Consider the following 115579-nt stretch of genomic DNA (forward strand, 5'->3'; position numbering starts at 1 on the left):
CTGGCTATGCGACTCCTGCAAAACTGTTTCACTCCCGTGGATTTTGATTCTCCTATGTGTATACACTTATGGGGCTGAACGAGATGGTGGAATTGCTTAGGTTTTCGTGCGTTTGGGAGGGGACTAGAAGGTGATCCGGGTCTTTTCTCCCCCTTCCGACGACGTAGGCGTTATCATCCTAACGGAGGACACGCACACGCCTCCGGGCTTCCAGAAACGACGCGGCTTTTCCAGCGGCCAGCGAATCCACTTCCGCACAGGCCTCGAACCCGCGCTTGGGAGCACACGGCATGCTGGGATCTGTAGTATCTCCCCTCAAGGTCGACCCCATCTTCTAGCCCGGATCGAGGGGCATTGTGGGATACGTAGTCTCCGGTGGCCGCTCTGAGTAATCCAGACGAGCCGAGAGAAAGTGCCCAGAGGCTGAGGTAACCCCACAGACTTCGGCCGGTCACGTGACTCCGGTCTGGAGCGTCCTTCGCGCTGCGGATCCCGCCCCAGCGAGTTCGGGCCCCCGCCGTTGCCGGGGAGACGGCGCATGTCTCGCCGCGCGTCGCCCCCTCTGCAGTCCCCCCGCCCCTCTTCTCCCACCACAATGAGATCCTAAGATGGCGGTGGCTGCGGCGGTTGGCGCTGTGTAGTTGGGCTATAAAAGGCGGCCCCTGGGCCCTGGGCAGCCGGGGACGAGTGGAGCTTCCGTGCTGCGGCCTCAAAGGGTGGGCCGTGGTGGCTGGCCGCGGGGGCAGGCCGCTCTTCTGCCCCGGGCCGGAGCGGCTGTTTCCTTTACAGGTAATGCCTGCGCGTCCCTGGCCCCTGGCAACCGACGGCGGCGCGCCGCAGGGGCGGGAGAGTCGAGGCGCCGACACTTGACCTTGCGGGGCTCGGGCTCACACCTCCTCTGTGGGCTGCAGGGGTCGTCCTGCGTCTTGGTTCCCGCCCTCCCCGTGGGGCTGACTCGCCGTCTCCCGGGTGAGCATCTAGGCCCGCGTTGGCGACCGCAGAATCCCCTTGGTGCCTCGCCGCCCCCCACCCCTCACCGCGGCCTCGAGCTAGAGGCCGCCCTGCGTCTTGGGGGCGCTAGGAACCCCCCTTCGCGGGCGGACCAGCCGGAGCCGGAGCGGTGGTTCGGGTGGCGGCGGCGGCGGGGGTCGAGTTCTCCAGAGAGGAGGCCCGAGTGGCGCTGGTCACCGCCCTCCCCGCCTCCCGCCCCCTCCATTCCAGTCCGTGGGGGCCCCTGCGCCCGGATTGGGGGTTCTCGAGTGGGACCCCGGCCGCGAAGCCCCGCCGCTCGCGTTGCGGCCGTGCTGCGATTTCGGGCGTCTCGGGCGTTCTCGGGGCCGGGGAGGCGCTGTGGGCTTTGGCTCGGGAGGTGGTTTCTGCTTGAGAAGGGAAGTGAAGGTGCCACCACCTCCCCATCTCCCCTCCCTGCGCGTCCGCTTCGAGCAGGCCCGGAGTTGGGGCAGACACAACCCCCGGTGGCCCGGGCCGCTGGGAGACGGCTCGGCAGAAAGTTGTTTTGTGTTTAGGCCCCGCTGGGGAACGGAGGTGGCCCGGCCGGAGTGGGCTTTTGTTTGTGGCCTGGACGGGGTTGCCGTCTGTGGCGGTGGGTGCGGGAGTGTTTGGGGCGCTGAGAGCAGCGCGCTTTCTGGGCGCTCCGACTGGTTTCCATCCTGCCCCCACCCCCGCGGCGTAACCGCTCTCCACCCTCCCCCTCCTGGGAGTCTGGTTACGGGAGTGGGTGGCAGAGCTTCAGGTGCACCTGCTCCCTTCTTTCCCGACCCGCCGACGAGGGCCGCTAGAATCATTCGAAGATTGCATATTTGAACTGCAGGTAAACCTGTGCATGTGTGGTGATAGGGTTGCTGTATTGTACCGTTTATGCTTTTTAAAATAACAGTCACGAAGTACCCCTTTTCGTCCTCCAGTGTACAAAGTCCTCGAATAGTTTTGAGTGGCAGAAAGTTAGAGGAATAAACTTTGGCATGGATCTTAAATGATAATTAGGTTAACATCTTTTTATTCCAAAGTAGATATTAAGATAACACTTGATTGTGTGGTGGGCTCTTAAACCTTTGGGAGGCTTAAACGTTTGTGAATAGTGCTTGGTTTTCCAAAAGGCTTCAGGAAACTTGAGTTCAAAAGATAGTTAAATTGTTTTCCCTCCTCATTTTTCTGATTTTCGAAACATACTTAGTTCATATGTATAGTATTCACTTTTCACTTGGTAAATCAAAATTTACCAAAGTGATTTCTTTTTTAAGTCATAAGTAGGCAGTAACTTGAAGTGTGGAGCAGGAAAGGACCAATGTGTGCTACAAAAACTAGTTTACTTCAACAGGTAATTTGACAATATTGTATATATTATTAATCCTTGCATTATGGTAGGAAAAGATATTGTGGTGTTGATTAGTCAGAAATACCAATGCTTGACTGAAGTGTCTTTGTTTTATGACTTGTCCCACAATTTGATAGAAACAGGAAAAGGTAGTAACGCTTATGGTGAATTGACAGAATGCAGATGGGGAGGGCATCATGGATATAAAGGAGGCATTTTTGGAATGGTTTTCTTGGATCTGAGTAAGGAAGTGAGGGAAGATAGAAGAGACTAGATGGATTTAGGAAGATAAATGATTAAAAGCTAAAAATACTTAGGAGGGCCAGGAGCAGGTTCAGTGGGAATGAGGACTTGAGAGATTTGCAATGAAAATGCACTTTGAGATAGTGTGCACACTATCATACGAGAAAGGATCTTAAACAAATTATTGTTTAGCGTGAAAACGTATAGGAATAGAGATGATGATATGGCAGTTGAAATTGGACTCAATCTTAGAATGAGGAAGAGTGTGAAACCACAAGCCATTTGTTAAATTATCAAGAAAACTGCAAGGTTATTGTGTGATGGATGGCAGCAAATGGTGCCCAGGGTTGAGAGAATTTTAGATTTGTTAGCTAATTGTTTAAAAGAGGAAAGTCAAACATTAGTTAAATAAGAATGGTTGACAAATGGTATCTTCTTGAACCTGGCAAAGTAGGCAGAGTAGCATCTGTCTAGAGAATTGCTCTAGGAGGGATGGAAGTGGATGGCGGAGGAGATTGAGATTTTATTGCAGCCCGAGAAATGGAAGGAATGTTGGGGAATGAATGCGAGGATATATAGAAAGTTTGCCAGTGCTCCTGAGGAAGGGGTGGTAGGTGCTGTTGGGTAAGCTTTGGACAGTTAACTGCAAAGTTAACAGTTCAGCCCCACCAGTCATTCCTCAGTGGAAAGATGATGCTTCCCACTCCTGTGAAGATTTACAGCTTACTGGGGTCACTATGAATTAGAATCAACTTAAGGGCAGTGGGTATAGGTTGAAACAAGGCTTTATTTAGAAGGTATGTGATCAGGATCACAGTAGATGGATCATGATGGGGAGGAAAATACCGGGACTTCAAATAGCTGGACCACTTTTTTTTTTTTTCACTCTAAACAAGACAGAAGAATCTGTAGATTGTTTCCTTGAGATACTGATTAAACCTTGAGCCGAAAATATGCCCTATAATCACCTTTTAACCAGATAGCCAGCTAGATCAACATGAAGAGATTGTCATCCTTGAGTGCTGTGTTCTTTTAGAAAACTGGCACCAGATGGACCGTTACCTACAGCATAGATGAAGAGGGCAGTTAAAAGAACAGGAAGGATTCCACCAGATAATGAGAACTTTGGCACAATATAAGGAATCCAGCTGATGCCATTGAAAGTTGTCTGTAGAAATTGTTGCGTGAAAAAAATAAACTGAGTGGAAACCTAGTTTTCCTGGTTATGCGTAATCAATATTCTTTTAAATAATCATTTTAAGATAACATCTAAAAATTGTTTAAGAAACTATATTTTGGAAGTTGTCAAAGTGATTGCCTGTAAATAGATGCTCAGAGCAAACTCTACATTGGAACGCTATGGAATGCAGTTCTACTCTGACACCCAGGGAATCACCGGGAGTCAGAATCAACTTGACAGCAATAGGTTTTATTCTTTAATATAAATTATGTAGCACACCTAGATAAAGTGGCTGTAAGATGTTTCATTTCACATTTCTTCTAGAGGTATCAATTGTTTATGATTCTTACATATATTTCTATAAAATAATGTATGTAAAAGTAGTGAGGAAAAGGAGAAATCACATTCCTACACCTATGGGATTGCTTTCATACTAACATTATAGTAGCCTGTACTTTTTTAAAACTGATAAAAATTTTCAAAAAATTATATATAGTTGCATATTATTTTTATCTTGTCTATGTAGGAGGTTTTGTTATTTACACCAGTGGTTCTCAACCTTCCTAATGCCGTGACCCTTTCATACAGTTCCTCATGTGGTGGTGCCCCCTCTAACTGTAAAATGATTTTCATTGCTACTGTTAGGAATTGGGCAGCCCCTGTGAGAGGGTCATTCGACCCCCAAAAGGGGTTGTGACCCCAAGTTCAGAACTGCTGGTCTACACCAACGGTTGTCTTGTCCAGCCTTTATCATTTTATATTCTGAAGGCTATGGATTGCCATGGAGTCTATCTTGACTCATACTGACCATGCAGGACAGAGTAGAACTGCCCCCGAGAACTTTCAAGGAAACACAGGAACCCCCTGACCTTTGGGTTAGTAACCAAACCCTCAAATCACTGTGCCACCAGGTCTCTAGTATGCATCCTGTTTGACAGTTATTGTTCAATTTGTCAAAATTACAAGCAGCTTCCTTCATTATAGGTTTTCTCATATTTAAGGCTGTCTTCTTAGATTAGGTATCAATAGGTCAACAACTGCAGTTTTCGCTTTTGATACTAGTATTGTCAAAGTGATGCTCTAGATAGATTTTTTACCAGTTCTTATTCTCACTTAGTGAATGAGAATCCAGTATATCTCTTTACTGCAATCAGGATTTATTTTTAAGTAATTTATATGAAATTTACCAGCTTAGTAATTTTTAACTTTTGAGTTGAGTGGGATAGTGGTTTAAGAATTTGACTCCTAGAGAGGAGAGTGGCAGGCCTGGTGGGAAATGATCAAGGGTAAGGTTGCTTAGAGAAGAGGTATACTCTAGCCCAGGTGGCGACGAAGCATGGTAGTGGGGCAGGAGGAAAGTCAAGGGAGATAGAGGAAAGAGCTAGGAGTCAAAGGGCATTTATGGAGGTCTAGACAAAGACATGTACATGCAAATATTTATAGGAGGATGGGGAAATAGATCTATGTGTCTATATTTATAGGTTAAGTATTAAGGTGGCAGAAGGACCTTGGGCCTCTACTCAAACACTCCCTCAATGCATGAATACTTTCTTTTATTAAATTGGAACTCTATGATGCTCACTCTCCCGACACAACGGCTGGAGCCAAAGTGAGTGAACAAGCAAATGTGGTGAAGAAAGCTGATGGTGCCCGGCTATCAAAAGAGATAGTGACTGGGGTCTTAAAGGCTTGAAGATAAACAAGCGGCCATCTAGCTCACAAGCAACAAAGTCCACATGGAAGAACACACCAGCCTGTGTGATCGAGTGGTCCCAAAGGGATCAGTTATCAGGCATCAAAGAACAAAAAATCATATCATTGACTGCACACCTCCATGATAGGATCGCTGAAGACAAATGGGTGCATATGCAAATGTGGTGAAGAAAGCTGATGGTGCCCGGCTATCAAAAGAGATAGTGTCTGGGGTCTTAAAGGCTTGAAGGTGAACAAGCGGCCATCTAGCTCAGAAGCAAAAAAGCCCACATGGAAGAAGCACACCGGCCAGTGCGATCACGAGGTGCCAAAGGGACCAGGTATAAGGCATCATGTAAAAAAAAAAACAGATATATGTGTGTATATGTATGCATATGTATGTGTATATATGTGTGTATATATATGTATATGTATATATATACCATAGTGAATGAAGGGGGAAGTGCAGAGTGGAGACCCAAGGCCCAAGTGTCGGCCAATGGAGATCCCCTCATAGAAGGGTTTAGGAGAGGAGATGGGTTAATTAGGGTGCGAGGTAGTACCGATGAAGAACACAGCTTTCCCCCAGATCCTGGATGCTTCCTCCCCCCAACTACCATGATCCGAATTCTACCTTGCAGGGCTGGATAGGGCAGAGGTTGTACACTGGTACATATGAGGGCTGGAGGCACAGGGAATCCAGGGTGGATGATACCTTCAGGACCAAGGGTATGAGGGGCGATGCTGGGAGAGTGGAGGGTGAGTGGGTTGGAAAGGGGGAACTGATTACAAGGATCTACATGTGACCTCCTCCCTGGGAGAGGGACAGCAGAGAAGGGGGCAAGGGAGACTCCGGATAGGGCAAGATATGACAAAATAACAATGTATAAATTACCAAGGGCACATGAGGGAGAGGGGAGCAGGGAGGGAGGGGGAAAAAAAAGAGGACCTGATGCAAAGGGCTTAAGTGGAGAGCAAATGCTTTGAGAATGATTGGGGTAGGGAATGTATGGATGTGCTTTATACAATTGATGTATATATATATATGGATTGTGATAAGAGTTGTATGAGTCCCTAATAAAATGTAAAAAAAGAAAAGAGAAAAAAAGAAAATGATTAGGGCAAAGAATGTACAGATGTGCTTTATACAATTGATGTATGTATATGTATGGACTGTGATGAGTTATAAGAGCCCCTAATAAATTGTTTTAAAAAAAATTTGACTCCTGATTAAAAGGTGGATGATTTTGGCCCACCTGTCACGCCATGGGAGAAAGATGTAGCAAGTAGGTCTCTATACAAATTCATAGCATGTGAAGCTATGGGACAATTACACTTTGCCCTATAAGGTTGCTGTAAGAATCAATTTGAGGGCAGTGAATTTGGTATTTTAATTTGAAGAGGGCTTTACTAAAATTTTTATAATTATATCAAGTTATTCTCTTTTTTAAAATCATTTTATTGGGGGCTCTTGCAGCTCTTAAAACATTCCATCAGTTGTATCAACACATATTTTACATGTGTTGCCATCATGATCCAGAAAACATTTTATACTTGGTATAAGCTCCTCTTTTTCCCCTCCCCTCCCACTCTTGTGAATCCTTGATCAATTATATATTATCATTATTTTGTATCTTACACTGTCCATTGTCTCCTTTTATTCACATTTCTGTTATTCATCCCTTTTGGAGGGGGATGGGTTATATATCCAACCTTGTGATGGATTTCCCCTTCCTCCTCCTGGACCATCCCCCTATCCTCATGTTAACACTACCACTACTGTTCCTGAGGGTTTTTATCTGTCTTAAGTTCCATGTGTCAAGAGCTCTTATCTGTACAAATGTGTGCTCTCTGGTCTAGCCAGATTTTAAGGTAGAACTGGATCGTTGGAGGGGCGGGGCTGATTGTGTGTTTTGTTGGTGCTATACTGCACCTTACTATTTTTCTGGGAGTTTATTTTCTTAAACTTCTTCATATAGTAAAAATATTAACTGTATACTTTATTTCCTTCAGATTTCCCCCCACTTTTTACCTATTCTTGGCATGACATAACTTTTTTCTTTTCTTCGCTTTTATCAATCTATCCATCCATCCATTGTGTCAAGCACATTTGTACATTTGTTGCCATCATCATTCTCAAAACATTTGCTTTCTACTTGAGCCCTTGGTATCAGCTCCTCATTTTTACCCCTCCCTCCCTCATGAACCCTTGATAATTTATAAAATAATTTTTCAAGTCTTACACTGACATGTCTCCGTTCACCCACTTTTCTGTTGTCCCATCCGCCTTGGGTTATATGTAGATCATTGTGATCAGTTCCCCCTTTCTCCCTCCACCTTCTCCTTCCCCTCCTGGTCTTGGGTTCCCTGTGTTTCCAGCTATCTGTACTCTTGTACATGCTCTGGTCTAGCTGGATTTGTAAGGCAGATTAAAGAACTAGAGGAAAGGTGTATGTTTCATCGGTGCTATACAGCACTCTAAATGACTCGTCTCTTCCTTGTGACCCTTCTGTAAGGGGATGTCCAATTGTCTACAGATGGGCTTTGGGTTTCCGCTCTGTAGTTCCCCTCATTCACATTGATACGATTTTTTGTTCTGGGTCTTTGCTGCATGATACGTGATCCTATCACACCTCATGATCACATAGGTTGGTGTGCTTCTTCCTTGTGGACTTTGTTGCTTCTCAGCTAGATGGCCGCTTATTTATCTTCAAGCCCTTAAACTCCAGGCACTATATATTTTTATACAGGGCACCATCAGCTTTCTTCACTACATTTGCTCATGCACCCATTTTGTCTTCAGCGATAGCGTTGGGACGGTGAGCATCACAGAGTGCCAGGTTATTAGAACAAAGTGTTCTTGCATTGAGGGAGTTCTTAAATCTAGACCCAATAACTATCTGCTACCTTGATACTTAACATATAAATAAATGTAGATAGATTATTTCCCTATATGTATTCCCTGCCCTTATTTATTATCTGTTCTGTTTTTTGAAAGCTATTTGATTATTTTCTTATTGATCTATTTTTAATGTATTATTTTGGTGTTACTACTGGGGAAAGGCAGTTTTGCTAAGGCCAGTGCACATGAGGTTTACTTTCCCCCACCCCATCACAGTGGCTACTCAATATTTAAAAAAATCGAATTGAGTTTCTGTGTTCTTTAAGATACTTTAAACTGAGCAAGGTTTGAGTAAGTCGGTAATCAAATTTGATTTAGACCTCTGTGTTAACAGCTTCATTACCCCTAACATGCTTACAGCGGCTACAGCAATTTGTTTATGGTATGAGGTTGAGGGTGCTGCTTTTTATCTTGTAAAACCAGCTTTTAAGCGATTATTTTATGTGGTTAAGCTTCATGGAATGATTTTAAAAATTGAATTTTGTTCTTATGTGTTGAGGCTTAGTTTTTACTTGTTTTTTGCAGAAATTGATTGCTATAAAAAGCCAGTATGGCTACAGGAGGAGGTCCTTTTGAGGAAGACATGAATAATCCAGATTTACCAAACTGGAGCAATGAACTTGTGGATGACCGTCTGAATAATGTGGTATGGTATTTTATTATTGACAGTGTATTGTTGGCTACAAACTTTAAACAGACTTTCTCTTGATTTAGGCAAATCTAACTCACCGAGAGTGGGTATAAACCCTTTTTTCCTTTCTAGTTAAAATACTAGGAAACAGTAGGCTATGTATTAATTTTATGAGTTGAAGACATGTTGTGTACCAGGTATAGAAATTAAGCCGATTAACTTAATCTAAAAAAGTAACTTTATTACAAAGTTATAAAGGTGTTTTATGGACACCAAGGTCAAGGAATACAGATGGATTTAAGGAAGGGCCTGGATCCAAGGTACTGGAAAGTTGTCAGATGTTGCTTTTTCACTTTTATTCTTCGCTTCCTAGTGTTTCTGCTTAATAGTTTTCTTTCCACAGGCCAGCTTTCTCTCTTGACCACATGATGTCCATGGTTTACCCTGCCAGTCATTCAACGTTGTAATAGTGATTGCTGTTATATGATACTTTTATTTCTTACTCCCATTTGGGTTACGTACAAATCTCTTTTGTAGCCATCTATTAAAAAAAATGAAGCAAAAACTGCCATAGAGTTGATTCTGACACATAGTGAACCTATAGGCCAAGGTAGAGCTGTCTCTGTGGGTTTCTGAGACTAGCTCTTTATACGGGAGTAGAACGCCTTGAAAAGTACAGTAAATAGTATTAGAGTTGGACATCTCTGACCTGCTTCCAGAGGCCGAGGTCAGACATGCCTTCCAGCTCCATCCTTTTTTACTTTTATCTGGCATCCAGAGTTCCTCCCATGACACTATTATCTATGCTGGGTTTGATGAGTCATTGTAGCGACTGCACAGAACTCATTAAGGGATTATATTAGGGAAATTAATAGGTTATTACAAATCAGGATCAGCAAACAGTAAGGATATACTCACTGGACCACAGCAACATCTGTCCTCTTCCAGCAACCAAATTTCTCTCCAGTCCTCAGTCTGTCACCCATAGGATCCCTTGGCCTTTGCATCCATGCACCAGGAAACCAGCCTGCATGTGCCACAGTACTCTGGTCTCGAGTCAAAATGAGAAGGTATCCCCTAGTCACAGAACTGCTCTGAGTCCCCATGCCACAGTCTTTGTTACCTCTGGTGTCAGCAGCCTCTAGCATGTCAGCGTTCTTGCACATGGTTTCCCAAGGTCTTGCACATGGTTTCTCTCTGCTGCTGCTGCTGCTGCTGTTGCTTCGAGGATGGCTTGCCTTAGAGTTTGGGAGGTGGGTGGTAACCAAAACTGACCTACCCCTTTATTAGTGTTAACACACACCCTGTTTGCATAGTCTCACCCAATCATTTGGTGAGAGTTACAGAGATTTGGCTAAAAGAGCCATATTAAGAAATTCCACTCCACTATAGCAGGATGGGGTAGAGTAAGTAGTATAAGAGGTTGGAAGAAACATACTTTTCATTGTTTTAATTTTAAGATTGGTCAAATTTTCTTAAAACTTGCTAAATTATTTTCCTGTTAGGGTGTAGGTCAGATTAATTCTTTCTTTCTTTTTAAAGGACTGGAGTGGCCCACAAAAGAAGGCAAATAGGTCATCAGAAAAGAATAAGAAAAAGTTGGTAGAAAGTGGAAAAAGGGTAACGAATGATATTTCTCCGGAATCCTCACCAGGAGTTGGAAGGCGAAGAACAAAGACTCCACATACGTTCCCACACAGCCGATACATGACTCAGATGTCTGTCCCAGAGCAGGCAGAATTAGAGAAACTTAAACAGCGAATAAACTTCAGTGATTTAGACCAGGTTTGTGACTTATTTTAAAAATCAAATTTGTGAAGTACTTGAAAGAGGTTAAACAATTTATCTTTAGAATAATTGAGCTATGTAATCTTTGTAGAAAAGATTTGGTGTATATGAAAGAATTTTAATGGTTGATCCATGGTGATAGTACTGCTGTGCTTTCTTTCGAGGGAAATGAGGTCTAATTTCTTAATGTGCTAAAGACAAGCTTTTCCGAACTCTTAACATCTGTGCTATTTGACAACCCTAATTGCTTTTGTTTATGAAACTAAATTACTCACTTTAGAAATGAATAATATTACATAAGCAAATTGGAATATCCACTTCATTGATGTATTTCTCATTGACTCAGGGTTATCTCTTTCCAGTTTAGATTAAAACTGTTTTTGCATTTTTAATCACTGATGCAAAGCAAACAGAACCTTTTTTTTTAATGTATGTTTTATACCCAAAAAAACCTTATCACCTCCAAAGTACTCTCCATTACACATAATACATTTGTCAAATCTGTGATTCCATTATTGGATGAAACATTTTCTTTTTTTTTTAAACGTTTTATTAGGGGCTCATACAACTCTTATCACCGTCCATACATATACATACATCAATTGTATAAAGCACATCTGTACATTCTTTGCCCTAATCATTTTCTTTTCTTCCTTTCTTTTTTTTTCCCTTTTTTTACATTTTATTAGGGACTCATACAACTCTTATCACAATCCATACATATACATACATCAATTGTATAAAGCACATCCATACATTTCCCGCCCCAATCATTCTCAACTTAAGCCCTTTGCATCAGGTCCTCTTTTTTTTTTTTCCCCTCCCTCCCCGCTCCCCCCTCCCTCATGTGCCCTTTGTAATTTATACATCGTTATTTTGTCATATCTTGCTCTATCCGGAGTCTCCCTTCCCCCCCTTCTCTGCTGTCCCTCTCCCAGGGAGGAGGTCACATGTGGATCCCTGTAATCAGTTGCCCCTTTCCAACCCACTCACCCTACACTCTCCCAGCATCGCCCCTCACACCCTTGGTCCTGAAGGTATCATCCACCCTGGATTCCCTGTGCCTCCAGCCCTCATATGTACCAGTGTACAACCTCTGCCCTATCCAGCCCTGCAAGGTAGAATTCGGATCATGGTAGTTGGGGGGAGGAAGCATCCAGGATCTGGGGGAAAGCTGTACTCTTCGTCGGTACTACCTTGCACCCTGACTGACCCATCTCCTCTCCTAAACCCCTCTATGAGGGGATCTCCAGTGGCCGACACATGGGCCTTGGGTCTCCACTCTGCACTTGGATGAAACATTTTCAAACTCATCTGTTTGGATGGCTGGCAGCACCTGCCTCATTTTTTTTTTTACCTTTTCTACATTGTCAAATTGCTGTCCTTTCATGTCCCTCTTTGGTGAAAACAAAAAGGAATCGCACGGAGCGAGGTCAGGGGAGTCAGGTGCATGAGGCAAAAGAGGCATGCTGTTTTTTGCCAAACACTGGTGCACTGAGAAGGCTGCATGAGCAGGTGAATTGCGGTGGCAAAACCATTCCCTCATCTGCCACAAATTAGGCCTTTTCTGTCACACACTGTTCTACAATCTTTTCAGAACCTCTGAATAAAAAGCTTGATTAACAGTCTGACCTGGTGGAATGAACTCTAAAATGCACAAGAAGTTGACATTTTCATCTGTTCAGGAAGTTGATGGATATTTAGAATGAAGTTTTTCATCAATCGACATTTCACCTTTATTGAAATGAGAAAACCACTCGTACACATGAGTTTTCCCTGTAGCGCTGTCTTTGTAAGCTGCGTTCAATCTCACAACAGTTTTCGCGGCATTTTTCCCAAGCAGGAAACGAAGTTTTTACAGTCACATGCTGTTCTCTTAAATCGGCTATCACAAAAAAAAAAACAAGGTTCAAGCGAAACTGCTTTTATGAAATAATTCACTTGATAAATCAATCAACTAGCAGAAAAAATTCCTATTAGGAAAACTCTGCTTCCCCCATCACAGTTCCATTTTTTGTGGGCATACCCCTAGCATATCATTTATTCATTTGTACTAACCATTGTGTACCAGATACTAGCTGAATACTTCTTCAGATAAATCTTCATATTGACACATCTTTATGCTGATGTTCATATTAAATTAGACAAATTGGTTTATCTAGTTGAGAGCCAATAAAATAAAATTATCAATGTGTTATAACTGGTTCCTAATTCTAGTATTTCATTTAGACTAACCTTGTTCATTGTCATCAGTTCATTTGTATCTGGAAAAATGAGGAATAGCAAGTGTGTGAGGACACCCCTACAAACTGCAGTATAAAAGGGACAAGGTGGATCAAACCCTTCTTTATTTTTTAAATCATTTTATTGAGGACTCGTGCAACTCCTATCACAATTCATCCATTGTGTTAAGCACATTTGTATATTTGTTGCCATCATCATTCTCAAAGCATTTTTCAGCCCCTCGTTTTTCCCCTCCCTCCCTCCCTCATGAACCCTTGATAATTTATAAATTATTATTTTTTCATGTCTTACACTGTTTGATATTTCCCTTCACCTACTGTTCTTTTGTCCGCCCCCCCAGGGAGGCCAACCCCTCCTTTATATTGTGTAGCCATTGTTGGCATGAGGTTCCTAACCAGAAGTGGATTCAGGCCTCACCTTTCCACATCTTCATTCTTCATCTAGCCGTTTTTGTGAAAATCCTCTCCTCTAACACTACCCAGCCATTTAGGACAGACCTCACTCAGCCATTCCAGCTAGGTCAAAACCTCCCTGGCCACTCAAGACCAGGTCTTTAAGGATCACCTGTGGGCCCCAGAATCTGCACAACTCCTTTCCAGCCTTTCTCCCTTTTCTTTCTCTCTAGTCTCCCGCCCCCCCACCCACCCACCCAGGACTAGATTATAAGGTAGAAAGACTATCCTTCATTGACTGCCAGTGCAGTGTGTTCCTGACCATCAGTTACTCAATGCTGGTTCTCCACAAATTCAAATTGCAGTGCCATCCTCTGCTGGCTCAATGCTCCCATGTTTTCATTATTTTTGTTATAATGACTTGCACTTTTGTAGGGACTATTGCTTATACTCATACTTAAAGTTACTTGGTTAATAGGATCAGAAAGTATACAAGGCAAGAGATAGAATCAGGTGAGGTCTTTGAACAGTCCATGCACTAGACTTGGTTGTTCTTAGGGACATGCCACACCTCCTTGCATGGATATCTCATCAATCCTGGAAGCCCCAAAAAGAGCACTCCGATGTCCAGAGTTCCCTAGTCTTTGGGACTCCAGTGAGTATGCATGACTGGCTACATCATGGTCCTTAGCTTTCTGAAGTGCTCTTCTTGCCAGTTTTAGGGTAGAAAAACAACCAAAACCAAATCTGCTGTCAATCAATTGTCACTTACAGTCACTCTATAGGACACAAGTACAACTGTTCAACAGGGTTTCTAAGGCTGTAAATCTTTATGGAAGCAAATGACCTTATATTTTTCCTCTGGGCATAGCTGATGGGTTTGAACTGCTAATGTTTCAGTGATGAGCACAACACTCAACCCACTGCCCAACCAGGACTCCTTTTAGAAAGACAAAGGAGCATCCTAGAGGATTTTGTAGATCTGTAACTACGACGTTTATCCTGATTGATAAGTGATGGTGAAATTGAACAGGGATTTAAGTGTCATTAAAAATTAACGTTTGTGGGATTTGGTTTCTTTTTCATATATAGAGAAGCATTGGAAGTGACTCTCAAGGTAGAGCAACAGCTGCTAACAACAAACGTCAGCTTAGTGAAAACCGAAAGCCCTTCAACTTTTTGCCTATGCAGATCAATACTAATAAGAGCAAAGATGCTTCTACAAGTCCTCCAAAGAGAGAAACCATTGGATCAGCCCAATGTAAAGAGTTATTTGCCTCTGCTTTAAGTAACGACCTTTTACAAAACTGTCAAGTCTCTGAAGAAGATGGGAGAGGAGAGCCTGCAATGGAGAGCAGCCAGGTAATAACACTTGTGAGGGTTTTTTTTTTTTTTAACCAAGCAGAAAACATTAAAACATTAAAAACATTGTTAGGTTATACACATAGGAACTTTAGTTAATGAAATTGTCATTGAGTGCATTCTGATTCATAGGAACTGTTATAGGACAGAGTAGAGCTGGCTTGGGTTTCTAAGGCTGTAAATCTTTACAGGAGTAAAAAGCTGTATCTGTCCTGTGGAGCAACTGGTGGTTTCAAACTACTGACTTTATGGTTAGCAGCCCGACTTGTAACCCACTCTGCCACCAGTGCTCCTAGGTAAGGTTTTCATTAATGTATCAGATTTATTCCAAATAGAGTAAGCTTCTTTTTATATCAGATATAATTGTAGAACTGACATGGCCAAATTAATTTTGGCTTCTGTTTTTCTGGCATACTATAACGTGAGTTTTTCATAAAGGAGAATGAGCAACAAGGTAGTAATTGTAAGAATTTTTTTTTTAGTGATGTTAATACTTTTAAAAGACTTTCAAAAGTAATTTATAGTACTTTTCAGTATCATAAATAACTTAGACTGTATATACTTGATTGTAAGCCGACCCAAATATCAGCCGAGGCACTTAATATTACCACAAAAACTGCATTAAAAATGTGCTGAAAAACTCAACTTATACATGAGAATGTATGGTATATAATATAAACATTTGAAAGAAAGTTATTTAAACAGTGTTTGGTTTACAGATCTAAATAAAATTTTCAGCTAATCTAAAATTAAAATTTGAAACATTTAAATTGTTGGTAACTTAGAGTTTTTAATGTTATCATCTTTGTGTTGGTTAACTTCTAATTTGGTTCAAATTTTCTGTATGTGAGCATTTACTTAATAAACCTAGAGGTATTTTTGGCTATTGACTTTGAAGTACAAAGTCTGTAAATGCTTATTAAGTCTGTAAATGCTCTATTCTGAATATGTTAATTATGCTCTTTTATATATTTTATATTTCTGTGCTTACCCTCTTTCCCTTCTACATCTGTAGATTGTAAGCAGGCTCGTCCAAATTCGTGACTATATTACTAAGGCTAGTTCCATGCGGGAAGATCTTGTGGAAAAAAATGAAAGATCTGCCAATGTTGAACGTCTTACTCATCTTATAGATCATCTTAAAGAACAAGAAAAGTCATATATGAAATTTCTCCAAAAAATCCTTGTAAGTTTTATATCATTTTAACAATAATATGATGTTATTTTTCTTGTGTACTAGTGTATAATGACATTCTGATGCCACCACCCCAAAGGAGTCTACTTAAAAATATCATGCCAACCATTATAACATTTTATTGCCCTTTTTAATAGTTGTATGATTTATACCACTAAAATATTTCAGGCTAGAGAAAATGAGGAGGAGGATGTTCGGACTGTAGATTCAGCTGTGGGATCTGGTTCTGTAGCTGAGAGCACATCGCTAAACATAGATGTGCAGTCTGAGGCTTCAGATACCACGGTAAGCAGATTTTTGGTAATTAACATGCTGGAAATGAGGATTTAAATTTTTCTAATTTTCAAGATGATCTTTTATGGACCTTCCTTAATGACAAATATTCTAGGGAAGAAACCCTCAAATTGTTAATGTTGTGTAAAATCTTAAACATGGAAGTTTAAGTTTTGTTTAGTAACAATTAGTCTTAATGATTGATTTGAAATCACTGATAATGTCTGATCTTTAGCTTACCAGAACATTGTGTTTCTAATTTATTTTAGTATGCAGAGTTTTTTTAATTAATAAATATTTTTATTGGGGCTCATACAACTCTTATCACAATCCATACATGCATCAATTGAGCAAAGCACCCTTATACATTTGTTGCCCTCGTCATTCTTTTTTTTTTACATTTTATTAGGGACTCACACAACTCTTATCACAATCCATACATATACATACATCAATTGTATAAAGCACATCCATACATTCCCCGCCCCAATCATTCTCAAAGCATTCGCTCTCCACTTAAGCCCTTTGCATCAGGTCCTCTTTTTTTTCCCCCTCCCTCCCCGTATTATGCAGAGTTTTATCTATTTTAAGATACAGGAAAGCTAAAATTTGTCACATGTATATGATATATAAGTATATACGGGTCGGCAAACTGGCTCTTGAGCCATATGCGGCTGCTTCGGTTCCCATATATGACTCAAGTAAAATTGCATATGAAAATAAAACTATCATAGTTTGATTTATAAAAATTGTAAACGCTATTTATTATTCAGGTAAAGGTGATTTTATTTGTTTGTAAAAATCTATTGATGGCTATCATTTTCAGATTGTTGAGGTATAGGATTGGCTCTTCTGTCTCAAAAGTTTGCCGGCCCCTGTATTGACGCTCATGAGAGTTTGCCTCCCATATTATCTATTGACAAAAGCCTCCAAGTTCATTTGCAGTTGAAGACACATTATATCTTAGGTTGTGGCTTAGAGCTCTGACAAAAGCCAAAGACTAAAAAATTAAAATGCATGGCTAGAAAATGGAGCAGCATAACATTTGCCTTAGGCGCCAATGACAGTAAGAAAAATGGTAAATTTTCTGATTCTGGAACATGAGCTCTGCCAAAATACTGCCATTGAGAAAAAACCCTGAAATTTAGGGGGAATGTTTATAGATTGAATGGTAATCAAGATAGCCATGCATTAGTAAACGTGTAAAGCTACCCTCTTATTTAAAGGTTGACAGTACATGTCTTTTGGTTTTGATTTGTACTCTGAAATACTATCCAGCATCAGGAATTTGAGGGTTTGTTTCCTTTCAGTATAGACCTGTATCTGCCTCCTTTCTCTTCCCTACCTTTCCTAATTTTTGAACAAGAAATTTGAATTTTTCTGTCATTTTTAGCGAGAGTTTGCTCAGGGGGATTGATAGTTTTTTTAGGAATGAATTCAAATTATTTTCCTGTTTATGGTGATGCTGAAGAGTAATTTCTTTTCACATATTATCCCAGCAGAAATGGAAGGGTTGATGATAAGAGATTAAGGCATTCTTTGGGGATGGGGGTGGGGGTTAGGATGGACTGGTATAGAATTATGACATTTTGAAAATGATTAATAATATGTAACAGAATAAATATTGGAATGCATTTTAAGATGACTGTAAAATGAGAAATAGCTTAGGATTATAATAAGCAACAATCTGTCCTATAGAAACATGTCTTAAGTGTTCTGCTAAATGAATGGGTAGATTGTTAAAGACAAAAAGGTGAGCTGGCGCGATTTGTTCATATTTATTTGCAAACTGGTTTATCTACTAAACAGGTGTTTGTGTTAAGAAATTCATAGACATTTTTCAGTCTGAGAACTTGGCTGTGCGTTAAGTAACACTAGGGCAATCCCTTTCACAAGAACAGTTTCAGGCATTGGTGTTACTAAAAGTGCAAAAGGGAAAGGTGACAAACCTCAAAATGCTAGGGAACTGATGCCAGAGAAGAAATACTATCCCAGACTCAAATTGTCCTCCAAGGGCACACTGCACAGTATTAACTTAGGAAGTCTTTAAATGAGGCTTTCTTATTGTTCATTTCCCCTTTATTTCCTTTCCTTGAGTTGCTGTCACTCTTAAATGTATGTGTATACATCCATAAGGGTAGAATTACATGTAATTTGCTTTAAAAAGATACTTTCTCAGTGTTTTTCTTTCTTCCTAATTTCTTACAAACCTGTTCATGGATTACATGTGGTGGCTGTTAATATTTATATTAAAGGAATTGACAAATCCTCTTTTTTACTATTGACAGCTCACAATTCAACAGTTTTGAATCTTGACCACCCATCCTTTGCCTTACGTTGCTGATGTAGATTAAAATTAGTCACTCAGTGTGTCAATGCTGACTCGCTGACCCCTGTGGGTTTTTGAGATTATAATTGTTCATAGACGCAGAAAGTCTAGTCTTTGTTATGGGAGCTGCTGGTCGTTTCAACCATGTGGATCGCAGCCCAATGCGTGACCATAATATCACCAGGGCTCCTTAGATTAAACAAAGAACTTCTATTTAGGGCTTTTAAATTTTAGTCTTATTTCCTGAGTCAGTTTATATGTTAAAAAGAAAAAAATTGAACAAGCTGTAATCTCTCGTCTTCAAGAATAAAATGCTTTTAGTGTATTATTTGATTTATATATTTTTTCCTATTGGAAATAATTTCTATTCTTGTAATTTTTTTAAAAGAAAGGTAGTTATTTTATTGATTATTGTGTGTTCTTATTTTTCTTCAGTTTTCAAAATGCTTTTTCTTTGAGTTTCCTATCATTTTAATTAGGGCGGTGTTTCCTGAAGTGGGTGATGCTGCCCAGTGTGGGTAGGCTAGATCTGTCTAGGGAAAAAAAACAGGTTCACTGCCATCAAGTGGGGTCTAACTCAAAGCAGTAGAACGGGATAGAACTGTTCCTGTGGCTTTCTGAGACTGTAACTCTTTACAGGCGGAGAAGGCCTCATCTTTCTCCCATGGAACTTCTGGTGGTTTTAAACTTCTGACCTTGCAGTTAGCAGCCCACCTCATAACCGCACCACACCAGGGCCCCTTTGGAATAATCCAGAGGGGCTGCTACCTACACTTTTTCCTGGACTGTCCATTATAGTGCAAAAATCTCTTAAGTGCCAGGGAGTGCCAAGTAGTTTTTCAGAAAAGGATAGTAGGCCACATAAGTTTGGAAAACAACATAGATTAGAGGCACTCAGAAAGTTTAATGATAACCACTTTTGTAGTTTTACTTAGAAACCTTTTAATAGAAATAGCATTTGTAAAAAAGCTTTTACACACCATCCTGTGTGATCATGAGGTATCGATAGGATCAGGTATTGAGCATCAAATAATAAAAATATAACATTGTGATTGAGGGGGAGTGCGGAGGGGAGACCCAAAGCCCATCTGTAGGCAATTGGACATCCCCTTACAGAAGGGTCGTGGGGAGGAGATGAGCCAGTCAAGGTGCAGTATAGCACCATTGAAACATACAGCTTTCCTCTAGTTCTTTATTGCTTCCTCTCCCCCACTATCATGGTCCCAATTCTCCCCTTACAAATCCAGGTAGACCAGAGGATGTACATTGGTACAGATAAGAACCAGAAACACAGGGAATCCAGGTCAGATAAACCCCTCAGGACCAATACTGAGAGTAGTGATACCAGGAGGGTAAGGGGAAGGTGGGGGAGAAAGGAAGAACTCATCACACAGTGATCTCCTGCCAGGGGGATGGACAACAGAAAGTGGGTGAACGGAGACATGGGTCAGTATAAGACATGAAAAAATAATAATTTATATATTATCAAGGGTTTGTGAGGGAGGGGGAGTGTAGGGGAAGGAGGGGGAAATGAGCTGATACTAAGGGCTCAAGTAGAAAGAAAATGTTTTGAGAATGATGATGGCAGCAAATATACAGATGTACTTGACAGTGGATGTGTGGATGGATTGTGGTAAGAGTTGCATGAGCCTTCAATAAAATGATTGGGGAAAAAAGCTTTTAGTTATGTGGCATGAACAAGTTATTTTTAATAATTGAGTACAGATAAGACTAATAACTTATGCTTATTACTGATGGATTATCTAGAGTTACTTTTTTCTCCCCTGTTTATAGATAGTTTATATTTTCTTTTTATAGCTGCATGAAAATGAACATTAAATATTTTGGTAGGTACCCTCCCCGCGCGCCCCCCCCCCGCAATTTTGGGCTCTCACAAAAGTTTAAAGGTACAATTAAGAGGATTTTATCAGGGAATATTATGCAATAAGTGCCCCAATTCAACAGACGAGGAAAATAAAACAGCTGCTTACTTTAAAGTAAAGAAATAGACATGATGCCCCTCAGTGACTAAGGGCGATACATGGGACAGCACCGGAGATACAGTGTGGGAATTGCACCTGACCTGATCCCACCACACCGAGGCAAAGCACTGGGGGAGTGCAGTGGAACAGCAAGGGAATGGAGTGGCAAGGTCCCCAGGGAATGCTGAAAGTGGACTTTGGGGCCAGGGCGTGGTGCCCCAACAGACTGGACTGGAAAACGCTCCTAAGGGCCAGCAAACTATCCTTGAACGAACTACAAGCCTTTCTTTTGTGGGGAAAAAAAAGTAAAGAAATAATAATAAAATTAAATTTAAAATCTAATTAGAATTAAGAAGCAAAAAATTAACATTTCTTTGGAACCCTTTGTTCTTATCTTAGCAGTTGATAATTACCATGATGTATTTCTTATTTTAGGTGTAGTATTTTTAAAATTTTATTTTTGGGATTTTAAGTATCCTCGTTGATTAATATTCTCTCTTGAACTTTCTTCCTGGAATTTATTCCGATTGATTTTCTTTAATCTTTTGATTCTTAAATCACTGTAGGGTAGCCTTATCACAATTGTATTCATAGAAAGACTTTAATTTCCTAGGAAAGTCTTAATTCCCACCAAGTGGCTCTATTCTGTCCTTGTTGTGTAGCATCTGTTATTCTTTCTACTTACCTCCATGCTCTCTTTAGAGGTCTTTCCACATGTAGTATTTATTCTGTTAGAAGAGTGGGGTGGGGGTGGGGGATTGCAGTTTTATCTGAGATTCAGAGCGGAAAACAGCCTTGTGACTATGGCATACTCTGAGATGATTCGATGTTCTAGAACTGTTTAAGTCCATTTTATGAACTATTTGATTTTACAAGAAAAGCATTTATTTCATTGACTACTCATTGTTTTTCTAAACCCTCTTTTACCTATTCTCAGCTCTTAGAAAATGTATAAGCTCTTTATATTATATAACTTTTATTTGTTATTTTCATCATTTTTAGTTTTATTTATATGGGTTATCCATGTCTCCCAAATAGACTCTGTTTCTTCAGGATACCAATTATGTCATTTGTGTCTTGTGTTTAAACTAATCCCAGGTACAAGTAGTAGGTAGTGAGTTTGGAGGCTGACTCACTGCCGTGGAATCAATACTGACCCATAGAGTGATCCGGTAGGACAGGGTAGAGCTATCCCTGTGAGTTTTGGAAACTGTAATGTTAGGGGACTAGAAAGCCCATCTTTCTCTCACTGCGCAGCTGGTGCTTTCTAACTGCCAACCATGTGGCTCGTAACCAACTCATTAACACTACTCCATCAGATCTCTAGAGGCAGACAATATGGTACAAATAATACTACACTAGAACACAGGAAAATAGAATTTCCCATAACTGTGTTATTGGATAAGTCACAGCCCTGTATTTATTGGGTTTGTAGTTTTCTCACCTTTTATTTGAAATGACTGGAGTGCATATTGTCTGAAGTATTTTTTAACCTGTAAAAATGTATTTGAACCCCTGAATAACTATTAGAGGAATTTAGTTTTCTGCAAGTAAATTTATGAAACTCTGGATTCCATGCCTAAGTTGTTTTATTTCTACACTAAAAATTATAGTAGGTGAAGGTACTAAAAGGAAATTAAATAAAAATGTGCTTGAAGGGTAGATGTAGACCTGGTAATACTTAATATTTTAAGAAATATTATTTCTGAATTTTTAGTCTTTGTACAGTCTTATTGGCATATTTTAAATTTTTAATAGTTTTTGTTAATTATTTTTGCCCCCAACTCTACCTTACTTATACCCAATCATGGTTTTTGTCCCACTCAATATGGCTCACCTTTGAGGAGTATAGATTGTGAGATGTTATTTATAACTATAAATAGTTATTCCCTCACCCCACGTTTTTTCAAGATAGAGTCTTCAGATAAACTAGAAACAAGAAGATACATCTTGTTAAGGAAATGTCACTTGTATAGGATGAGAGAAATGAATGGTTTATTTGATAGGGGACTTTAGTTTATTAGAAATGCAGACACAGAAGACCTTCCAATAAGGAGTAGCTTAAGTCAGATAGGGTCTCTCATGAAGTGTAGAGATAGTCCAGAGTAGATAGCAATGACTAGGTGCCTCTTGAGTACATCACATAGTATTCTACTTCCTATTTGATCTTCCTTTGAAAATTGCATTCTGTGCTAGGTAACTAGTTGTTTAGTTAACTGATTTTATTGATGGCAATTCACATTGTACAGTTGTATCACAATGACTTAGTCTTACTCGTGATACTGAGTACTTGTAGGGTTAAAGAGTTTTTTGCCTACCATAGGTAAGCGATGTTACCCAGAAGTAAATTTCTCTTGAGCCACCTGGGTTTTCTGTAATTTGTTCAAGAATAAAAGGAGCCTGGGGGAAGGAGGTCAGTGTATTTCTACTCTGAAAATCAATTACTGAACTTCTTTATTCTCCTTAGTAACTTTTGAAGAGATTCATTTAAAATCTACATAACCCTAACTAATATTGGAAGATAATGTCGACATAAAATTGATTAATTATAATAAATGTTCCAGGTTGATGACAAACCTCATTTTATTTTAAAATTTATAAAGATATTAGTTGAAATTAGTGAACTTTAAAAGGTTTTTCCAAACACATCAATGATGAAAATAGCATTATGTACATTTACATACATAATCTGGCTTAAAGTTTTTAAAAATTATTTTGTAGATACTAAAATGTGTCTTTTTGCTTAATTCACTTTTTCTTGTGGGATTATATTTTGAATAATTTTAAGATTAGTATTTAGCATTTGATAGTTTTTCATAAGTAGTACTTAAGCTATTCTCCTACTTTTAATGCAAAATGATAACCTAGCTGTGGAAGGAATTTGGAAAATTTTACTTCTATTTGTGGCCTCACATTCAGCTCTTTGGGCATATTCAAGAGAAAAGATACCATATGTACTCAAGTACAAGCCGAGCTGTATATCAGCTGAAGCACCTAATTTTACCACAAAAACTGCGTGTAAAATATGCTAAAAAACACAGCTTATATACGAGTATACACAGTAATAATGAAATCTCTCTAGTGATACAATGAGGGAAGGTCGGGGGAAAGGGCAGAAACGGGAAACTGACTATAATGACCGATGTATAATCCCTCCCTCCCCAAGGGCAAACAACAGTAAAGTGGACGAAGGGAGAAAGTGGGCAGTGTAATAAGTGCAAATAATAATAACTTATCAGAGGTCCATGAGGGTGGGCGTGGGAGGGAAAAAAGGAGCTCTGATACCAAGGGCTCAAACAGAAAAAAAATATTTTGAAACTGATTGTAACATATGTACAAATGTACTTGATGCAATTGATGTATGGGTGGTTATAAGAGCTGTAAGAGCCCCGGATTTATTAAAAATTTTAAAATAAATGAAATCTTTGACACTTTATATGTGCACTTCATATTTATATTCATGATTGCACTAAAACCTATTTACATAAGATTATCATTTGAAATGTTTTTAAAATTTGATCTTTATTAAAAATGATAAAAAGTTCTGACATGAGTTTGTTTTCTGGAAGAGTGTGTGTGTACAGTTTTAAACATCACTTCTAGGTGTAAAGCAAGACGTGTCTTCACATCTGGTCTTAGACTTGCAGGGCACTAACCAGGTATATTTTGCTTTCACATTTATGTAGAGTCTGGATCTTTTGTGTGTGTGTGTGTGTGTGTGTGTGTTCCCATTTACTGTCTTAACAGTCTCATCTTTCTTTGTGAAGCTTTTAATTGGAATTTCTCTTCATGCTAGAACATTTTTTAAGGTGTTTCATCATGAAATTAGCTCTTACACCATGATAAGGCTACTGCTGGGTCATTGTTCAAGTCCACTGGAACTATGTCTAGGACTGTGTATTTAATGCTAATTTATTATTATCCATTAGTCAGATAGAAGTGTTGTTGGTCTTCTTTTCCAGGCTAGGGATCCTCAGCAGGAGCCTATGGAAGAGATAGAAAATTTGAAGAAACAGCATGATTTGTTGAAAAGGATGTTGCAGCAGCAGGAGCAGTTGAGAGCTCTGCAGGGACGACAGGCTGCTCTCCTGGCTCTGCAGCATAAAGCAGAGCAGGCCATTGCTGTGATGGATGATTCTGGTATGACACAGTCTTAGAATCTTGTTTTTATAAGCAAGGCTCAATGAATAATGGTGTCTTGCACAAGTAGATGCTTGTTATTAGCTCAGCAGTTCTTGACTGTTGTCTAGTTTAGAAACCTACATGTGAGGCTTATCTTATCCTGTGCTTTTCTCTGGTTATGCAGAAAAGGCCACAGAAAGAACCTCTGACCATCAGACTATACCGGGCAGACAACCAGCGCATTCTCCTTTTCATCAGAGAGAACCTGTAAGAGGTAAAAAGGACTGGCTGCAGGGGTTTTTGTACCTCAGACTGATAAGAGTTCTGGACCCTTTTATTCATCTTTTGGCTTTAAAAAGATTTAATTAATGTAGAATTGTTGCTTGTCCCTCAAGAAAGGGTTAGAGTTAAACCTTTGGAGTGATGCATCCATTTAGAGAACATTAGTGACTTCTGGGATTTCATTTAGACCCTCAGTTACATATGGTAGCTCCCTGGAACTACACTGATCCCATACTGTTGTCCTGAGACTCATAAACAGTCCTCGCTTCCTCCTTTCTTCATGCTACTTATGTCATTTAGGTAAAAATGTTTTGAATTCTTTAGTATCGAGTTAAATTTTGTAGTTTCATTACTTTGAACCCTGTTTAATTTCTCATTAAGTTGAAAATAAAATAGTTACTTACTAAAACTCAATAAAACAGTCTGTCACCACCCTCCTGGCCTAATAACTTTTCTCCTCTTGGACACTCCATTTTTGCCACTGGGGTTGAGTTCACAGAGATGATCCTCATTTGACCCTCCTGCCCACACCTCCTTCTGGCCTGGATCATTATCACCTAATTTATAAAGAATTTTATGACTTTGAAATAACTTAGACTTTGTAAAAGTATGTAGTTAATAGTGTATTATTAACAGTAGTAATCACATTTTGGTATATCGCCCTTGTAAAGTGTAAAGTATCATTAGCTTTTAGACTTATATTGAAGATATAAATAACTTAGAAAACAAATATAACATCATAACTAGTACTAGTTTAGTGATAAACCTTCTGAATATTTTCCAAGTTTGGAAAATTAGATTTGAAAGTCTTTTCTTAGCTGCTTATGCTAATCGTGTATTTACATTTATATCACCTCATTTGATCATACGGAATTTCAGTTGAGTAACTAGAGCTTTCATTCTTATTTTATAGAGAAGGAACTCTTAATATTCTAGGAACTCTGCTGGGTTGTGGGTTAGGCTGCTGAAAAGCCAACAGTTGGAATCTTCCTGCTGCTCTGCAGGAGAAAGATGAGGCTTTCTGCTCCTGTAAAGATGTACAATTTTGGAAGCCTAGAGGTGAAGTTCTCTTTTGCCCTAGAGGGCCACTGTGATCAAACTCAACTCTATGGCAATGAGTTTGGAGTTTTATTTTCGATTTAGATCACTCCTGTGTGATTTTTAATATTAGGTAAATTTGCCCTTACCTTGAAACAATTGAACCAACCCATATTTGCAACAGATTCATTATAATCACCTTCACTTGCTGTTCTTGTTGCACAGAAAACAAAAACCAAAAAAACCCACTGCTTTTAAGTCAATTCCAACTCATAATGACCCTGTAGGGCAGAGTGTAACTGTACCTCTGGGTTTCTGAGATTGAAAATCTTTACAGAAGCTGACAGCCTCATTTTCCTCCCATTAAGCAGCTTGTGGTTTGAACCACTGACCTTGTGGTTGGTACCCCACCGTGCCACTAGGGCTGCTTTCTTGCCTTAGACTAATTCTTACTGCCATTTGAGTCCATGCTGACTCATAGCCACCCTGTAGGACAGGGTAGAACTGCCCCTGTGAGTTTTCAAAACTGTCACTCTATATGGGAGTAGAAAGCTCTGTTTTTCCCATGGCAGAGTGGCCAGTGGTTTTGTACTGTTAACGGTTTATAGAAGTAGAAAGCCGTGTCTTTCAGCCCAGTGCATAACCACTATGCCATCAGGGTGCCTTTTCTAGCATTAAGGAAAGGCTAAATAACATCTTTATGCACCTGTTAAAACTTAACCTACAAATTCTTAAAGATATAGTAATAGATCTCATTCATACCCGAGCACTATCTGTACTGATAAGAAACAGAATTACAATGCCTACCTTTCTGGTACAAAGGGAGGCTTCAAAAGTTCATTGAAAAATTCCATTGTCTTTCTATTCCATATTTCTATGAACTTTTTGAAGTCCTCTTGTGAGCAAAAAAAAAGTATGCTTGTAATGGGAAAGACTATTCCTTTTACCTTAGCGAAGTTGTATGTTAGGTATCTGGATTGTAATTTCTTTGTTTGCAACATCAGAGTTTGAACTCGGTAACCAGGATGTCATCCAGCCCTGGAATTCTAAGTCTGCTTTCTTGGTGGGGAAAGCTGGAATTTTTCTTTATAACAAATCCAGTTTGGAGCTTGTTTCCCTTGGAGAGAGAGAGATTTGGGAGTGTATATAATGGTGAGTTGTCAGAATAGTAGAGCAGCTATTGATAACAAAGTTATCAGAAAACTACTTTAGAAATATGAAGCCTTTTATTTTAAAAGAAGATAAAGGAGAGTCATTTGTATCACAAGCAACTGTTTCAATAAATTATCTGTCCTGTGTGGTTTGGCAAACCACACTATGTCCCAGCTGGATTTGGTTACTGCTTGTTTTTTTATACAGTTTTATGGAATTAAGCCATGTTCATTTGTTTAGTGTCAATATCTGCTTTTGCCCTACAGTGTCGGTTGTAACAGAAACTAACCCTCAAAGTTTAGCATACTTAATCCCTGATCATTGTAGAAAAAACTTGCCAGTCACTGTACTAAGACGTTAACTTCTGTTGGGATGAGGTGAAACTTGAGCCCTGTCACAATCTGCTGTGCTTTTTCAGGCTAATATTTAGCCTCCTGTTTAGCCCCAACCTAAGACTTGTAATCAGAGGTGTATTACCCAATAAGGAAGATAAGTGCAAGCGTACTTGTGCTTATTTACTAATCTGTCGTTAACAATTACACATGTCCTCAACACATCTCAGACGATTCTTTGTCTTTTTCTTATTTAAACCCACAGCATCGTCCTGTGGAAGCAAAGCCTTGCAAGCGTCCATTTATTTTTAGGTTAGATGGAAACATTTCAGTAAAGGGCTGGTTGGTGGGTAAATCAGAGTGTTAACCGGCTTCAAATTTTGTTAAGCTTTCATTTTCTTGATTCCATTTATGTCTTCAAAGTTTAATTTTAGCATCTCAAATAGAAAAGTATTTACACGAAAGTTTGTTTCAATGATTGTTAACTTTTTTCTAGTTGTGACAGAAACTACAGGTAGTTTATCAGGAGTCAGTATAACATCTGAATTAAATGAAGAATTAAATGATTTGATTCAGCGTTTTCATAATCAGCTTCGAGATTCTCAGGTAATTTAATTTCTTTAATGTAATTGGGATATCTAGAACAGTTTTCAAATATACATAAATCACCTGGCCTGATTATTTTAAAAATTCAGATTGTTAAATCGGCTGGGGGTCTACATGCTATTTGCAGGTTTGAGGTAGGCTCCCCCATGTAATTGTAGTGAGTGCTACAGGTCTGGGGTCTGTACATTGACAAACACGATGCTAAAAGAAAGTATACTTTGAATGAATTGATTAATATCATTCTCCTCTGTCTGTTACTAGATAACACATTGTTTTCCTCTGAAAATTGTTGATGATCATAATTATTTCAGACTTCGGTTTAAATATGTCCTTGTAATTTGCTAAGAATTTTAAAAAGGTTTTTACGTTTAATTTTGATGGTTAATAAGCATTGTAATCTTATGACCTTGTAAATAATGCATATTTTTAACCTGTTGGGTGTTAAGGATGTATAAGTATTTATTAGTAATGCCTCCATGGAAATGAGTATATTGAAAAAGATGTGTTGCCCCATGTCTTCTTTTTTTTTTTTTTAATTTTTTTTATTTTAACAATTTATTGGGGCTGATACAATTCTTTTCACAGTTCATACATATACGCCCCATGTCTTCTTAACCGAGTGAAAGAGAATGTAGTAAGCTCTTTGGAGAGTAATTGAACAATCTATTATATACATGAAAGGACTTCAGAAAGTGTGTGGGGGAAAAAACTCATGATCTTTCCCTCCTTTTTGCCCCACAAACTTAATGTGTCCTGGCATTTTAAAAATGAAAGGGCGAGATTGCCACTTTTATACTTTAGCATTTCATGTTTCTTCTCTTTTTAAAGCCTCCGGCTGTTCCCGATAATAGAAGACAGGCAGAAAGTCTTTCATTAACTCGGGAGGTTTCTCAAAGCAGAAATCCATCCATGTCAGAACATTTACCTGATGAGAAAGTCCAACTTTTTAGTAAAATGAGAGTGTTACAGGAAAAGAAACAAAAAATGGACAAATTGCTTGGAGAACTTCACACACTTCGGGATCAGCATTTAAACAATTCTTCGTGTAAGTAAATATGGCTTTAGTTGTTATGGAGACTGTAAATGTTAGAGAGATTCAGAAAGTTTTGGGAATTTTTCATTCTTCGGGTCTAGGACTGAACTCACTTCCAAGGCTGTTTGCAGTCACACAATAGACAAACAGTAACTTCGAAGGAGTTACACACTCCTTAGGATAATCGGCCATTTGAGACTTTTTTTAAATGCAGCATTTATTAATAAGAACTATGTTCAGATTAGTCAGGGGAGTAGGAGAAACAGAAATAAGAAACACACGAAGGAAATGGATGAAAGTAAAATCCTCAGATCCATTTGCAGGGTCCCCTTGTAGATTAAGCCTCTGTCCATAGTTGAGAATTGTGAGTAGCCCTGTTATCAGACAGTGTGTTGGAAACTGGATTAATGCAGATGTGATTAGGTTAAAATGTAACACTTTATCATTTTTTCCCTTTTAAATATTCATTGCTTTTTTTCTGTATATATAAATCATTTTATTGGGGGTTCTTAGAGCTCTTAAAACAATCCATTAAAAAAAATCCATTAATTTATTGCCTTTTTTTTTCAATTGAAGTTTTTTCCTGTTTTATTTTATGATTATTGTTGTTGTTTTGCCTCTGTTTTGTATGTTTTTCTGTGCAAGAAATCCAGGATAGGTAAATCTACAGAGCTAGTAACTAGATTGGTAGTTTCTTAATTTATGGCAGGGGAGGCTAGAGCCGGTAGAATGGGGAACTAATAAAATGAATACCAAAAAAAACAAACAAACACACAAATCTGGCTAGACCAGAGTGTGAATACTGGTACAGATAAAAGCTCTTGACACACAGAATCCAGGACAGATAAACCAAACCCCTCAGGACAAATAATAGAATAGCGATGCCACGAGGGTAGGGAAAGGTAGGGGGAGAGAGTGGAAACCAATCGCAATGATCGATGTGCAACCCTCCACACCTGGGGGACCAGTAACAGAAATGTGGGTGAAGGGAGACAGCAGACAGTGTAAAATAAGAAGATAAAAATAATTTATATATTATCAAGGGGCCAAAAGGGTGGAGGGTGGGAGAGGGAGGAGACAAAAAGGGAGCTGATACCAAAGGTTCAAGTGGAAAGAAAATGTTTTGGAAATGTTGATGTCATCACATGTGCGTGATAAAATTGATGTATGGATTGTTAGAAGAGCTGTGAGAGCCCCAATAAAATTATTTTAAAAATATTTTAAAATAGATTGTGGTTATGATTGCACAACTTTTAATAAGAAACTATTGAATTTTATTTTACATGAGTTATATGTCTAAACTTTTAAAGGGTATATCTAGGTCTGTCTTGAAGTATATCTGTCATAGGATGATATCTATAGCCTACAAGGAAGTCCAGTTAATACAACTATTACTCAAATTTATGTACCAACCATTAAAGCTAGTGATGAGAAGAAATGTACAAATTTCTTCAGTCTGAGCTCGATCAAATAGGTAATCTAAATGCATTAATGATTATTGACACTTGGCCTGCTGAAGTTGGAAACAAAGAACAATAATTGGACAAGATGGTTTTGTAGCTAGAAATGAAGCTGTGGGTACCGCATGGTAGAATTTTGCAAGACCAATGACATCTTCATTCATAGCACATACCTTTTCAATATAAATGGTGACTGTATTTGTGGACCTTGCCAGAGGGAATACACAGGAATCAAATTGACAGTGAGGAGAGACTAGAAAGAAGCTCAATATCATCAGTCAAAAACCTACTGTTCACTCTGTTCTTTCCAGCCCCGTGTCTTTGTAAAGAAAAGGCAAGGGATAAAAGCGGCGTCTCTGGTCCCTAATGTATATTCTCTAGCCATATTATTTTTACTCTCCATAAATGCCTTTTTCCTGCTTAAAAATGTATTCCTTATTGTTCCCTGACTTCTCGCTAGTCTCCTCCTCCTCCAGCGTACCATCCTAGTCTCTGTCTCTCTCACAAACATGAACTCAACTAAGGAAAATTCCAAAATGAAACGTGTTTAAGGCCTAGAAGCAGTTTTGAACACCGAAAGAAAGCATTTTGTCATTTCCTGCTGGGAAAAAGTTAAATAACATCAAAGGGTAGAATGGTTAAAGAATAGAGTTAAGACACTACTGGAGACTAGTTGTAGTAATTGTGGCATTAGAAATGAATAATAATGGTCTGTGGGAAAGAGAGAAGACAATAGTTTTGAAAGAGTGAGTTAGATAACTGCTAAGATTCTTAATCTGTATTACTTGCCCTAGAAGGCATAATTTGTCTTTGGCAGATGTATGGAGTAGAAAAGTAATTAGAATTTGGTTCAAAGTCTATAGAGAATCAACTATTATTTAACTAGAAAATTTTATTAGACTAGTATTCCATTGTTATGCATGTACATACCACAAGTCACTAATACTTTTGCTTCAGCTTGGAGCCCAGATATTTTTTCCTCCGGGTTTGTGTATTTGGAATACGCAAAAGGATTATTAGCCAGGGCTGCTCTGTAAAGATAATACTCACTGTGAATGTATATTATACATAGTGGTCTAGGTCAGTTATCCTAGAACCAAGTTTATGAGAGCTCTTCGAATTGCTCCAGCAAGAGATGATGTCATAACTATTGTCAATTTGGTACCTGTCCTTTTTTCTTCTTTGCTTTCTGTTTTTAACGCAGACTAGAATGTAAAAGTGATAGAATCTGAAGGGGGATAAAACATAGAGTGCCAACATCTCTTCTTCATACATTTTGATGTGTTTCATTGTGGTACTTGGGTGTTGTATCTTGAATTTCTAAGGTTTTAAGTCTACCTAATTGAAGATGTCTGTGATACCCAAGTGGTGCCTGACATCATGTTTGTTTGGTCCTGGTTGGAAACTAGTTGTTTTCTATCTTCGTAGTTGTGCCTTCTTCAGCCTCCCCTCAAAGGAGTACAGATCAAAGAAGTCCATCGACAGCTCCCTCTGCCCCTGGCGCCTTGGCAACGGTTGTGAATGGAGAATCCAATAGCCTCACATCTTCTGTTCCTTATCCTACTGCTGCTCTCGTTTCTCAGAATGAAAGTGAAAATGAAGGGCATCTAAATCCAACTGAAAAACTCCAGTAAAACATTTTTTAAAACATTGTTTACATAGAATTTAAGAATGGGGTTAGATTGCATATTTGACTTTGTATTAAAGATTTTGGAGAAAGTTACTTATGATGGATGCATTTTAAATGATAGGAAAGATGTGCATGTGTCTTTGATTTGTTTAAAAGAAATGTGACATAACAGGTAATGTCTGTGCACTAGCATTTTATTCTGCTTTTTTCAGGTAAAAAAAAAAACAACCCAGAAATTGCTGAAGCTACAGTGAAAATATTTCTATACTCAAATGAATTAGAGGCCAGGTTCTAGGATTAGACAATCCTGAAATTATATCATGACTGTGGGGCTTAGGTCAAATGTCTCATCTTCGGCCTCTATTTCACTGTTAAATAGGGATAATAATCTACTTAATTTGTGAAGGCATTTTAAGGATTAAAAGCATTTAGCATGGTTCCTGCATTTAGTAAGAGTATAACCAACATAAATTGTAGCTTTTGATAAGCATATTTTATAGAACTCTATGGTGCGGACAAAATGGGAACCCTCTAATAATGCTTAGTTATGTACTGAATTGGCTATAGGATTTACATCGGATATTTAGTACTTTGCTTCTTTGATAGATACTAAGAGACTTAGGAATATTTTTGACATTAGGTTTTATGCTTTTTAGAATCTGTATCTCCTTAAAATGCATAGAATCTGTATCTCCTTAAACTGAAGAAATCCTGGCAGCACAGTGGTTAATAGTGCTCAGCTGCTAACCAAAAGGTTGGTAGTTCAAACTCAGCAGTCTCTTCTCAGGAAAATGTGACACTCTGCTCCTATAAAAACTGCAGCCTCAGAAACACTGTGAGACAGTTTTATCCTGTCTTGAAGGATCATTGTGAGTTAGAATTGTCACCAAGCAGTAGCATTTTGGGTTTTATTTTTTTTAAGTAAATAAATTGAATTTGGTTTTTTTCCCCCCATTTTCCGTACCACAAATAAGAAATTGGAATAAAGAGGTTTCAAATAATCCATACTTAAAATTAAACTTATTTTGTAGGATACATTCCTGGATATTAGATCAAGTCCAAATTTTATTTGTATTCCTGCTGTATAATATGGTAATAGCATGTTTATGTTGTTAAAATGGACATAAATATTATATATTTGATGTGTTTCTTTTTCAGGAAGTTAAATGAAGTCCAAAAGAGATTGAATGAACTAAGAGAACTGGTTCATTATTATGAACAAACATCAGATATGATGACAGATGCTGTAAATGAGAACACAAAAGATGAGGAAACTGAAGAGTCAGAATATGATTCTGAGCCAGAAAATTCTGAACCTGTTACTAACATTCGGTTAGAATCATTGTTTATTTTTAATCAGGGTAATCTTACCTGTCTTCTTAGAAAAAAGCACCCTTAAAATTTGTATCTATTCTCTGAACAAATAGTGAAATATTGAGTGCTAGTAGTTTAGTACACTTGTTCATGTGATAAAATACAAGTGAATCCAAAGGAGCTTAGTAATTTTCTGTTTGTATATTTCTAGGTGTAATTATTTTTAGTTGTTATATTTTAACATTTCCAAATAGCATACATGCATACACTAACATTTTTTTGGTTTATTTGAATTTAAATTGGGAAATAGCCAATATTGTTGTTTGTTTCAAATTATTTGATCAGCAGTGTTGTTGTAAACCTTTAATAGTTTCACTCTTTTTTTTTTCTGTTAGAAATCCTCAGGTAGCTGCCACTTGGAATGAAGTAAACTGTAATACTAATGCACAGTGTATTTCTAATAATAGAGATGGGAGACCATTTAATTCTAATTGTGAAATTAACAACAGATCTGCCACCAACATAAGAGCTCTAAACATGCCTCCTCCTTTAGGTATGATGGACTATATTTATAAATAGTTGTGCCATATTACTTTTGGGAAGCGGAGTTTCATTAATACTTTACAATGTATCTTTAAAATTTTAATTTTGATGCTTTGTGTGTTCAACAGACTGTCGATACAATCGAGAGGGAGAACATGGGATTCACGTTGGACAAGGTGAGGATGAGGATGAGGGCGAAGATGGAGAAGAAGTCAGTGGAGCTTCATTATCCAGTCATCGCAGCAGTGTGGTTGATGAGGTTCCAGAGGATGCTGAATTTGAGCATAAGATCAATAGACTTATGGCGGCAAAACAGAAACTTCGACAGTTACAAGATCTTGTTGCGATGGTACAGGTAAAGATTGTTTCTTGGGGAAAAAAATCTCAATTTGTCAAATTAATAAAGTTTTAAAGTCAGACATGTCTATATGCTTAATAATTGGTATATATTTATTGAGTTACCACTCTTTGCCAGGCTTAAACACACGCCATGCATCAGAGATCGGCACGTGACTTCTGTTAAAGGGCCACTATATAAGTTTTGGACTCTGCAATCATAATTATCAGACAGAAAAGCAGCCATCAAGAGAATATGAACATGGCTGCATTTCAATAGAAGTTCATTCACATCAGTGTATTGTAGCTTTTTTTCACGGTATTTTGGAGGATTTTTCATTTCAGCATACAAGTAGTTACACATCAATATGTAGATGACTAATAAAACATACTGTATATGTCTATACAGTATATGCAGCTCTTTAACTGCATCAGAGTATCAAAGGACTATCATTTAATTAACCCAACATCCTATATGTTTTCTTTTTCACTATTTAGAAATACTACTTCATTTTACACAGGTAAAGCGGCCTCTGTACATTTGGTGAATAAGAGAATTGAAATCGCTGTCAAAGTGTATAAAAAATCTTAGTTTTAATGCCTACTGTTTACATGCTTGAAATATAGATTGCTTAATTTGGATTGGACTGTTGGTTTTAGGATATTGAAGGGAAGGGACAAGAGATTTGAAACACAAATATGCAAACACCTCTAAACATTAATGTGTGTGTGTGTGTGTATATATATATATATATAATACTTTTACTGGTGGCTCTTATATTTCCTATCACAATCCATACATTCATTCATTGTTTCAAGTACATTTGTCCATCTGTTGCCATCATTTTCAAAGCATTTTCTTTCTACTTGAGTCCTTGATCTATATCAGCTAATTTTTTCTCCTCCCTCTCCCTCCCTCCCTTCCTTATGAACCCTTGATAAGTTAGAGATTATTATTTCCATATCTTAAGTCATCATCTGTCACCCTTCACCCACTTTTCTGTTGTTCGTCCCCTTGGAAAAGGGGTTATATGTTGATCCTTGTGATCAATTCCCCCATTCTCTCCCCAGCTTCCCCTTATCCTCCTGGTATCTGTATTCTCATTGTTGGCCCTGGGGGATTTATCTATCCTAGATCCCAGTGTTGCGGGCTCTCATCTGTAGCAGTGTGCATGCTCTGGTCTAATCCGATTTGTAAGGTAGAATTGAGGTCATGATAGTCTTGGGGGAGGAAGCATTAAAGAACTAGAGGAAAGTTACATGTTTCATTAGTGCTACACTGCACCCAGACTAGCTCGTCTCTTCCTTGTGACCCTTCTGTAAGGGATGTCCAGTTGTCTACAGATGGGCTTTGGGTCTCCATTTCATCCCCCCTTCCCCCACCACTTTCACATTGGTGTGATTTTGTTCTGGGTCTTAGATGCCTGATACTTGATCCCATCAACACCTTGTGATCACACAGGCTGGTGTGCTTCTTTCATGTGGACTTTGTTGCTTCTGAGCTAGATGGCCGCTTGTTTATCTTCAAGCCTTTAAGAACCCAGACACTATATCTTTTGATAACCGGGCACCAGCAGTTTTCTTCACCATATTTGCTTATGAAATGTGCATATTTTTGTTTCTATATTACAAGCATATCTATCGCTAGAATTATGGGAGTAGAAAATACTGTCTCCCGAAGAGAGGCTGGTGGTTTCAAACTGCTGACCTTTTGATTAGTAGCCCAACCTATAACCACTATACTCCCATTAATGTCAATTGCTTTTTTAGCTTATTCCATTTTCAGTTGCTCAGGCATCTATTTTCAGTATTTTCCATTTTTATGTGGAAATGCACCATGATCTATTCTCTTCTCTCTTTTTGGCATGCCAGTTCTTCCCGTCAATTCCAGCAATGGACTAAGTAAATTTTTATAGTCATAAAAATAGTAGAATGTCTACAAACTTAAAATCAGCTAGAGTTTTATAATAAAGATCAGCTCTACCTTTTTAAGTTTTATTAAAATAGTATTTTCAAATATTGACATTTTGGTTGTGTTTAAAGAAAGATTGATTCCACATGAGTATGTAAAGTTCAGAAAATGCACTTTGTTCATCCCATTGTTCAGTTTTACAGTACATTGATCACAACAGAAGATGAGGATGGTAAACCCTTTGTAAGATAGGAACTTTGGTAATTTTTCCAGCAGTGTTTGCGGATCTGAGAGGAAATGTTTGCATTATCTTTTTTTTAACTTTGTAATTGTAATTTTGGTTTAAGTATGTAGAGAAAATCTGTTTTCTGTTAAGCATTTTATACAGGCTTTCATTTTCTTTTGTATTGTGAGCATTAGCATTTTTTGCTCCAAAGTGAGGAAATGAAACATTAAAGCAGAGGAAGAATCAATGGGCACTGATTATTTCAAGTTGCTTATATGAATGTTATATCTTGCAAAAACGTACTTAATACCAAAAGCACATTCTTCCCAAAACTCAATTCACCACCATCAAGTCAATGCCGACTCATTGGCCCTATAGGACGGAGAAGAACTGCCCGTGTGAGTTTCCGAGATTCGAACTGCTTACAGGAGTAGAAATCCCTGTCTTTCTCCCATGGAGAAGCTGGTGGTTTTGAACTGCTGACTTTTCAGATATCGTAGCCCAACCCACAATTACTATGCCATCATGGCTGTATTACATGACATTGTTCTGAGCTTCCCAACTCCGAATTATAGATCTTCATTTCCTCCATACAGCTTTATTTCATTATATTTTAAGGTAACATAACTTAGGATCTGGTCAGGGTAAGAAAAGGCTACTTAATTTCTGTCGATTCTCATAATTGACAACTCAAATTTTAAATGTGTTGGTTTTCATTTTAGCACTTTATTTCTTGCCACTGGCAGAAAGATGAACTTCATTGTTCACTAGAAACCATATGCATTTTCTTGTGATTTAGTTCTTTACATACATCTTAAAGGGAAGGATTTATTAAAGATATAAATTGGATAATGTCTTTAGATATCGAGATTATGTTATTGTGTTAATGCTGTTGTAGGATGATGAAGCTGACCAAGGGGTGATCTCAGCCAATCCTTCAAACCTTGATGATTTCTACCCAGCAGAAGATGACGCAAAACAAAATCCAAATAACACTCGTGAAAATGCCAATAAAACACAGAAAGATGTTGGAGTAAATGAAAAGGAAAGGTATATTATGCTTTTGACCTTCATTTAATAAATATCGAGTGCCTTTCAGAGAGAAGGTGGTCAACTACCAACTATATTGTCTTGCTTAATACAGTTGTTATTATACATGGATGTAATTATTGTCAATTTAATTGTAGAGAGAAATTTTATGAGGCTAAACTACAGCAGCAACAGAGAGAGCTCAAACAATTGCAAGAAGAAAGAAAGAAACTGATTGAGATTCAAGAGAAAATTCAAGCGTTGCAAAAGGCATGTCCTGACCTACAGGTAGGTAATTATGAAACAATTTTTTTGCATTTATCTGAATAACAGATATATAAACCTGACTAGCCTGTGAAAGTATTCTTCATCTTCCAGTACGGATATGTCAGACTTATTATACTAATTTTGTGTTCAGTGCATTAACTGTGAAATAGATAAGTGTATGTATATATATATATATATATAGCTTTAGATCATGAAAGAGTAGATAGGAATTGAGTCTGATTATTTCTATGCCTTTGCTTGTTAGACTGGTTAACCACAGAGTTAGAACTTGAGAATTTGCAATTATTTATATTAAAATACTCTGGATGTAACAATTTTGCACCAGTAATTTGATGATGTACTTGCTTGTTATTTCATAATGAAGTCCTTAAGTCGTAATGAATTTCTTAAGGAAATTAATTAAAATATCATTGTATTCTTTGACTATACTCACTCAAGGGGATGTCAAAAAGCTCATGGAAAAATTCTATCTTTTCATTTATGGAAAAATTACTTTGCTACATACTAGAAGTCCCGTATATGTTGAGTCAAACTAAACAAGTAATGTTTCAGTTATTTTCCTTCAAGTAATCAATGTCCGTTATCACTTGCTTTAATTTTTCCATTTACTCAGATCCCAATATTTTTAATACAAAAGGTAATGAAAATGTGTAATGGAAAACTGATTTTACCCAAATCACAATAAAAAGGTGTTTTTTTTTATTATAAAAATATATCCTCTCAGATCTACAAACACGCTAAAATACCAAGCAAAAGTTCATGTCTTACTAGAGTAGATTTACATCTTTTGTTGACTTTAGTGTACTGTAAAACTAGGGATAGGCGAAGAAACACTGCATATCCTGAAAACATTTGTCTAAGTAAACTATATAATCAAACTTTTTCTGTAGACAACTGAAACATCAGTGGTAGGAAATACTATTCTAACAGAACCTTAAAAAGTTATAGCTGATCATTTTTATGAACATGTTCAGCATATCTTAAAGTGAAAGAACTCAAAAAATTCAAACCTGATAAGATTTTATGAACAATATATTGGATGATGCAGGAAGTGTCAAAAGGGGAATACATAGTCACTGTACCATGAAGAACTAGTTGCCATTTCAACCATTTCAGAGGTAGCATATGATAAAAAACCAATGGTACTGAAGGAAGAAGTCCAAGCTGCCGTGAAAACATTAACCACAAACAAAGCTCCAGGAATTGATGGAATACCAATTGACATGTTTCAGCAAGCTGATGAAGCCCTTTACTCATCTAGGCTTGAAAATTTGGAAGGCAGTTATTTGGCCATCTGACCGGAAGAGATCATATTTGTGCCTATTCCAAAGAAAGATGCCCCAATACTCAGATTATCAAATAATGTCATTGATAACACATGCAAGAACAATTTTGCTGAAAATCATCCAACAGCAGTTGCAGCAATACATTGACTAGGGAACTGCCAGAGGCTCTGGAGAGACCAGTCCCTAGAGGAGGACATCATGCTTGGTAAAGGCAGCAGAAAAGATCCAGGCCCTCAACAAGATGCATTGACAACAGAGACTGCAACAGTGCACTCAAGCATAAAAACAACTGTGAAGATGACCAAGGACCAGGCAGCATTTTGTTCTGTTTTACATAGGGTCACCAACTTGGTGTCACTTAACAACAAACAGCCTTTTCGTGGCCTAGTTGTTTTGTGTTGGACTGCTAACCGTAAAGTCAGCAGTACAAAGCCGCCACTAGTTACTCTCAGGAGAAAGGCAGCGCTTTCTACTCCTATAGAGTCACAGTCTCGGAAACCCACAGGGGCGGTCCTGCTTTGCCCAATAGGGTCTCTCTGTGCCAGAAGATTTTATGGCAGTGAGTTGGATTTTGGGGGGCGTGGGGTAGGGTTGAGGTCCTTTGACATTAAAATGATTGCCTTTATGATATTAACGTAATTGTTTTAATTTCAAATAATAGTTTTTACCAATCTTTTTTCAGCTGTCAGCTACGAGTGTGGGTAGTTGTCCCATCAAAAATTATCTGCCAGTTGTTACTTCAACTCCAACTGTTCGTGAAAATGAAAGTAGTACAAGCAAATCCGTATTTCAACCTGAAGACGCTTCAGTCGTAGATAATGAGGTATTGACTATTGTACCTTAATGTTTTTGAGTTCGTCTTACAGTCAAAGCAAGGAAGTGGAAAAATTGTGAAATAAGTTTTTAAATAGTAATATGTTTTGTGTCTTATAAGTTGCCAGAAAGAAAACAATTTTTTCTAAAAAGTAACAGTTCGGTTATATTTTCAAAATAGTCTTGTTCATTACTAGCAAATATTTGTCAGAATTCTAAGAAACCGTTGGCAGCAAATAGTAATCATTTCAGTTAGAAAGGCCTAGCATTTGACATTTAATTTACATGGCATTTTCTACATTACACATGAAGTACCTTTGCTTTTTTTTTTCATTAAGTATTAATGATTGCCTAACTTTTTTCCTTCTTAGTTGTTACTTTTAAAGCTAAAGTAATTCCAAATGTTTGCATATCTCAAACTCTGTTGTTATTTTTGTTTTTCTAAACTCTTTGTTTTTGGAAAATAGCTCTGGTCAGAAATGCGAAGACATGAAATGTTAAGGGAAGAGCTGCGGCAGAGAAGAAAGCAGCTAGAAGCTCTGATGGCTGAACATCAGAGGAGGCAAGGGCTAGCTGAAACTACATCTCCAGTTGCTGTTTCAGTCAGAAGTGATGGATCTGAGAACTTGCGCACTCCTCAGCAAAGCAGAACAGAAAAGTAAGTTGATTAAATGTGGTTTTGTCATCTACTATCTAACTTGAAAGAGCCCTGGTGGTGTAGTGTTTATGCATTGGGTTGCGATCCACCTGGTTGGCAATTTGAAACCAGCAGCTGCTCTGAGGAAGACAGGGCTTTCTTGTCTTATACACCTGTATAGTCTCGGAAGCTCACAGGGCAGCTCTTCCCCGTTCTTCTGTCGCTATGAGCTGACAGACTCGTGGCGGTGAGTATGGTTTTTAAGTTATTTTTCTCTACACTGCAGCACACATTTTCTGTCTCATTGAGGCCCGCTTTGTAGTATTGCTTTTGTGACTCAACTGAATCCAGTGTCTGTTCTAACTTTACATAATCTCAATATATCTGTTTTGTTTTTTTCTCTTGTTTTACAAAAAATTCACTGGCGTTTGACATGGAATGTAGATGGTCTCTTTTGTATAAGCTTTGTTTTTTTAGGATTAGTTTTAAGCATGTCTCGTTAAAAATTGCTTCTTCTTATGTACTACCTTTTCTATCAGGCCAGAAATAAGCACTTGTCTGTTTTCACCTGTATTTTTAAAAATCATTTTATTGGCATATAATTCACATGTCAGGCAATTTATTTGTTCCAGTCATATTAAGAAAAGTCTTGGAATCATCATCACACTCCAGTTCCAGATCATTGTCTTCTTTGTTGTATTCATTGTGCTTGGCTCCCATTTGTCCACAACCTCCCTGCCATGCATCTAGATGATTATTAATACAGTTATTTCACTATAGATTTTGGAAGTAAACACTTTTTACCTCTACTGAGCATCTGCTATTTGTAAGATTCTTAAAACACTAGTTAAGACATTTATTTTAAAATATTTTAAGCTGGAAATTGACATATTTAAAAGAATATATATTTCTAAAAGAATTGATCTTGTGTAAAATCATTTCTTAAGACGTTCTGGTGCTGCAGAGGTTCTGTGTTCAGCTGCTAACGAAGAGACAATGCAAATTCACTAGCTGCTCCATAGGATGGAGACGTGACAGTATAACCTTGAGAACTGAAGCAACGATAGTCTGTCTTAAAGGATCGGTCTGAATTGGAATCTTTCAGTGGTAGTGGATTTGGTTTCCTCTTAAAATAACTTCTGCGCTTAGCTGTAGGGTAGCATTCAGATTTAAAATTACGACTACTGAATCCTTACCTTAATCCTCAGCTGGCCTTACTGGAATGTTGCATTAAGCTTCATTTTCACTTTTTCCTCATCTTAGAATGTTTCCTAATTTTAGAATCCCAGTATCTATTTTGTTGATCAGATTGTGTCTATGAAGTTCTGGTTTGATGAGTATCTAGATTTGAGAAGAACTATTGGTTTGGAATTAGACTTGTACCCGCTAGATATATGTAACCGGTAAAATTAAGCAACTTAACAATTGTCTTAGTCGTGCTTCCCACATCTAATAGGCTTGTGTGATAAGTGATTCTGTGGGACAGCTCTAACGCAGTTTCATGAAGCACTGTTACGGAGAGTTCTATTTGACAGTGCCTCCCTAGAAAACTTGCTCATGGAAAACTTGAAGAAAGTTACCAAGTTAAAGAAAAATGTTTCAGAGGATATGATTAGTTTATTTGAAGAGTTGTGTTTTCAAAGCAGACTAACCCTATTCCCTATGTTTAGTACTACCCATCTCATAGAATTACTGTCATTAAATAATATACCACACATACATATTTGGCACAGTGTCTGGACACACACCAGGTGGTAAAATATATAGTTCATATCCAGGATGGTCTCTCTTTTATGTCTTCTACTCATCAGAACAATGGCAACTTGGGGAGGGTCTACCCAGTGTGCACTGGATGAAGAAGGAGATGAAGATGGTTACCTTTCTGAAGGGATCATTCGAATGGATGAAGAGGAGGAAGAAGAGGAGCAAGATGTCAGTTCCAATGAGAACTTCCCTATGTATCCTCATAACAGTGTGAATCATAATTCCTATAATGTAAAGGAAACCAAAAATAGGTGAGTTTTTAGAGCTTTAGTATTATGATTGGTTTGAAGAATGTTGCTGTGATAGATTCCAGCTAAGCTGGATCAAGATGCGTAAACTTTGACCCTTTTCTCTTATGAAATTAAGCTTAAAAGGAAAGTTCTAAATATTGAAAAATGTTTGTAAACAAAGGTATTCATTCATTCTTATTTAAAGCAGTGAAAAAATTAAAAGATGCGTAAGTAGATTACAGTATTCTTAAGTGATAGACTACTATGTGACTGTAAATCATGCAGAATGGAAAAATACTTGTAATGATCATGAATTTCATTCTGCAGAATACAGATGGTATGGTACCTCAGTATAGAAGCCAATGAAAAAAGTCAAAAGGAATACAGAAACAATAAGTAAACATAAGCCTAGAAATGCAGACCTTTTTATCCCTTCTGTTTTCATTTATATAAATTTTTGAACTTCAAACAAGAAGACATGGACTATAGTATCACATTTTATTTCCATAATTTTAAAACCAAATTATGATCTATGATGACTCTGCTTTAAATTTTGTCTTAGGTGGAAGAACAGTCGCCCCTTTTCAGCAGATGGTAATTACCGTCCTTTGGCCAAGACAAGGCAACAGAATGTCAGCATGCAGCGCCAAGAAAACCGTTGGGTGTCAGAACTTTCTTACATAGAAGAGAAAGAACAGTGGCAAGAACAAATTAATCAGCTAAAGAAACAGCTTGATTTCAGTGTCACTATTTGTCAAACTCTGATGCAAGATCAGCAGGTAAAGTCTACCATGAAAGTAATTTTATTTATAGCTTTATTGTATTGGAAGTAATAACAAATTTTTGTCATGTCATCAGTAGTTTATGTATTTATTACTAGTTTTGTTTGTTTTTTCCCTTTCCATAGACACTGTCTTGTCTACTACAGACTCTTCTCACGGGTCCTTACAGTGTTATGCCCAGCAATGTTGCTTCTCCTCAAGTACACCTTATAATGCACCAGTTGAACCAGTGCTATACTCAGCTAACATGGCAACAAAATAATGTTCAGAGGTAATCTGTTTCTTAGAAATGTTAGGACTTGAGGGTTTTACAAGTATCTCTTGGGGTGGTGGGGAAGGCAGGAGCCAGAATGCATATTTGAACTTTTGTTATCTGTCACTTGAGAATTTCAAAAGCAGTGTATTTTCTTAATATTCTCTTTCGATGTTTTGGACATGACTTTTGTTTTTAATATTTTCTATGAAACGCATTGGGGTGAGTTACATGGTGTTAGTTTTATGCCACTAAGACTGTAAGCAACAACAACAAAAAAAGCGTTTGTTATACACATTTGATAGATAGACTGAGTTCGGTTCTTGTTTCAAAGGCTAGCTTCTGAGGTTAAACCTGCAGTCATAGCTGCCATGAGTGTCAGCAGTTATCCTGAATTCTGTTGGCTACTGAATCACATAGGCTTTTCTGAGTGTGTTGTAAAATAATGACAACATAACTAATGTCTTCAATATTTACAGGTTGAAACAAATGTTAAATGAACTTACGCGGCAACAAAATCAGCAGCCTGAAAAACCTGGAAGCAAAGAACGAGATGGTAGTTCATCTCACCCTCCATCTCCTAGCTTATTTTGTCCCCTCAGCTTTCCAACCCCGCCTGTCAATCTATTTTCCTTACCTGGATTTACTAATTTTTCATCATTTACACCAGGTAGGTGACTTGAAAACTTGAGAGAAAAGAAATAAAAATCGAGACTTTATCATTTGTTCACTGCACAAATTTGCAATAGTTTCTTTGGGGATGGTAAACGACATTTACAAAGAAAGTTTTAAACTTTTTCTCTACTGATTCATCATAGTGCTTAGTAGAGATGCTAATGAAAGGAAGTAAACGTCGGAGGACCTACTCTTTTACCTTTGAATTATTCAGCAGCTCTTTACCAGGGCACAGAAGGAACTAGCCTATCCAGTGTCTGCTGTACTTGAGGCGTTGTGTGCAGCTTAGCAGAGTAAAGATGAGTGAGCCAGCACTCTTCTAGAAGTGCTCCATGTTTTCTTAGGGAAAGAATACATGCAGGTTAGTCCCGGAGTCCTCAAACTTTGGTCTGCGGGCCACTTGCGGCCTGCCGAGGACATTTATCCGGCCTGCCGGTGTTTTTGCCCCGTTTTGTTTTTTAGTTCAAAATAAGATGTGTGCATAGGAATTTGTTCATAGTTTGTTTTTTTTTTTAACTGTAGTCTGGGTCTGAGAGACAGAGAACTGGCCCCTTTTAAAAAAGTTTTTTTAAAAGTTTGAGGACCCCTGTGTTAGATATTTGTTTTGTACCAATTATGTGACAGACTTTTTATTAAAACTGGAATTCAGAGATGAGTAAAATTGATCCTTGAAGAAACTCCGTAATCAGAGAGATAAGAATATCAATACATGCTGTGTGCAGTGCGATAGGTGCTAAAGAGAATGAGGTAAGCGGCCTATCCTTAGGGAAATGGATTCTGAGCAAATTTCTCTTTTACAGAAAGGTGACATTTAAGCTAAAGAATAAAGACAGGAAGGGAAGGGATTTTCTGAACAATGGAGCTATTGAGAGTTATAAAGGAGTAAAATAGGATATCAGGAAATGTGGAATAATTAGGGTGACTAGTATTTAGGTTCTGGGTAGAGGCCTTTTAAGCTGTGTAGAAAGCACACAAAGGATACAAAGTGTAGACAAGAGGGACCCATTGAAGGATGAGTCGGGTACCGTGTGTACTTTTGAAAGCTTACGCTGGTAATAGTGTTTGGATTGCTAAGGAGCACTCTTAGGAGCTCAGAGTGTAGATGGTAAATGGAAGGCTTGCGCAGTGATACCAGGGAAGCAGCATGTCAACAACGACAATGGAATAATGCAAAAGAGACCAAGGAGGTAGAATGAATAAAGTAACTGCTTAGAAGAGAGTGAATAAGGAAGCTGTTGAAGGTGTCTGTCAAAGAATGGAGGAGGAGAAATAGGAAAAATAGGAATGGAGGCTCTGAATATAAAGATCTATATACCACAGTGTGTTTCCTTACAGAATTGCAAAGATAACTGGCATTTTAAAAATATAACAAGCTTTTTAGTTCCTGAGTGTTGAATTGTGTTGACAGCAGACATGTTTTGGGTTGGCTTTTAAGTAACAGCATAAATGATACATTTGATGCCTTTACACTGAAAAGGCATTTCACGCTTGTGCCAACACTATACCAGAGACTCTTCTTTACCTACTAGTTGGCTTTTGTGAAACCTCCCTTATTCCTTTTCCTCCAAAGCTGTTAATAGTCCCTTAAAAATACCACTAATAATAGCACTATATGGTAAATATTTGATAATATTCTACTTTCCCAACTATAATACAGTGGGAATAACATCAGCTTTCGAGTCGAGTAAACGCAAGATCTTACCAGTCCTTTTATTTACTTGGTGTTTAATCTTTTAGGCTATTTTCTCATTGGTAAACTAATTATAATACCTTATAATGTCTATATCATGGCATTGAATATTAACAAAATACCATGTGAAGTGCCTAAAATAGTACCTGGTCCCTGTTAATAATTTGATAAATGGCAGGTACTTTTAGTTCTAACTTTTAACTCTTACGAGGAGAGTTGTTATTGTTAGATGCTGTCAGTTTTGACTCATAGGACCCTGTGTACAGCAAAACAACCCGGCCTGGTCCTACATCATCCTCGCCACTGTTTCTGTTCGTGACCCCATTACTGAGGCCGCTGTGACAGTACGTCTTCTCTAGAGTCTTCCTCTTTGTGCTGACCCTTACCAAACATGAGAAGCCCTGCTCGGCTGCAGTCTGCAAGTTCAGCAGTTTGAAACTACCAAGTGCTCTCAGGGAGAAAGATGAGCTTTCTAGTCCCATCAAGAGTTAGAATCTAGGAAACCCACAGGGGCAATTCTACCCTGCCCTGTAGGGTTGCTATGGGTCGGCATCAACTGGATGGCAGTGAGCTTGGTTTGGTTTTGGTTTTTACCAAACATGGTGTCCTCCAGGATCTGTCCCCAACTGATGTGTTCAAAGTATGAGATGAAGTCTCATGGTGAGCTCTAAAAGTGTGTTAGCTAATTTTAATTAATCTTTTCTTTTTAATTTGGGTGGCTTAAATGGCATGTTTAATTTAAAATTATCCTTTAATTTTCTATTGAAACTAAGGACACTTTTCCCCCCCTCTGTGGCTTTTTACTTATTAGGTATGAATTTCAGCCCTTTATTTCCTTCTAATTTTGGAGATTTTTCTCAGAATGTATCTACACCTACTGAACAGCAACAGCCATTAGTCCAAAACCCTTCAGGGAAAACAGAATATATGGCTTTTCCAAAGCCTTTTGAAAGCAGTTCTTCTATTGGAGCAGAAAAACAAAGGTACTTGAGTGTGAACATAAACCAATATTTGATTAATAATAGTATTTTGGTTACATGTAATTGAGAACAAGAGGTATTTGATTGTTGTGCATGTGTTGGGAATGTCATGTTTCCACATTCTAGTAGCTAGTTGTTTGTGCACACACACAGTTGATGTTCAGAAATGATGGTTTAATGAATCTCCATCAAGCAGTAAGCATTTATTCAAAACTTGGATGATAAGTGAATGTTTACTACTATAGTAAGAATGCCAATATTCAGATAAAAGTAAGGGAAATGATCCCAAGCCAATGGAACAAAACGTGATTTAGTGTAGAGAACTATATTAGTGATTGTGTAGCTAATTATTTTCACCAGCTTTTAATTCTGTGTGAGCTACTTTAAGTGACAAAGACCTGTGTGTAGTCCCAAGCTAGCTGTTCCTCTGTTTTCTTTATCCCGTCTTCTGTGTGCTTGTCTGCATTTTCTCATACGAGTAATGGACATTGCATTTGGATCTGTCCTCAGTGGCAGTGGTATAATGAGATGAGTACAGAATGAAGTTGTAAATCATTTAGAACGTTATCCTGTATCAGATTGACATATTCAATGCATATTTTATGAAAATATCATATTAGACCACTGATGCTTTCAGTAGCCTTAAACTACTACTAACTTGTAAACTACAAAATAGGGCTACCTGGAGTTTTTAGTAAATACAGAAATGTATAATATGATTCTTAGAAATTTGTTTTTATTCATGAGGAATCAAAAGCAGCCTGAAGAGGAGGTGGAAAACAGTAGACCACCATGGTTATATGGCCCAGAAGGTGATGTAGAAAAACCACTTGTTAACACTGGATTTGCAACGTCTGCAGAGAAAGCTGCAAATAGTCATCGCAAAAATCATTTAGACATTGGCAGAAGACGCCAGTTTGATGAAGAATCATTAGAAAGTTTTAGCAGCATGCCTGATCCAGTAGATCCAACCACAGTAACTAAAACATTCAAGGCAAGAAAAGCCTCTGCTCAGGCCAGCCTGGCATCTAAAGATAGAACTCCCAAGTCAAAGAGTAGGAAGAGGGATTCTACCCAGCTGAAAAGCAGAGGTAAAAGTATTGGTAAGTATTGAAACTGATGATGAATGGTGTCCAGTTCAAATATTGGTAACCCTGATCTGGCATGTAAGTATCTAATTTCAGTATAGTGCAATAGATAAGTGCTGTTTTACAGACATGCATGAAGAAAGCCCTTCACCACATTTTATTTTTTACAGAATTTATCATGTAATGTTTAGTTTTATAAATATTCACAGACATAGAATTTAATCTTTAAAATATTTTACATTGGTGATTACGGTAAGCTTAGAAGATGTTCTCCAAATCTTCAAGCTGTTGTTATCCTTGGGATCGTTTTCTAGTTTGGAAGGAGCTTCTCTGTTTAGTTAATTGGTGATCTGAAATCATTCAGATAAATGAAAATACAGCCACTGTATAACAAACCCATTACCATCGAGTCAGTTCCAACTCAATGACCCTATACTTTCTTCAAAACGTCCCTCGATACTGTTGGAACAAAATGCAACTCTCGAGCCATACGTACGTACACATGGCTCTGAAGTAAAATTGAGAAATTTTAAAGGATATTATTCTGATAATGGTAATTTCATTTGTGGAAATATACTTATGTCTATGGAATACTTGTTAAATTGTGAGGAGTATGATTGGCTCTTCTGTCTCCGAAGGTTGCCGATCCCTGCACTCAAGAATACTTAGGTAGTGCGAGCCAGAAGCCCTAGGGTAACACACAGAACTTTGTATTCCTTGTTGCTGTATCCCACCCCCTACACAGTAATGCTTTTGTTTATGAGAAATAATTTCTTATTCCAACATCCTTATTCTACTAGTTCACTTGAGTGGACTAGAGCTGTGCTTCCTAAACTGTAGTCTTTCATTCGACTTGTAGGGAGTCCTCTTAAAGAGTCTTAATTCAGTAAGTCTAAGGAGGAAACATTTCCTAGTGACTCTCATGTTTTTCTGATACTGGGTTATGGACTTCATTTAAATAGGAAGGTTTCTAGTCGTCCACTAGCCAAATCGGTGTAAACCCAAGGGTCACTGGTAATGCACTGATTAAGCACTCAGCTGCCAGCCACTGTCAGAATTGATATGATGTTGCCTAGCAATAACAATAGTATAAGCCTATTGTACATAAATATTTCTAATTTTTAAAAACCTCTATATTTTAAAGCCACTCACCTGTAGCGTGTCATATTGTGGTGGCTTGTGTGTTGGTCTGATGCTGGGAGCTAGGCCACTGCATATCAAACAGCAACAAGGTCAGCAAGTTTCAGCAGATATCCCAAACTTAGATGGATTAGGAAAACATGGCCCGGTGAACAACTTCCGAAAATTAGCCAGTGAAAATAACAGAATACCATATTATACAACTCACTTGTGTTGAACATGTCACCAGAGGAGATCATTCTCTGAAGGAAGGCATCATCTTTGGTGAAGTAGAGAACCAACAATGATGAGGGAGGCCCATGGTAAGATGGATTGACACCTTAGTCATGATAATGAAGTTAAACATGCCATCTATTATAAGGGCTATGTAATACTGAGCACGGTTATCATGGGCCAAACGTGACTTAATGACAGCTATCTTTTTTGGGGAAATTGTTGTTCCATAGATACAATTCATTTTTATGTATGTGTTCTTCCATTGTTTAAATATGAAAATTCCTACCAGAGACAGAGTCACACTTGTTCAACAGGTGTGCATCATCTGTTGTGTATATCAGAGCCCTACTTGAAGGTACACACCACACAAATGAAAGGCTTGGTAGCAGAATTAAATATATAGCAAAGCAATCAGATAGATCCTTGTTATTCAAAATGTGAACAAACACCATTGACTTGGGGGGGCTTATTAAAATGCAGGCTCTTGGGTTCTACCTTCTACCAATTCATTGTGCATATTTTTTCAATAGACAATTCTAACAAAATTCGAGATCTTTTTTTTTTTTGGAAGGTAGAAGAATTTATTGGATGTAATTTGTTTACATTTAAATTCTACATGTGTATGACATTCTCCTTGATTATATAGAGTGTGCATTTATCAAAATGACTTTTAATCTCGGAATCGAGATCTTTTAATATGAAGGTACCAGCATTAAAGTCCCAGAGCCAAGCACTAAATTACACTACTAATTTATGTTCTTTTTGTTCTTTGTGTGGGATTGCAAGGCCAAAGATTTTTTAGGAGGAGGGGTAAATTTCTTTGTCTTAAAGGAAGTAGTAAATGGAAGTAGATGGAGAGAAAGTTAGAAAGCATACTAAATTGTAACAACAATAAGAAAAATCAGGAAGACAGTAAAAGCTGAAAGGAAACCGGAATTGTCATAGCCTTTTGTTCTCAGGTATACATGTGAATATTATTGAATGTAAATTAAGATTTTTAAAACACAGTCTTTCACATATTCAAATTCGAGATTGAGATATGTGTTTTTATTATCTGGCTGAACTTCTCATATGTTGATTTGTAATTTGATAAGAAAAACTGTACGGAGCCCGTTCCACTATTATCAGGAAGAAGCAGGAACACAGAGTGAATAGCCTCCTAATTACTTCTTAGGAAAGAGAGGGAAGACTAAAATGTACTGATTTTTACGTTCTAACTATCCTGAATCATTTAAAAATTTCCCCTTCCCTTTCCTGTTGCTCACTAATGAAGATTGACTGGGGATGCATGGTCAGTAGGGAAAGCGAGGCATGGAAGATTTATTTGACTGGCGAAGAAACAATAAGGTTTTTAAAGACTCTGTCCTTGGTCCCATACACCAAAAGGATGACACTGATAGTTGCAGCATACGTAGCGGGACACTGTTGCTGGTGAGCTAATGCCATGCTACAATGAAGCTGTTTCATGGGCTGTAGGCACACACTGAAGGGGCAAAGCAGAAACCTCATTAGATCCCAGGAGATGGCAAGAGGAGATGACGTAACTAGGAAATGGCCACAGAGAAGCTCCTCTTAAGATTGTTTTCATGTTCGAGGAGGTCCATCGGAAGGCTTTCTGCTGAGACTTAGGTTTAGTTTAGGTATGGCTCAGACTTGGCCTGTGTGGGTACTTGCAGAGTCTCCCGAGTTCCATGACAGAGCTGTTGAGCTATACTGGAAGCAAACCAGAAGTACTGCTGTTGCTGTATTTTCTCACGTGGTAGCCACAAGTGAAACATAGGGGTAAGAGTGGTGAAATCAAACGAAGTAATACCTTTACCCAGAGTAAAAGTGTTGGCTGCTGTTCTGTCCTAGCTAGTGGTGCTCTGAAGTGTTATTAAGAAGTAGTTTCACCAATTTTGATATTCGCTCTAGAGAAATACTACTAAAATATCCAGGAGAGAGACAGTACCTACCACAAATTAGTATCTTAACTGTGAGAATCCCTTTCTTGAGTTGTAAAATTTGGAACTTGAATATAACATCATACTTTATTCTTTATGCAGCATATAATATTCTTTTTGCAGCATGCTGCTCTTTATAGTTTTATCTGAGTTGGGAGGTCTTTTTGACGTATCTTTTGATACTTCCCAAGAGAATTTTGTGTTTAACACATGATCTGAATTTTCATTTTTTGTTAGAATTTATTCAGTTGTTTTTATTTGATACAATAATACTCAAAGGTCTATTAATTTAAGTATTCTTGTTGAATAACATCTTTTAATTTTTTTCTTCACAACTCTATGAACCACTTATTAATTATTTAATAGCATCTGCCAATCAAATCATTTTACATATAAATTTTGACAGTCATTCTTTTTCTGGTCCTATGTTATGTGAAGGTCAAGTGTAATTAAGATGATTTTTACTTTCCTCTGTAATTTTTATGCAGAATGAATGAGAGTGGCAAGGCTTTAGTCTAGAAGACCTATAAAGAAACAGGAGCCTAGAGTTGAGATGATGAAGGCCTAGCTTGAATTATGACCCCTGAAACAGACAGGAAAGGTTGAATTCACATAGAATATCATACCAAGAGTAAATTGACAGTATCTTGGAGACTTATATGTTAAGAAGTGAAGCAAACTGTTAGAGACCAAGTAGGATTTGGAAAGATGCTTGTTTTAAACAGGTGTGCATGCAGCCCTCCCTTATCAACTCTAATCCAATTACCATTTCTTCTGAGCAAAATAATTGCCAAAGAGAATGGAAAATAGAACTGTAATGAACAAGCTAAACAATTTAAAAGATAAATAATTTACATCAATGTGTAACTATGTTTCTCTGTTATAGTAAAACAGTAAGAGAAAGTTGGGAGGAAATAGTCCCATTGTTGTCAATAGTTTCGGGGTGGTGGGGCGGCTGTTGATGAGCACCAGGAAGAATTTATCAAGGAAAATGCAGCATCGGTAGAAGTCTATTAAATATATATATATATATATATATATATATATATATATATATATATATATATATATATATATATATATATATATATATATATATATAAAGAGCATGAAATAAGATTGAACAAATGTAAATCATTGCCAGTATTCTTGAGTGGGAATTCATAAAATCGGTAAATGTTAGTGTTTCCCCAAATAAATTTACGTTCAATATGATTCATTTTGAATCCCCAAGGATTATTTTTTTAATTGGAAGAAAACTTAAAGCTTATATAGAAGGACAAATGTCTATGAATAACCAAGAAGAGAAACTAGGTGGGACTTGTCTTTTCTTTATGAGATGCTTAAACATGTAGTATATAACCTCTGTAGCCAGAAGAATAATATTGGGATAGGTAACTTGAACACAGAATGCCCACAAATGAAATTTATTATATGTGGAGATGCAGTACATTATAGCCAGGGATGGATGGTACTCAGTGGGAAAAGGATAGTTTTACTTGCGTAACACTAACTATCTTTTTAGGACAACATGGAATTGAATTTGTTCAGTTAACTAAATATCAAAATAAAATTTAAAAACAACAAAAATCCTACAACTTGGAAAAAAAATATATGGATAAACCTGTGAGTGAAGAAGACCTTGTAAACCTAGACCAAAATACACCACATAAAAAATAAAGAAAGTCATATTTGATTTTCATTTTCACTAATCTTTAATATGTATGTTTTAACAGATTGTTTTATTTCTGAATACTGAAAAATTATCAACTCTTAGTCCAGGAGATAATTTGGCTTGTAAAAGGTCTGCCGTCGTTTGGGTCTGACGTACTCTTAGGCAGACATCAAAGGGCAAAAAGTAGAGCTTAGTTACCTTACCCTGTGCGTCTAGAGTTGATTGCAAAGGTTGCTTCAATGGAGCCCGTTTATGATTTCTTATTGTACTTACACCAGGACTTCATAGCACTTGAAATTATGTGACCTATACTATTTTACTCTGGAAATCAATTTCCCTTTCACCTTGAGTTAGTTGCACCTGCTAACTGCTGTCCCCCACTCTGTTTCCTTAAACCGAAGGGTATGAAAGTGCCAGTATGTCTAGCACGTGTGAACCTTGTCGAAGTCGGAACAGACATTCAGCACAGACTGAAGAACCTGTTCATGCAAAAGTATTCAGCAGAAATAATCATGAGCAGCTGGAAAAAATGATAAAATATAGTAAGGCCACAGAAATATCTTCAGGTATGTCCCTTTCTTTGTTTAGGGAGCTTTTCACTTAGATTTGAAATTGGACTATCAGACATGTCTATTTTGTACATTTTTTATAGTAGATATTACCAATTAGATATTGCTGTCAAGAAATCTTAACTGCAAATACATCTATCTTGGGGTTGTTATACTAAGTAAAAAGAGGATAGATGGTGTTGTGTCATTCTTCATTGGAAATTCTGAAGCACTTGTCTGAGTAAGAATTTATACAAAAGTATCATTTTGTTTAAACTCGTTGCTCTCACTATGCCTACAAATAGAATCTTTATGCTTTAATATAGCACATACTGCTCTCAGATTTGATTACTTCCTGTCTCCCCAAACTCTTCCACTAGCAGTCTGCCATGAACTTTTTTCTTTTCTTGGCCCTGAAGTTTTCCTAAAGCTATCATGTTGTTTCTCACCCTCACTACTGCCTTTTCTGCCTCACAACATCCCTTTACCCTCTGTACACATTATTCTTGGATAGACTCAAAGCCTTAATTCTGGAACCCTGAAATTGCATCCTGAACTAAGCAGAGGAAGCTTCCCTAATTTTCCTTTTTGTGTCTTACTTTAGACTCTATATAAACCTATTTTCCCCCATTTCGTATTATTTACTCTTTGCCTGTTTAAGTGTACCACTCTTTTGAGTCCTTTGGCACGACTATCTTTTTGTATTTAGACCTGATATAGTAGCAATAATATCCAACACATATCGGAGAACAACAAATATTTATTTAATCAATAGAAGCTAATACTTTTCTGATTTATAAAAAGAAAATATGGGAAGAGAGCTTTAACTCACTGCCATTGAGTTTAGTGGTGCTATAAGACAAGGTAGACCTGCCCCTGTGGGTTTCTGCAACTGTAACTTTTACAAGAGTAGAACGCCTCCTATTTCTCCTGTGGAGTGGCTGGTGGTTTCGAACTAATATGAATAACAACTACTCCACCAGGGAAGATAAATTAGTAAATGTAAATTCAAGTAGTTCCCAGTTGTCGATGAGGTCCTTGGTGAAGATAATAACAGAAGCTACATTGTGTGTCAGACTTTACTGGTTAGAGATTCCCAATGCAGCTCATCCTAGTTTCATAATCCTTAGTTGACTTTATTGCAGTTTGTAGATGAGGAAACATGATCAAAGGGAGTAGTTGGTTTTTCCCAGTATTCATAAAGGGCCAACTATAAACTGGCATAACTTTTCAGAACAGCTTCAAAAGTCAAAGCCTTTAACACATTAAGTATACATTTAGAAATCCATCCTAAAAAAATGAAATAAAAACCCCAGAATTTAGTGCTCTCATAAGACCAGGATCCTTTTGAGAAAATCTTTTACAGTTTTTATATCATTTGACTATCTAACATTTATATTCCAAAAAAATAAGCAGTAGGGTAGAGTTAGAGAAGGATGCTGCATCGAAATGCTCAATAAATTAGATAGCAGTTACCTCAGTAATTATTGTCACGGGGAAAATAGGATGAGTGAATTTAATTGTAAATATTATAAATTCACAAAACATACTTTTGTAAATATTTGCTGTGTTAAGACAGGGTTCTCTAGAGAAACAAGACCAGGACACTTACGATTGTATATATATTTACATAGTCAGATATTGTACAACATAAGTAAACAGCTAATTAGTCTATAGAGCAGTACAAATGGCTCAGTGCAATTCACTTCCATGAGACAGCTTATACACCGGCAGATCTTTAAGTTATGAGGGCCGCCAGGTGCAAGTCAAGGAAGCACACAGCTGAGTCCTCTTGGAGCAATTCAGGCAGTCTGGCCACAGGCAGCAAACAGCAAGGCAGGTCACCAACAGTCAGCCAAAAGACGATCTGACAGTCCCCAGCTCAAGCGATGTACACTCCAATAGTGTGAAGCAGGTCTTGAAGGAACCTCGGACTACGGCAACGGCAGTCCACGGGTTGGGTGTCCTACAGATAGTGTAGCTTGCAAATTGACGCAGAGAACCAGCTAAGACAGCCGTACACTGGTCTGATCATCAAAGAGCAAGAGACAAGAAAGGTGAGGTTCATCGAGCTATTTATCTCTCCACCCTTCAATTAATCCCACATGTGTTCATTGGCCAGGTTGGTACAATAAACCTACCTATCACATTTGTATTTCACAGGCTAAAGGTTTGCTTTTAGTTTTAATCTTTACTGTGAATGTTTACTAGCATGTAATAGTTTCAGTGACTTTACCTGTGATGCATGGTTAAGTGTAGCATATGACTGCTAGTACTGAATTGTACAGTTCTCTTTTTCCTTGACGGTTTTGGGAGGTTCTAAGCATAAATAGTAAAAGTGTATTGTGATGGTCATCATCTGTCACATTCATAAAAATTTATAAGCCTTTTGGTGTGTTCGCATTCCAATGAATTTATTTTTAAGTTATCATAAACCACACTTGGTAAATACATTTTTGTTCAGGCAACCAATTTTAAAGAAATGTGCGTATTTCCTTTCACTGATGTATGTTGTAGATCCTGTCTGTACTAGTCATGCACATTTATGCTCATCCTTATGTCTGCCTTTCCAGCAGCACATGCTAGGAGAGTGCTCCAGCAGGCTAACAGAAGTGCATGCAGTGAAGCACCAGGTAAACAATCTGTGTAGTTTTGGTGTCCATGTCTTGTTCATTCTTTTTCCCATTGGTCTTGAACTCATGGATTTTATTGGTTTGATTTGTTTTTTATTTTTCTTAGATTTAGCTTGGTGTATATTGCTCACGATTATAAAAATGAGAATTCATAAAGATAAGGAATCTTTCATGTTTCTTAAAGGCATTAATTAACGTTTCTTAAAAAATAAATTGTGGTTATTTTTCATTCCTGGCTCTGATTTACTGTCAGGTCTTGCATATGTTTTGTGTTGTAGTTTGCTTATTTTTTTATTACTAATCAACATCTATTTAAAATAGTACATCATTTTGACCATTGAAAACCATGATAAAGGTCATAGAAAAACTAGAAAGATCCCAATATACGTATTTAGGCCTTACACTATGTAGTTTCATTAAATACATTCTGAATGATTTTGAATTATAAATATCCCTTAACTAGTGCAACTAATTGTACATGAGTGAAACTTTAGGCACTCTCGGTGGCATAGTGGGTACTGAGTTGGGCTGCTACATGCCAAATTGGCTGTGCAAGCCCACCACAGAGAAAGATGAGACTTTCTGCTCCTGAAAAGTTTTCCAACTTTGGAGACCCAGGGAGCAGTTTGACTCCCCCGGAAGGGGAGTCCCTATGAGTCAGAATCAACTTGATGGTGGTGTATATGTGTTTTGGGTTTTTTATTTTTTGAGAGACCTTTAGAGCAGTTTTAAAAAGTGAAACAAGAACAAGTTGATATCAGAAGCACTTATGAAGAAAATAACTCTGAAACCAGAGAGGTCAAAAACAAGATGGAATTATAAAAAGCTAATAAAATTGGGGATTTTTCTAGACTGAACTAAATTATTTTAAGAGAAATACCTTTCTACCTCTTTGATTGCTGAGGGGAGGAATAAACATGTGTTTGTTTAATGTATTATATCAGAATAACGTCTTTACTGATAGATAATTTGGAGTGACAAATGCACAGACAAAAAGATGGCATTAAAACATGATCTTCTTAAATCTTTGATAAATCTTATTTAGATATTTTTAAATATAAGAACTTTATAAGGTGCTTTCAAAAAGTTTGTGGAAAGATAGACTTTAAAGAAGTGAATTTGTTTCACAAGCTTTGTATCTGTCATAACTGTTTGAGGCAAGAAAGAAGTGGCATTTTTTTTCATTGTATTTTATTCTTGTGGAAATTGACACTTGAATGTTTTTGTTTGTTTTTGAGCACATTCCTCTTGTATATTCTCAAACGTCTTTCAAAAAGAGAATGAATTTTTGCTCTTTTCATCCTTATTAGAAAGCAATATAAATAATTAACATTTTAAATTTCCTTTTATAGAATCTGGTCACTGATTTTTGTGGAAGCTGAATATTTGCTGAGGTTCTTTTATTGCTCTATAAAATGTACAGCCTTTGATAACTAGAAGAGCCACTTGGAGATGTCTTTTTTTTCCATAGAGCACTCAAAATTGGAGCAGTTCTGATTTGTACTCTTAGAATAAAAAATAAGAATGCACACCTTTAAGGATATAATAACTCTGTTTTAACCGTAAATGTTTGTGTATCTAATAGATTTCCCCAAAGTAAATATAAATATACATGGATCTGTGTATAGAAGAGTCATAGCTCAGTAATCGAGCAAGTCTTTGACTTTGTGCAACTGGAAACAACCTTTTCTAGCATAGAAGAAATGTTAGTCGCCGACAAGTCAATTCCAACCCTGTATTGTCACAGTAGAACTGTGCCTCCTAGTACCCTCCTTGGCTGATAATTTTCTGAAGTAGATTACCCAACCTTCTGAGATTCCTCTAGATAGACTTTTGAATTGCCAACCTTACACTTCGTAGCTAAACTCATTATCTGTTTGTACCACTCTGTGACTATTTCAGCTTTTACAGAGCATATAAATAAGACACGATAGTGAAATGGAACCACCATATTACAGTTGTACCTTGGGTTTTTTATTAGTATAACACCTTTTTCTGTGCAGTAGATAGAATTTGAGAATTATTAGACCTAAGTAATAGCTACCATAAGAGTAGCCTGCTTTCCTCTCTATTAGCATTATTTTTGGTTTATTACCATTATAAACTCGTGTGTATATATATATATATATATATACTCGTGTATAAGCCGAGTTTTCCAGCACATTTTTAATGTAGGTTTTGTGGTAAAATTAGGTGGTTTAGCTGGTAGTCGGGTCGGCATATACTTGAGTATATACGGTAATCAACTTCCCAAAAGATGTTCACTGGTTATCCCTATGATTCCAAATATTCTTAAACTGAGAAATAAGGATGATCTAAGCAGTGTTAGGTAATGTTATTTGTGTTTTTAAATGCTTCTTTAACACAAAATATTTACCTTACTAATTTTAAGTATTTTTTCTACTTTAAAGGACCTGAAATAGAATTGGTGTTTTGGTTTTCAATTAACTTAAACTTAAGAGCAATGATACAAATTAATAGGCAGTGTCATGAGGCTATTTCATCAACTTGGTTTTCTGCTCCTTTATGTCTTCTAGAAACTGGAAGTGATTTTTCTTTATTTGAAGCCTTGCGGGATACTATTTATTCTGAAGTGGCAACGTTAATTTCTCAAAATGAATCTCGTCCACATTTTCTTATTGAACTCTTTCATGAACTTCAGCTCCTTAATACAGACTACTTGAGGCAGAGAGCTCTATATGCTTTGCAGGTATCTACGCCCTCACCTGTTAACACCTTTCCATATTTACTTGTGTCTGGTTCCTTCCACATGTTCGTCCATGTGTGCTTTGATCTGTTTCTTAGTGCTTTCTTTTCATTTTATATAAACTACTTGTATATGCATTTTTTTAGAAAAAAGTCTTATTCTGAGAAATTTACAGAGTTCATGTTTATTGCTGTTTCTTCCTCACAGTTTACCTGTGAGATGAGAAATATTGTATTCATTTATCCGCTTCTGTTTTTAATTATGTAATATCAAACCTATCTTATTTACTTGTTTAGGATATAGTATCCAGACATATTTCTGAGAGTCACGAAAAAGAAGAGGAAAATATGAAGTCTGTGAATTCTGGCACTTGGATAGCATCAAACTCAGAACTTACTCCCAGTGAAAGTCTTGCTACGACTGATGATGTAAGCTGATGACTGTAGACATGATTTCAGTATGCAGTAAACAAAGGTTAAATAGATTGTTGTCCATCAGTAAGCACATCTAGTGTATTTGGGTTTGGGCATTTATGAAACCTATAGGATGATCACATATTTTTTGAAGTGAGGTATGAAAATCAAATTTTATGATACCATTATATATAAAAATTATATATTTGTAGATGATAAGATTTAAAATAACTATATTTCTAATTTCTATTGCCCACAATGGGACTTGACATTTCATTAACAAGTTGTTTTCGGTCAAGATAATCAGCAAATCAATAGCAGTTAGTAAAGATCCTTAAGTGAATAAATTCATCGCCACCCCCAGCCAGTCCTGGGGCTTTGGAGTTCGGCTCAAGGGGACTCCCCCTGAGACATGGGGGTACAGTGAGTGGTGTGACCTACACAGTAGGATATGCCGAACCCCTCTAGAGTTTCCTGTATGGGCTCTAATAAATTTCTTCCCTTTTGCTTAAAAAAGATAAAGGAAATCACTGGGGGAGGGGGGAATGCAGCTTAATTAGAGAAAGCAACTTTGAATAAAAAGTACCTAGAAACAGAAAAGAGTCATGAGGAGCATGGTGGAAATTCAATAAACTATATCCTCCAGTTTAGCTGGAGATTATATCTTCTTTGTCTTAGTTTGAACTCAAATATAGTGATCATTGTACTAAAAACACCCCTGTGAACAGTTTGCTCTCCTTTTCCTGGAGAGACAGACAGCTCACACAGCATTTTAAGCAGATACTCCCGAATTTGAGCTGATCGCAACAGCAACAGAGGAAAGAGTACCACAGTAGAAGGGCCTTGTACTTCAAACCCGTGTTGTGCAATTGCCAACTGTAAATTACACGTGAATTTTCAGCTGTGTGGAGGTTTATGCCGCTAGCCCCTGTGTTGATCATTTGTAACCTACTACATTCATTTTGTACGCCCTGTTCCATAAAACAAGTTCCCTAATACCTAAGTTTCCGTAGACACAAAACTTTTGATTTTATGATTGGAGATAGAAAACATGGAAAGATCAATGGTTGAAGAATAAAAAACTTTAATTTTGAGATTCAGTCAGAATGTGAGACCTCTAATTCACAGTACAAAATTCACAATATGAGATCATTTTATATGACTCAAAGACCTATGAAAGCTAACACTTATCAAAGAAAACAGGAGGTAATCTTCATGACTGTGGCAAAGAAAAAGATTTCCTAATACATAAAAACATTAATTATAAAAGAAAAAAATTGACAAATTAGACTTATAATTAAAGTCTTACTTAAAATTAAAATATATTCTTTAAAACATGATTTTGAGAAAATATTCCATAATGTATACATATACTCATACCAAAAACCAGAAAAAAAAAACTGCTTGGTGGAGCTTTCATAGGAGACATCTCCCCCGGGGCAAGCATCAAGCAACTCCCCTCTGAGTTGGTGCACCCAGTGGTGTCACCTGGGGAGGTTCCCTCTAGTCATTGTGAATTTTTTCATAAAAGCGGTTTTGCTCGACCTTGCTTTTTTTATGATGGCTGATTTAAGAGAAGTGCATGCAGCTGTGAAATTTGTTTGCAATGGCCAATTTAAGAGAACACTGTTCAGCTGTGAAATTTTGTAGCCTGCTTGGGGAAAGTGCCACAGAAACTGTTGTGATGTTGAACACAGCTTACACGGACAACACTATGGGAAAAACCAAGTGTACAAGTGGTTTTCTCATTTCCAAAAAGGTTAAAGTGTCCATCGATGACAAACCTCATTATGGATGTCCATCAACTTTCCAGATGGACAAAAATGTCATGAAAATGTGTGCACTTGTGCTCGAAGGCCAACAATGGACCACTGAAGAGATGGGGGGGGGGGTTCTCTGAACTATCGTGGAGCTCGGTTCAGTGAATTTTAATAGAAGATTTGGGGATAAGAAGGGTCGCTGCTAAATTTGTGCCTCAGGTTCTGAGTGACCAGCAAAAAGAATGTCGACTGGAAGAAACATGCTGTGCTTTGGGTGCTCGTACAACTCATCACAATCCATACATCCATCCATTGAGTCAAGCACATTTGTACATTTTCAAAACATTTTCTTTTTACTTGAGCCCTTCGTATCAGCTCCTCATTTTCCCCCTCTCTCTCCCCCCTCCCTTCTGAATGAGCCCGGGATAATTTATGAATTATTATTATACACTGATCAATGTCTCCCTTCACCCACTTTTCTGTAGTTCATCCACCTGGGAGGGCGTTATATGTAGATCATTGTGATTGGTTTCCCTTTCTCCCCCTCATCTTCCCCTTCCCCTCCTGGTTTGGCTACTCTCAATTTTGGTCCTGAGGGATTTATCTGCCCTGGATTCCCTGTGTTTCCAGCTCTTATCTATAGACATGGTGCTATTCTTACAACCTGGAAAGCAAGCATCAGTCAACAAAGTGGAAGATGCCATCACCACCTTGCCCACTCAAAAGCTCATCAAGTGAAACCAAAGATCAATATGATGCTCCTTTGGCTTTTTTATTGGAGGAGTATAGTGCATTTGAAGTTTGTTCTACCATGTCAGGCTGTTAATCAAGCTTTTTATTCAGAGATTCTGAAAAGATTGCATAACTGCGACAAAAAAGGCCTGATTTGTAGCAGACCGGGGACTGGTTTTGCCACTATGACAGTGCACCTGCTCACACAGCCATTTCAGTGTGCCACTTTTTGGCAAAAAACAGTATGTCTCTTACCCCACGCACCTGACTCACCTGACCTCAGTACATGTGACTTTTTGTTCCCTCGAATGAAGAGGAACATGAAAGGACAGCTATTTGACTACATAGAAGAGGGGAAGAAAAAACGAGGGAGGTGCTACCAGCTATCCAAACATTTATTGATGTTCAGTAAGGAAATAAAACCTGCCCAATACCATTTAGTCATTAAGGAAATGGCGAATAAAATCACTGAATTACCACGTCACATCCACTAGGAGGTAAAAGATTGACAAAAGTATTGGTGAAATGTGGATCAATTAGAATAGTTTACATGCTGGTCAGAGTATAAAATTGCACGGCTAACAAACCCAAGGGACAAGGGAACAACAAGTGATCCAAATTGGTGGTGAGGAGGGTATGGGAGGGCTGGTAGGGCATGATCAAGGGTAATGTAACAGAAGAATTACCTGGGTCGGGACTAAGCATAATTGTGGGAAAGGACAAAAGTCAAGGGAAATAGAGGAAAGAGCTGGGAGGCAAAGGGCATTTATAGAGTTCTAGATAGAGACATATATATGAAAATATATTTATATATGAGGATGGGGAAATAGATCTATGTGCATATATTTATAGGTTTAGTATTAAGGTAGCAGAAGGACATTGGGCCTCTACTCAAGTCCTCCCTCAATGCAAGAATACTTTCTTCTATTAAATTGGCATTCTGTAATGCTCACCTTCCCGACACAACCGCTGAAGACAAAGGTGAATAAGCAAACGTGAAGAAAGCTGATGGTGCCCGGCTATCAAAAGATACAGCGTGTGGGGTCTTAAAGGCCTGAAGGTAATAAGCAAGCGGACATCTAGCTCAGAAGCAACAAAGCCCACATGGAAGAAGCACACCAGCCTGTGTGATCACGAGGTTTCGAAGGGATCAGGTATCAGGCATCATCAGAACAAAAAATCTTACCATAGTGAATGATGCGGGGAGTGCCGAGTGGAGACCCAAAGCCCATTCGTAGGCCACTGGACATCCCCTTGCAGCGGAGTCTCGGGGAGGAGATGAGCCAGACAGTGCAATGTAGCGATGATGAAAAATACAACTTCCCTCTAGTTCTAAATGCTTCCTTTCCCCCCTAACCCCCCCACAACTATTATCCCAATTCTACCTTGAAAGTCTGGCTAGACCAGAGGATGGACACTGGTACAGATAGGAACCAGAAACACCGGGAATCTAGGGCAGATGATCCCTTCAGGATCAGTGAGGTATGGCGCTACGGGGAATGTAGAGAGGGTGGGTTGGAAAGGGGGACCTGATTACAAGAATCTACATGTGACCTCCCCAGGGGACGGACAACAGAAAAGTGGGTGAAGGGAGACGTCTGACAGGGTAAGATATGACAAAATAATAATTTGTAAAGTATCAAGTGTTCATGAGGGAGGGGGAAGTAGGGAGGGAGGGGGGAAAATGAGAACCTGATGCCAGGGGCTTATGTGGAGAGAAAATGTTTTGAGAATGACGAGGGCAGTGAATGTACAAATGTGCTTTACACAATTGATGTACATATGGTGATAAGAGTATGTGAGCCCCTAATAAAATTATTTTTAAAAAGTTGCACGGCTAATTTTGGAAAGTATTTTGGCAGTTTCTTACAAAGTTAAGACTTTGCACATGACTCACCAATTTATTTTCTAGGTATTTCATCCAAGAGAAAGAAATGTACACATGTTCATAAAAGTAATTTTATACTATTTGTCATGACATCTTTATTCTTGATAGCCTCAAGGAAGAATATCAAAAGATACATGAATAAACATACTGGTATATCTATGTTGAATATGTAATAAAATACTATTCAGCGATTAAACAAACTAGTGAAAGATCCAATAGCATGGATTAACCTCAGAAACATATTGTGTAAAAAGAGCCAGTGAAGGGTATAGTGTGGTGCCATTAAAATCAAGATCAGAACTTCCACAACTAATCTGTGATTATAAAAAGCTAATGAATGCTGTGTGGGTGCTTCCTGGTTGCAGAAGGATTTGAAGGAATTTTGAGGCTCATGGAATGGCCTTCATCTTTAGGGAAAGTGATTACATGGGTGTATACGTTTGCCGGTACTCACCAAAATATATACTTAAAATAAGTATTGAATATAAATTATGTCTTAGTAAAGCTAATTTCAAAAATAGGGTTGCTGTCTTATTTTTCCTTCTGATATGGGTCAACCAAGTGTAGTAAGATAGCATCAGTAGAGTTTAAAAATAAGATAGCATCTCCAAGACTTCAAAAATATATTTTAAATTAACAACCTCATTTTAGAATTTGATCAGTGGTTAGCACTCTATTTTCATCTTCCTAAAGAAAAATAGATGTTCTATAAGACAACGCAGTATTTAAATGTTCTCTTGAGTATTTAGGACGTTAACTGGTTTTAATTATACCACCATCTGGCTTGGGTACAAGATTCATGCCATAAGACTGTCTCTTAGATGTGTGGTTTTATGCAAATTCCTAGCTTCCATCTTAGATCTGTAACTTTTAAAAAGTATATTAGTGATTATGGATGTGTTTGTTTTTACTAAGGAAACCTTTGAGAAGAACTTTGAGAGAGAGACACATAAAACCACCGATCAGAATGATGTTGATAATGCTAGTGTGATATCTGTATCATCAAATTTTGAGCCTTTTGCAACAGATGACTTGGGTAAGCAGAATTTTCTATATAATAATAGAGCTTGACGTTGGTCTGGTCTTTGCATTACATTGCTAAGGAAACATCTAGAAAGGTAAGATGTGGTAGAAAGAAAATGGACTTTAAACCTATTAATATATCCAAATTCAAATATCTCCTCTTCAGCTCTTTACTTTGGGCAAATCATAGAACCTTTTAAACCCTTTCTGCATATATAAAAGAAATAGGAACCCTTGTGAAAAATGCATAGACCATTCTAGCCCTCACCATAAGACTCAATTTCCTTTTCTTAAGGGAAAGCTAGAATTTCACATCTAATCACATTTTCAGTAAAAATCTTCACCTCATAATTTGAATTGGAGAACTGAAATTTCCTAGCATAGAAACCTGTAGTGAAAAGCCCATCTAACACACAGTTCTTTGTTTTAAACAAATGAAGTTTGTCAGAATTCTAAATGTGGCAGAGCCTGCATCCGAGACTTGTCAGTGAGATTATAGAAAATATATATTTGATTCATTCCTCAAGTTGTAACCTTTTAAAACATACATTGGTATAGTCATTCAAACCACCCAGTACTTGGCGAATTATCCTAATATCCACTGTTCTGGTGGGTCACAAGATGAGAATACGGTCTAGAAAACTTTTCAGGGTCATTTAAAAAGTAATTTAAGAAGACTCAGCTGTCTGTTTCCTTGACTGTCTCTCAGTGGCCCTCATGAGTTGAAGGACTGCCAGTATATTAGCTGTCTCATGGAAGGGAGTTGACCTGAGCCATTTGTACTGCTCTGTTGACTAATTAGCTGTTTATTTCTTATGTTTATCTCTGTATAGAATCATAAGTGTCAAAAAAAGTAATTTAAAGTCACTATAAAAGAAAAAGAACTCAGCCTTACTTTTATCAAAACAAGTCTTTTTGCTTTTCCCTGATTGTTGCACTCTTAATCCCTAATGCCTACTGAATAAACGTCTATCTGGTAGATCTGTGTTGAATTCATCCCATTACAAATCAAAATTACTCTATTGCAAGCACTTCCCCCTAACTCGTTTCTCTTTTCTGAATTACTGCTTTGAATACTACCTGTTTTCTTTCATTTACTTAGTCCTTTGAATTAGCCTTTATCATAAGCACTGCTGAAAGTAAGCCTTGGGGAATGGAGAAATCTCATTTTTAAGCTTTTACCTTATCTTATTTGTTTATATTATGTTTGATTGTTTTCATTAGGATTTGCATCGATTCATTTTTTTCCTCTCTTTATTGGTACTGCTTAAGTTATGTAGTAGTGAAATAAATATGTGCTCAAGAGTGAGAAACCAGAGTTCAAACCATTACTACTACTACATTTCACTGGCTGTGAAGCCTTGGAAAAGTCATTTCAGTTCACTTTAAGAGTAGTATCATCTAATAGTATCGTCTAGTCCAGGGGTCAACAAACTATGGCTTGAGAGCCACATGAAGCTTATCTGGTAGATGCATGTGGCTCTAGAGCAGTGGTTCTCAACCTTCATGTCGCAACTCTTTAATACAGTTCCTCATGTTGTGATGACCCCCACCATACAATTATTTTCGTTGCTACTTCATAACTGTAGTTTTGCTACTGTTAAGAATTGAGTGACCCCTGTGAAATGGTCATTGAACCTCCAAAGGGGTTATGACCCTCATGTTGAGAACCCGTGCTCTAGAGTAAAATTGAAAAATTTTAAAGCATATTCCTCAGAATTATGATCTCTTTGTTTATTAAACATATTTGTGGCTCTTGAATAATTTTTAAATTGTTGTGAGGGACAGATTAAGCTCTTCATCTCAAGTTTACTGACCTCAGATGTAGTCTAGAGAACCCTGGTAGCACAGTGGGTTAATTGTTGGGCCAATACTGAAGAGTCAGTGGTTCAAGCCCAGCAGCTGTTCCACAGAAGAAAGATGAGACTTGCTGCTCCCGTAAAGATTTGTAGTCTCGTAAACCCTAAAGAGCAGTTTTACTCTGTCCTATTAGGGTCAAGACTTCATGGCAATTTTTTTAAGCATCTATTATAGATGCCCAGGTGGTACATTTGTTAAAGCTTTTGGCTGCTAACGAAGATTGGCGGTTCAAATCCACAAGGAACTCGATGGGAGAAAAATAAGGCAGTCTTCATCCATAACAACATAAAGCCTGGGAAACCTATGCAACAGTTCTGCTCTGGCCTGTAGGGACACTATGAGTCTAAATAGATTCAGTAGCAAACGTTTTATTACCTATTCTGTATGCTTATGCTAAGAATTAAATTTTCAAATGTGATAATGATCTGTGAAGTACCAAATAATGCAATACCTAGAACTCGTTCAAGCAAATTTTTCTTACTGATTTTCAGGGTTTTTTTTCAATTAATCTATTTTGGATTGAGTGAAAAGTTTCCTGTTGCATTTTCTAGAAATATTTCTGTTCTAAATGCAGGAAACACTGTGATTCACTTAGATCAAGCATTAGCCAGAATGAGGGAATATGAGCGTATGAAGACTGAAGCTGACTGCAACCCAAACATAAAATGCACCTGTAGGATTCTTGAAGATGAAGATGGTGTTGCTGGCACTACTACGATGAATAATTTAGAAGGTGTGTTCTTGTTCAGACCAAAATGAAAGTCATAGTGCTATTTTTGTTGAGAATATGCATGCAGAGCATCAACCAATTCAATAATTTCTGCATATACTATTCAGTGATGTTGATTATCTCTTGGAATTGAGCGACTGTTGTCATTTTCCTTTCCTAAGTTCTCCCTATCCTCTTCACATAAACTCACTCGTGCTTCATAGTGATTTTTCTTTAAAGCTTCTATTCGTTATAAGGGGGTTAAATGAGACACGTGGTTGGTAGCATTATTTTCATATGCAGTTAATAAGAATCCTATATTCTTTAAAATTAAAGGCCTTATTTTGCTTATATATCATTTTCTTTTTAAAAACAGAAGCTCCAGTTATTGAAAATCATAGTTCACAACAATCTGGAAGTGAAGTTTCTAATATCCCTTGCCCTAGAATTGATACACAGCAGCTGGACCGGCAAATTAAAGCAATTATGAAAGAAGTCATTCCTTTTTTGAAGGTAAGCAATATTTAAATAAATTTACTTGCATTTTTTGGTTATATAAAAGTCACCCAGAGATAGCCTCTACCAACACATTTTTTTATTCCTTCTGTACTTTTGTACACATATGTCATTTTTTACATAGCATACCATAACATCTTTATAGAAAATGATTTTTCTACTGCATATTTTTAATGTTTTTAATATGCATTTGTTATTAATTTGACTGTATTTGTAGACTGTCTGCTTTGTGCCAGTACTTTTTGACTTGACAGTGAATGTCTTTGCTCCCATAGAACTTACATCCTAGGGAATATATAAGATATGAGTGATAAGACAGAGCGAGCTTAAGCCAAGACCATTCCAGAGTGGAAGGCTTGAGGCAGGAATTAGATGGCTAGTTGAACTGTAAGAAAACCTGTGTGAAATTTTTAAAAAAGAAAAAGAAAGAAAACCTGTGTGATTGGAGAGGGGTTGTGTGAAGATGAAGTTATGGAGAGAGGCAGAGGGCCAGTTATGTCCTGGCCCCAAAGTCCATCCTTTGTACTCCCTTGGGTTCTCTTTGCTCTGCTTTTCCCCGCTGCTCCACTGCATGCACCCAGTGTTTGTCTCAGTGTGGTGGGGTCAGCTCAGTCACACATCCCCCAGTGTGTCTCAACTGCTGTCCCGTGTAGGGCCATGGGTCAGTGCAGGATGTCGCGTCTCGCAGTCTGGCCAGCTGTATGGTCCTCTCTGTACGATGGGCCCTTAGAGCCGGGTTATCGTCTATGAGCTTGGTGGGCCCAGGTGTACTCCACTCCATCCTTCTTCCTTCCTTTGTTTCAGCTTCCTTCTGGTTGTGGTGTGGTGGGGTGGGTCAGTTCCTTTCCCACACCAGACGATCTATTTTCTGTGGTACTCCCTTCGAATGTGGAGGTCGGGCTGAATCTGGATTGGGCCAGCGTATGGTCCATTCTCTTTGTGTAGTCCTCCGTACTTTACGTTGCCCTCCTTGTTTGGTGTGTCTTGGTGGGGTCCGTATGCATGTTCCAGTGTTGTGGGGACACAACCAATACTCTACCCTGGGTGGGTTAGTGAGAGGGCCAGTTATGTAGAACTTTGTAGATCATAATCAGGCTTGGCTTTGTTCAAAGTGAAGACGGCAACTCCTAGAAGAGATTAAGCAAGAGAGAGTCTCATTTCCTTGTGGGAAATTGATTAGAGGGGACCAGGAATGCAGTGAGATCTGATCAGAAATGTTAGAGGCCTTAGATGTGATTGGAGGACTGAATAAGTAGACAATTGGGATATATTTTGGGAAGTCAACAGGTTCTACTAAAAACTGGATGGGAGGAAATTTAATTTGCATAGACCAACCAGGGCTCAGCATACTGAAGCTTGCAATACAATGATGTGGTAAGAAGATAGAAAAAGTCTAGAGTTCTATTTTGGACTTTAAATTCGAGCTGCCTGTTAGAGAATTATTTGGAGAGATCAAAGACATTTAAGCTACAGGTTTAGGTTAGGGTAGTTCATAGCTTGTAGCACATGGCAATTAAAGTCATACTGTTTAAGAGAAGGGAAGCCGGCCTAGAACTGGACTCCAGAACCAGGCACCTAATAACGTAGAAGAGCCAGCATTGTCACAGAAAGGCTGCCAATATGCTGAATGCTCCGAAATGTCTAGATAGTCTTAAGGGGAATTTTCTGTTAATAATTGTATAGTCTTTGTTAAATGTTTATAATAATAATTCTGATTGTAGTTGTTTTTCTATTACAATTTTCTAATAATTTAACTAGAATTTAAAAGTACTTCCATTTTTACTTCATTAGAGAAATTTTTAAACATAGGATTTCTAACTAAAAAGATGTGAATCTTTTAAAGACTTCTAAAGACTTTAATTGCCCCTCAGAAAGGGGCCAATTATGTCTCTACCAAGAAAGTACTTATAATTTTAATATCATTGGCAAGATGGATAAATGTGTAAGAAATGAACTGTAAAGACATAATTAGAAGTCTTCCTGAGGAGGCATTCTCACATTCTGTTAAAGTATGTTGCCCATGGTCTCATGTCTTACAACCTATATCAAATTTCTTATAAGACATGGACAATGGAACGTTACTTCAAAATATTTATATTTATAAACTCGGGAGACATAATTGCATTTTATGGAATAGTCTTTCAACACTGTTGCTAGCACTTTTTAAGGCCTTAACTCTAGTTAGCACTGTTGCCAGAAATGTTCCTCTTTCGAAAACTTGTTCCCTAGTCTTTGGTCAGATACGACCTTCTTGTGTGCAGACATACTCTCGTCCACTGTTACTGCTTTTCTGTTTTTGCGTATAATACTATCATCTAACCATTTCTGTGTTTGATTTTATGCATGTTTCCCCCATGAAAATACGCGGAGCATAAAGGGGAAAGTCATGTTAGAAATTTATAGAAACCTTTATTAAACAAAAATAACGAAATGTGACACTATTGTTTCTTGACGTATCCTCCATCTACATCTATATATTTCTGAAAGTAGGGTCTACATCTAACACTTCTCAGAAGAATGTACTCTTTGATGTACACCATGTAAAGATAGCAGTTTGACACGACTCAAATGACTCATGTTCCTTTTGCTGTTTTTTTAAGTTTGGGGAACAAAATGAAGTCTGGAAGGGGGGGGACAAAAAAAAAACAAAAAGAAAGAAAACAAACAAACAGAAAAAGAAGTCTGAAGGAGCAAGATCAGAAGTATAGAGTGAATGGAATAAAGTTGACTGAGGACATTCTCATAGAAGAGCCCAACTTCTTTATAAGAAAGATCCCCCCCCCTTTTTTAAAAATCATTTTATTGTGAGCTTATACAGCTCTTTTCAGAATACATACATCCATTGTGTCAAGCATATTTGTACATTTGTTGCCATCATTGTTTTCAAAACATTGTCTTTCTACTTGAGCCCTTGGTATCAGCTCCTCATTTTTCCCCTCCCTCCCCCATCTTCCCTCCCTCATGAACCCTTATAAATTAGTATTATTCTTTCATGTCTTACACTGACTGATGTCTCCCTTTATCCACTTTCCTGTTGTCCTTTTCCCAGGGAGGGCATTATATGTAGATCATTGTGATTGGTTCCTCTTTCTTTCCCCCCTCTCCCCCCCACCCTTCCCCTATCCTCCTGGTATTGCTACTCTCAATATTAGTCCTGAGGGGTTTATCTGTCCTGGATTCCTCATGTTTCCAGCTCTGGTATACTTGATCTGGTCTAGCTAGATTTGTAAGGTAGAATTGGGATCATGATAGTGGGGTGGGGTGGAGGAAGCATTCAAGAGCTAGAGGGAAGTTGTGTTTCATCATTGCTATGCTGCACCCTGACTGACTTGTCTCTTTTTTGTAACCCTTCTGTAGAGGGGTGTCCAATTGTCTACAGATGGGCTTTGTGTCTCCACTCTGCACTCCCCCTTATTCACATTGATAGGATAGTTTTGTTCTGGAAAGACACTATTATCATCTGTAGCTTTAAAAAAAATGTATTAAGATTCCTTGGAAATCCCAGAAAACAATCAGTAATAGCTTCCTGTCTGCCTTGGATTTAACTGGACCAGCAACCCCCCTTTTCCAAGATGATTTATTCATTCTTCTGGCAGCCCATTGTACATTCAACATTCTTTACCAACATCGTAATTCAAAGACACCGGTTCTTTGTTTAGCTTTCACACGAATATGAAGCAATTGCAAATACTTTAACTTGGATCCTCAAAGTGACATCTTTGCTTTTTAATACTTGGAAGAGATTTTTTGAAGTAGATTTGTGCATCTTGTAATTTGTTTTGTTGTGTTTATTCCTTGGACATCGATTGTGGATCCAAGTAAAAGGAAACCTTGACAACTAACCTCTTCTCTGTTTATTTTATTGTTCATTGCTCCAGCTATGAAGATTTTTGTTTGTTTTTTGTGGAGGTTTAATCCATACCAAAATCTCTAGTAGTTATCTTCACTAGTAATCTTGATCATATTCCCAGTGCTACTGAGTCAATTCTGATTTGTAGCAACCATGTAGAACCAGAGTAGAAGTCCCGGGGGTTTCTGAGGATGTAAATCTTTACAAGAGCTGACAACCCATCTTTCTCCTTCAGAGTGGCTGGTAGGTTTGAAATTATGTCCTTGAAGTTAGTATTCCAGTGCTCAGCAGATTTACCATCAGATAGGCACCTGACATGTAGGAGAAATTCCATAAGTACTAAATAACTGGATACTTAAAACCCCAACTTTCATTTTCAAACTAATACTATTTTGGCTTGACTTAGTATAGTTTGAAAACAGCTGTCCAGTGGGATAACTATCTGTTTCAACATCATTCCTAAGACCTTTTACAATTTGGTCCCAGCCTCTTAGCTATTCTATCCCACATACCTTATTAGCCTATTTGACACTGTTTAAAAAAGCATTGTCTTTAGTTCTTTCACTAACCTAGAACGCCTTTTTGCCTTTTCTGTTGTAACCCACTCGGTATTACTGTATGCAAGCTAGAATTGATTCTTCACTGTTCTGTTCACTAGAATGCACATAAATGCCTTTATTGTCACACTTACATAAAACCCAAACCAAACCAACTGCTATCATGCTAATACCTGCTCAGGAAAACCATGTAGAGAGAACTGTCCCATAAATTTTCCAAGGCTGTAAACGTTTGTGGAAGCAGATTGCCATATCTCCCACAGAGCATCTGGTGGATTCAAAATATTGATTTAAGCAGTGCAGTGATTTTAAGCAGTACCAGCAGACCTCTTACGTATGATGGCATGTTAAAGTTTTTTTTTATTTGTCTCCCACAACAGTATTATTTTTTTCATCATTTTGTTCATTGACTCAAGAAGGATTTTAAACTAGGCAGAGGAATTCAAGAGATACGGTACAAATACATCCATTTTTACTGTAATTCTATCTCTTGTAAATTTGTTTATAGCAGAAAGAATATATATTCTGATACATCAGTAGATAGGCAATAGGAAACTTATTTCAGGAGGAGTTAATTAAACCTAGATATATACGAGGGGTTGTCCCCCCAAAAAAAACTGGTAAAAAGCTCTGCTGGGCAGGGGTGGGGGGACCCGGGTTTTTTTTTGAGGTACCCCCTCATATTAAAGCTCACTTTAATTATAGCTGCCATAGACAAAGTTCCTGGAAATGCATATTATGGATTTCTCTCTTTTTTTGGTGGGCGCACCAAAGTAAACACATTCTAACAATCTGAACAGGGTTTAGTTTGAGGCACTAGGGAACTAAGAAGAATAAGACATCAGTTTGAAGAGTCCCTATCAGGAACAAGAACTTTGCTAAAATTGAAGAAAGATCAAACATCAAGATTATAGGGAAGTTTGGGTGGGAAAATTGTGAATTCATTGATGTTTTACAGAAAGTTTGTGGTAACAATGCCCTAAAAAGATAATTAATTTGCAAATAGATAACTCAAAAGATGGAACTAAGAAATACTGAGAATAAAGGCTTGGGGGCAGACTATGCACACCCAAATTGCATGGAAACCATTGTTTTCATGTTGTAATTAGAGGACCATCAATTAACAGCAGACACATTAGCCAGTACCACATGCATCTATTAGTTCAGTTTACACAGTTCTGACTAAAAAGAAAAAATGAGTAAACTTTCTGTTTGATGGGGGCTAAAACTATTAGTCCCAAATCAACTACAAACAAGCACAAAGCTTTCTATGGATTTTAGATAAGAAAAAGCAAGATCTTCAAGCATTTTTTGAAGGATTTGAAGAGCTTATGAAACGTGGCTTTATCAGTATGATCTCAAAGTCAAAACACTGTCAAAACAAAGGTAGGCTGACTGGTCAAGTTCAAAGGTGTCATGGCAATTGTTTTGAGGGTTGCTTAGGACATTTTACATGCTGATCTTCTGGAGGACCCAAGGATGTTAGTGAGAAAGTTGGCCAAAGCTTTAGCAGAAAAACTTTCTAGAAAACTTCATGAGATGTCTTCTCCACCATAATAATGCTCCCCTGCTTGGTTCTCATCAAAGAAGGGCAATTTGGTGAGAGTTTCTATAGGAAATCCTGTTTTGGCTCCTTGTGACTCCTTTATGTATGTCAATCTTCAAAACACTTAAAACTGTTTCTTCAATTAATAGTGTGAAAAAGTGACATAGTTAAATTCCCAGGGCCTTCCCTTTGTTGGGGATTTAGTAAATGACTCGTCTCATTGCCTACAAAAGTGCTTTAAACTTGATGGAGCTTATATTAAGAAAGAAAGTTTATACATATTTTTTCTTTTGAATTTTTTTATCTCATGAAAGTTTTGAAGTTCCCATGTATTGCCATTTTCTTTTTTGAAAATAATATGCGTGTACTATAATTTTTTAAATGCAATTTTGGTTAAATTAAGTATCTTTGTATTATCTGTTTGATAAATATAACTTTTTAAGAGCTAAAATGTTCAGTGATTTGTTTTTGTGCTTAGGGAATTAAGCTGTCCTCACTTTGGGCATTTTATTCCCTTTGTCATTTTATGACAAAATTAAGAACCTATTAGATATTGAAACATTTTATTTTTAAGTAAAATGGAAATCATCCCATTTATGAAGCATCTAAAAAATTAAGGCTTTTTAAAATTGGAGTGATTTATTTTTAAAATAATAATCTTTCTTAAAAGCCTTAAGATAGTAAAATGCTAAAGATATCTTAACGGCCTAAAGTCTGATGACAAACGCTGACTTTCTAGTGTGTCCGTATTGGTGTGTTAGATGCTACTGCTCGCAGTACTAGAGTTTTCTAATACAGTCGACTACCTCTCATTTTCTTGAAATGGTTCTCTAACGCTTCAGGTATATGCCACTGCCATTAAGTAGATTTCTATCCATAGCAACTCTATGTAGGGTTTCTAATTTTGTAAATCTTCACATTAGCAGACAGCAATATTTTACTCTCTCAGAGAAGCTAGTGAGTTGAACTGCTGATCTTGCTAGCATTTCAAAAAAAAAGTTTCTGAGGCTATCAAAATGAGTAGAACCAATTTTTTTATTTTAACTGCACTATATTTTGAATTTTAGTTTTAAATTATCGTCATACATCTTCTTCGACAATGTTAGCTTTTTATCCAGTCCTCCAAGCAGGATTTGGCTCTCTTATCTTCTACCACTAATGAGTCAAAAATGGACTCTTCCTCCTAAGAGCAGTCGGTTTGACCTCTTCTCAGAAGCGCAGCTTCAGTGTGCATTCTCACTTTAGCATGGATGCCTGTTGTCATAATAGGCATTCCGTGAATATTTACTAGCTAGCGCACAAGATAGTATCCAACCTCTAGCTTTCAGGGGGCTTCACCACTGGGGCCGGTGAGCTTTGTCACCTCTCCATCAAGGTATACTGTCTTCAAATTACTCCACGCTCTTCGTATCTGCCATTGCTTTTTCACACTATGGACCTTTCGTATAAGCTGTCTCCTCTATCCAAAATATGAAATAACCTTTTCTCTTTCCAGCTTGACAGAAGTGAATGTAACTCCTCAAAGATATTTAATGTTAATTCTAATGCTCTGCTGTTGCTTCTTCGTGCATTTAGTATGTGCTTCACTTGCAATATTTATCAAGTGTTGCGTGTCTTCTGTGAGTCAGCTCCTATGCTACATTATACATGATGAGTAGGAAGCCAGTCCTGTCATTAAAAAGGACTATCTACTAGACAGCCGATAGCTAGCTTGTCTTCATTACTTGGCTACCTTACTCCTATACTAGTATTTGGGCCTTGGAAAGCCAAGACTATTCCTTTTTTTTTTTTACATTTTATTAGGGGCTCATACAACTCTTTTTTTTTTACATTTTATTTTATTTATTTTTTTTTAATTTTAACAATTTATTGGGGCTCATACAATTCTTATCACAGTTCATACATATACATACATCAATTGTATAAAGCACATCTGTACGGTCTTTGCCCTAATCATTTTTTTCTCCTCTTTTCTTCTTTTACATTTTATTAGGGGCTCATACAACTCTTATCACAATCCATACATATACATACATCAATTGTATAAAGCACATCTGTACATTCCCTACCCCAATCCTTCTCAAAGCATTTGCTCTCCACTTAAGCCCTTTGCATCAGGTCCTCTACTATTTATTTTTTCATTGTCATCTTTGGCACATAATTCTTGATGAGTATTAAAAATAAGTTTAAGTCTAAGAAGGAACCTTAGATATCATATAATTTGGCTGCCTTATTTTACATATTTGAATATTTTTTAAAGAGTTATAGGGAATAAGTTCTAGGAACTGTCCAGATGAGTTTAATGCAGAAGAAGGATTACTCCCTGAAGTTACTTGGTAGAGATGGTTGATGTACTCTTCTCGTGAAGTTAACTATGGTTTAGGTTATTTCGTAGCTTGCATGTGCTTCTAAATGAAGCCAGATTAAGGAGAAGAGACTTCCTGAAGTGGCTTGTTAAGAAACAGTTTTAAGAACCCATCACAAGGTTGGATATATAGCCCCTCTACCCCGCCCCCCAGATGTTTTTTAATGTGTGTGTGTGTATGTGTGTACCTTGTTATCATTCCCGCCCCCCCAAAAAAAGAAAGTTTTAACTGGGGGTTATTGTTTTGACCATGAGAAAACATTTGGATATGTCTGGACAGTACTGTTCACAACTTGGGATTCTATCACTGCCATCTAGTTGAATAGACACCAACTAAACTAAGAATGCTGCTGAGATATATGCGTAGTGCAGAGGATGGAAATAGTGCCATGGTTGGGCATCCCTGAATTAGAAGATAATATAAAGGAAATTGTGTAGCAGGTGAGCATGCTGGTAAGAGTAGGTGAAATTAACTGAAACAAGCTGATATATAAAATAGAAATGGTAGCATGGGGAGGAAATTGTAAGATAAAGAAAGTAATACAAAGTATGGGCTCAGCCAATTTCTTGTAGTGGATACTATCTGTTGATGGTATGTGTAAGGTGGGAGTTTGGCTGTGTTTATGAGCATTTGCAAGTGTATAACTGAAAAGTAAGAGGCATTTATTCAAGAAAAAAGTTCATCTATTAGGGATTATTTTAAAGTAATAGGTGAGCATTTATCCTGACCAACATTGAATTTTCTCAGGAGCACATGGATGAAGTATGCTCTTCTCAACTTCTAACTTCAGTAAGGCGCATGGTTTTGACTCTTACCCAGCAAAATGATGAGAGCAAAGAGTTTGTAAAGTTCTTTCATAAGCAGCTTGGAAGTATATTACAAGTAAGAGGGTATATTTTCTCTATATTTAATAACTTTATTTTTTAACAATAACCATTAGCGTTCAAGTGTTTAATACTTAAAAGGGTTTTTTTGGTTGTTTTTCTTTTGGTGATTATTATAATTTAAACTTTAAGTCATATATATTGCTTTACTTACAATTGAAATTTACTGTGAGCTTAAGAAATTTATTTGGTTGATATTTGTATAGGATTCACTGGCAAAATTTGCTGGCAGAAAACTGAAGGACTGTGGAGAGGATCTTCTTGTTGAAATATCTGAAGTGCTGTTTAATGAATTGGCTTTTTTTAAGCTCATGCAAGATTTGGATAATAATAGTTTAACTGTTAAACAGAGATGCAGAAGGAAAATAGAAGCAGCCGGAGTAATACAATCTTATGCCAAAGAGGTAAATGACATTCGTTTTGGTCTGGGACTAGTTATAATTAGCATTTAGTATTTTCTTGATTATTAATAATTATAATCCTATTTGACTTAGCCAAAGTACTTATTTTTATTAATACCAGTTAACAAATGATAAAACACATGTTTTATATACAAAATATCAGAAGGAATGGCAGTGGCAAACCATAAGGAATCCCAGTGTAAACAGGGATTGGTGCTGAGAGTATGTTGACAGATTTTCCATTTATATCCTTGTCATTGATGTGTAGTGGGGGAAAGGACCAGTCCTTAACCAGCTGTTTGCCAGACCTAACCTACCAAACTCACACTGCCACCAAGTCAATTCTGACTCATAGAAACTATATGAGACAGAGTAGAACTGCCTGTTTTGGCTTTCCAAGACTACAAATCTTTATGTATACAGTCTGGATAGAGCAGAGGATGTACACTGGTACAGATAGGAGCTGGAGGCACAGGGAATCCAGGGCGGATGATACCTTCAGGGCCAGTGGTGTGAGGGGCGATACTTGGGAGGGTAGAGGGAGAGTGGGTTGGAAAGAGGGAACTGATTATAAGGATCTACGTGTGACCTCCTCCCTGGGGGACAGACAACAGAAAAGGAGGTGAAGGGAGATGCTGGACAGGGCAAGATATGACAAAATAAAAATTTATAAATTATCAAGGGCTCATGAGGGAGGGGGGAGGGGAGGGAGGGGGAAAAAACAGGACTTGATGCAAAGGGCTTAAGTGGGGAGCAAATGCTTTGAAAATGATGAGGGCAAAGAATGTACAGATGTGCTTTATACAATTGATGTATGTATGGATTGTGATAAGAGTTGTATGAGTCCCTAATAAAATGTTAAAAAAAAAAAGAAAGCCTCATCTTTTGCTTATGGTACAGCTGGTGAATTTGAACTGCTGACCTTGTGTTTCGCAGCCCAACACATAACCCACTCTGCCATCAGGGCTATTTTGCCATGGCTATAAGTGCCATGCAAAGTCATTTCCATTAGGCTTATGCTGAGTCACAACAACCCTGTAGAACAGAATCGAGCTGTTCCGTAGGGTTTCCAAGGGTGTAATCTTTTGTGTATCAGCTTAGGACATGTTTCCCTTCAACTTGAGCCACACCAGAAAGTGTTTTCTTTAGACCTGCACTCTTTCATGACCAAGCAGGCCAAGTCCTAAAACAGAAAAAGATGGCCCTTTCCCCTAAAATCTATGTAGTCAACCATCTATCCCATATTAATTAAGGTAAGAGTGAGCATTTTAGAGGACAGCTAGGTCATGGTTAATGGAAACACATTCAGTGTGATGAGAGTGTAAGAAATGAGACAGGTGTGGATAAGATAAAACCATGTGGCCTTATGGAAACCCATGAGGAAATTTAAAACTGGAGAGTGGGATAATTGGATTTATGATTCAAAATATCCCTGTGGATATCTTAATGAACCAGGGTTATAAGAGAGTACAAAAGAATTAAGGCTAATGCTAATTTTGTGACTTTACACTGCTTGCTAGATTTGGAAAACTAAGGATTGGGTTTGGGGAACTATAATTTCTGTTTTGGACTTAGTAACTTATAAAGAGAAATTAGGTAGGCAGTGTTTTTTGTTTTGCAAATTTAAGAACTTTAGATAAATTAGAATATACATATCTAGGAAAGTATATTTTTAACAAAGTAGAAATACACAGCGTTTGTGAAAGTTTGTGCGATAGCTAGCATGTATTGCTTGTACAGAATGAGTTGTCCGTAAAGTCTACTCAATTTCTGTATTTATAGGCCAAAAAGATTCTTGAAGGAGATCATGGCTCACCTACTGGAGGGATTGATGATGAAGATAAAGTATGTACTCATTAAATTTTGCCTACTTATAATACTTTGAAGTAAAAAACTGATTTTACCAAATTTTACCTTAATGCTTGAGAGCAAAATTACCATCACATGTCCTTTTTCTCTGATATATCTTCGTTTTTCTTCATTTAAAAATAAAAAAGTAACCTATAAAACATCTTAATTTAAAAGAAGAAAAATCATGCTACGCTCTCACAACAGAATTAAGCTAAATATCAAAAACAGGAAACTACACAATCATAAACTATTTGGGGATTCAAACAACATAGTTCTAAATACCATGTCAGCAAAGAATTCTTTGACATTTTAAAATATTTGGAGCTTACAAAAGTGAAAATACAATTTATCAGTTTGTAATAACGTGCTGTGGAAACAGTGCATAAATAAAACTTTATAGCACAGAATATATTTTTCAGCAAAGATTATAAAAAAAAAATCTAAGCTTCCAATTTAGGAAATTGAAAAAGAAAAACAAGTCCAAAGTAAGCAAAAGAAAAATAGAATTTGAACCAAAAGAGTACTGGAATATAGTGACACTGGCTATAAATTGTGTAGCGCACATGAATTGGATGGATCTCTTTGAAGACGCAGTTACAAAAACTTGACACTTTGGGGCGGGTGTCATCTGAATGGACCTGTCTAAATAAAGAAGTAGCAGTAAAAAGTAATAACTCGCAAAGAGAAAAAGCATCCATTCCTTATTGTGTCACTTGTGAATTATACCAGAAATGTAAGGAAGAAATAAAAATAATTTTCCATAAGCTGTCCCATAAAATAAAACCAAAGCATTCACTTGCTGTTTTTTTCTGTTGGTTAGAACAGAAAGCCCAGCATAGACCCAAATATTGCAAAGGAGTAAAGGCAATTCAGTAGAGAAAGGATAGACTTTTCAGAAATAGTTCTGGAATAGAGCCTTGGTGGCCTACTGGTTATTCATTGGGTTGCTACCTGCGAGGTAGCAGTTCCAGATCACCAGCTGCTCCTTGGGAGAAAGATGGAACCTTCTACTCCTCTAAAGAGTTAGCGTCTCAGAAACCCACAGAGCCAGTTCTGCCCTGTCCTAAAGGATTGCTGGGTCAGGATTGATGGAGTGGCAGTGAGGAGGCAAAATAAATTGGTCTAGACACAGTAACATCTTTAAGCAAAATTTACTCAAAGCATATGATAAACTTAAATATTACACATAAGATTACACACTTCTAGAAGTTAACATAGGAAAAAATCTAGGTGCCCCAAATTTCGATGAGCATTTTTAGATGTAATACACCAAAACCACAGTTCATTTCTTTTAATTCCTTAAATTAGACAATTAAATTCATATACTTTAAAAGACACTACAATGAATATGAAAAGACAAGCCACAAACTGGGAGAAAACATACCAAATGAGGAATTTTTCTCTAAACTACATAAATCTTCCCAATTGCCATTGAGTTTATTCGGACTTATGGTGAGACTGGAACAGAGTACAGCTGTTCAATGGAGCGTCTAAGACAAAAATCTTTTTGTTGGCGAGGCGTGGGGGCACGGGGAGGGGGGACAAATAGCTTCATCTTTCTTTTGCAGCAGGACTGGTTAGTTTGAACTGTCAAACTTGAAGTTAGCAGCCTGATACTTAAACCAATAACTGTACAAAGGAACTCTTAAAATGTGACATTAAGGAAACAACAACTCAGTTTAACAAATAGGAAGGTCTGAATAGGCGCCTCAGCAAACAAAACACATGATGGCAAAAGAGACTTATGAACAACAGGTGGTTAACATCTTGTCATTCAGACTCCCTGCCATGAGTTATTTCCCACCTTTCCTAGAAGATGCTAATGGTTTCAAAAGGCTTGCCTTGTGGTCAGCAGTTGACTTAAAACAAGATACTACTACACACTTACTACACGGATTGAAATCCTAACCACTGACAGCTCCAAATGCTGATCAAGATGTTGTGCAGCTGAAACTTGTTCACTGCTGGTGGGACTGCAAGATGATACCACCACTTGATAGTCATGTCTTTTAAAGCTAAACTTAGGAGACCAATTGGTCTCCGAGGTATTTTCCTAAATGAATCAAAAGCAAGTTCACACAAACACTTGCATATGATTGTGTATAGAAGTTTTATTTGTAATTTCCAGGAATTGTAAACAACGAAAATACCCTTCAATTAATGAATGGATAAATCAATAGTACCTCCATAGTAGAGTAATAAAACGAGATGATTAAGTTTTGGAAAGATACCAAGGAACTTTAAATAAATATCTGAAATGCTACATACTGTATGATTTTTTAGGAGCCCTGGTGGTGTAGAGGTTACTCATTGGGCTGCAATCCACATGGTCAGCAGTTCAAAACCACCGGAAACACTGTGGTTTCTACTCCTGTGAACATTTACTCTCGGAAACCCATAGTCACTATGAGTTAGCATTGACTGAATGCCAGCAAGTTTGGTTTGGTTTACAATCTTGATATTTTGGAAAATCAGTGGTTACGGGACTTCCGGAGACGAAGGGGAAAATGAAGGCATGACTAAGTAGGGCCAGGGCATGTTTAGGGCAGTGGAACTATTCTGCATGACATTATAATGGTGGGTATTAATGTCTTCAAATCTCACAGAATTATGTACAACAGAGATTGAGCCTTGGGGTAAACTGAATTTCCATCGATAATTCTCAGTACTGGTAGATCATTTCTAACAAATACACCACATATGGAAAACATTAATAGCAGAAACGAAGTGTTTTTTTATTGCTTTATAAGACAATGAACATTATGATTCTGATGACATATTTATTATATACTTAAAAATATATATGCTAGGAATTAATCACTTAAATTTAATTGTTGGTAGGACAAGGATGAGACTGAAACAGTTAAGCAGTCTCAAACATCTGAGTTATATGATGGTGAAGGTCCCAAGAATGTGAGATCGGATGTTTCTGATCAAGAGGAAGATGAAGAAAATGAAGGATGCCCACTGTCTATTAGTAAGTTTAAAAGTTCTACACCATTTTTTTGTGTTTGTTCTTATTAGGCCACTTCTCAGTGTGATTTGGTGGACTCTAATGAATGTAGAATTTGTGTCCAACCACTGTGCGTATGACATCCAGCTTCATCTGTCTGTGTGGTCCTTCCAAAAGTAATTGTTCTTATTACACTTCTTTTCTAATACTTACCAGTTTGCAGATTTCACATATGTAAATACCTACACTATGTAGTTAGGTAGTAAATAGTAATTTATTTGGTGCCAAAATTTACTAAAAATTATGTATTAATCAACTTAGACTTGTCTAAAGCTGAGACTCAGGCTTTGACGAATTATGGAAGTGGAGAAGATGAGAATGAGGATGAAGAACTAGAAGAATTTGAAGAGGGACCGGTAGATGTCCAGACCTCACTTCAGGCTAACACTGAAATGATCGAGGAAAAGGAGCAGCATCAGGTATTCCTGTTTAGACTAGCATACCTTCCAGCAGACTTATTTTAGATGTAAGAAAGCAGATGATCCTTAAAGGTGCCAAAGTTTTCAGTTTACCCAGTCTCATTTTCATGAATATAAGCCTCATTAATATGCTTATATAAATTCAAAACACTATTATTACATTCCACAAGATTTCAATTTAAAGCACTTTAATGCTTTATATTTCTATAAGATACCTTAAAAGGAGCCTAGGTGGCATATTGGTTAAGCTTTTACCTGCTAACCACAAGGTTGGCAGTTCAGTTCTGCTCACTCCTGTAGAGTTGGGATCTACTAACAATAGTGGGTTTGGTTTGTTCTAGCTTTAAAAATAAATTGTATAAAATCTGAGTTTTTAATTTGTTTATCATGGTCATACATGGAAATAGTTCTATAAATCAGGTAGAGAAAAGTCAGACATACAACATCTAAGTGATCATTCCCTTCTGGAACCACTGCTCTAGACTTTACTACTTTCTAGACCTGCACAGTAGGTTCCAACCTGAACTTCTTCTCTCTGTTATTCTTCTTTGTTAGGTGTCTGTTTCTGAAGCTCTGTCTTTGTCTTCCTCTTTCTTAGTTAATTGCCTCATTTTAATGGAGCACATATTGTATTACCTCTTTGAGAAAGAGTACATAAAAGATAAATGTGTTGAGGCTTTATATATACAAGAAAATCTTAATTGTTCTTCACTGAAAATCACATTCTCTCTGATCTTTGAAGTTGATGCCATTGTTCCTTGATCTTGTTTTCAGTACTGCTGTTCAGAAATCCAGTGTTGTTTTTTTTAGTCTGATCCTTTGTATTTATCTGGTTTTCCATCCTTACTCCAGAAACTTTTTCTCTGGAGTTCTGAAATTTTACAGTAATATACTACTCTGCACAAATGTTTTCATTCATTATGCTATGTTTTCAGCCGGTCTTTTAAATCTGCATCATGTCCTTAAGTTTGAGTAAATTTTCTTGTATTGTTGATTTCTCCTTTCTGAGACTATATTATTATATATTAGTTGTCATAAATGGATGCTTTAATTTTTTGCCCTCTTGTTGCTTCTCCTTTTTTGCCTACCTGTGAAATTTTTGTGACCATAATCATTCCTATTACTATTGAGTTGATGCCCACTGGTAAATGACCCTGTAGGATAGAGTAGAAATGCCCCCTTAGGGTTTCTGAGACTGTACATCTTTCCAGGAGCAGACTCCTCTTTCCTGTGGAGTTTGAACTGCTGAGTTTGTGGTTAGCAGCTATTAACTCACTATAGTACCAGGGCTCTTTTTTTTTTTTTAGAGCACCCTATTGTTTCATGAAAGCAGTATCTTCTCTTACCCACCTAGAAGCTCTTCAAATGTTTACTGATCTTGAGTACCTATATTGAAGAATGATAAACCAAAAAGCTGAGTAGGAGCTCTTATATTTGACTTCAGAGCAGTTGGGAGAAGATAAAGCATTTCAATACACAACCCCGAAATACAAGTGTCTATTGGATTTTTCTTTAGGATAGTTTAACTTCTCCAGTATGCTCGTATCTGGGGTATGTATGCAAGCTTGGCTTCTGGTATTTCAGATCTAGGTGTGAGAAGGAGACTGACAATAAATCCCACTCTTTTCAGTTTGACAGCATACCGTGTATACTCAAGTGTAAGTTGACCCGAATATCAGCCAAGTCACCTAATTTTACCACAAAAACTGCATTAAAAATGTTCTGGAAAGCTTGGCTTATATAAAAATATCGATGGTAACTTCATTTGTGCTTTCTGCCACTCTTACCCCTCATCTCCATATACCTTGAAGTGATGATCACTCGTTCATTGTCTGCAAAATAGAATCCTTTATTTTCTGTTGAAATTGGTGCAAAGAACCTGGGTGTTCACTTTTCCCTTAATCTCAGATGACCAGCACCCTCTTCATTACTCTTGCCACTATTGCCTTACTCTTTCCTTTCCAGAATCGGGTACCTCTAATTTTGTGATGAATTTTGGCTTTTGTTATCTTGCCCTTTGCTAAAGGCACTTTTTTGGTTTGGGGGTTTTTTTTTTTCTTCCCCCATTCCCTCTTATCCTAATCAGTTTCTTGTGTTTCCACTTACCATCTACATACATTGTGCTTCCAAATAAATAGGTGTTTTCTAGTTTCTTGTAAGATAAAAACCAAAAAACTCCAAACTCACTGCCATTGAATCTTTTCTGATTCTTAAGACACTGTAGGACAGAGTAGAACTGCCTCCGTGAGTTTGAGTCTGTAACTTTTTGAGGATAGAAAGCCTTATCTTTCTCATGTGGAGCAGCTAGTGGTTGTGAACTGCCGACCTTATGGTTGGCAGCATAACATGTAACACTATACCACCAGAGCTCCTTTCTTTTAGCGTAATTTTAGCATAGTGTATTGAAACAAAAACCAAACTTACTGCCAGTGAATTGATTTTAACTCATAGCAACACTTAAGACTGAGGTAGAATTGCCCCTGTGGGTTTCTGAAACTGTGCCTGTTTACATGAGCATTAAGCCTTGTCTTTCTCCCAAGATAGGGTATAAAGGTATTGAACAGTGGGATATGTACTACTCCCGTCCTTGGTGTTATTTTGAGGAGATTGAAAAAGAAAAGGAAACCTTCTTACTGACTCATCTTGAAATTGAAACCCTTAGAAGATATTTCAAAATTATTTTCTATGAAGATTGAACAAAAAGCACATATACTAGTAATCAACTCCCATATCTCCCCTAAACCGCCCCACCCCAACCCCCCAAAAAAGCACTGCCATCGAGTCGATTCTGACTCAGGTCCTGTTAAATATGAATGTCTGTTTTGCTTCTAGGTTTTACCACATGACTTTGAGAAAACAGCAGAAAGCAAAAATGTTCCATCAGAACACGGTAAAAAATCAAAATGTTTCATTTTAAGATGACCTCATGTGCCTTTTATGTGCTTTAAAACTAAAAACGAAATCCCCTCATATCCTTTGTGAGAGGCATAAGAAGTCTGAGTCACTGTGAAAAGAACTGTTAAAAAGTAGGCAACAAATTCTTTTAAGGAAGACATTTAGATACAAATGTGGGGTTTTTTTTTTAAACATTCATTCCTATTACTTACACCTGAAATTGGTTCAGTAGAAATGAGGTGGGTTTTAGAACTCTATTTTCAAAATGTCTCCAGCTAAGTAATTGACTGTATTGAGGACCAGTGATAAGGAAAATTTATAGTGGCCTTATCTTTGAGTTCTAAATTTCCTAATTACACTTATACTTGTAAATTGTCTTTATTTCATATATTATACAGTAATGTAACAACTGCAGAATTACACTAATGATAAGAATTTCTTTTAATTACAGAAAACCAAGATAGCAGCCCTGTGAAACCCTGTTACCTCAATATCTTGGAAAATGAGCAACCTCAAAACAGTGCTGTCCATGAGGACACACTTGCTACCAATGATTCATCTCAACAGCCGAACCCTTTGCCATTACCTTTAACTGAAATTGAAACCTTAGTGCCTCGAGTCAAAGAAGTTAAATCTGCTCAGGAAACTCCTGAAAGCTCTCTGGCTGGCAGTCCGGATACTGAATCACCTGTGTTAGTGAATGACTATGTATGTGTCACTAACACTTCCAACCTTTTCGTGTGTTTTTCATTTCTGTGCATTTTCAGGATAACATTGTTAGTATATAAACACAGCTGAGCTTTTAATTGTCAGAAGGGTTTTTATTTCTTACTCAAGCTTACTTTCAACAAGCAGAAAGGTGGATTAAGATGATGATCTTAAAACCTGAACATTATTCTACTTACTCCTATTTTTTTGAACTAAAGACACTTGAGTTTTAGGTGGCCACCTTGAGAAAAGTTTACATTCAGATAAACGTCTGAAATATGAAAGTATGCTACATGAGTAATTACTTTCACTACTCATGTTTCTCAGCTACTTAGAACATTTCATACATCTTTGACAAACCTAAAAGTTTACATTTTGAATGGGAAATACATTAATTTGACAAGCAAATTCCTATCGCTATACAGTGAAAGACAGGAAAATTAAGAACTCTGCATTTATGATACTAAGTAGTTGTTTTACTTCAGACCTTTGTTTCCATTTATAAGTTATAAGTTATTTTTTAAATTCTTCCCAAGTTGTTTTACATAGTTTGTTTGCATTCAAAGGATTGAAATTATAACTGTCAGAACCATACTTTTAGTTCTAAGAAATATGCATCATATTCTTCATTAGCATTCCCTTCTTAAATCTGATTTTATAGGTGAAAGTTTGTGATTTCTGAAAAAGCACATATTGCTTCAAAAGCATTGTTACAAAGAGTAACTCTTTTAACTCAGTTTGCCTCAATGCCAGTCTATTTTAAAACTCTGCAACGATAACTGCTCGATTTCATTCTTGACATTTGATCAGTGCAAGAGTCACCTCAGTGTGGTTACGCCCATCTTTCTAAACAGTAAGAAAACAGTTACCTCATAGCTGCCAATGTTTACTATTTCCTGTGAATTCTACATATGATTTTATTCTTAGAGTAGAATATGGAAGAAAACCAAGTATGATAAAGTTGCTGATAGATATTTAAATGTAACAATTCACTTTACATCTTAACATCAATGTCTTCGATTTACATCCTGAGGTGATATTTACTTAAATTTGTTTCTCTTACAGGAAGCAGAATCTGGTAACATAAGTCAAAAATCTGATGAAGAAGACTTTGTGAAAGTTGAAGATTTGCCACTTAAACTGACAATATATTCAGAGGTAAGTGGCTCTCTTTAATTAAGCTGTTCTCTATAAAGTAAATAGTTAAGTTGAAGAGTGATTTAATTTTTTTTAATTTTCATTCCAAAGGCAGATCTCAGGAAGAAAATGGTAGAAGAGGAACATAAGAACCATTTACCTGGGGAAATATGTGAAAAACAAACTGAAGAATTAGCTGGGAATTCTCAAAAACTAAAAGAACCTGGTGAGGGTTATCAATTTTCATCTCTTTTTTTGAAAGATTGCTGACATCGTGTTGTTTTCATTCTTCAAATGTGCTGCTATTCACTAGAACCTGGATGATGTAAGCCAAATTTTGGAAAAGATTTATACTTATATGAATATTTTAGTTGCCTAATTTGGAAAGTGGCAATATCAGATTTTTTTTAATCTTCAGTTTTAGCAAAAGAGTTAGTAAAATAGCAGGAGGAGACTTGTATAACTGATATATTTTTTCTAAGCCCGTAAAATTTAGATCATTGTGAAAAGTTGAGTAATTAGAACCTTCCTTGTCGGTTTCATATTATTTTTTTGTTTTTCTCTGTATTCGCTTTATTATTTTAAGTATATAACTTTTTCCAGTTCTATTAACCTTGAACATTATTTCCCTAGTCCCTCTTTTTCCTCACCCTTCCTTCTGCCATCTTTGTTCAGTTTTATTGATTCTATTGTATTGTTAAGGTTATTAGTAAAGTAAACGTACATTTTTCCTTTTGTAGCTGAAGTATGTAGTCCTTTGATAGTCTTCATTCCAGAACCAAATGAGACTCCCTGACCACCTGTTTTTTGAGTCAGCTGCTACTCAACAGGTTTGGTTGACTAGCACTACCCATGAGCCACTCAATAGGAAATGTTTCTTGCATCAAGCTAAAAGGATTTTGTTTTTGGTCCTCCATCAATGACCTAAAATCATATATAATTTGTTTTGTTTTTGTTTGTGTTTCTCCACTCTTTGTTGGCCTAGATTTACTCGTTTTTATAGTTAATTTCTTTTTCCTTTTCCAATGGGGTTTTTGTGGTAGGGACAGGAAGTATATATGGCATGGTCAGGTATCTTGAAACAGAAACCAGTGGGTACGTGCTGGGCTACTGACCACAAGGGCCCTTGTTCAAAACCACCAGTGGCTCCACAGGAGAAATGATGGGGCTTCCTATTCCCATAAAGAGTTAGGGCTGTAGAAAATCACAGGAGCAGTTGGACCCTGTCCTATAGGGTCGCTATGAGTTGGCATCAACTTGATGGCAGTGAGATAATTTTATTATAAAGTTATTTTAACAAACTAAATTAGGATTTCCTTTGTAATAACCGTATAGCAAAAGCAGGAGCTTTTAATGGACAAGAACCATGTTAAATTCTACTAGATAATATCTTCTTTAGTAATTTCTTTCTAAGGCCTTAATTACTATTCTGTTTTTCAGAAACGGTGGGAGCACAAAGTATATGACATCTTCAGAAGCTCATCTAACTCTCCTTACATGTCAATGCATATATGAAAATGGCACTAAATAAACATCTGTTTTGATCTGTATAAAAATGTAAATTAGTTTCACACTGCATTTTTAATAGGTGTACTAATTTCTGCCCGTGGCAGTTTAAAACATCAGAAATTGAATTCTGCAGATTCAAGCCTTGATACACTGTGCTTTTTCTTCCATTTGCTTCCTCCCCCGTCCCCATCTTAATGATTTTTTTTACCCTATTGTGTGGTGTCAAGGAATGTTAAATTTTAAATGTAGTTTTAAATAAAGTTTGGACTTGTCTGTAAAGCATCTTTTTTGAAATTATGTTGAATTCTATACAGCAAGTCACTGTTCTCTATTAATTAGCTATTCAGAAAAGAAAATGGTAAAAAGTCAAGAGTTGTTAAAAAAATATGCTATTTATTATGAAGCCCAGCCACTGCTCTTTTTCACTCGGTGAGGCTTTCAGCTAATGCCAGTGTTGCTGCTATCAGGTCTTCTTTTCTTTGAGCATATGCTTGTCCTGTTCTTGTGCAAGAATTGGGCAAGTTATGAAGATCTCCAGGATATCTGTGAGGTTATTGTAGGATATATATTAATACTCTATTCAGATTGGGTTAAAACATTTAGAATACATGTCTAGAGTACCTAGAGCTTAAATAATTATCTATTAGGTAAATACTAATATGTTCCAGAATTTCAATTTCTTTGTCACTTTAAAAAGAATAAGAAAAAGCTTTATATAATTAGTATTTCTGCACAGACAAGTAACATTGTAATTAATTTTAAATGAAAAACCAAATTCTTCAAGGGGGGACTAATAGAGCTAAACTTTTATATAGATATAGCACAGTAAGTTTCTGCGTTTGTTCAGACAAACCTTTCCTTTGTGAGATGATGGTTTCAGACCAAAGCACAGCAGTTACTCTCCTGTGTGGTAGGAGACAGTAGGTTTTCAGGTGAACTATTAAGGAAAGAAATCTGTGATTTCATCATCATGAAGTAAATCAGCTTGTGAAAAAGATGGTTTACTTTTATACCCCAAACTCACCATATTCTCATTAAGTCACCCTAGATCATATTTCATTCAAGGAAGACTGGGTTCTTTTGTGAATGAAATCTGGTTAGTTACAAGTCTTTTCTCTATAGTAACAACTAACTGAAATAGCCTATAGGAAAACATTGCGACTAGTATTCCCTTAAAATACTTAATTTGATACCTCAGTATATAACTATGGCCAGCCAGGGAATATTAGATTATTTCCCTAGGAGGACATTTAAGTATATAACTAAAATTATGTGAGACTTTATCTCCAAATTTAATAAAATCTTCAGAAAATAACCAACCCAAAATAAAGAATACTTATCTAGCTGGCCTTACTTCAGGGAAATTAAAACAATAAGTTACATTATATCTATACTCAAGTTCTATATTTGTCTAGACTAAATAAGGAAAAGGGGGAAAGCTTTGTTTTGGTACTCAAGCCAAGCCTTCCCTATTGTGGCTATCTCTCTGCATGTATATTAAAGATAGATTGAGTGGAAGATGTACTTGAACCTTAATTATTAGTGCAGTACCTATGAACCTTCTCAAAACTATTTATTTGACTTGTGTTACACCTGCTGTTAGCTAGTCTGTTATTTTATTTTTTAGTTTTAAAATGCCAATGACTTGAGAGCTGATAAATTGCTTAATATGTTTTCCTTAATAACTACTGCTAAACACTAAGGCAGTAAATATTCTTGTTTGCCTTAATTTTTCAAGTTAAAATTTTGGTAGAGAAATGGTTTAAATGAGTAAGAACCCTGTGCAGGAGAGATAATGCCTGAATTGAGCTAGCCAGACTGTGGAAGTCCTCTTTGTATTTTATAACATTCACCTTGGATAAACTGCTTTTTCACTTGTCAATAAATGTATATCCTACTTACATGCCTGAATTGCATTTTTATTTAAATTGACATGTTCAGTTTTACTCTAAAATTTATTCCAGAATTATGATTTATTTGACAGTTTGAAAAACAACCCAGACATGAAAAATGACACATGAGGGTAAATCAAACCAAATTGCTACAAAATCACAGGCACCTTTAATTGAAACAAAAATATCAAAAGGTAAGACCTTGTTTCTTACTGTACTCACCATCAAGATCTTGTTCATCTCTGGGGACGTGGTGTTCCCATGTCTCTAACTCGGGAAGAATTCTGCAGACTCCCATTTGCAACATGTCAAATGGCAGTGTGAACATCCTTGAGGGAGGGACTCTGTGTTCCTTTTTAACATAAATTTGAGAAACAAGAATCGGAAAGGGCAGAATCAGGGCTGGAGGGTAGGTTGGGTAATATTTTGTACAAAATTCTCAGGATAGTCCATACTGCCTTCAACCAATAAAGTAGGTACATTGTTGGGACAGAACACAACTCAAAATTTCTGGATTTTTTTTTCTCTCTCCAATTCAGTTTTCTTAGAACATTTTCTTAATGATGAGACCCCTTAATTGTCCTGTATCCTTGAAGAAAATCTGTCAAGATTACTCGTTTGTTATGTGCTGTCAAGTGAACACTATGTACCAAAGAACAATCCATTACCCCATCCTCCACAGTTGTTAATGTGTGAGGCCATTGTTGCAGTCACTCTGTCAAACAGTCTTGTAGAGGGCTGTATTAGTCCGGGTAGAGTAGAGAAACAAATCCATAGACACTTAGTGTATAAGAGAGAGTTTTATATAAAGGGTAATTGTACATTAGGAAATAGAGGAAAGAGCTGGGAGGCAAAGGGCATTTATAGAACTCTAGATAAAGACATGTACATATGCAAATATAGATGAGGATGGGGAAATAGATCTATGTGCATAAATTTATAGGCTTAGTATTAAGGTAGCAGAAGGACATTGCCTCCACTCAAGTACTCCCTCAATGCAAGAATACTTTCTTCTATTAAATTGGCATTCTATGATGCTCACCCTCCCAACACAACCGCAGAAGACAAAGAGGGTGAATAAGAAAATGTGAAGAAAGCTGATGGTACCCGGCTGTCATCTAGCTCAGTAGCAACAAAGCCCACATGGAAGAACACTCCAGCCTGTGTGATCACAAGGTACCGAAGGGATCAGTTAACAGGCACCAAAGGACAAAAATATCATATCATTGGTTACATACCTCCATGATAGCATCGCTGAAGACAAACGGTTGCATAAGCAAATGTGGTGAAGAAAGCTGATGGTGCCCAGCTATCAAAAGGTATAGTGTCTGGGGTCTTAAAGGCTTGAAGGTAAACAAGCGGCCGTCTAGCTCAGAAGCAACAAAGACCACATGGAAGAAGCACACCGGCCCGTGCGATCACAAGGTGTCAAAGGGATCAAGTATAAGGCATCATCAGAACACAAAAAAATCTTACAGTAGTGAATGAAGGGGCAGTGCAGAGTGGAGACCCAAAGCCCTTTTGTCGACCACTGGAGATCCCCTCACAGAGGGCTCTAGGGGAGGAGATGAGCCAGTCAAGGTGCGATGTAGCACCGATGAAAAATACAACTTCCCTCTAGTTCCTAAATGCTTCCCCCCTGCCCCCACTATCATGATCTGAATTCTACCTTGCAAGTCTGGCTAGACCAGAGGATGTACACTGGTACAGATAGTTATTGGAAACGGAATCCAGGGCGGATGATACTTTTAGGACCCAGGGGTGTGGGTGGCGATACTGGGAGGGCAGAGGGAGAGTGGGTTGGAAAGAGGGAACCGATTACAAGGATCTACATGTGACCTCCTCCCTGGGGGACGGACAACAGAAAAGGGGGTGAAGGGAGACTTCAGACAGGGCAAGATAATGACATATAAATTACCAACGGCTCAGGAGGGAGGGGAAATAATGAGCTGATGCCAGGGGCTTAGGTGGAGAGCAAATGTTTCGAGAATGATGAGGGCAATCAATGTACAGATGTGCTTTAGACAATTGATGTATGTATGGATTGTGATAAGGGTTGTATGAGCCCCTAATGATTAAAACAAAGCATCCCAGTCCAAGTCCATAAGTCCAATATCAGCAGCCCTTGTGTCCAATGCCAGCCTAGAAGGTCCTCTTTAGATTCACGAAACATGCAATGATGCTGAATGCAGGATGATCAGAGGCCATTTGGTAGAAAGTCTTTGGATCCAGTGGCATAAGTATCTCAGTGCTGCCAGGGGACTCCATGTGGCTTCTCCAGTTCCCAAGGCACGGGGTCTATCAGCATAGTGCCAGGTGTCTTGTCAATAGAGTCTCCAAGGGAGTAAATAGAGTGTGTCTCCTGCCTCCAAGAAGGAATACAGGATTTCCCAGAATTCTCAGGCCATACCCACCCAAAGGCCTCATTGACTATGATCCGATTTGACAGACTAGACACTCGTAATCCTCTTAAATTGACACCAGATTATGTAACTACCACAAGGGTCTTCCTCTTCACTGTCTCTCTTTACCAAGCATGATGTCCTTTTCCAGGGACTGGTCTGATAACATGTCCAAAGTGTGTGAGAGGAAGTCTTGCCATCCTTGCTTCTCAGGAGCTTTCCAGCTGCTCTTCCAAGAGAGACTTGCTGGTTTGGGGGCAGTCTCTGGTCCTTAGAAGATGCTTCACCAGCATCAATTCTCTCACCTTCCTTACGCCAAGCCCAGCTTTCACGTGAATATGATGCAGTTGAAAATACATGGTGCACCTTAGTCCTAAAAGTGGCAGGCTTGCTTTTCCACCCTTTATAAAGAGGTGCAGCTGGCTTACCAAATCCAGGACATGGTTTGACCTCTTGACTGCTACCTTTGAGCATTTATTATGGATCCAAGCAAGATTAAATCCTTGACAACTTTAATCTTTTCCCTGTTTACCATGATTGGTACAATTTGTATTTGTACAATTGGGAGGATTTTTATTTGCATTGTGTTGTAACCCATACTGAAGGATGCATTCTTTGATCTTCGTCAGCAAGCCAGTAGTACCATCTCTATGTTGCAGGTTGCTATAAACCCTCCAAACCCGATACCACCGTCTTTGTATACTTTAGCTTCTCTGATTATTTGCTCAGCATACAGGTTGAATAAATAGGTCACAGGATATAATCCTGATGTACACATATCTTAATTTTTAATTATGCGATTCTGTTTGCACAACTGCCTCGAGTCATGTATAAGTTCATGAGCCCAATGAATTTTTCTGGAATTCCCATTCTCAGGCCTATACATTGTTTATGATTCACACATTTGAATGCCTTGGCATAGTTACTGAAACAGAAGTAAACATTTTTCAGGTATTCCTTCAGTGAAGATCCATCTGACTTCAGCAATGATACTCCTTATTCTATGTCTTTTGAATCTCTCGCAGTTCCCTGTCAATGTACTGTTGTAACCATTGTGATTTTCAACAAAATTTTACTTGCATGTGGTATCAATGATCGTACTGGGGAGGTGAGCACACAGTGATGTGATTTTTTTGTTCCTTGATGCCTTCACCTCTTCTACATCATCAAATTGCTGTCCTTTCTTATCCCTCTGTATTCGTGGAAACAAGGCAATTGCACTGAGTGAAGTCAGGTGAGTCGTGTGTGGGACAAGAGAGGCATGCTGTTTTATGCCAAAAACTGGCACACCGAGATGGCAGTTTGCAGTGAGCAGGTGCATTTTCATGGTGGCAAAACCAGGCCTTTGTTGCACACTGTTAACAATCTTTTCAGAACATTGAAAGCTTGATTAACAGTCTGACCTGGTGGAGTGAACTCTATAAATGCACTATCCCCCTCACATACATACATTAAATGGACATAATTTTGATCTTTGATTTCACTTGACGAATTCTTGGAGGGCAAGGTGATGATGCATCTTCCACTGGCTTGGTTGATGTTTGCTTTCAGGTTGTAAGAATAACAACGTGTCTCATCACCAGTAATGACCTTGGAAAAAAGTCTGGGTCCCTTCAGAGCTGTTCTTTCAAAGCATGGCATGTTTCCAGTTGATGCTCTTTTTCCTGGTCAGTCAGAACCTGAGGCACACATTTTACCCTTTTTATTTCCAAATCTTGCATTCGGATTTCCTGAACCAAGCTCCAAAATAGTCCAGATAACTTCCCTATCTCTGTAATGGTCCATCGTCAGTTTTCGAGCACAGGTGCACAGATTTTGTCAATATTTCCATCCATTCGGGAAGTTGATGGACATCCAGAACGAGGTTTGTCATCAATCAACATTTTACCTTTTTTGAAACAAGAAAACCACTTGTGCACTTGAGTTTTTCCCATAGTGTTATCCTTGTAAGCTGTGTTCAACATGACAACAGTTATTGAGGCATTTTTCCTAAACAGGAAACAAAATTTCATAGCTGCACACTGTTCTCTTAAATCAGCCAGCACCAAAAATGAGGTTCAAGCAAAACTGATTTTATGAAAAACTTCACTGTGACCAGAGAGAGCCTTCCCAGGTGACGCTTCTAAGTGTGCACTAACTCGGGTTGCTAGATGTTTGCCAAGTGGGAAAAATAAGTATTATAAAAGCTCTGCCAGCGGAGCATTTTCCCATGTTTTTGGTTTGTTTGGGTAAGCTACCCCCTCATATACTCCTTAGGAAACAAAAGTTTTATTAGGTACATGAGGGGGTATACAGTATTGTTTGTTAGATGCCATCAACTCTGTCCTGAACAATAGCTACCCCATGCATAACGATGTAATATTGGGTTTTCCTACTCCATTCTCATAATTATTATATTTCAGCCCATTTTGCATTTACTGTATGAATGCATCTCACAAAGAGCCTTTTTTTTGCTGCCCAGTCACTTTTGCCAAGCATGATGCATATCCTCCTGAACCTGACTGTACATATGAACAATTAATGGTCTTTTCCACAGTCAGCTCCTGGCCTGGTTTTGGCTCATGATAGGAAGCCTCGCAGCGTCTCTTCCCACACATGTAGGTAGTCAGGTTTATTCCTGTGTCTTCCAACTAGAGAAGTTCATGTATATAGTCACCATTTATGTTGTCAGAAAGGTATTTTTAATGAAGTTGTTGACCTTCTAAAAGTCCATGTCATCTCCAGTTTGATTTCTGTCACCAAGGCCAGTTTACAACTGTTCCTTCCTCTTTGTTTCCAACTTTGGCATTCCAATTTCCAATAATAGTGTAATAAAACAACTTTACTGTTACGGACCTCACATACACTACAGTGGAATCATTCAGTCATGTTGAAAAGAGTTGTGCAATCATCACCACAATCAGTTTAAAAGCATTTTCTTACACTCATTGTTGCTAGCTCCCCATTAAACCGCAAACTCCCCTCCATGCCCCTAGGTAATTATTAATTTAGTTGCTGTCTATAAATTTACCTATCCCGCATTTCATATCCCCCAAATCAAACAAAACACAAACAGGAAGCAAACAAACAAAAATAATGACAAAACAATTGGGGGGAAAAAACCTCAACAGAAATGAAAGCATAAAATACGAAAAGTGATCCAAATTTAAAATGGTTCAAAAGAGAGATCAAATTGTAAGATACTACATTTTAAACCTAACTACATCTGCCATAATCAGCTTTACAATGCTCTCTAATAGCAAGGCTAGTCACGTACCTGAGGGACTCTCCCCACTGCCAGGTATTTTAATGAGCATGTTATACGCTCCAAGAACATACCTTCTTGTTGATGAGCAATACAGAAGACTGCATTTCCACAGGTGTGCCACCACATCAGAGAATAGAAACTCCGAACTCAGTCCCATGGAGTTCTGCCCATTCTGACGCAGAGCGACCCTATAGGGCAGGGTAGAACTGAGCCCTCTGGGTTTCTAAGACTTAACTGTTTACGAGGCTTATCTCTACCCCCACAGAACAGCGAGTGGATTCACACTGCTAACCTCTTGGTTAGCAGCCCAACTCGTAACCACGGTGCCACCAAGGCTTCTGCAAGTCAAGGGACAGAGCCTTCCAAGTCCCGAAGTGTGCTGCTCCTAACAGTGTCCCACTGTTATTCCTAAAGTGGCTAATTCCTCACAGTGGACAGCCTATTCCTTCTTTGTAGTTGGTTCTTTCTTTCGAAGCTCCAGTGAAACATGTTCACTTTGGGTGACCTGACTGGTGTGTGAAATTACCAGTGATAAAGCTTCCAGCATCACAGCAACATGGAAGCCACCATAGTAGGACAAACTGACAAATGACTAGCCCACAATTTATTGTTGTGTTTCTAAGTCTGTGAAGAGGCGATGAACTAACAAGATCATTGGGATGCCTTGTGTATCTGAGTCATGTATAAGAACAGAGCTTCCCTTCTTCTTTAATGGGTAATTAACTAGCTGTGGCCTCAGTGAATTTTAAAAAGAAACCAGGCAGGTAAGGGAGGGTTGCTGCATAACAAGAACAGGAATTGTCGGTTCTTCTAGTCCAGGTGTTTGGACAACTGGATCTATACAGGGAATAAGTGAAATTAATACCATTATCTTTTGACACATATTTACATTAAACAAAAAGTATCCATCTATTTCTGATGAAATGAGAATGCTCTCTACATAGAAAGTAAAGTACAGTTAACAAAAACAACATAGGAGCTTCTCTGTGAGCTAGAAAAAACTCATGTTTACTAAATCCCTGGCTAGATTATACAAGGGTATTTAAAAAGTTTGGTTACCCAGGGACAAAGGGTTAAGAAAGGCAGAATGGAAATAGGAAACACAAGAAGTAGAAAATTGAGGTTATATTGAAGGGACTTCAATTGATGCGTTTAAACAGTGCGTATGAATTATTGAAAGACTGATGATTTGCTTTGTAAACCTTCACTCAAAAATAAAAGCCTTCGGGAAGAAAACAAAAGAGTAGCTTTCGAGGGGGATCTGCTAGGCCAGTTAAACTGAAGGCAGACTGTCTCAGATTATGTAAACAGATTTGGGGATTAAATTTGAGTAATCCACCACTTGTCTGTCAGTTTCTCACAGGGTAGTGGCTGCCATGTTGCTATGACACTGGAAGCTATGTCACTGGTATTTCAAATACCAGCAAGTCAGCCAGAGTGAACAGGTTTCAGCAGAGAAGCCCGACTAAGCAGAATGCAAAAAAAGAACTAGGATGTCTACTTCAGAGGAATTAGCCGCTGAAAACCTTACGGATAGCATGGAAACAGTGTCAGAAAACCTTAGGAACAGCAGTATAACACTGTCAGATATAGAAACCCCACGAATAGCACACTATTGCCAGATATAATGCCACAGGAGCCCTCAGCTTGGAAGGCACTCAAAACATAACGAAGAAGAGCTGCCTGCCCAAGGGAGAGGCCACCATAAAGACGTGGATGGACTAAAGCTCCCAGGACCACCATATATCAATGAGGCATGTCTCAAAATGAGACTAGATGCAAGCGTTTCTGACTCACTGGAACTTGGAATGTACGAAGTATGAAGCTAGGAAAATGGAATTTGTCAAAAATGGAATGCATAAAGATTGATAGTCTAGGGATTAGTGTGCTGAAATTGGTATTGAATCAAACAGGCCCGTGGTTTATTATGTAAAGAATGACAAATTCAAGAGGAATGGCATCCTATTGTCAAAAGGATAATACTGCATTCTCTGTGATAGGATATTTATTGGCATACAAGGAAATCCAGTCAATATAGCTAATATTTAAATTTATGTACCAACAACAGAAGCTATTGATGAAGAAATTGAAGAATTTTACATCTTCAATTTGAAACAAATCAAGATGAATTAATAGTTGTTGACAGCTGGAATGCGGAAGTTGGAAACAGAGGAAGGAACGGTCACTGAAAAATGTGGCCTTGGTGATAGAAGTTGGATATTGCATGATGGAATTTAGCAAGACAAATGACTTCGCTGCAAATACCCTCTACCCCACTTTTTTTTTTCAAAAACACAAACACCAACTGTACATGTGGACTTCTTCAGATGGAACACACAGAAATAAAGTGTACTATATCTGTGGGAAAAGACAAAAAAAGCTCAATGTCAGGAGCAAAAATGAATACAGAGTCAACTATGCAACAATCAACTCCTATGTAAATTCACGCTGAAGAAAAATAAAAGTTCAAGAGAGTAAGAGAATTACCCTGAACACAAGGAAGAGGCAAACCAGCCGGTTTGCAGTGTAGTCCAGATGAAACATAACATTCCTCTAGTTCTTTAATGCACCCCCTTCTCCACCACTAACCTGACCCAGTTCTATCTCACAAATCTGACTAGACCAGAGCATGTACACTGGCAAGAGATAGAGCTCTCGACACAGGGAATCCAGGACAGATAAATCCCTAAGGACCAAGAATGTGATTAGCAATACGATGAAAGTAGGGGAAAGGTGGGAGAAGGGGGAGAAAGAGGGAACCAATCACAATGATCGATGTACACCCTCCCCACCCCCAGAGGGACGAACAACAGAAATGTGGGTGAAGAGAGAGAATGGATGATGTAAAACATGAGAATAAAAATAATTTATAAATTACCAAGGGGTCCACGAAGGTGGGAGGATGGGGGACGGAGGGGGAAAAAGAGGAACTGATATAAAATGATAGCAATGTATGTACAAATGTGCTTGATACAATTGATGCATGAATTGTTATAAGAGCTATAAGAGCCCCCAATAAAATAATTTATATTAAAAATATTTTAAGAGACCCTGAGTTTATATCCCACTTGAATTTTAATACCATCTCAGGAACAGATTTGATGCATTGAACACTAATGACAGACTCGATGAGCCATGAAATGACATCAAGAGCATTATTCATGATGAAAGCAAAAAGGTCATTAAAAAGACAAGAAAAGATCCAAATGGATGACAGAGGAGTCTGCAACTTGCTGCTTTTTTTAATTTAAAAAATCATTTTATTGGAGGCTCATACAGCGTTTATCACACTCCATACCTACATCCATTGTGTCAAGCACATTTGTTGCCGTCGTCATTCTCAAAACATTTTCTTTCTACTTGAGCCCTTGGTATCACTCATTTTCCCCCTTCTCTCCCTCACCCTCCCTCCCTCATGAACCCTTGATAATTTATAAATTATTACTATATTTTCATGTCTTACACTGACTGATGTTTCCCTTCACCCACTTTTCTGTTGTCCGTCCTCCTGGGAGGGTGTTATATGTAGGTCACTGTGATCGGTTCCCTCTTTCTGCCCCCACCTTCCCCTTACCGCCCGGGTATCATTACCTTCATGATTGGTCCTGAGGGGTTTATCTGTCCTGGGTTCCCTGTGTTTCTAGCCCTAATCTGGACCTGTGTGCATACTCTGGTCTAGCTGGACTTTTAAGGTAGAATTGGGATCATGATAGTTGGGGAGGTGGAAGGGAAGCAATAAAAAACTGGAACAAAAGTTGTATGTTTCATCGTGCTATACTGCACCCTAACTGGCTTCTCTCTTCCTTGTGACCCTTCTGGAAGGGGATGTTCAATTGTCTACAGATGGGCTTTGGATCTCTACTCTGCACTCCCCTCATTCACATTGACGATTTTTCGTTCTGGGTCGTTGATGTCTGATCCCATCGACACTTCGTGATCACACAGGCTGGTGTGTTTCTCCCATGTGGACTTAGTTGCTTCCCTGCTAGATGGCAGCATGTTTATCTTCAAGCCTTTAAGATCCCAGATGCTATTAATCTTTTGATATCTGGGCACCATCAGCTTTCTTTACCATATTTGCTTATGCACCTATTTTGTCTTCAGTGATCTTGTCAGGAAGCTAAGCATCAGAGAATGTCAGGTTATTAGAACAAAGTTTTCTTGCGGTGAGGAAGTATTTGAGTAGAAGCCCAATGTCTGTCTGCTACCTTAATATTTAACATGTAAATATATGCACATAGATCTATTTCCCTGTCATTATATAGAAATTATTGACATATGTACATGCCTGTATCTAGACCTCTATAAATGCCCTTTGCCTCCTCTATTTCCTTTTACTTTTCTCTTGTCCCACTATCATTTTCGGCCTTCATTCAGGTTTCAGTAATTCCTCTCAGCTACATTACCCTTGATCAAGCCCCACCAAGCATCATATGCCCTCCTCATCATCAATTTTAGATTACTTATTGTTCTCTTGTCCCTAGGTTTGTTGACACCTCTTCCTTTTCCCCCATCTCCCCCGCTCTTGTGTCCCCCCGAAACTGTCCGTCCTGTTGTTTTTTCCTCTGGATTGTTTATCCCACCTGTCTTATCTCGATCCACACGCAGAGACAATAATAAGCACAAAAACAAGACAGAGCAAAAGAAAACAAAGAAACAAAACAACAAAAAACCAATGACAAAAAAATAGAAAAGCCTACAGTTCCAGGTCTGTTTGTTGACCTTTAGGAGTGTTAGATAGCGTGCCACACCCTGACCCCAAAGTCTATTTTTAGTATTCCCCAGGGACTTCATTGCTGTTCCCCTTGCTGTTCGGTTTAGCCACCTTAGCATTTCGCCCTGGTGCGGTGGGGTCAGATTGGGCACAGTTCCCACTGTATGTCTCCAATGTTGTCCCCCGTGGTGCTATGGGTCAGTGAGGGACGTCTTATCTTGTGGTGGGGCCGGGCCTATGGTCCTCTCTGTGCATTGGCTGCTCTGAGCAAGACTATCGTCCTTGGGACTTGGTGGGCCAGGATGAGTTCCACTCTCTTTCCTCCTCCCTTCATTTGCTCCCGTGTGCTCTGATCAGAGATGTCCCCCTCCCTGAGCAGCTTCAGTGCTGTCCACGTAGTTGGACTTGGAGCCAGCCCACAGACCTCTCAATTGGTCCCCTGCTTCATTGCTAGTGTGTTGCACTCACGTCTCAATGCACCGGGCTAAAGTCTGGTCTCTCTTTCCCTGTGGAGATACAAACAATACCCTCCCCTTGGGTGGGTTAGTGCCCTGTTCCCCTGCTACCCATGTCTTCCCCCCCTCTCCTTTTTAGTTGGCTGTCATATGTATCCCTGGATTGGGTCTGGTCCCTGCCATACTATGTGGACCTCACCCCAGGAATGTAGGTATGCAGTAGCTTTTTCCCCACGCCCCTTTTTCATGGTTTAGCTTACCTCAGCGGACTCTTGTTGTACTTGTCTTTTTGTGCTCAGCTTACTTTGCGTAGCACGATTTCCTCATTCATGCGGTGATGTACTTCATGCATTCATCACTGCTTTTTAGGGATGCTACTCCATTTAGTACTCCTTTGTATATACCACAGGTTTTTAATCCATTGGCCCGTTGATGGGAGTTTTGGTTGTTTGCAACTCCTGCAGTTGTGAACTGTGCCGCAATGAACATTGGAGCACAGGTTTCTGGCCGTGGTTTCTTTCTTGCCCAGTAGGAGGATTGCTGGGTTGTCTGGTAGCTCAAGTTTCATGTTTTAAGAAATCAAGTTGATTTCCATAGTGGCAATATATACCGACAGGTCCATCAGCAGTGGAAAAGAGTCCCTATCTCCCCACAGCCCCTCCAACACTGTTGCTTTTTTATTTTAATTTTTTTGAATTGGGCTACCTTTGAGGGTATAAGGTAATATCTCAGTTGTTTTAATTTGCATTTCTCTTATGGCTAATGATCAGGAACATTTTCTCTTATGTTTATTGGCCACTTGGATTTCTGCCCTTGTAAAAAATTGTTCAGGTCCTTTGCCACCTCCTCAGTGGGCAATTATGTTTCTTCTTTCTGGAAGGTAGCAGAGTACTGTAGATTTTAGTAGTAAGGCCTTTGTCTGTCATTGCTAAAGATGTTTTCCCAGTCCGTGGGCTCCCTTATTACTCTCTTAGTGAATTCTTCCGATGTACACAGGTGTTTTATCATTCAGTATGTCCCACTTGTCAATTTGTGACACATCTGTATCTGCGCCTTTCCCTGTTTACGATAGCCTGCGCCAAAGCTCTCAGGTTTGTCCCAGTTCCCTCACTGATGGCCCTAGTAGTTCGGGGTTTTACCTCAAGGTCTGTGTTCCGCCTTGTTTATTCTTGTGCATGGAGTGAGGAAAGGGTCTTGCTTCATTTTTCTGAAGGCAGATATCCATTTTTCCCAGCACCACTTGTTAAAGAGGGCATCTGCCTCCCATCTGATATTTTTGGACCCTTATTAAAGATCAGTTGTCTGTATGCTGATGATTTTATTTCTGGGTTTTCAGTTCTTTTCCATTGGTCTGAGTATCTGTCATTATATCAATACCATGCTGTTTTAACCACTGTGGCTATATAGTAGATGCTAAAGTCAGGTAAAGCAAGCCCTCCCAGTCTGTCCTTCTTCTTGAGGAGTTCTCTGCTAATTTGGGGCTTCTTCTCTCTCCATATGAAGTTGTTAATAAGTTTTTCAGATTCTTTGAAGAAAGATGATTGTGTCTGAATCCGGATAGCATTAAACTTATATAGTGCCTTGGGCAGAACTGACATCTTGACTATACTGCTGCAACTTGCTCTTAATCATAGCGTAGCTAAGGTCAATTTCAAGAAATGATGAAAGAGCTGAACAGAAAATTTCAAAGGGCAGCTGGATAAGACAAATTATTATTAAATGTGCAATGACCTACAGTTAGAAAACAAAAAAGTACATACTCAGCATATCCTAAACAAATAAAACACAAAAAACAAAGCCTTCAATGGTGATACTGATTCAATAGGTAAGATCATAGTAAATGGAGAAAAGGTTGGAGTTGTCTAGGATTTTGTCTTCCTTGGATCCATAATCGGTTCCCATCGGAGCAGCAGTTGAGAGGAGTTGCCTTAGTAAATCAGCTGCATCAGAACGCTTTAGAGTATTGAAAACAAGGTTTTACTTTGAGGACTGAGGTGCGCCTGACACAAACCATGGCATTTTCAATTGCTTCATAAGCGTGTGAAAGCTGGACATTGAATAAATGCCGAAGAAGAAACAACGCTTATGAATCACGGTGAAGAATACTGAAAGCACCATGGGCTGCTAAAAGGACAAATCAATATCTTGGAAGAAGTATGGTCAGAGTGTTCCTTAGCGGCCAAGAGGGTGAGACTTGGGTTACACACTCTGCACATGTTGTCAGGAGACCAGTCCTCATAGAACATGATGTTTGGGAGAGGGGCAGCAAAAGAGGAAGGTCCACAAGATGAAGTGACTCAGTGGCTTTAACAATGGATTCAGACATAGGAACACTTTTGAGGATGGGGCAGGACTGTGCAGTGTTGCACTTTGTTGGGTAGAAGGTCACTGGGTCTGAACGGACTTCATGGCACATAACAACAGTGGGCAAAATACTGAATGATGCAGTAAGCGTCAAAAGAACATGGAGCGAATAGTCACTGTTATCAAAAAGAACTTGCTAAAATTCAACCATTTCAAGAGGAGGCCTATGCACAAGAACCAATGGTACTGAAGGAAGAAGTTCAAGCTGCACTGACGGCAGTGCCAAAAACAAGGTGCCAGGCATTGACTGAATACCAATTGAAATGTTTCAACAAGCTGATGAAACCATCACACATTTATTTATACCAAAAATTCTATGTGGCCAAATGACTGGAAGAGACATTTGCTCCTATTTTTTGCACCCATTCAAAAATATGCAATTTATAGAATATCATTGATACTATATATTTTGATAGCCAGGCACCATCAGCTTTCTTCGCCACATTTGCTTATGCTCCCATTTGTCATTAGCGATCTTTATAGCATTTGGGGTCTTAAAGGCTTGAAGGTAAACAAGTGGCCATCTAGCTCAGAAGCAATAAAGCCCACACGGGAGAACTGGAAAAACAGGGAATCCAGGACCAATGATCCCTTCAGGACCAGTGCTGAGAGTGGTGATACCAGGAGGGTGGAGGCAAGGTGGGATGGAAAGGGGGAACTGATTGCAAGGATCTAAATATAACCCCCTCCTTGGGGGACGGACAACAGAAAAGTGGGTGAAGGGAGACATCGGACAGTGTAAGATATGACAAAATAATAAGTTATAAATTATCAAGGGTTCATGAGGGAGGGGGTAAAGGGGAGGGAGGGGGAGGAATGGGCTGATGCCAGGGGCTTACGTGGAGAGCAAATGTTTTGAGAATGATGAGGGTAATGAATGTACAAATATGCTTTATACAATTGATGTGTGGATTGTGATAAGAGTTGTATGAGCCCCCAATAAAAATTTTTTTAAAAGAAGAGATAAAGAAAAAATGAGAGGGTGCTGTCAGCCATCCAAACAGATGAGTTTGAAAAATGTTTCCAAAAATGGAATCGCAGATTGACAAATGCATTAGGTGGAATGGAGTATTTTAAAAGTGATAAGGTTGTTTTTTTAAAACAATTTAAATACATAGCTTTTTGGGGAGGGTTCCGCTTTTTGTGGGGGTACTCCCTCATATATAGGCAGTCTTGACTCCTCCAAGAGACAGCGTTGGTTCAGTAGTAAAAGCCTCCCTTTCCATGGTGGAGACCAGGGTTTGGTACCCGGCTAGTGGACCTCAAAGCTTGCTACCTCTCTTTGGCCAGTGGAGGCTGCATGTTGCTGAGATGCTCATCAAGTCTGCAAAGCTTCCACACTAAGGTAGCTAAGGGAGAAAGCCCGGAGCTCTATTTGATCAAATCAGCCCATGGAAACCCCGTGATGGGGACTAACAACAGCAACCACTGCTCCATCCTGGTCCAGGGCAAGAAGGCGTCTGCTCCTTTAGCATACCTCGATGCTCTGCACAGAGAAAATGTGTTAGCAGTGTATTTTTGTTTAAACATTATGAGAGTTGAGATTTAGAGAAGATATAATTTCCTTGTTGGGGGGAGGTTGGGTATACGGAAGCAAAACCCATTACCAAGAGCGCCATCAAGAGAAAATCCAGGTTCACATGGGTGATCCTTTCAATGGAGGGACAGTGATGGTGGCCTGGAGGCCCACACCGCTCGAAAGCAGCACTTGAGAAGCAAGTGGAGAAGGACATTTAAATACATCAGCACCTCTGGCAAATGGATGTTCATCCTGGCACATAGGTTGTTGTGTTTATACTTGACCATCCCCATGGGGATTTTTCTCATCAATGATAGTAGCCTAAGTGAAAGGACTTTTAAAAAATTTGTGGGAAAATAAAATTAAAAGATAAAAATAAAACAAAAATGTTACCAACATGAGCTCCATCAAGTTCAATAGACTTATAAGCAATCAGACCAACCATTTGACCCATCCCCAAAGACGTGAGAGTCCGGAGAATTTAGCCAGGTCCAGGAAGTCTTTTTTACATGACATACTTAAATGTCTTGGGCATGCCTGCTCTTGTGTACACCGTGAGGAAATTGTTGGCTAACGAGGGAAATGTCTGTATTTTCCCTGCGGGGGCGTGCATGGTGATTGTCTTTGAGGCAGCTTGAGCCCTGGTGGCATAATAGTGATGCTTCGGGCTTGATCTGAAAGGTCCACACATCAAACCCACCAGCAGCTCCAAGGGGAATCTGGGGCTTTCTACTCTTGTAAGCAGTGACAGACTCAGAAACTCACAAGGGCAGTTCTACCCCATCCTCCAGCTTCTCTGTGAGTCGGCATTGACTCAATGGCAGTCTTTGGTTAGTTAGTTGGTTGGTTTGGTCCAGCAAGCAATCCATACTCTCCAGGACGTCTCATGCCACATTCCTAGGCAGGCAGCTCAGAACCCTGGGTCTCTTGTCTAGGATGGAATGTCTACAATGGGTCACTGAAACACCAAGTGCCCAACGCTTCCATGCTTGAGTTCCCCCTAGTTCCATCCACAAAACACCACGCAGACCACACACAGTCCATTTTTAACCCTGCCTGTGTTGATCCCGAACAGTTGTTCTAATTCTCCCTCTGGGAGCTGGTTTCAATCCTTCTTGTTTAACCCATGATGCCACAAGTTCATTTACCCTTGATATCCAAAAGCAATGCATGGCAACCTAGCCCCAGATCTTGTTATGCAAACTACTCTCTTCCACAGGCCCAGCTGGCTGCCCCTCCATTTTCCTCCTCAGTTCTTTTGCAAGTGTGCCTTGGTAGCCAAAGCACCAGCTAGGGACACATTTGTGAGAGCATGGGGAACTACGGGGAGAACAGAGGAAGGGAATCAACGGTAAACCTCTGTAAGCATACCAGTGGTCTTTAATTTTGCCTCAATCGTGCTAATATATTCGACTTGAACTGCTAATTACAGTATTACCAAGGCCTTCTACAATGTTCCGTTAGAGGACTTTACATGTTTCCCATAGGGAGGATTTCTAGGGAGTTTGAAAGAATAGCTGGAGCCATATCTAGGCAGTATCCCCTTATCCTTTCTGGTAGGTCAGAACTCATCCTATCAGCACTGTTATTTTCCCACTTGAAAAAAGCAGGAGTATATATATATACCAAGCAACATTAATTTCTATGGATTGAATTGCCTCCCCTTGAGTATGTGTCAACTTGGCTAGGCCAAGATTCTCAGTGGCTCGGCCGTTTTACAAAGATGCAATGTGGCAGTTATGTCAGGATCCTCTAGGACAGAGATTCTCAGCCTTCCTCAAGCCACGACCCTTTCATACACTTCCTCACATTGTGGTGACCCCAACCATAAAATGATTTGCGTTGCTACTTCATAACTGTCATTTTGCTACTGTTATGAATCGGGTGACCCCTGTGAAAAGGTCGCTCAAACCCCAAAGGGGTCGCGACCCACAGGATGAGAAGGACTGCTCTAGGATGTGACCTGATGTAATGAGGCAATGAGAGGATTAATGATGGACTACAACCACTAATTTCATTACATCCTTTGATCTAATGAAAGGTAAGTTTCAGAAAAAAGAGGGAAAAAAAGAAAGGCGAGTTTCCCTGGGGTCTGGCCTGCAAGGTGTTTTATCTTACCAGAGACAAAAGTAGAAAAAAAGGGGACCTGGAGTCCCTATACTGAGAAAATCCTAGATGCAGGGGGATGTTGTTGGTAAGACAGATGGAGACCTGAAAGAAATGCTGAGCTCCTGATGCTGCCAGGAGCCCAGGGCCTTTCCCGAGAGCAGACAGGCAGCTAGCTCTTCCTAGAGCTGCCACTCCACCTGGGAATTTCAGTCTCCTGAACAGTCAGATAATACATTTCTATTTTAAAAATTCATCCTTATAGTTTGAGGGTGTTTTTCAAATTTTTCATGGAAAAGAATGACTTTTTAAAAATAACAATGGATTACCATATATACTCGCATATAAGCTGACCCGAGCATAAGCCAAGGTACCTAATTATTACCTGGGAAACCAGAAAAACTGATTGACTCCAGTATAAGCCTAGGGTGGAAAATGCAGAAGCTATTGGTGAGTTTCAATAATCAAAACAAAGAAAATAAAATTACTAAAAATTGAGACATCAGTGGGCTAATGTATTTGAATATTTATTTTAAATAAAAACATAAATAATAGGACACAAGTCATTTAACATTAGTAAACCAGCACAGTAAGTGGAAAACTGGTTCAACAAAAACAATAAGGTATCAACAATGATACCTTAAGAGTACTATTCCTTGAGCTCAATCAGCAACCAAGCTAAAATGTAAAGAGTTAAAATCCTTCAAAACTGGATTCCTCATCATCATCCGTATCCCAATGCAGAGCTTCAGCTGGTGTGAGGTCATCATAGACGCTGTCCTCACTGAGATCGCCGTCATCACCATCACTGCTGTCATTTTCATACAAAGCGCAGTCTTCACTGCCATGCATAGCATTACTGATACTACATTTCTGGAAGGCACGTCACACCATGTCTTCTGGAATGTCTTCCCATGCATCTCGAACCCACTTTACTGTTAACTCTATGTCAGGCTTCATGAGATTTCCTCCTTTTGTTAGTCAGGCTTGACCAGATGACATCCATTCATGCCACATCCTTCACACACGGTCTTTAAAAGGCTTATTCAAAGATATATCCAGAGGCTGCAGTACAGATGTAAGCTCACCTGGAATAACGGCTAAAGTAACTTTACTAGATTTTGCCAATTTTTTTTATGTCATCCGATAGGTGGGCTCTGAACATATCCCAAACAAGTAACAATGGCTTTTTCTTTAAGGCTGTTCCTGGTCGCCGGTTCCAAATTTCTTCCAGCCATTTTTTTTTTGTTCCGTCTGCATCCAACCAGCCTTTAACATGTACACACACAGTAATTCTTGGTGGGAAATTGATCTTTTTCGGCAAAGTCTTTCTTTTAAAAATAATGACAGGACGCAGCTTAGTTCCATTAGCCAAACATGATAGAACAACTATAGAGGGTTTTTTTTTTTTCATTTCCTGTGGTTTTTGAGATAAAAGTTTTTTCCTCCTGAACTTGCCACAGTTCTGTTGCTTGGAAGATCAAAAGTCATGGCAGTTTCATCCATATTCCCAATGTCTGCCAGTTCATAATTATAAATCCTTCTTTGTTTTATAATAAATGACTGGAATGACATAGTAATTTTTTCTTCAAGGTTTTGTGGCAATTTCTGGGAAATCTTTGTTGTTTGTCTCAAACATAGTAGGCCAAACCTATTCATGAAGTGGGTACACCATCCTGCTGACGCAAATTTTTCAATGCCTGGTGCTTTATATTTGTCATCCTTAGCCATTTGTAGAGCACATATGTGGATTCCCATGCATGTTAATGCAGTAACCATTTTGATGACACTGTGTAACCCATTTATGCAATTCACTCTCTAGAGCCCCATAAAAAAGGTTAAACCACAACGGGTTTTTTTAGCTTTTGGAATCTGTTCCAAGTCAGCCTTCATTTTCCGCCACTCCCTCACTTGCTTTTCGTCAAACAGAATTCCCTACTTGCAATACTGTATTGCTCTCACCTGCTCTTGACACACCTTCATTTTGAAACCTGCCTCATATGACCAGCGTTTTTGTTTGGGTTCAAGAGTATCCATTTCTAATAGGATAAAAAAAACCCAAGACTTTGAAAAAGAACTTTCATGGTAATGCGCCCCCCCCCCCCCCATGTGTTAGCCGGGAGGAGTGGGGGAAGTCCGTGTGGGCGGGAGATGCAGGATGTGGATTAACACAGAGACCAGAGGGGAGAGACGGAGCACAGCTACAGACACATCCTTACCAGTTCAGCTGCCTGCGTAAGTGAATCACTACTGGTGCTTCTGGGAACTGGAGCCGTCCACGTCATAGGAGGGGTCTGATTGGTTAGATGTGAGTAAACAAACATTCAAAGCCCTGCAGTGTCAGCGGGACTTTGAATGAACAGCAGAGAAATGGCAATCACCCACGAGATAACAGGCATTCGTCCAGTTACCTCGCGGGGGAAGGGGGGGGGGCACACGAGATGTTACACTTCGCTGCGGTACCACTGACCCGTGTATAAGCCGACACCCAGTTTTTCAGCACATTTTTTGTGCTGAAAAACTTGGCTTATACACGAGTATATATGGTAAATGTATGCACATAGATCTATTTCTCCATCATCATCTATAAATATATTACATATGTATATGCCTGTATTTGGACCTCTATAAATGCCCTTTGTCACCTAGTTCTTTCATCTATTTCCTTTTACTTTCCTCTTGTCGCACTATCATGGTCAGCCTTCATCACCCTCCTCGCCATTGATTTTGGATCACTTGCTGTTCCTTTGTCCCTGGGTTTGATAACGCCCACTTCCTTTCCCCCTCTCCCATGTCCTCCTAGAACCTGCAGTCCCACTATTTTCTCCTCCAGATTGTTTATCCAGCCTATCTTATCTAGATAAACCTGCAGAGATAATAATATGCACAAAAACACGACAGAGCAAAACGAAGCAAGAAAAGAAAACAACAACAAAAACAATGATGGGGAAAAAAAGAAAAGAAAAGCCTGTAAATAGTTCAGGGTATGTTTGTTGACCTTTAGAGTGTTTTCTCATTGAGTCTGATGGAGTTCCACTCCATGGCCCCAAAGTCTATTTTTGGTATTCTGTAGGGACTTCCTTGCACTGCTCCCCTTGCTGTTCTGTTGCACGCGCTTAGTGTTTTGCCTCAGTGTGGTGGGGGCGGATCAGCACAATTTCCACACTGAGTCTCCAGTGAGGAATGTTGTGTCTCATAGTGCGGCTGGACATATGGTCCTCTCTGTGCATTGGCTGCTCTGAACAGACTCGGTGGGCCAAGATGTGTTCCACTCTCTCTTCCTCCCCCTTCATTTGCTCCTGTGTGCTCTGATCAGACCTGTCCCTCTCTCTGAGCTTTAGCTTCAGTGCTGTCCTCTGAAGTAAATTCTTCTGGGGGGAGGGCAACTGTCCAAGTAGTTGGGATTGGGGCCAACCCCTCAGACCTCTCTACTGGTTCCTAGCTTCATGCCAGCATGATGCATTCACATCTTGGAGCACAGGGTTGAAGTCTGGTCCCTCTTTTCCTGTCAGCACATTTTTATTGCAGTTTTTCTGGTAAAATTAGGTGCCTTGGCTGATATTCAGGTCGGCTTATATTCGAGTATATCCAGATTCTGTATATTAATTTTTACCTTATAATTGTACTGAATTTACACATTAATCCTGTTTTTAAAATTTCTATTGTTTTTTTTATATTCTACAGACTTTTCTACATAGATGGTCATGTCATCTTTGATTAAAGACAACTGTGTTCTGTATTTTCCCATCTGCCTGCTCTGTTTTGATTTCTTTCTGAATGCACAAACCAGAAGATCTAGCAAAAAAGGATAAATATATTGAGAGGGTATCTGTCCTTTGTCCCCAATTTTTTTGAAATGTATTTTCACCATTCGGTGTCCTACCAACCTTGCGGTTTTTCTTATTTCTGTACACAGGTGTTTAATATCATCCACATTTCTATGAGCAGTTCAGTAGTTCCTCTGTTTCTCAAGCATCGTGTAGTTACAGTAATGGTTTTCATATTACTGCCTACTAATTTACCTACATGGAGAAAATGGAAGTTCCTAGGGTATTCATCTTGCTCATGGAAGCAGTAGTCAGGAGATCGAGCGACATATTGCACTGGCTCCCTTTAACATTCAGTCCTAGAGGGGAGTGTTCTTCATGGCTCCAGATTTTTGCCAGCTTTTGACAAAGACCAGTTGTTCCTGAGTACTCCAGAGCACTGGGTGGGGCATGTATTTTCAAAGCTTTTTTACAGGTATGGCCTAAACCCATCGAAAGATCAAATTTTAGTAGCTGAAGCAAGTGGGCTGACAAACTTTATTTTCATACTTCCTATATTTTTTCCCAGAAACAACCAAGTAAACAATGTGGCTTTATCTGACCTCTGGCTAGACAAAGAAGAAAAATGTCCATGAGGGAGAGGTCAAACTACTACGCTCCATTTTATGATTTATTTCTCCAATACTCCACTCCCAAGGTACCATAATGTAGTAGTCTGGGCACTTTAAAGAAACAAATCCACAGAAGCGCATATGTATAAGAGAGAGTTTTGCACATAAAAGTTAAGTGCACATCAAGAAAACATCCCAACCCAGTGTTGCCCAAGCCCACAAGTCCAACATTAGCCCCTATGTCCGACACCAACCCACAAAGTCCTCCTCCATCTCACAAAACAGACGCAATGATGCCGACTGCAGGATGAAAGCTGAGTCAGCAAGTGTGTAAGGATCTCAGCGCTGGTGGGGTCTTCATGGGGCTGCTCCAGCACCCAGGGCTGCATAGGGGTAGATCCATGTGGCTTCTCCTTGGAAATGTCTTGCAGGAAGTGAGCCTTGTTAGCTAAAGCAGGGAACTGGCTAAGGCAGCTGCACCCAGGTCAGACCATCAGAAAGCAAGAGACCCAAGAACTAGAAAGGTGAGGCTCACTGACCCATTTACCTCTCCGCTCTTCAAATAACCCCACATGTGTTTGTTGGCCAGGTTGGTACAATAAACTATGTCAGATACATTGTTAAGATTCCCTAAATCCAAAGGGTTCCCAATTCTTAGGGAAATGTATTATTCTCAGAGAACTAGTAAAAGACAGTGCAACACTGATGTCCAGAGGCAGCAAAATGACTTGGGATTCTTCAGATTCAGTGTGGGTCTCAAATGATAAAATGGCTTTCAGTCCTATTTGAAAGTTATTTAGTATTATTTTGATAATTTTGTTGAGGGCTGTTACAATTCTTATTACAATCCATACATCCAATTGTATTGGGCATATTTGTACATATGTTGCCATAATTCTTTTCTAGAAAATTACTTGAAAGTTACAATTTAAAATGTCATGGGTAGCCTCAAGATCTCCTTGCAGGGAGAAGTCTGCAGGGAATTCCCTCCGATCACAGACAAGCGAGCGCTGGGAAGAGCCTTGCTGTGTGTCAGAGAGCACTGTAAACTCGATCATGGCAGATAGAAAGTGTAATGCCATAGCATTTGATCTCCATGTTGACACATTTTAAAGTTGTTTCATTTTTTTAAAAAAGGAGAAATACATGTGGATTAAGCCTCTGGTGAATTCCCACTGACCATAGACCAAGCATGTGAATAGACTTACTCTCATGCAGAGAGTGTTGGAAAGTGGATTGTTGCAGATACAGTTGGGTTAAAATCGAACACCTCATCATTTGATCTCCTTTTGTCCCATTTTACATTTGTTCTAGCTTTTAACATTTCTTGCTTCCTCCTTGATTGCAATTTTCCTCTGGTTTGTTTTTGTTGTTGCTGTTTTTTGATATGTTTTCCTGTATATGAAATTCAGGATAGGTAATTATAGACAGTAACAGGATTAATGGCTTATTGGGGGTGTGGCACGAGGAGTTTGTGGGGAAATAGAAAGCTATTAACAGTGAGTACATGAAAGGAGAAAATGTTCTACAACTGATTGTAGTGATGATTATACATCTCTTTTTATGTGCTTGAACTATTGAAGTATATATGTGATTTATGTCAATAAATGTATTATTTTAAAAAATCATTGTTAAAAGAATGAGAGCTGATTAGAGCTTGCCCAATTCCTTGCACTCCGATTCTGAGGAAGTCATTTAACCTACTCTCCCAGGCAAGTGGCATTTCAAGTACATCGGGTTTGTGGAGGAGATCAAATAGCAGATGCCAGGGCCCCTGATAGTGCGGTGGGCTGGGTGTCGGGCTGCTTACTATGGCAAGATCAGGTCAAACTCAGCAGAAAAAAGATGAAAGGATCCGCTCCTGTAAAGATTCACCATCTCCGTCATGCTAAAAAGGTTTATATGCGGAGGAACTGATTGTGCTTGGTGTGCAAAGACACAGTACATGAACAAATGCTGGATAAGCCGTGTCAACCCAGTGGCAGCACTTGTGACCACCTCCAGGGCCAAAGGCCCATCACATGGAGGATGGGAATGCCCTCTGTCCTCGCAGGTGTGAGCGTTGCCTAGGAAGCAGGACTTGGACTACAGGCATTGATTGGGTGGACAATCTCCCAGAGAGGATGCAGACTCAGGTCAGTTTTGACAGTGGACCTCAGGCTCCCACGGAGTAAGTCATTCCTGCAGTCAATACAGGGAATGGTCTGCACACCCCTCTTTAGTGTTGCTGACGCTCCCACTCCCTGCACTAGAAACAGATGCAGAATCCGGTGTGGCCAGATACTATAAATGCACATATTGGGCTAAACAGTACCTGGGAATGCTGACATGTGCTCAGAGCAACCAAGGAGGGATGTACTGATAGGCCAACAACCTATGGGGTAGGTTCTGAGTCAAGATGCCTTGGCTAAAGGAGTCACTCTGCGCCCAAAGCTTATTCCATCCAATAAGCCAGGCCAATAGAGCCACAAGACTCAAGCCCTAACAAGCTTCATTGGTAGGTTACAAAGAAAGGTGGCAGGCTGTGCTTAGACTGTGACCTTCTACAAGTATCTATTAATATGAGTTACATGTGTGAAGGAATATAGGTATGACTCCATCCTTCATTTAAAATCAGATTTCTTAAACCGGACTGGAGATTATTATAAATCATGGTTGTATCCAATCTGGCCCTTAATTTTATCTAGCACAATCTCATCAATGTTCATGGATATTGAATTTATTTGTCTCAAAATCCACACAACGATCCAAAGAGTATATTCTAAATGTTTATTTCAAATATCAACATATAAATAAATCACATAAATAAGCTTTGAACACCCTTTATAATCTGCTCTTTTTCCGACTAACCAACACTATCTACAATTTGAATACCAGCTGCTATTTTTCTCTAAATTCTTTGATAAGAGGGACAAAACCCAAGTAAAGATTTTTTAAATGATCAAATCTGATTTTAAAACGCATTCTATTCTAATTTCGCCTTGTTTCCCACTCACAGTACTGGGGATCATTCTAGTTTTGTAGACGTTCATCTGCTCCGGGGGAAATGTTGCATGTGGACCCGTGCCAGCGAGGCTTGATGTTAAGAGGATTCGTCATGCCAGTTTCTGGCTAATAAGTCATATGTGATCGATCTCCTTGCATAAGAACTGATCCTCCTTTAATTGAGGTAGTTATGCTCCGCTCCTACTTTTCCATAATATTCCATCCCCTCCCAACCAGTGTGTAACATGCACCCAGTCTGCAGGCATGACTGAAAATTGACACCACTTTTAATGACTGTTTATTGAGTGTTGTGAATACAACTGACATTACAGAACAATGCACTGCTTACAGTCTTGTCCATTAGCATATATGTTACAGTTAATTATGAAATGTAGAAAGGCGATTGACAAGCTCTACTAAGGCCTTTCATAAATGCATTGTGTACATTCTGGTTTCTGAAAAACATTTTCAATGAATCTACTTAACTTTAAAAATTATATATTAATCAGGAAAAACTGAGAATTTATTCATTTAATAAATTATATTTATGAAAATTTCAAAGAATGCAG

General features: G+C 38.3%; 1 protein-coding gene across 5 annotated transcripts; it reads left to right on the forward strand.

The window, feature by feature from the left end:
- The first annotated feature begins 476 nt into the window (after positions 1-476).
- PCM1 (pericentriolar material 1) lies at positions 477-90849 on the forward strand. 5 transcript variants are annotated; one of them, XM_075556781.1, is made up of 41 exons: positions 477-789; positions 8878-8998; positions 10526-10768; positions 14500-14769; positions 15785-15955; positions 16133-16249; positions 24511-24688; positions 24855-24944; positions 27971-28080; positions 28909-29125; positions 32002-32203; positions 33362-33535; positions 33913-34070; positions 34189-34415; positions 37433-37584; positions 37722-37851; positions 39820-39960; positions 40418-40608; positions 42399-42602; positions 43144-43360; positions 43489-43634; positions 44096-44286; positions 46793-46964; positions 47709-48064; positions 53425-53589; positions 56145-56204; positions 58742-58914; positions 59208-59339; positions 64620-64740; positions 67162-67320; positions 67673-67809; positions 76879-77013; positions 77222-77419; positions 79199-79261; positions 82109-82244; positions 82542-82699; positions 85532-85589; positions 86046-86302; positions 87368-87460; positions 87551-87665; positions 88880-90849. In XM_075556781.1, the coding sequence occupies exons 2-41, from the start codon at positions 8903-8905 to the stop codon at positions 88903-88905; spliced, it is 6339 nt and encodes a 2112-aa protein (XP_075412896.1). In that variant the 5' UTR covers positions 477-789; positions 8878-8902; the 3' UTR covers positions 88906-90849. The 5 variants fall into 5 exon arrangements, with proteins under 5 accessions (XP_075412896.1, XP_075412897.1, XP_075412899.1 ...); XM_075556782.1 differs by having other exon boundaries at positions 56148-56204; XM_075556784.1 differs by having other exon boundaries at positions 14599-14769.
- The last annotated feature ends 24730 nt before the right edge of the window (positions 90850-115579 follow it).

This window comes from Tenrec ecaudatus, chromosome 8, assembly GCF_050624435.1.
Source record: "Tenrec ecaudatus isolate mTenEca1 chromosome 8, mTenEca1.hap1, whole genome shotgun sequence".
In the NCBI taxonomy this organism is placed as follows: domain Eukaryota; kingdom Metazoa; phylum Chordata; class Mammalia; order Afrosoricida; family Tenrecidae; genus Tenrec; species Tenrec ecaudatus.

Bases quoted from the DNA above. Each gene is read 5' to 3' on its own strand.
- PCM1 (XM_075556781.1), top strand. From the start codon at position 8,903: ATGGCTACAGGAGGAGGTCCTTTTGAGGAAGACATGAATAATCCAGAT. The intron at 24,689-24,854 runs GTATGACACAGT...CTGGTTATGCAG, and splicing joins TGCTGTGATGGATGATTCTG to AAAAGGCCACAGAAAGAACC. The intron at 40,609-42,398 runs GTAAGTTGATTA...TCTACTCATCAG, and splicing joins CAGCAAAGCAGAACAGAAAA to AACAATGGCAACTTGGGGAG.